Here is a 139609-nt window from a genome sequence, read left to right on the forward strand (position 1 = left end):
AGAAAGGGATGATCAATAAATAACATCTCAATCAGTTTTTAAGTTTATTGCCTGTTATAGTCTTGACATATCAATGGTCACTAGAATCAGAGGATCCCAATTGACGGCAATTACAGTTGCAGCAGATATCCTTTCCTTCGGCTTAATTCCGACCAATGCAGCAGAGACCCTTCTGCTCAATTATTTATGGCGGCTGGTATCAAGAGACTGTCTCACTTTAGGAGAAATATTTTCAGTTTGCATCTAACAGGTTTGCATGCTCATCAACAAAAGAAGACTTTTCTAACGCCCCAGTAATGCAGAAGTACATCTGTAGTTTTCTAGAACCAAACTAAAGAGTAAAATGCTTCACCTACATTAATCTAGGCCAAAATTACATAGTATTTTAGAAATCATAACAATTCAAGTTCCAAAGAAATCATCCTATGTTTACCAGCACCTCTGAGGGAATAAAATATTGCTGCTAATTTTTCACTTATCTATCTATCAATCACAATATGGAGAAACATGCCTCCACAACAGTTTGTACATTAAGGAAGTCTTAAGTACTCCCACTTCCCCTTCTTTGAACTGGTTTATAAAGCACGACTGTGACAAATTTAGAGCGAAAGCGATGGGTGACCCCAAGTGCAACCACAGAGCGAGGAGTCTCCCTGTTCTGTAGGTAAAGATGGTTCAGGGTAACATTCTGTGGCAGCGGAAGGGACACAGAAGGATCTCTAGTTGGTGGGCAGTTAAGCATGGTCTGTTGCAGATGAGGGGGGACGAAAGGTGGTTCCCGTCCCTCATCTTCATTCCCAGGGTACACGTTGTTGTAACTTGAATCAGGGGACCTTGGAACCTCAAATCCTACAACAGTTGCATCCTGCGCAGCAAGTAAACGTTTAGGAACAGAAGGTTTAATCAAAACATTCACTGACCAAGTTTTTGAGCTTACTTGATCATCACGGCATGGGTGGCTCATTCTCAGAAATGGAGATGCAAACAGGAACAAAAACAAATTTGCCAGCAAATGTAGCTTGCCTGAATGAAGAACCTGAAACAGATTAATTTCTAGTGTCAGCATTGTGGAAATGTTTCATAAAAAGCACATATCAAGTACTCAATCCAGATATACAAACAACGTGGCATAACCTCATTTAAACTGAACTGGAATCAGATTTTGCAACAGACATCTACATTTACATGTTAGTTCATGTCTGCTCAGAAAGTAGAAAGTTCTGGTTTAGTTCAACACAAAAACAGATAGAACAGTAGTACAACTGTACAACCAAGACATTTCGAGGTTCTTTGCATCCCTTTGCAAGTGTAAGGTAAATACGAAACTACAAGGCAAGTAGAAGCTTTTCACAAAATTAAAGCTATTATTCCTTAAAACAAGGCAACCAAATACTCAGGTATCTGGATGCATCTGAAAATTCCAGCTTCGACCGCAACAAAAAATGCAAGTAATTGCACGCATGCTCCATTTACCAGAATGAGATTATCTTATCCTTCTAGAAGAGGATAATATAAAGTTCAAGAGAAAAAATAAAGGCAACAAACAAGTCTATAACAAAATTCCTACCGAAAATTTTAGCTTAATCCCAGACCATTCCAATGGGGTGATTTGGTCTAGACCTGGACATTGACAAGCTTATCATACGCCTTCATTTTACCACTTGTTTCAAGCCTTAGACCACCAAGCTGCCTATTTATAGCAACCATTTGAGCTCGCCTTAATATCACTCAGACAAGAAGTTCTGGCCAAGCTTCTAGCCCCTTATTGTCACGTTTGTTGTTAACTGCAAGCCATCCTACATATTGGTACCCACTAGAAGAAAAGGAATGAAATTTTCTTTGGCAGGTCTCAAAGCACACAACAGATTCTAAAAGCCCAGTGCTGGACGTCAAGAACCCTAGACACAGATCAGAAAAAGATAACCAAGTTCTGCGGTCATCAGTGGGTACATTATCCTATACAATACTTCCAACTACACAAGTCTTTATATCTAATTGTTAGCCCCTTATTTCCTTATTATTAAGGACAAAATTCCAGTTTAAGAAGCTTCACTTTCTAAAGGAAAACTTACCAAAAATTACAAGAGGAGAAACTCCAGTCTTAGGGTAAGGAATCTTAACTGAACAAATGAAGAACAGAAAACAAAAAATAGAAAAAATAAGAGAATGAAGAGAGGCAGAGAGAAGCCAAAAGAACACTAACAATTAGCTGAATGTAAGGCAATATATCAGCCTTTCCAACCAAATAAATGACTTCCACAAGGTGCTGCTTTCTACCTTTCACCTCATCTCTAGTCTCTAGAGACACAACTAGAAGCTATATGTTCATATAAAAAGAATTGTTGGTGATATGTGTAATATAGCTTGACTAAGTTCTGGCCTTTTTTGGCTGGCCAAAAGATGTAGTCACTGCTGATACAAAAACTAACCAAATTTGTACACAATAATGTAGAAATTTGAAAGTTATTCCCTCCGTTCAGATTAATCACTTTTCAGGTTCTCAACTTTCATGGAAAGTCTAATGATCATGTGGGTCAGGGGGCATTTGATAATAAAACTTCCAATGATCATGTGGTCAGGTTGCATTTGGTAATCAAACTTCTATCCTCTAGTTCAAAATATCAACTGAAAAGGATAGTGCATTGAAAGGTGGCTATTATAAAGTACATGAGACAAGTTCTTAACTTTTCTTATTAACTTTCATAACAAGAATACACTATTCAACATTCAAAAATGAAAAGTGTGACATCAACAATTGGCCGTCATAATGCCTTTGATTCTCACAATCCTTATGGCTTAGAGAAAATTCTGAACAGATGGCCAATGTTAAGAAAGAATAGATTTGAAAGAAGTAGTCAGGTGGACTTGAAGATGAAGGAAACTTCTCCAATCTCAATTGCATTTGACACGACCACTGGACATAATCAATGTCATTTTACTTCCTCCCTCAGGACAAAGCACTTTCAGACCCAACTATAGAATATCAACAACAGGACAAGCAAGGTGTCTGACAAGAGATAGAGATGCGTGAAAATTGCTATTTCCCATCTCACAACAATAAGTCATTTAGGTGAGTTCAAAACTCATATTTTGTTGTTGCACCTGGATCTTTTTTTTTTTTTTGGGGTTTTGGGGGAGAGGAGGGGGGGGGGGGTGGGGAGAGGGGTTGTACTCCAATCCAAGATATTGAGATGCACTGCTCTTGGGATCCATGTTGCCTACACGTGACATGCCCTTACAGGTTACTGCATCCTGTAGAGGAATGCAGCCCTCCATTACAAAACAAACCAGATCTCAAGCCATACATATCCATTAGCATTCAAACACCAGAATCTTTACCCAAGTTGATTGTAGGTACATTTCAAACATCTTAAAATCCAGACACAAGAGTTATTTTTGAAACCTTTAGAGTTAGTATTAAATATTATTCAATGCCTTGACCAGTACACCTAGGTTTTCTATTAAACTACTGAAATTGAAGGGAGCCACTGTCATGCCGAGGCATTGTGGAAATACAAAAATGAATCTACATCGTTGGCCAGTGTCACACATTTTGCCTCCGCCAACTTGCCAAATTATGTAATGTACATGATCAAGTGACCTCAAGGCACCTACTTATTTAGAGAAAATGTTGATCTAACCTACCCATACAACTCTCAAAAAATATTGTACTGGGGACAAAAATATCATAGCGCATTCTACTGCATTCAAGAAAAAAGAATCCAGCTTTGCAAATATCAAAAATCCTACATAATAGATCTTCAAGCTGTCTGATGCAGGTTAGAGCTCGTCAGGTGATATGACAGCATCATTGACATTGATATATTAATTCTAGATGCTCGTCCTAAAATTTCCAACAAGCCAAACATCTGATAATTTTCTTTTGAATGTCAGTAGATTGATGAAATCATGTTTTCTTCCCACAATTTTCACATAGTTAGAACTATCAGCATCTACAAATGCAGGTCACACAAAAGCCCCAGTAATGTTAAATGCCACCCTGTGTTATGTTCATTAGCATGACATATTGTCCTTTACTCTTCTAGTTTTGCAAAGTCCTATGCATAATGAAAAATGTGAGACAGGACAAGCATAACAGAAGCATTTATATTTGGTCCCCTTGTCAGAAAAATGACCAGGTAATAGGAACTAACCAAAAGCATGATAAGTTCCAAGCACTCAAATTTTCCACTTGTGTTAGCCACCTAAAAGCTTGGAAAAAATTAGAAGCATAGCCTATTGGGAGACCAAACAATGGACAAGAACCCAAGTGTCTAAATTTTTTAACCATATAAACTTAACACAATTCCTCAAAATGATTTTATGATCCAAATAGGGAAAAATGTTGAACTCATTTAGCAGTCAATTAATTTAATAAGCTAAAATACAATATTTAGCAGTTCCATTACACTTTGAAATGCCACAACTAATCTTCAAGGCACAAGCTATACAAATAAGACAAGCTCATTTAGCCCATCATAGTCCACTTTCCAAGATGGTCCAACATCATCCGCTACACAATCTTTTCAATTTACAACAGCTGAAAATGTTTATGCAATTAGACAATAGGACCATGTGCTAAACTTGGGTACCCCTCCCATTCCTAATATTTTGAACAGCCTATCCACCTGCAATCAGGAATTGATCTGTGTCTATCTATGAGCACTTTTCAAGTGCCATCATATGACTTAGGTAGGATGACAAAATTAGTCCAGTTCGGAAAGGCTAGATAGAAAGATTTGTGCTGACTTGTACAAATATATATGCAGGTAATCAGACACATGAAAGGCAGTAATAAAGTAATCAATAACCTTACTCGGCTTTCCTATTAAAGTTGCATAGAAAACAGAAGTCTATGATATTCCTCAAAAATCTGTCAGCCAGCCAGCCGTTCATATAATGAATACAAAACAATGGACTCCGTGAAAAGCTACATGTGTAACTCACATTTCAAATAAAGATATTCATCTTACATACAGGGCATCAGTTCTTGCAACACCTGGAAGAATTTACTTGATGCAAGTAATGGAATGTGTGTGATTCTTTATGACAGCTGTTTCGCCAAAAGCAAGAAATTGACACGTATTAATCAATTTGACAAGTCAGAAAATATATCTTGCTAACTTAGAAGAGATTCTCGCCGCATGGTACCACAACTCAGTTTTCATGCAACTCAAAACTGTCCTTGAAAAGAGTATAATAAGCCACTTCCACCTAGATAAGCATGTCATTCTAAAACACATGGAGCAGGCTAATATGCATAACCGACAATGCTTTAGAGAAGTTGACCAAGAGATCTAGGGAGACTAGGTACATGGCTTTATTTATATCAGCATTGTGTCAATCAGAATTAGAAGTTAATTAAAGCCATGTCTAGATATATGCTAAAATTGACAAACTAAACATCCAAAAATAATATATAACCAAAGAGTGACAAGCCAAAAACCACACCTAGTGGCGAGAATGGAGACTGGTAAGGATCACTAATACATCGAGTCAATGGTTGACATGGATCCTTGGAATTTTAAGTCTCCGAACAAGCAATAAGACTTGTAATATCAAACTTGATAAGTCCTAAAAGCTATCATCCGAACTTAGAAGCAATTCTCTACTTTTCTTGCCACATGGTACCAGAGCTCATTCTCCATGCAGGTTAATAACAGTCCTTGAAAGTACATTAAAGATACTTTCACCAACAGATGCTTCTAATCATAAAACATGTGCAATGAGCTAATGCAAGGTAACCAAAAATTATTTAACGATGGTTTACAAGGCTTTGGAATAGTGAACCTAACTGACATCACCATAAAAAACCAAAGAAGTGTTCCTACATTGCTTTAATTATCATTTTCAAATAAGAGAACTTAAACTATATCAATCTAATCCAAGTCTAGTTAAATGCCAAAGTTGACTACAAAAAAAAGGCCATAAACAATATAATAGCTGAAAATACACCAACTAGAAAGAATTAGAGACTGGTAAGGATCACTAAGATAGCAAGTCATGGTTGACAAGGACTTCAGCGTCTCCGTTTTCCTTTCCCTGTTCACAAGCACTTCTAGTAGTTCTTTTCCGCTTCCTAATTTATTCTCAGTTAGCAATTCCATCAACCAAATTATTCATTTCCGAGAATAGGAAGAAAAAAAAAAGTCCCACCACAACATTTTCAACAAGCACCGAAGACTGAGCAACATCAAAGAACTAAAAATCTCTTTGCATCAGGATATCAACAGTAAAACATTTAAAAAAAAAAAAGGACAACATTATCACCATAAATTTTACATAGACAAATTAGTACAGCTGACCTTACTAATATCTAGCCGGGCACCTCAGATGTCAGCAGCAGCTTCCCAAAACAATCGTCCTCTCTGAAAAATTGATAACATGGAAGAATCAAGAATCAATTTTGAAACCAATTATGGCAGGTCCAACAACTTATCTGCATAATTCAGGTTACTCTTAATTTTAGCCCATGTAAGATTTCCCAAAACTCATCCAATGAAAACATTCCTCCAACAAAAAAGACCCAAAAAAAGAAAACCTTAAAATCCCTATTAAGTAAGAAAATTTTTTTTTTGAGATATGGGCTAGGTGCGACCACGAATTGAAATCACTCAAAAGGTGAAAAGACGGTGAAGAGTTCAAAATAGAATTCCAAAACAAAACACAACTAACAAAACAAAAAAAAATGCTCAAGTGAAATGGAAGGGAAAAACGGAAAAGCAATTTTTAGTGTAGCTTACATGCAACTATGGGAAAGGAAGTAGCAAAAATACCTTGAAGATTCCGCCGAGACGAATGAGAATCATTCATATACACCTTGGTGTGTGCTTTAATGATATATGAATATATTTTTTAAATGAGGAAAAAGAAATAGAGCAAGTAAGCTGAAATTTATAGGGAAAAAAGTCTGGAACTTTGGCAGATGAGAATGTGAAAATGGGCCTGGAAATCAAAATGTACTACTTAGTTGGACTTTTCTGAGATCTGAGGCCTACATTCGTGATCATTTGTATGTTTTGGTTTTCTGAAGTGAGGATCTAAGGGCCCAATTTGGCTTAACCACTTGGTGGGAGGGATCGACAGAACTGGGAAGACATAAGTTGGCGTATATGGGAGTATAATATTTCACTTTTGGACATTGTTAATGGCACTTTAATTTTTTTTTCGCTGTCCCTATAACATTAGTTTTTTTTTTGGGTCATATTTTATGTAGGAGTAGTTGTTCTTTTTGATTTTGTGATATGAGAGTAGATCAATTTAACTTTTAAGTGCTTATCTATGGAGTGTCTTTTGCAGTAAATAATAATTATAAAAGAGGAGGGTTGGCTTGGACGTTAAGGTAGAAGAGATTGTAAGGAAAGGGTCTTGAACATCTTGAATTTAAGATATTTTACTTTGATATAAAAAAATAGTAAAATGCCAAAAAATAGTAAATAATGTGAATTTTTTTTTCTTTTGTTGAAGGGATAAAGAGACTAAAAAGAAATTTTTATTTTTTTTATCTTATTAATTTGAACACAAATACATACGCATGCACAAAATAAAGCAGCTGACTTGTAGATATTGAGTGATATCTGAAATGTAATTTTACATTAAGAAAAGAAAAAAAGAATTCCAAATTTAATTTCTTACGAAAAGAGTAGCTCACTTTTACTACTCTCTCCCTTTATACTCCTTTTTTTCTTTTAATATATAAGAGGATCAACAGTGATTTATCACCTATTTTCTCCAGAACTCGAATCCTTAACCTCTTGATTAGAGACGAAGCGCCTTATCAGCTAATTTTTCTTTCGTTGTCACATTGTACGTTGTAGGCTTGCTCACTTCTACTTCTCATTCCAACAAAAACAAACCCTATTGGAGGATGCTACTAAAATGTAAAAAGTCATACCTATTGATTTAATTGCCAATATTTTTGCAAGTATGAGTCACAAATCTGGGTGCAGAGGGTCTTAATTAGCATCTTCCGCCTTGTTATTCCCCGGCTGACTCGACCACTCTGTGCTGTTTCTAATTTTCATTGCATGATTAGCAGATGGAGATCTTTTACTACTACTTTTCGAGGCGAGGCAAAGGCAATCCTCGAAGAAGTGCTTCCTTCAAACCACTTGTCAAAAAGCCAGTAGATGAGATGCCCAATAACGTATGCAATTTAACACCTTTTGAGGATGAAATGGATTAATTAACTCTGGTATTTTATTGTACGAATGGATACTACTAGTTGTGTATGATAAAACAAGAAGATTTATCCTGACTCATTGGTTTCTCAGTACTTTGGAAGAGATCATCATAGAAAAAGATGTGCCGTATAAATTTATAATATATAATAACAATTGGTCGCCTTTTGATGATGGATATGGATGAATTCCCATTAGTTTAATTATTGAAACGGATTAAGATCTGCAAATTCTTAATTAAAAAGGTTTGCTTCATTGCTCCACTGCTGGCATCTTGTTCTGTGTGCATTTGCTTTCTCTTCGACTGGCTACTAAAAACACTACAGTTTTAAATAGTAAACTAACGAATATTTAACCGGTTAATTAGTTTGGATCTAACTGATAGATTCCATCCTGGTCCTAGAGTACGAGAAATGTTGATTCAGGTGACAGCAATTGCAAAGCTCCAGCCATGTGTGAGTCTGTTTCTTTGCAGCATCTTTTTCCTTGAAAATGTGATCTTCAATTTAACTACAGTAGTTCCTTAATTCTAGTCATCAATCAACGCGGAATGTTAGTAGTCGAAATGGGATGGTGTCTCAGCACCTATAAATTTAGTAGTATTATGCTTCTAAAAACTCTAGAGGTATAGGATGTCATAATTAAATAAGAGTAAATCTTTTATATATACTGATAGTGTATACACTTTCACTGTTGGATCCATGATACATTTGTAATAGTTGGAGTTCAAATTCAAATTTTGTATAGTTGTCATTCATCCAATGCTGACAGCGTATATACTGTCAGTGTAGGAAAAATTAATCCATTAAACAAATTAAAATAGATGATTTTGTAGCTGAACGTTTAAAATATTTTGAAATAAATTCCTAATAAATTAATCTCCACTAAAAACATCCAGAGTGAGTGATGTATGTGAAATAAATTTTTCGGTGACAGCTTAGTAATTAGTATCATCTTCTTGTCTGGAGATACCAAAGATACCACACTATTAATCAAAACAAAATACACGTTCAATTGTCGGACAAATTTATATTAATCTTTCACTGTTTTGCAGCATGGTGTCCAAGAATGTGCGTAACCCTAAAAATACACCTTGGGGGATCACCTACTTTCAAGAAACAGCCATGCTCTCTGGTCCTCCAACTACTCCCTCCTTTTCAATGGTGTAAAACTGGAAAGTTGTAAGGTACGCTGTACACTAATAGACGGCTTTGTTATCTACAAATAGACGATAAACTTTTCAATTTCTTGAAGGGTATCAATTGGTACAAATTTAATCATGGGAATCTTTCCTTGTATATGTGGCATGAATTTGATCATTACTCTACCTTAATGATGTACAGCATAGATTTTATTCAAACAGAAGAAGAATAGATTTTATTTGACGAGGGAACATATATGCTAAACTAGCGGACTTAAGGCTGTGCTTAGCACAGCCCATGCCCACTTAAAATTTCAAGAACAATTAAGTAGAAATCATTCTTTCGCATAAAATCAATAGAAGACAAAAGTAGAATATATGCCCACTTATGTGTATTACTAAATACAAGAGTAAATCTTTATCCTATCACTAAATATTAATTAGTAATTAGTGATTTGGTTAACTAACTATAAAATTTTAATGGAAGTTGATACATTGGAGTTTAGCTTAACAATTAAATTTGAAATTCTTATTTATTTCAATATTGTTTAAGAATTGAGATTATGACTTAGAACTTAGGATTATGAACCCTTTTTTTTTGCATATCATGTTTGTTTGAGTAAGTCGATTAATTTTGTTGAAAAACATATGGGATATTATTTTGTTATAACAATTTTTTTAGAGAAAATTAAAATATTTTAACTCACTACTGATTCTCCGATCCAATTTATCAAACTAAGGTTTGGACAGTAATTGTATATGGGTCTTAAAATCAATTCCCAAATTACCAAAAATTGTTTTACCGAATTTTCGATTATTGACCAATAAATACCCATAAATATAAGAGCCAGATTTGTTTGATTTTGTACAAACAAAAGGCCAAAAAAAATGCAATGGCAAGAATAGCAATGTCCAAGAAATATTAGCAAACTACTTGTCAAACTATTACGAAGCCACGTGACGAGCAAGGAGGCAAAGCACGAAAGTTCACTTCTTTCTTATATAATAGGTAGATAGAAATACGTGCCCGTATGCAGGTTTGTTTTCAACATGGTGATGTACATTTGAAGCATAGCATCTTGTTTGATTGAGTCTCTTCTGCTTTGACGTTTCAGGGCTTATCAGAGTCATGGTTTCCATTAAATCTCCTCAATTAGTCAATTATGTCTCTAACTACTCTGCAAATATTATTGATAATTGAACTCGTATTGTTCTTGACTTCTTTCCACATGTTTTAGAATTTAATTTTAGAAGATGTTTTAGATGATACAGTTGGGTTGGTAATTAACAGGAGTACCCCCCCCCCCCCCCTCTTTTTTGGCACGGGTACAATTAGTCAATATAGTATCTCCTTCAAACTAGTTCTGCTCTGTGCATATGCTTTCCCCTCAACTAGCATCTAAAGCAATTTTAAATAGTAAGAATGAATATTTAACCGGTTAATTAGTTTGGATTTGACGAACGGAATCAACCCTAGTCCTACACTAGGAGAAATATTGATTCAGGTGATAACAATTACCAAACTCCAGCCATGTGTGAGTCTGTTTCTTTGCAGTATCTTTTTTCTTGATAATGTGATTTTCAATTTAACTACATGAGTTCCTGAATGCTACTCATTCATCAAGGTTGCATGTTGGTTTCCTCAAAAAAAAAAAAAAAAAAAGTTGCACGTTAGTTGAAATGGGATGGTGTCAGTACTTATTTTTAAAAAAAACACTATATTACTTTTTGTAAAATGATGAATATGAAATTAAAAAAAATAATTGAAAAACGTGTTTACAATACAATCAAATAATGCTTTTACAAATAAGCACCAATCCCCCTGTTAGATTATTAGTTCCCTGGGTGGCTTCAAGAGTTGCGGGCTTTTGAGGTATACCTGGAATTAAGGGTTAGTGATTTAATTCTGATTTCTTCTGTTGAAAAAAAAAAAAAAGCACCAATCCAAATACACTCACTATTACCCTTCTAAAAACACTAGAGGTATAGGATGTCTAAATTAAAAGAAAGGACGATTTTGTAGCTGAAAGCTTAAAATGTTTAGAAATAGATTCCTCAATGACAAATAAATTATGTAATCTCCATTGGAAACAGTAATATTATCTCACAGATATCATAACACAAAAAGTGTTATAATAATTATTTCAAATAATATTTTCAATAATGCTCTATTCAAACCGTGGGTATCATCCCCTTGTCTGTAGATATGATTAATCAAAACAAAATACGCATCCAATTGTCGGACAGATTTATATTTAATCTTTCATCGTTTAGCAGCTAGGATGGTGTCCAAGAATGCGCGTAACCCTAAAACACCTTGTCGAAAACCTATTTTAAGAAACAATCATGCCCTCCAACTACTCCATCGCTTTCAAAGCTGTAGAACTGGAAATCTATCTGATATCTAAGAATAAGACGGCTTCGTTACCTATAAATAGACGAAATAGTTTCGCTTTTCTACGGTATTTTTTGTACTTTAATGATGTATATAAATTTGATTCAAATAGAAAAAGTACAATTAATTTGAGGAGGGAGCATGCTAAAAATAGGTGCACATATGCAGGTTTTCAATATTGCGATGATGTACATTTGAAGTAAAGCACCTTATTTGAGTCTTTTATGTTTTCTTATAGTTTACTAAATCAATTTGTACTGTTTCTTTCCGTATTTTAGAACTTAACTTAGTTGTAAAAGATGTTTTAGATGGTACGATTGGTTTGGCACTTCTAGTGCTTTTACGAGTACAACTACAATCAAATAGGTTTGTTTGGATAGTGGATTATTTCCCTAAATATATTTGCTTACATCACTATTACAATTTTTAATACAGTTTTTTATCTTTTCAATTACCTTTTTATCTCACATATATCACATCACAAAAAGTGCTACAGTAAAAATATCTTAAATAATTTACAATCCAAAAATGTTGTATCTCTTTCAAACTAAACTAGTTCCTTTTTTCATACTTGGATAAAAGATTATTTGAAATAATTTTTAAAAAAAATATTGTAATACGTTTTTTATGTAATGTATATGAGATAAAAAATTGATGATGTATGTAAATCAATGTGTGTAAATAAAATGTAAAAAAGGTGCAAGTCAAACAAATTTCTATGTGGAGGGTGGTACTAAAGGAGGATGGTACTAAAAGAGGTTGCGAGATTGGACCGCCTAGGCAGTTGACACTACTATTTACCTTCTTTAAATTCGTTCAAACTACTAATTCGGTCTTAGCATGTCTGGCTACCATTGTTTTGGTTTGACGAATTCTTTAACTATATGAAGTATGTAGACATCTAGTAAACTAGCCACAAAAATCTTTAATTTTTTCTGTTTTCTCTTTCTTTATTTTTTTGGTAGTAAAAATCTATTTTTTTTTTTGGAAAATGAATAATTTGGAGAACTAATTGACCATTTTCTTGAATTCGAGAAGGCTGGTGAGATACCAAATTTTGCATTTTGACACAATTATAAGAGTCGACTTTTCTGTTTGGATTATTATTTTTAGAAATTCTCGTAGAAAGAAGTATTAATATGATTTGATGTATATGAGATAAAAAATATGGTTCAAAAATCTGTTTACAATAAATGTAAAAAAAATTTTGTTAGAAAACTACAATCCAAATATATATATATATATTTTTGTCGAACACGATAGATTCTATTTTACACATATTCCTACTCAAAAGAATCAAGAGAAAAGTTGGAGGAATTAAATCACCATCGATCTAAATGGATGTTTACGCATTCCTTGATGAAATTTTTTTAAAAATCTTGAATTAGGATGCAGGCCAATGAAAGCCAAACATAGCTCCTTAGCCTCGTTTGGACAGCTATTTTTCGACGAAAAATTGCGTCATTTTTTATGATTACATTTCTCTATTACATTTTTTTTCTCACATACATCGAATCGCTACAATAATTTTTCTACAAAAAAATCCAAGAAAATACAACCCAAACAAACTTGGTACCATCATCGGGTGAGGTGAATTGATTTTGAGCAAAATGTTGCTAACCCCCAAATGAAAATGGACCGCAAAGTCCTTCAAGGACATGAATTTTTTTTTTTTTTTTTTTTTTTTTTTTTTTTTTTTTGCGCAGTAGGGTATCTGGGCCCATGGACTGGTAATACCGTACGGCCCAACTAATCCCTACTGCGGGCTGGGAGCGGCTCGCCCCAAGCGTCACCAGCCTCGGTAATGCCGGGATTCGACCCCTGGACGTGGCTCTCCCCCAACTGGGACTACAACCACGGAGCCGAACCCGGAAGGGCTTCAAGGACATGAATTAGTTGCAATAAATACATATAATCATTGTACTTTCTCCTTCAGTAGCTAGCTAGGCAGCTGCCCGGAAATGATTTGAGACGTTACCAAGAATTTTTTTTCTCAAAAAGTTTCCTTTCTTTATCTTTATTTAGAAAATGATTTGTAAGATACCAATATACCATATGAGGCAGACATTTAAGAAATCATTGAGTAGCAACTAGCAAACGGGACCAGGAGGAGAAGAAACACACAAGAGCCACCTGGTTATATTTCCGACCGCATACAATGAACTGATGATGATTCCAATTTCTAAGGCTTCTCTTTCTCTAGTTTTCATTGAAGTAACGCATACCGGAATTTAATGCATATATAAAGTAGACGTAAAACTGATTGAGGGCCACAATATTTAGTTCCAATTACGTAACAATTCTTCCAAACCCTTACGTCACTAACAGTTGTGTTGAAATGCATAGATGCGTGGGCACATTACATGGAGATTAATGCAGCTACGTAAGACCTTTTACAAGTTATGGACTAAAGTGAAGGAAAGATTGCGGCAGATAGACGTTGGGTAGTACGTATTCTGACGAGAAAGCCATGCATCCATCATCCAGACATTTGTGCCATACCTTTCTTGAATTTCCCTTTTTTATATCAAGAGATGGTTATATATATCACAAGCCAAGTTCTTCTCCCCTGGCTAATAATGATAATAATATCTCAATTGAGTTACATGCATGTTTGCTGAAAATTATTGCAAGTCATCAAAAGCCAATTTCCAAGTTGATTGGTCTCACTTTATGAAAGCTTGACCAATATGGATATACATACATTAATTTGGTACCAGTGATGAGTGAACTATTTTTGGGGAGTGGTTTTTTTTTTGGAGAAGGGGGGGGGGGGGGGGGTTTACGTAGAATTGTATAGAATTTAATAGGGATTAAAGAATATAATTTTTGAAATTTCTTATATTTTTCGGATCTATTATAATTGTTAAATAATAGATTTGTAATTTTTAATGCATGTTTAACCTGCCACCAGAATAGTGATGTAAATCAAATCGTGTTGGATGATTTTTAACAATTTGTTAACAAAATTTATTTTTTACAAAAAAATAATAATTAGATGCGATTGATTGATAGAGACTTCAAATTCCTTTTACTTGCTTACGATAGGTTTTGACACAACGGAATAATAAGAAATTAAATAGATTAATCAATGTTGGCTTTTATTGTAACCTAAAATTTCCCACTAGCCAATATTCTTTTTTCTGTTTCGCCTAATGTTTCTTAACTCATATTCTTGAAAATAAAAAAAAATAAGAAAATTATATATTCAACTTTGTACTTGCTCAAGGGCCTGCACGTAATTTTCAAAAGAAAATTTGTATCCACAAACTAAAAAGGAGATCGATTGGACCGAACGTTTGTGCTCGAACTCAAGCTTAGGAAATCTAATTCGAGTTTTCTTCATCTTATATGTAGTATGGATTCTTCCCATTTCGATTATATTGATGGTACATAGTACTTTGTGAAATAAAACTACCATTTGTCACTAAACTTGGAGTAGATGTTTCTTCACTCGTCTACAGCACCTTAAATTAGTAACAAAATTCTCCAAAAGATCTCCGGGTTGAAAGATTACAATTCATCCTATGGGCTGCACTTGTAGCAAGTGATGCTCTCTCCGATCCTCCCCCATTTTTTCTATCCTCCAACCATAGTCGCATCGATATTTCGACTATGAAGTTCTAAGTTTATACAATTAGGTAATCATATGGAATCTTAATTATACTACCTTTTTAATATGTAAACTATGAGAGTACTAACCACAATCTGTATTTTAAGATTTGTATTTTTTTTCTTTAAGGGTAATCATAAGTCGAATTTCAAAGGGGAAATAATAAGTTATCTTGCCATTTAAATGTATGATGATAAAAATAACCAAGGGGAGAATAGATGTGTTCATTGGAGTTCAATCTTGAATGATAACAGTGACAGAAGAGGTCCTACGTATAAGGCCTACCAAATGTTTTTTCGGCCAGCATCTAATTTTCAACTTATTCAGCAAAGCTTTACACGTAATAAAACAAAAGATGCAACTACTAGTCAAGAATCCTATTGATTGAAAATCGCTAAATCCAGGGTACCCTGTCCCAACTTTTATACTTCGAAGTCGGATCGTTTGATATTATAAAGTTCTTGTGTGTGTGTGTGTGTGTGTGTGTGTTGGGGGGGGGGGGGGGGGGGACTATGACTGCATCATAGTTATTAAACCCTTCACATGTCAACCCTGCAAGCTCGTTGGTTTAATGGGTTAGCGGTTTAATTGTAGGTTCATCGGTTGAACCAATAGTTATATAATGTTGTAACATTATTAAAAATAATAGGGTAAAATGCCAAAAAACTCTATTTAGTTTGTCAAATATTCAATTTAACTCCCTCTGATTTGAAACTTTACACTATAGTTTCCTGTGGTTTCAACTAAATTGAAAATTGGACGGAAAGCATCAAATCTAACTATTGTATGTGAAATGTCAATATTGTCCCTACATAAATGAACTCACTGTGATTTGTTAAGTGTTCAATTTAACTCCTTCTGATTCGAAAACTACACTATAACTCCTTACGATTTTGATTAAATTGAAAATTGAACGGAAAGCATTTCGCATATAACATGCGTAATATTGACATTTCACGTATAACTGTTAAAATTGATGCTCTCCGTCCAATTTTTAATTTAGTTGAAACGACAGAAAGTTGTAGTGTATGTTTCCAAATCAAAGTAAGTTAAATTGAACATTTAGCAAATTACAGGGAATATTTTGATATTTTACCCAAAATAATATAGTTGTTTAATTGGTAGTTGAAGCATCAAGTTTATGAGATTTTATCAGTTAAACCTACAGGTTATTGATTGGTCAACAGATTCCTCCCTGATTCGGTCTAACTACTAACCTAGCTTAATTACATGATCAGTCCACCAAATTGATCGGTTGAACCGCTAGCTTGGGTTTAATAACAATGCTCTCCATCTAACAAAATTACGAGAATTAGATGTCTTATTACAAAATCTTATTGTACTTATTTCGAAATGATCATAAGTATTGAATCATTTGAGGTTTAAAACAATTTCGAGCCGTAAAAAAAAACTTCATCCATTCATTGAAATATAAATTTGTCAAATTTAATTATCTTAATTTAGTGATAGAAGAATGTTAAAAAAACAAAACCAAGTGTTACAAAGGTTCAAAAGTGTATGAAAGTACAGTTTCACTAAAATGTATAAAGTAAAAGGCATTGTATACACATTACACTATCATAACTGAGAGATTTGCGCCAAAATAAAAATGCAATTCATGAGGAGAACACCTCCCCTGGTTTAGATAACACAAATTATTATACTAATTATACGAATGAACAGATAAATAACACCAATTATTCTCTTTTTAATCTACCACTGTCACGAGTTGTTGGGGGGAGCATGCCATATGCGGTTGGATGGTTTGGTTATGAAACGAAGACAAAAGTGGTCGTGGGCATATCGTCCGGGCCCTGCCGCCGCCCCCTCCCACGCGTCCCCGCTCAATCACGTGGCACCCCATGGCCCATTGCCACGAGCTCACCGGCCTCCTCCAACAGCTCCCCGTGCCTCCCATGTGAACCCCCTTCCCCACAAGATCTCTAACCGTCCGTCCTTAGGTATCGGTTTTAGCTATCTCCTTTACATTTGGCGTGTTTTATTATATCTAGGTGGCTAAGGTTGTTTAATGTCCATTAATTTTCTTTTTTAATAAAGGAGAGTTAATAAATCCAAAATTTCTTTCTTACAATTTCTCTCACGTTATTACCCAACTTAACCCTCCATCATGTCCATTAAATTTAATTTTACCTATTCTGCAAAAGTTATTTCAATCATTTTCTTTATTTGGCTCATGTCCTACCCTTGATTTTAAATGATTTTAAGTTGGAAAATCCATATTTCCATCAAGTTGTCCTTTTACAAATAAGTTTTCTATAAGTATCCCATTTGGATTGTTATTTTTAGAAGTTTTTGTAAAAACATATATTGTAGCGATTTGATATATGTGAGATAAAAAGGTAATTGAAAAATTTGTTCATAAAAAACGTAAAATTTTTTTTATGAAAACCGACAATCCAAACAAATTAAATATACAAAGTAAATCTAGTTGAAGTTATTGTTGTTTATTCTTCAATTTAGCTTTAAGATGATTCTAAGCTTTTTAAAAACAGGAGGAGCATTATTCAAGCTAGGTTTTTATTTCCAAATTATTAACAAAAGCAAACAACTTTTCCAATGTTTATAATTTTTTAAAAAACTTCAAATTTTAAACAACATAGAGGTCCATAGAAGTAATATAGTAGTAGGACTAAATGTATGTGTAATGGACCCCATTTCTGCCTCCTTCACCGTCTTAATTCCGGCAATTAATGATGAGCTGTGTCTTCTCATGAAACTATGGGTCCAAAAGAAAAAGTCAAGATATTTCAATATTCCACTCCAAGAACAAAAGATGCAGTTGTAGAGAAATAATTGAGATCATTTGTGCATATGTAGGAGATTCTTCATCGTGGAATGGTTAAGGGAAAAAATTATCGTTATTTGTTGGTAAATATCGTTACTTGTAGCACAATAATAATTCTACCCTTTGACCGAAGAAACTTTACTCCAATAGTTATATAGTTAAGTCTCGAAGGATTAGAAGTCATAAGTTATTTGTAAATTTAATTGTGTTACGTTAAGCTCTTATCACTTGTTTATAAAGATTTTAGCTTGGTTCTTGAAACTCAATTCAGCTAATATAAATATTTATCACGTGTGACTTTGAGGTTCCCGATTCAACTCTCAAACCCTTCGTTTAGAATCTCCCCTGGAAATAAGAAAGATTCTAGGTTGGTGTATCTCTATTTTGCTAATTACGCTGATGGTTCTTGTTTTTCGTGTTGCCCACAAAACAAACAATAGACATTTCAACATCTTGCATGAAATTGTTTGCTTGTGAAATTTATAGGATTGGAAAGTCCACAAGTTAAACAAAGGATAGTACTTTATTTGCTACACATGCCTTCATGGGCATGAGGAATAAAATTGAAAAAGAATGGTCTCAAGTTAAATAAGCTCACAATCCTAGGCATAATTGAACGAAATTGCCCTCATAATTAAAATTTCAAACAACTCGCCTAGCTGGGAACAAAATATCACACAACTAACAATATAAAGATTAAAAGTTCCTTGAACCTAATCGCTTGTATCTCAACAATGAAATGGTTGTGTCATTAGGGAAGAGTAAACAGTTGAGTGATATCTAAGTGAAGAATAAGAAGTAAGCACATGGAGTTCAAAATTCTCAGGTTTTAACTTACAACATATTCCAACTCAACTTCTCTTTTGCTTGGTTGACTATAATTATGGAGACGAGAGCGCTGGATTGCATTTTTTTAGATTTTTTTTTTTTGTAGAAAAATTATTGTAGCAATTTGATAAATGTGAAATAAACAAGTAATTGAAAAATGTATTTACAGAAAATATAATAATTTTTCTTTGAAAAATTGCAATCCAAACAAAGCCATGGTTTTCTGGGACTATTCATTTTTCAAGCGTAGACCTACTCATAAACCTTAAATATATGAGTAACTCAATTGATCGATAATGATGATTGATTTATCCATAGCAATTTCAAATTTGGACAAGAATATCCTATTTTTTTTTATCAAATTTCAAGCATTGATGATTCAAAAACTTGCACCATTATATTACAATCAAACCAAAAAAAAAAAAAGAAATAAATTACACATACACGAATACGTGCATATGTGTGTGAATATATATATATATATTCCCCCCCCCCCCCCAAAAAAAAGAAAAAAGAAACATTAGATGCATGACTAGAAAATTTGAGACAACAGAACCATGCAAGATGCAACTCATCTATCCTAAGTTATGCCACAAAAGAGACGCACAAATGATGTAGAAGTTATAGAATCGATGCAGAACACTTAGAAAGAAAAGGGGCACCAGCTTTTTGTTTTAGATATAAAAAGGTAAAGAAAAAGTTAATTGACGCAGATGGTGGTGATGTAGCTGGCGCTAACTGATAGAATAATTTCATTAGACTTGAAAATGAAGAAATATATTATTGTCAAACAGAAAAAGAAAATGAAGAAATATGGAAAATAAATGCAATAATGGACAGAAGAGAACGATACAGATACTGGAAAACCACGCAACAGTAGAGACCCACCAAACCTAAAAATAAAAGGTGGGAAGAAAAAATAGAAAGAAATTGTTGGTGTGATCTGACCAACAAAACAATCAAGAGTTACTGACAGATCTTTTTTTTTTAAAAAAAAAACAGAGTTACTGGCAGAAGGCACATCAGAGTGTACGGAAATGGGACCAACCTTCAGGTGGAGAATCTAACGCCAATAATAATTTTCTACTTTCTTCTTCTCGGTCCAGAGTCCAGACGCAAGCAATCGCCAGTCGGTTATGTTATATTCAGGGTTTCGCTGTCACATTCAAGCCTTCATCTCCCATCATCATTCACAAAGTATATATATATATATATATATAATATAAAATAGTGCTCTGATAAAATTCTATTAAGCCTTTTTTCCATTTTTCAATCACCTGTCCTTAACTTAGCTTGGGAGCTAAGGTAGGCACTATGTGGTGCAGTAACATTCTTCCCGTTTGCTGAAATTTTTCTTAGCGAAATAGAAGATTATTTGAAAAATTATTTAAAATAATACTATAATACTTTTTTGATGTAATATATTTGAGATAAAAAAATAATTAAAATTATGTTTATAATATAAACAGAACAAAATTTAATTTAATTTTTTTTATTTTGCAAATCTTGATAACCAAACAGACTCAGATCTGTTATCCAACATTTAAGGGCATTCAAGTTCTAAACAACCTAGCCTTAATTTCTTGTTGATGCTATAATTGTTTCATGTCCATAAATCTCTATCATTATTAACCGATTTTTTTTTTTGGTCGCTGTCTCCGGTCCTTTTTTTTTTTTCCCCTACATAACAAAAATAGAATATATGACATATTTCATAAGAAGTAATTTCCCACACTATCAATGTAATTTTTTTTTACACTTGTAGTTGTTGATGCAAGACACATAACTTCTATTCAATATTATAGCCTTTTTCATATACGGCATGCATAATGCATCTGGACTCGCTCTTATAATTTTTTTCTGTTTTCTTTTATTGATTGCACGTGGATAAAAGTGATGGAATTAGGGATTAAGAGGGTGAAAGGGAGTTATATTTTCAAAGAAAATTAGAAAGCCAAAAAAACACTTGCATTTATCAAGTAAGACAATAGATCGAAAAATTATTTACTTGCATTACAAACGCATTTTTTAGCACATCTTTTTGATCTTTTTAACAAATTTTTTTAACTTACATACGTCACATCGTAAAAGCACTATAATAATTATTTCAAATAAACTCCCATCTAAATACACTCAATAATGTTGGTGTACTAGAACATCATTTAACTAAGATCCATAGTTAAATCATGTGCAAATACATGGAATTATAGAAACGAGTCTTCCTGTTTGCCCAATTGGTAGAGTTGCTCTCTTTTGCATTTACCATTTTCTTTTAACAGCACTAAGTTTTAGATTCTGTATCCTTGGGCATCTACTTTCTTGGAATACGCTACTGAGAAACAAGGCAACCCAGAGAAATAAGAATAAGGAATACCCTGTCGGAAACAAGAGAACCCAAAGAAATAGAAATAAGCTATTACTTTTTTTTTAAAAAAAGAATAAGCTATATTGCTGGTAATTTCCAATCTGTCCATTTGAGAAACTGGAATTTTTTACATAGCAATTGCGAAGTACAGAAGTAGAAGGAAGAATGAAGACGGGAGAAGCATTAATTATGAACACTGACGCGCTTGAACCTGAGAGTAGGAACGGGCACGGCAACAAGGGAGAAGAGCGACCAGCAGCAGCAGTAGGAGGCAACTAAGTGACTGGTCGGCACTGAGCACACTAACCTCAAGAGCTCATGGAAGTGAGAAAGTCCGACATGCACAAATATTTGCTGATTAGTGAAAATAATTTTTTTTCCATTTTTTTGGGTGAATTTGCAGAGACACCATTTAGCAATATATATATATATATATATATATATATATATATATATATATATATATTTTGGGTATATACACATAAACTACAAAGTCCCAGAACTTTAACCCAGGATTTGGGTTCCGTTAGAAGAGTCAAAGTTACTACTATATTTTACTGCTACGCTTTTTCCCCTTTTCCTCCCTTTTCTGTGAAGTGTTGATTGCAAAGTGGAATCCTTCCCCTCCAAACTCAAGAATCTAGAGAGTCAACTGCGTTAAGTTTGCCATGATTTCTCCCACGTTGCAACAAAAAAAATTTCGAGGATCCAACACTCCTGTAGCCTCTGACTCTGAGTACTAATAACTTTTAGTGAGATTGGACAAAATAAGAGTTTCCCAGTAGGTAAGGATACGATAAATTAGGCACCATGTCATCTTTTTTCAATCTTGCAATGAGTATGCTTGATCGCATTAAGACTTGTTTGGAGAAACACGAATGAGCCATCAAAGTTTCATCACCTTACCACGGTATTTTTTTTTTGAACATTTTACGTTTTTACAGTGCATGGACTTGTTGGGTAGAAATGCACATACTATGGTTCACAAACATCCTTTTTTTTTTTTTTGGTAAAATCCCTAGGACGGTTGCCAATTCAACTGTTTTGAAACGATTTTTTTTGAATGTACATTCATATTTTTTTAAGATGCAAATCACTTTATAAAACACAAAGTAAATATAAAATAAATTTTTTGTGTGACCCATATATATACATATATCATTAAAAATGATATGACACACAATTTTTTTGGGGCCAATCTTAGCCCTTGACATTTCAAAGATAGTTATTGTAGCCACAGTCCCTGTCCCGCTTTTTCCCTGTCCACGTTCCACTTCACTTGTGTAATTGTTTCGGACACTTGATTTGACCATGATTGAGAATCCTGGTCCATGCTTAATGTAGACGTCAAATTTTGTGGTTAACCAGGAACTTTGTTACCTGGATTTAAGCCAACGAACAAATTTTACGACATTTGTCACCGACTACACGGAAACATGAAGAAGAACCCTAATCAATCCATATGCCTTGTACCAAATCAAAATTGCATATTGTAAATTGACAATGAAGAATTTGATCTCATCAGGTATAAGGCAAGAGGGCTAGCTTTTTACTGTCCAACGTATGGCTAGCATTTTACTATCCAATAAAATTAGAACTCTGTCTTAGACTGATTTACTAAGTTTGAAACAAAAATACTAGGATGGATATTGCGTGAAATACTTGTACAACTTGCCTTTAAGAAATTGAAATATAGGACTAGACAAGCCAAACAAGAATATTCACTTTTGGTGTGGAGAAAATCCCATCACTGTGTTGTGTTTGGATTGCATTTTTCTAGATTTTTTGTAGAAAAATTACTGTAGCGATTTGATATATGTGAGGTAAAAAAGTGATTGGGAAATGTGTTTACAGAAAACGTAGTAATTTTTCTTTAGAAAATTGCTGTCCAAACAAATTATGCAACATTTAAAACTGGATATGGAGTGGCAAGAATGAACAATCAGAAGTTTACACTAAAGCTACCATATTCCTAATTTTGATCATAAGAAAATTAGGGTTTGGAGGAGATGGTGATGTATAACTAAAGTCATATTGTAGCCTCATAATACAACTAAGCACTGGCCAATCAGAATTAGAATTCAGACCGAAAATATGGAAAACAATAAACAAAAATTGATAAAGAAACCTTAAAAACAGTAATGTACTAATAGAAATTATTAGATTACCATATCCATGTGGAGAAGGTTGAATTAGATGTCAAGTTAGGAGAACTGTAACTAAGAGGTCACCTGTCAAAAAAACTAAGAGGTCCTGGTTTCAGATCTTCTGCTTACCCTAGAAAAAGAAAAAGAAAAAGAAAAAAGAAAAAATATTAAAGGAACCACACACATCATCTTATGCCATCTGTGTACTATATATATCTCTCTCCCTCCCTTCAACTAAAGTACCCGTCGCCATTGACATGAGGTCTCTAACTCCGCCCGCAACACATCCTCCCCGCCCTGCCCAAATTTCCCCCCTTTTTCGTTCCTTCTACTTCATACGCTGTCTGTATATTTCTCTCCCACGCAGCACACGCGCACAAGAGGGAAAGCCATCCCTCAACAGACACGCACAGATAGGCAAACTTGCGGAACAGAAAGTTGGACGGATGGCCGGAAAGATTGCTAGATCATTGTTTTTGCTCAAAATTTTCTTCTTGTTAACTTTTGCTGTTTTATTCTACTTATTGATGATTTTTCAACAGCTTTCTTACTTCCTTCTTGTCTTAAAACTTGGTCTAGAAAAGCAAGATTTCAGTCTTTTCCAAATCTACTAGAGTTAGTTTAATAACAACCTTTCTTCCTTCTTTTTTGGCTTTTTGCTTTTTGGATAGGCTGTTGAGCTTAGCTATCCAGTTGGTTTATGGATAGAATCTGTCTGGAAAATCCAATCAGTGGTCTGAACTAAAAACGGCAGCTCCTGCTGATGTTGATTCTGTGTTTGTTTTTCTTCTGGGATTTACTAAAACTTACCACGATCTGCAACAAAACTTTTTTTTATTTAGAGGGGGAAAATAGGGTTTTGTCTTGTTCCCGATCTTCTTAGTCTTCTGCTGCAGTGGTAGGAAAATGAGTTTCAGACAGTGGATTCTTGTTACTATTTGGTACCATCACGTCCACTACCAACTGGCCACATCAGCTCATACTCGTGGACTATTGATGACTTTCCTACTTCTTCACTACATTTCCTCTACACATTGACATACTCTCCTCTATGTCTGCTGAACAAATTGATTTCAGGGGTTTTTTTTTTTGGGGCCGATTTTTTTTTTTTTTGGGGGGGCCGGGGGGGGGGGGGGGTTGTGTTAGGGCCGAGGTCCTAATAGGGCTTAAACTATTTAGATGATTTAGCTATGCATGGATGGATCGATTGACAGTTGTTGTTTGCGGGTGTAGCATCATCAAGATTCACATGCAAAGCCCAGGTGGTAAGCTGTGTTTTTAATTAAGTGTATTAGTCTATGTATAATCTTACTGCTAAAGCTTTTTGGAGGTGAGAATCTTGATGATGCTGCATCGGCAATAAACGACTACATAAACATCAGGAAAAATCATGGTCACCAATATTACAGATCCCAGTTTGCATTGGATGAATAAGGTGTCCTACCACTTCTTTAATTGGAGTATAAATTTTTCCCAAAGTCGGCTTTTGCTATTTCTCGGTTGAATAGTATCGTCTTATTACAAATTAATGAACAGATTCTGGAATTCTGATTTATCCTCTTTGCTGTTCTCTTTTGCAGTTGTTGATAAAGGACTAGTGAAAGATCTAGATGGTCTATCAGTTGATGAATGTAGCATAGATCTGTGATTATTCTTTTTCCGTGCAGACAATGTGGAACAGTAAAAGTGATAATGGAAAGGAGTAGTTGAACATAAGTGTACTATGCTTCTTTGAGATGGGGAGAGATGGTGAGAGAGTGGTCTTGTTGAAGAAGCTGATTTATTGTACAAGGTACGAAATTTCTTAATTTTAAGTTTCTTTTTTAATTTTCTTTTCCTTTTTTGGCATGTTTGGCATAGACTCTCACTTGAACTCATTGTCCTGTTGCCAGTTAACACTTTTGCAATCTTCCTAGCTTCTAAGGGTTTTCTGAATATGCAATTGCTATTAGTACACCAAAACTGGCCTTGGAGAAGAAAGCTGCTTTTTCTATATATGTGTGTTCTTCTCACAGGACTTAAATAGCAAAAAAAAGTTTTGAGTTTCTAAGTTTGGAGGTCTATTTCAGAGCTCAAACAGTTCAGCTTCAGTTATTTAATGGAGATTTTGCAAGTGGATTTTGTCCAATATACTCTTTGAAAATTGTAACTGATCTTCAAACTGTTCAATGTGCAAATCGTGGTGGGACTTGGAAGGACTATGTCATAATATTGTCACTGGGACTGCATGGGTTGGGTTTCTTTAACATCAATTCATGTAGGTGGACCAAGTCCTAGTGACATCTTGCAACTTGGCCACTCTTAAAATGGTACTCTCTTCTGAAAAATATTCAGTGCAACCCTTCCTCCTCACCACCCTCTTGAATAATACACACTGTTAGTACTAGTACCCGAAATCTTCCCAATAATGTCTTCCCTTTCGATTGATCGCCACCCTTGAGTCTTGATAATGATGATTCAGACAATTCCATCAACTATATGAAGATTTGAGTGGTTCTAACACTATCAAACCACTGACTCATTGTACTTAGTGTCTAAATGAGCATATGTCCTTGCATGAAGCAATAAAGTCTACTACGTTTTAAATCTGATTTAAGCTAATAATACTATGATGATGAATGTAGTCATGGAATAATTTTTTTAAAATCATTTTAAGTCTTTAAGCTTCTTCTTTATAGCTGAGGATAGTCCAATGTCAAAGCGTACATACCATGCTTATGTTTAATGGAGTATTAGCAAGAAGTAGGGGGACTGTAAAGTTTCTGTTTCCTGTGATCAATTAACCATTATAGCAGCCTACAACAATTTCTCTCGTGCATTCTTTGAGTTACAACAATTTCTCCTGTGATCAATTTCCTGTGTTCAAGTAGGTGCGTCACACTAAGTAGCTGTCTTCTCTCGTGCATTCTTTGAGTTACACTTATCTTTAATTGCCTTTGCACCAAACTCTTGTTTCTTAATTTTGTATTTGGGGGCCAAATTCATTTTAGATGGAGTCCGATTGCAAACATGGAGTTAATCATTTTCTGAGTTTCAGTTCTCCCCAAAAGTTTATTGTAATTGTAATTTGTTTCTATGTATCTGATTTTGCAAAAATAATTCTTGATCAGTCGTATTTTCACTTTGTCTGGTTCCAAAATTTCAACAATGCTCTAGTTGGCTAGTGACATTTCCGACTTGTCGGTGATGATTGTTGGTAAACAACAAAATCTCGTTACACTCAACTTTTCCTCCTAAAATAATTCGAATTGTAGTGACTTGTGAAGCATTCTTGTTTAAGATTCCTGACATTATTGACTTGCACAAAATTACTATTCCCGTGGGTGTTGTTTGATTCTCCTTGTGTTCAGTGTTGACAACCATCGGAATAGTAAATAAAACCAGCTCTTCCATGACATTATAATGTCAATTACGAATTTATTGCCCTTGTTTTGTTCTTATTCGAGCAGTATTATCCTCTTGAATCTTTATTGAATTCCACATAAACGTGTAGTGTTGAAAACTTAACCTCCCTAGCTACTTACCATGATTGAGCAACTTTTTTACGTTTCCAGATAAGGTATGGTGCTTTACATGTATGCCATCTCAAGGTACCTTCAAAAATTTCCAATTCATTATTTTGTGTTTCTGCTTGATGTTATTTGGTTAAACTGCCTCCAGATTCTAAGCTGGGTAAAACTTGGAAAAGATGAATAAAGGTGACTTTTTTTTTTTCTTTTTTTAACTACATCACTTTTGTTTCCAACTCTTGGCATTACATATCGAAAGTAAAACAACATTTGCAGAACAGATGACTGTATTACTAGCCTTCTTTCATGATGAATTGCATTTCAGCTGGAAACCTATAGATTCTGGTAATAAAGTTGGAAAATCCTTGGAGTGCAATTTTGTAAGACTAGAATACTTGGATTATGATATACATCTCTTTTATCTATACGCTGACTCGTGATTATATGTATGAATGCATTAGGTGGTACGTCATGTAAATACTGCCAACCCTTTTTTTTTTTTGTCTCCCTGGAAATAGAATACTTCGATTATGATATGTATCCTTCCTCATGAATATATTGTTAAAACAGATTCATTTGAATGTAAATAGCTTGCGTGATTTCTGTTTTTGGCATAATAATGGTATTTGATCAACTTTGCATTTGTCCAACTTGCTTCCACTATTTGTTCTGAATGAATGACAGTGGAAGTTAGTGCACAACTCCAAAGAGTGTTGATCGCCTATGCCATTTTTCCCCCACTTTCAAACAAGGATAGAGATTTTCAACCTACGACCTGTTTCATTGCCACTCCAACTGATCACTAATGACATGAAAATTTCCTTCACCAATCGTACAAATCTCACTTTAGTCGTAGTTGGCTATGGAGGAACTTCCGTTGTGTAGCGGAAAAGAGAACAGCAGAAAGTAATAGCCCACGCTTTACAATATGGGTTTCACCTGTGAAGCATCCAAACAATCTTGATGTACTAATCCAGAGATTTTCAGGCTAATTCCTGGGACTAATAGTTTGCTTGCTAGTATTTTATTCCGTTTCCCAGTACTAGTATTGGCATATATTTTCTTCATCTGTCATAACCTACATTTTATGGGACAAATATTTTCGTTACGGGGGAACAAATTGGCATGCACTTCAGATATAAAGATCCTTGGAAATGATTTGATCGTTAAGTGAAACGGATGATGCAATCATTGTAAAGATCGTCTTATGACACATTATGAGCTTGACAGGTTTTTAGAACGATATCTGGGTAAGTTGGAGCATTTCCATTCATGAACCAAAAACCTAGCATTCGTTATCGATGGTTATCAGTTGTTGAGAAGACTGGGGAAATTTAACAGAAACTGAAGTAGGTTTGTATCTTGTTCTCTGCTTCACCAAAACCTTGTTAGTCATTTTTGGTGTTAGTATTTGCTGAAGGGGAACTACTTCAATGCTGAAAAAACAAGTATTTGTACTTTTTAAGCAGAAAATGAGGATCTTTAGTTCTTGGATTTCTGTAAATTGTATCACTTTAGTGTCTTTCTTTCTTCTTCATTGCATGGAATGTGACTCTCATCATTCGACTCCGGTAAACATGGGTCAATTCAGTGGTTAGGAGGAAGTCCTAAAAGTTTTTTGTCATGGCTAAATTCAGAGTTTGAATTGCAATTAGGGATGAAAAGGGTACGAGAAGGGATGATTCAGTGGTTAGGAGGAAGTCCTAAAAGTTTTTTGTCATTGCTAAATTCAGAGTTTGAATTGCAATTAGGGATGAAAAGGGTTCGAGAAGGGATGAGAGGGTTAACAAATAGAAAATCAACTATAGTACAACATTAGTGTATAGAATAATTTCAATTTATTCAAGAATTAAGTACTATTCTATCACAGTTCCAAGTTTCAGGATTTAAGGTTGTTTAATTTAAACTTGTTTAAAATGGGCTTACAAAACAAAATAATCATTCGAGATGCATATATAAAATTTCTTGACAACTGTTCCAAGTATTTACCCCATGTGAAATTTGCAAATTACGTTTCTGGGATTCGATTATTTTCAGTGTTTTCATGTGATCAATTTCATTCCATTAGGAGTGCGTAGGGATCAATTTGATTCATTTCAACTTGATGATTTGGTCCTTTCATGAGAATGTAAGAATTGGAAACCACATCAAGAAAGAAACTGAAGAAGGGTTTCAACAAGAAGGAATAACATACTGAAGGACCAATTTCTTATTTGACCAAACTAATTCTTTTACTCCAATCGGGAATATTCTTCTCCTACACTAAACAAGGAATTTTTTTTTTTTTAAAAAAAAAACACACACACACACACAGAGGGGTCAAGATTCATTTCGATTGTTTTGAAAATGTGATGATTTCTTTTTAAAAGGTGAAAGCGCCATAAACTGTCCAAAAGCAACAAAAGCGAAAATACATTGTAAATCGTACATTACATTCTGCCAAAAAAATCTATACATTTACATACATACATACATATATATATGACTACTTTATTTATCTATAAATCTTCTCATAATATTTGAAAATTATTGATTAATATTCTTTCAAATCGTTCCTTGACTTGATATCACTCCTTAACTTAGAACAACCTACTCCACTTATAAATGTAGGAACACTTGCTCTATTTGGAAGACAATCGAATAGTTTTAGCATGAACATTGGATCCAGTAATATTGGTTCTTATCTTTATTTAGGCATGGCGACCAATCACTGATATGCTTTTTGTTACCATCCCTAGTTTAAAACAAAGCTATCATTTGTTACATGTAACTGGAAACAGAAGTTAATCATCCTGTTTCTGCTTGCCCTAAAGACATTATGCATTTTCTATCACCCTGTTGATCTTGAGATGATATTACCGAAGTTATTAAGAGATGCCAAGAAAGAGTTCAAGTTCTGGTATTCAGTATCATTTCCATCAATTCATTCTGCTGACTATCACGTCCAAAGAGCAGTCAACAAATCTGTTCAAGTCCAAGGTGAAAGGAAAGTAGTAGATAGGCCATTGTCGCATTGTTAAAGAAGACGGGCAAGAGGAATAACATCGCAGAGCTCAGATGGGATTTAAAGGCTAAGAAACCAAGGGGTAGCCACGTTACTGGTCTGCATCCTGATGAATGAAAGGGGGTTCTCTCTGAAAGATGACCATTCGCCTGAGAAATTATAGCCAATCAAGAATCTATTTTACTTGAGAAAATAATTAATTTCATATGTGAAACAAAAAAAAAAAAAAAGGTAAAGCTATATGATCTCATCGACAACTTTGAAATGAAAGCTAATAGTAGTAGTACTACAACTGGTCCTGCTATTCTCAGTGGTCCTAGATGCCATGCAATGTGCGTATAAATGGCAAGTGAATGACCATTTGAGTCATAGTCAAGAAATCTAATGGTACAAACAAGATAAAATCTAGCAGGGGTCTGGTGAAAATTAGAGAGAAAAGAAGAGAAGATGAATGTGATTTTGGACAAAGAGCATCTTCTCCACCACTTATCACAAAGTTGTTTTGACTCCAGCCAAAAGAATGGCAAAACGATTACCCTCCATCCATACAAGGGCCATCTTTAATTAGTCAGTTTGTCATCACCGTCATTATGTCTAACCACATTATATTGGTTCGATCCAACTCCCAAGATTAACTGAAGTCCAACACCACTCCTTGTTTGGCTACTATTTCCAACATAAGATTCAGCTACAGATTAAGAGCTCTAAGGACATGAATGGTGTTCAAATTTGTCCTAATTAAGGGGTTAAGCCAGCTGATATCATGTTGCATATATTGTATATCTATTGTATTTGTGTATTTGCTAAAAATGGTGCATCCATGTCATGCTCCATTAGTTGCAAAACTGTGTTGTACAGAAGCTGACTGCATTTCGGTGGCTCCTGACCGAGGAGGATTCTTGAAGATATATATAGTAGACAAATAGCAACAAAAACCGATTTAGTTTCTATTTTGGGGTGAAGATGGTAATTAACCTATTTTGTTTTTAAAGAGATAAAAGCTTGAGGCATCTATTCATTTGGAGATTTGATTAGTGAACCAATAAAAATTAAGCTGATGTTTCAGAAAGATGAAGCATGAATAATTTCCCCCAAAAAAAATAAAAAAAAATGAAGCGCTTCAAAGGGAAAAATTTAGAGTCTAATTTGTAAGTCACTATGTTGCTCCAAAACTAGCTATTTTGTTTTCTCTTAGTCCAAAAAAAAAATTAGTGCACATTACCAATTCTCTTCCAGGAATTTTTTTGTTTTAAAAAAAATGCATTGCATGGTTCAAATTCTGATGAAGAGTACAATCACAGAACGAAGTTCAAAAGTATGTATTAGAAGTTCACCATTGCAAAGATACAGATTAAAACATGTTTAGAGACGTGTTTTTCCAAATGTGCAAATTCGCTACAAAGCGAGTTAAAAAAGATATTACAAATTTTTGAAGTATGTAAATTTTTTAATATTTCGAAGTGTATAGTTTAAAATTTTTGAGAAGTTTTTTTGAAATTACTGTAGATAAAGTTGTTAAAAAACTTATAGCAGACAAATTTGATCAAAAACTTGCTTGCTAAATAAGACCTTATTTAGAGACGTGTTTTTCCAAATGTGCAAATTCGCTACAAAGCGCGTTAAAAAATATACTACAAAACATGTCTAGAGTGTTTTCCAAATGGGGGAATTAGCTTTGTATAAAGCATCTTCTTAAACATTTGGCGTGAAGGAAAGCAGAAGTACAAATTGACACATTTGTAACGTTGTTCATAATATGCATCACAGGAAAAAAGCCTTTTTGTGGGGCACAAAAGAAGCTAGGACCAAACAACTTGAACCTCCATGCCCACTCACCAGTCACCATCTTACAAGCCTTTTCTCCCCATTATTTAACCCTAAGGCTCGAGGAGAGTAGAATACTGCAAAAAAGGACCCTAATATTCTTTCCCACTTTTATACCATGCTTCCTCTCCGATCTTCTATTGTGCTGCCATGTCTCATTCATAAGAATTCCATTTTAACTCAAACTTTTATTAAGAAAAAGGTTCCCATAACTAGTCCTAGGTTTACAAAAAAAAAAGAGTATATAATTCACTGAAAAAACAAAATATAGCAATTTGCGCTGTACTTTTTTCTTATTGTCGTTTTTTGTTTTTTAACTTTGAAAAAATTTAAATGGAATATTACAAAAAAAAAAACTTGGCAACGTAATAGAAGGTGGGATAAAAAGTGGGAAAAAAGATGAGTTGGACGGTACGGAGAGAGAGAGAGAGAGTATAACTGAGAGATTTCGAGTTCAAAACCTTCCACTTATACTAAAAAAATGTGGAATAAAAGATCCATTATATATGAAAAAAGGGGGAGGAATAATTTTAGAAACCTCCCATGAGATTTCTAACAATTTCACTAAACTCTTTTGAGATTTGTAAAATTACACTAACCTCCCATGAAATTAAAGTTTTGGTAACCAAATCAAGGAGGAAATCGTAAAATTCTCCCACATTCTTTAGCATCAAGAACAAATATTGCAAGTGTAATTGCAAGGCAACTATGAACATTTTTTAGAGTACAAAAAGTCCAGATAAATTACTTTTGGTGTATCAATTTTTGGGAGTGAACAAATATTTAGTACATCAATTAACACCATTTTGTAATTGCAAGTTACTGTTCATCATTTAAAAAAATCTCCAACAGTTATTTTCATTAATTAATTACTAACAGTTAATTGGTGCCCTAATTACTTAATTGCCAAATGTTAATTTCCAATAGGACGTAATATGTCAGGGTATATGACTAATTTTTCCCTAATACGACACTATAGGGGAGGTTAGTGTTATTTTACAAACCTTAGGAGAAGCGAATGAAATTGTTAGAAACCTCAAGAGAGCTTTCTAAAATTACTGTTAAAACAGATGCAACGGAAAGGAAGAACAAACAAGAACAAGCAAGAACAAATTTGGGGGAAATAAGATTTTATTAGGGTTCAGAATGTATCAGATATTTTGTACAGAATGGATATAAGATATATATATACAACCAAATAACCAAAACGGATTGGACCCAAAAATTAGGCCCAAAACCCCGAACAGCTCAGTGGAGGTCGAAGATCTGATTCAAGACATTTCAACAAATCTCCACCCTGACTTTAATCTTCTCAAAAATAGATGTAACAGACGCACTAATGAAGTGCCAAACGTACTCAGAGTCTTCTTTTACCATCAGAATTGTCTCTAAGTACCATCAGGATGCCCATAAGGGGTATCAGAAACTTAGGACATTTAGCAAGTCCAAACAATGTTTGAACTTACTATGAGGAACCGGCTTGGTGAACATGTCTGTAGGATTGTCAGCAGTGCCAATTTTCTTCACCTTGATCCTTGTCTCAGATCTCAAGAAGTGATATCGGACATCAATGTGTTTAGTCCTCTCATGATGAACTTGATCCTTGGCGAGACATATTGTACTGAGACTATCACAATATATATTAGTCTAATCCTGATGTAGGCCAAGATCTCCAACCAGCCCCTTTAACCAAATTCCTCTTTAGCAGCCTCCGTCAGTGCCATATACTCTGCCTCAGTAGTGGACAGAGTCACTGTAGGTTGTAGAGTTGCTTTCCAACTAACTACAGAATGCCCAAGAGTGAAAACATAACTAGTCATCGACCTCCTACTATCAACATCTCCAGCATAATCAGAATCTGAATAGCCTATGACCAAACACTCTGTATCACCTCCATAGATGAGACCAACATCAGATGTACCCCTCAAGTACCGAAAAATTCGTTTCACGGCCAGTGATAAGTGAATATTTAACGCATATTTTGTACAAATTTGGTATGAACTTGTGGTATGTTTTGAGGAAATTAAAATCATATTTGAACTCTTTTGATGATAATTGATTAAATATTATTTAATTGCTCAAAACTTGATAAATAAGTGGATTAATGTGTTAATTTTGTGAAAATATGAAGGATATGGATATATGAAATTCATGCACAAGATGAAGGAATTGTAAGAATTGACCTGAGGATAAAGTACAAGTGAAACTAGGAGCAAAAATAAAAAAAAGGAAAGAAATGAAAAACTGAAAATTCAATGGCACGGATCCGAGCTCGGATCCGTGAGATCAAAGAGAGATTCGAGCCATCGTTTGTACTTCTGGAGGAGTGTATTCGAGATCAAACAATCCGACCTCGGATCCATCATAGGAAGTCCTTGGATCCTGAAGATCCGAGTTCGGATCCATTTTCACCCCTCGGTCCGAATCTCGGATCTGTCTCTCTCTTCATCAAGTGGCATAGCCGTTTTTCTCTACCTTTCTCACAACTTTTTCAGCTATTTTGAGGGACAGAAATTGGTGGCACATGCTTCTGCAACAAAACAGAAGACCAAATGAGTTGTAGACAAAAGAAAATATCATATCTTTGACTTCTTTTTACAAAATCTGAGTGCAGGAAATTATGAAGTGAGAGGAATAGACTTTCTACCATCTTTTATGCAGAAACACAGGGAAGAAGCAGAGAAGACCTTACGTAGTTAGTTTTCGTTCTTGTAACTAGTTTCTCTCTAGTTAGGAGTTCTTGAAAAAGCATTTGGAGTTTTCACTTCTAATCATCTTGTACAAGAACATAGCAGAAATTGGAGGGTTTCACCATCAATTGGCTAAGCTTTCTTTTATCTTTCTTGTACTTGTACTTTATGATATTTTGCATTAATAAACTTGTGAGTTTGATTGTTAAATCATTCATGAGTAGCTAATTTTCTTTATCTAGGGAGTAGATGAAACTTATGGCTAAATAATATGAATTGAATGTGATTTACACTTGTTATATCTTATATTAACTTGTCTACTTGTGTAGCTGTGATTACTTGTTATTGATTGATCACCAATAGCATGTTTATAGTTGTTATTGTTCAATGAGAATTGATAGTAACAATGGAAACACATGAGTAGAGCTTGAGTTGTATGTTCATAAAAATAAAGATACACTTAAGTTGATTTCTTAGCATTTCATGAAAGAAAACAGAGGAGTATTAGTATTTCACTATGAAAATAGGGAAAACTAAACTACTCTAGGCCATTTCATCATGAGAATGAGATTTGGTAATTTTGGAAATGAATCTCTGGTTAAACAAGAATAATAACAAGAGATAAATCCATTCATTGGTGTTGTTTATGCCATAAGTGGAATCTACATCCCTAGATTCTTTCTTGAGTGAAATTTCACCATTAGCAATTAGCATTTATTAAATTAGAATTGCAGAACAGATTTGTAGACATTTGTAAAATGATTTCTCTGCTCAAATTCATTCAATAGTCTAAATAATAGAGAAAATAAGTGCTTAATAATTGTTTAAATTGCTTCTCGTGGGATAGACCCGATACATACCCTACATTACAATTTTGGCCTGTATACTTGCAGCTAACGGGTATAAAAATCAAATTTAAATTTGCATTGATATAAAAATCCCGTCAGCCAGCCAATGTTCCTTCCTAGGATTAGCCATAAATCTGCTAACAACACTGACTGCATGTGCCAGATCAGGTCTAGTGCAGACCATGACATACGTCAAACTGCCCATTGCACTAGAATAGGGAACCTTAGCCATATACTCTATCTCGACTTCTGATTGTGGTGCGAGTGTAACTAATAGTTGAGCATTCGTGCACTCAGAGTATTCAAGAACTTTGCTGTAGACATGTCAAATCTGGATAGTACCTTTTCAATATAGCTCTTCTGTGATAAGAAAAGTTTCTTCAGACTTCTATCCCTGAAAATCTCCATTCCCAGAATTTTCTGTACTGCACCCAAATCTTTCATCTCAAACTCTGCACTGAGAAGATTTTTCAACTTCTGTATATCAGCTATGAGCATATCATCTACATACAGAATCAAGTAGATCATCGAACCATCTTCAACTTTGTTGTGATATACGCAGCAATCATACTGACTTCTGTTGTAGCCGAGCTCAATCATGTAGCCATCAAATCTTTTGTACCACTGCCTTGAAAACTGCTTTAATCCATACAATGATTTCTTCAACTTGCATACATAATTTTCTTTTTTCGGAACAAGGAATCCATTTGGTTGAGTCATATAAATTTCTTCATCTAACTCTCCATGAAGGAAAGCTGTCTTCATGTCTAGCTGCTCAAGTTCTAAGTCCTGATGTGCAACCATTGCTAGTAGCACCCTGATAGAAGTGTGTCTAACCACTGGTGAGAAAATCTCATTGTAGTCTACTCCTTCTCTTTGAGGGAACTCTCTTGCAATAGCACGTGCTTTATACTTGATGCCCTCAGCTGGAAAAATTCCTTCCTTCCTTTTAAAGACCCATTTGCAAGTCACAACCTTTCTCTCTGCTGGCCGTTTGACCAATTCCCAAGTGCCGTTCTTGTGTAACGACTCCATTTCATCACCCATTGCAGCAAGCCATTGAGCTGACTCACTGCCTGAAATAGCTTCTCTATAGGTAGAGGGCTCAGGGGAATCCACTTCCTCAGCAACCTGAAATGCATAACCTACAAAATCCCAATACCTGCTGGGAGGTCGTACTCCCACTCTCCTTGCACGATCATAAGCAATATCGTGCTACTGAGTTTCTGACGTAGTATGGGATATAGGTGCCAACCTTTCTGCTAATGCAGGTTTTGGAGACTACTTTTGCAGGAGGTTCAGTTTCAAAGGATAGCTGTTAATGATCATCAAATTGCTGTTGTGATTCAAAACCATTTTGAATGATTTGTAACTCCACCTGTTTATCAACACCTGCACTTTCTTCAATAAAGGTCTTCACAAGAGGGTTAAGTATAGAGTTTTTATCAAAAATTACACTTCTGCTAAGTATAACTTTCTTTTCTGAGGGTGACCAGATTCTATACCCTATAAGCCCTTCTCCATATCCCAGAAACACTCCCTTTTTAGCCTTTGATTCTAGTTTGCCCTCACTGACATGATAATATGCAGTACAATCAAAAGCCTTCAAATTTGAGTAAGTAGGGGACATACCAGACCACACTTCATAAAGGTATCTTGTAGTCTATACCTGTATGAGGTGCACGATTGATCAAGAAGTAGGCTGTGCTCATTACTTTTGCCCAGAACCTCATTGGCAATCCAGCATTGAAGAGCATACACCGTGCTCTCTCTAGAAGTGTCTGATTCATGCGTTCTGCTACACCGTTTTGTTGTGGTGTGTGTCGAACTGTGCGATGTCGAACAATTCCTTCATGTTTGCAGAACTCATCAAATTCCTTTGAATAGAATTCCAGACCATTATCAGTTCACAGCCTTTTGATCTTCTTTCCAGTTTAATTCTCCATTAAGGCCTTCCATTGTTTGAAGTTCTTGAAAGTTTCACATTTTTCCTTCATAACGATTACCCAAGTCATCCTTGAATAATCATCAATCATGGATAAAAAATACCAACAGCCTCCCAAAGACTCAACTCGTGAAGGATCCCAACAGTCAGAATGGATGTAATCAAGTGTGCATTTTGTCCTGTGAATTGCCTTCCCAAACTTTCTGCGATGTAGTTTACCGAAAGTACAATGTTCACAGAATCCAAGATCGGTGACCTTGTGGCCTTCTAGAAGATCACGTTTAGACAAAATCTGCATCCCCCTTTCGCTCATATGACCAAGCCTAATGTGCCACAGCTTGGTCATATCAGACCTGCGATCTTCAGAAGATGTAACAGCAGCGGCGGCAGAACCTGTTAGCGTAGAACCCTATAAGATGTACAGGGTGCCATGCTTAACTCCTTTGAGAACCACTAATGAACCTTTACTGATGCACAACTCTCCACTTCCTCTGTTGAACCTGAAACCCTTACTGTCAAGAGTACTAAGTGATATCAGATTCTTTGTCATTTTGGGAACGTGTCTGACTTCGTTCAGTGTGGCAATTTTCCCAACATGTGTCCTGATCTTAATCGAACCGATCCCAATAGCCTTGCAGACAGTGCTATTAGCCATCACGACATTTTCGCCATCTATCTGCTCATATGTTGTAAACCATTCCCTATTTGGACACATGTGATAGGACGCCCCAGAATCAAGAACCCACACATTAGAGTGATGTGTTGGTTCGTTTGCAATTAGGGCCAGGTCTTCTTCTGAATTTTCCGCTTCCTTTTCTGCAACTGAAGCTGAAGTGTGTTGTTTTTCCTGCTTCTTCTTCTTCTTGGGACAATCAGATTTCCAATGACCATTTTCCTTGCAGTAGTTACAGACATCATCCAGCTTGGGACCTTTAAAGAACTGCTTCTTGTTTCCGAACTTCTTTTTTCCTAATTTTCCTTTACCACTGCTGACAACTAGCCTAGCAGCCTGATTATCTGTAACATTACCAGCCGCCTTATGGCGCAACTCTCTACTATGCAGCGCTGATCTTACTTCTTCTAAAGTCACTGTATTTTTACCGCCAATAAAAGACTGAACAAAATTCTCATACGATAACAGTAGAGACACTAACAGAATCAACGCGGCATCCTCATCCTCAATTTAACATCAATATTACGCAACTCAAGAAAAATCGTATTTAATTGATCTAAATGTTCTCGAAGAGGAGTACCTTTCTGCATACGCAGACCGAACAGACGTTACTTTAGGAGCAACTTGTTGGTTAAAGATTTCGTCATATAGAGACTCTCAAGTTTAACTCACAAACCCCCAGCAGTTTCTTCACCGGCGACCTCAGTGATGACATCATCTGCCAGGCATAGCATGATTGTCGAGTGAGCCTTTTCCTCCAAACTCATTGACTCTGCATCAACGGAATCCGATTTCTTTTTCGTTAGCGGACTCCATAAACCCTGTTGCTTTAACAGAGCCCGCATCTTGATCTGCCATAGACTGAAACTATTTCTCCCGGTGAACTTGTCGATCTTGATATTCAAAGCAGACATGTTGTTGCGTGATCTGAGCCCTAGGACGAACCTAGAACTCTGATACCAGTTTGTTAAAACAGATACAGCGGAACGGAAGAACAAACAAGAACAAGCAAGAACAAATTTGGGAAAAATCAGATTTTATTAGGGTTAAGAATATATCAGATATTTTGTATAGAATGGATATAAGGTATATATATACAAACAAATAATCAAAACGGATTGGACCCAAAAATTAGGCCCAAAATCCCAGCTCAGCGAAGGTCGAAGATCTGATTCAAGACATTTTAATAATTATTTCCCCTCCCCAACCACAACACCACACAAAAACAAAAGGATCATCATCTACAAAAGACGCAGTAAAGTCCATCAATCAAATTCTCACAAATCCTTCATTACTATCACATCCGTACATGAGTCTGGGTACTTAATAAAATTTATATGATTAAATATAATGAATCCAAAGGAACCGTGGGATCATATGAGATCTGACCAAGTCAAGTATTTTGTCATCTGAACATGAATTTCTCTTTGGGTTATCATTTGAATGTAAAGTGGGCTCTGCTTCCTAACAAGTCACGGATATAAGCAAACAAGCCCATCCATTGCACAGTTGAAAAAAATGAAAATGGCAATTGAGGCCCACCAAATTCATTCACCTCCTCCTACAAAATCCAACCAGGAATACTGGGGAGGACGGAGGAGGATGTCACTCCAAAAACTCCTCCAGAACCTCAGAACTGTTAAAAAATGCCAACTCCCAAACCCTTCTCAAAACCCCAAAGCCAAAATTGCAGACACCATTATTTCCGCAATTCTGATCACCTCAACTTTTCAACCCATCCCAGCAACCACCACCAATCTCCTCTCCAAGCTTACCTCCAACTTTGTCCACCTCATTCTCTCTGACCCTCGTATACAAATTCCCAAATGCCTTGATTTCTTCAATTGCCTTGTGAAAAACCAAGCTTTACTTTCTTTTCAGCTCAGTATTGAGACCCATTTGACCCTTCTTTGCAGGCTTGTCAAATCAAGAAAGTTTGAGGATGCTGAGGATCTTTTGAGGGCATTCTTGATTCTTCATGAGAATGGCAGGTGCCCATTTTCTGCTATTGCTTCATTCTTTCAGAATAACTGTTATAAGCCTTTTATTCGTGCTAAAGTTTTCAATCTGATGATTAAAGTTTACTCTGATAACCAAGAGTTCAATAAGGCTACGCAGACATTTGATTATATGAGAAATAATGGTGTTGAGATAAATGAGAGAACTTGCACTATACTTTTGATCGAAATAACGAGATGTGATCAGTTGGAGTTGGGAATCGAGTTTTTTTATCGAATAGTAGAGTCTGGAATTGAGATTTCGGTGTTTTCGTTGACAGTTGTTGTTGATGGCCTGTGTAAGAGTGGTGAGATTAGAAGGGCTAGAGAATTAGTTGAGAAAATGGTCGGTTATGGAATAAGGCCTAATATAATTACGTGTAATACATTGGTGGATGCTTGTGCCAAGAGGTGGAATTTTGACGAATTGGATAAGACGTTGGAGTTAATGAGAAGAGAAGGCGTGGAATTCAGTGTTGAGACTTACAAATTTTTAGTTGATGGATTTTCAAGTTCCGGTAGAGTTAAAGATTCTGAAAGGATGGTTTTTGAGATGCTTGATAAGGGATTCAAGATGGATGTGTACACATGTAATTTGATTATAGCAGGCTATTGTAGATTGGATAATGTACAACGAGCATTTTCGTTCTTCTGTATTATGGATAAGAGGGGTATTGGTTCAAATGCTGACACATACAGGATTTTGGTTTGTGGTTTCTGTAAGGTTGGAAAAATTGAGGTGGTACAAGAACTAGTCACTCAAATGAACCATAAAGGATTTGAAATTGACCGTGGCACGTTCAATACTTTGATTGATGCATATTGTAAACAAGGAAAAGTAGGTGAAGCCTTCTCATTTTTAAAACTTATGGAGGAGAAAGGAGTTATTGCCGATTTTGCTGTGCATGAGATGGTTCTGAGTGGCTTATGTGAGTCAGGTCGAACTGAAGAGTCCAAGTTGCTATTCAGTACTTTGATGAAAAGGGGCCTAGCTTCTAAGGGCTCGAGATTCGTTCCATTGGCTGAGTCATCAACAAGTCAAGAAAATCAAAAGCAGGTTCACGGAGATGAAGAAATGGAAATTAGCCCAAGTTCTGATCTGTTGAGGTCTGTTCCTTTAATTGAGTCATCAAGAAATCAGGAACATCAGGGGCTGGTTTCTACAGATGAAGAGATGCAAATTTGCTCTAGTTCTGATTTATATTCAGATCTGATAGCCATATTGCGAGATGGAAACTAGATGACGTGTGGAAGTTGGACGCTTTTGCAAGAGCTAGACCCGGACACAGACTTGTCAGATGGGTTTGATAGATGCTTGACATGAAGAGGAGGATGGCATTACTACTGGTATGCAGAACTTTGAGATAAATTGCCTAATTGACAAGGCCATTGGTTCGTTTAGTATATCAGATTCCAAATCCCTAACTTGCACAAACTCACCCAATGATTAGGCTTCCTATGCTCCTTTTGTCGGCTGTCAGAAAGAAAGATTCATCTGATGTAAAGTACACGGAGTTACACTTGTAATTTTTTTTCCCTGCATCTGGCAGTTAAGAAGCTGGAATTACTGCAGGTATGGTGTAAAATAGTTTACATCAGATCCTTTGAATGGCCTTATCGGGGAGCTGTAGAGAGAACTGTGCTAAACCTAGAAAGACATCAAGATTCTATAAAACACAATGTTTATGATTTTTTGCTGGTAGCACATGCGTCCTGTGATCAAGCATCTGGGGACACAGCCTGGAAAGGTATGTGGACGATCTCATCATGTACTATTTTGGACGTGCTGAGCTACCTTTTTTTTCCCCTCTCCTTTTGGTAGAAATGCTCATGAAGCTGCAATGCAAGATTTTAAATTCGTACATGTATAATATGAAATGTATTAGCACTTGCTAATCACTTCCTTAAGTGTTTCCTGCAATTTTCTGCTGAAAATTATCAATGATTTTTCTGAAATATGAAAGATCCTTCTTTGTGCAGAAATACTACCAATCTTATCTTTTGGACAAAACAGCACTTAACTCTGGGCAACTGAACATTTTGAATGTTTTAGGATAATTCTGAAAGTTCTGGTTTTGCTTACATGTATTTCTGACATACATCATAAGCGTGCTTAAAAATGCTGTGATTTCTTTTCTCTTCTTTCTCTGGTGGTTAATTTTGATTTTTTTTCTTATCATGAAATTGCAATTATTAGTATTCGATTCTTTCGCTGACTTGCCGATGACTTTATAATTTATGAAAATTTGTGTTAGTTACATATTACTTTGATCTATAAGCCACAAGGCGGACTATACATATTGTTTTTAACTGCTTGTACGATTTAGTTTAAAGTGACACTATAAGCAAATTACTGCTGTCCATCAGGGATGGTGTTTTGTGAATTATAATGCCTGAGGAAGAATGGATGATACACTTGGACTCAACCACAAGTAAATTTCACTATTTCTGATTTGTATATGAGATTGATTTGTACTTTGTTAACTCTTTGAGACTTTGTTGGAAGGATTAATTGCATGTTACACCAAACTGATAAGGTTCTTCAGTTGTTATGTTGTGCCAAGAATTCGCATAATAAGTCACGACATATCTGATTACCAGATGACATAAGTGCACAACCAATAATAGATCAGTTGCATTAGCGTGATGGTGATATATATGATCTAACTCACTCGCAGAAAATTCTATCACATTATTAGTTCTTTAAAGAAGGCATAAGGAACAAAGAATGATAAGCTGTAGTTCTTACTTGTCTTACAAGCAGTTGGCAGTCAGGATGTTGTTTTCATCTCTATAAGTCGTGGGTTTAAGGACCATCCCAGTTCCAGGTATAAGGTATTCTTGGATTCCTTCAAATCCTCACATTACATTATCAGAACCAGACGTCTGCTCTTTTATTATCTACATTTCCGCATTAGTATGTTTAGACTTCTAGTCCCAATAGTAAAGCTGCATCAATTGTGCTACATCTGTGGTTTTTGATATGATCCAGTCAAGCCTGAATTAGTCCTCCGAGGTTAATTTTAGTGGCTGAAAACAACTTTTGATGCTTGGAGGCTTCTCTTTATTGAACAGAATAGTCAAGACATCTTCCAAACAAAATCCACTTGTTAACATAAAAACCACTGATTGCCACTACCATGTGCTTTTGTGTTTAATACCCAAGTGTCCTCGAGAAGAAGTCACTCTTAAATTTGGTTGCCTGTTTTAATGTGTGTGAACCAAAAGAGAGAGGGAGCTGCATATACTACTAATACACCCAACGTGAACTTCTTTGCTAAATGTCTTGTCCTACTATGCAGGAACACAATCTTGCATTATGATCTCCTGGACCAAGATATCTGGACAGGTGTTTGAAATTGGCAGTGGCAGATGATGAATTGTTCAGATTATGAAGCGGAGGAGTTCAAGCTTAGGGGTGTCAACGAATCGAGCTGCTCATGAATAGTTCACGAGCAGCTCGTTAAAATGATCGGCTCGAGCTCGGTCAAATCGAGCTCGAGTCAATCTCGAACTATTCGAATATGCCAACGAATCGAATTCGAGCCTAAAAATGTTATGCTCGATAAGCTCGTGAGCTTTTCGAGCTTAAAGTATATTTAAATATATATAATTTTATATTTATAAAATTACTTAGATATATATTGTTGTAAGCTTAATTACATGTTTTACCTATTAAAATTCAAAATATAATAGGGCTATTCTTGTCTTTTCAGATAATTCTAAAAAAAAAAAATTCACATATTAGAGTCTAATACTCTAATTAGGTCAAGCCGTCAAGCAGCTTCAATCTTTGTCCGCCGTCTTCTTTCTTTCAGAATCGAGAGCTTCCTCACCCCCATTCCTCAATCCCCATTCCTCACCTCAATCCCTAATTCCAATTCGAAATCAAACCCATTTGGGTTGCTAACACCAGCCGTTTCATTTTGCTGTTGTCATAATCCGCCGATTGGAAGTGGTTGTGCGGCAGGTGCAGCCGTGCAGCGAGCGGAAGCTTGGATCTTGGAAGCAGGTGCAGGCGTGCAGCAGGTAAGATGTGATCCTTAAGTAACTACACTTTCTTTTTCGTTTGCTTCAATGTGACCTGAGCTGTCGTGCATTTTAGCTTTTACCTTATGAATACTAATTGAGAGTTGAGACTGCCTATGGTTAAAGAATTATCTGAAATAGCTCGAAGTGAGAAACTCCGCACTTATAAAATTTGTAGCTTTCTGAAAAAAAAAAAAAAAAAAAAATTCTGATTCACTTCTTGTTTAGGAAAGTTAGAAATGGGAAATTATCTGTTCATTTCAGTAAATATTTAGAAGTAAACGAATTTATGGTGGTGTGATAAATTCTTATTACCGTAATCTGTGGGCAATGGTTAGTAAGTCCAGTATGCTAATTGCCTAAATCATATAAAGGCAGTGGGCTAGAATAATAATAATTTTATTGAAGTGCATTTAAAGTGTATGACATCGCTTGATATTGGGGATAGTGTTATAGCACAAGGTCCATAAAAACCCAAGCCTAAACGCAGAAAGTTTAACACAAGGGCTCATACAAATATGGCAAATGATGTACCCACAGCACATGTTTAATAGCTCCTGTAAATTTGTAGTTCGACATGTAGGTTCCCTTTTGTCCTTAGATGCTCTGTTAGGCAAAATGGTTATGTTCTAACTGTAACAATCGAAGCTACGCTTGTATTGTGCTGAATTAGTCAAAATGCAACTTGTGTTAATTTTATTCTCAATCTTTATTAACTCTTGGAAGAAAAAGAAAAGAAACCAACTTAAAATGATCTATGACTGGTGCAATGCCTGCTATAGCTCTTTTTTAACCCTCTTGATTATTTTCAGGTTTGTTAAGTATAACTTTTTTTTATCTTCATTATTGAATTTCCTTGTATTATAGGAATTTGCTGTACTAGTTAAAAATGTTCAACTACTGGGATGAACTAACTACAGGCTGCAATTAATTCAGCAATTTAATAAGCTGTGGCAAGAGGATTGTACATTATAGTTTTGAAGAAGTGAAAAAAAAATGAAAACCTGTATGAAGAATTGAAGGGTACTGCTGACAATGAGTATGAAAGTATTCTGGTCGCATAGTATTAGAACTGTGCCAAGTTTGTATCATTGCAAACTATACAGTTCTGATTTCATTGAGAAACTATACAGTTCTGATTTCATGTGCCAAGTAGATCATCTTCCATTATTATTATTATTATTTTGCAGAAAGTGAAGGCAGCAAAAGAGATTCTACTTCCCATAAATTGAATGTGATAATTGGAAAGGTACATTGTTTGTGTTTAATACTTCGATTCCTCTTCAAATATCTTATTTTAGATTTTACCACTACTATTTAACTACTTAAATTATTTATGTTATGTAGGGCCTGGAGTTGAAAATTTGGAATCCATAAGCAAAAGCTGGAAAGGATTATTGTGGAATGGACAACATGCTACTGTTTTAGTGCTTTAATTGCAAAATTTGTTTCACTTTTTTAACTTGAATGGACACTTTGTCTTTGTTTTTTCTGTTTGTGTGACGTGGTGGATGTTGGTCGTGTGACTTATCTCTGAATTTAGATGTTAGTTTTGATGTTAAAATACGGATGAATTTGGATATTGGTTGGCATATCGGCTGAAAAGTGTTGACAGTTTGATGCTTTGGACTTTAAATTGATATTTTTAAGACTGGTTTGTCTCAAACTCTCAATCATATGGATGAGTTTGGATTTTGAAATTTTTGATTTTGTACATTTCCGTGGGAATGCATGAATTTTCGAATCCAAATGACAGATGAAAAGACTGATTGAAAGAGCAAATTCTGCTTACTAAGAGAATTGCAGATTGTTTGGTTCAGCTTAGCCTTTTATAAACGGGCACAGTATTTAATAGAGCTCGAGTTCGAGCTCGAGTTCGAATTCGAGCAATTTCGAGCACGAGCTCGAGCCTCACGATTGTCTTACGAATCGAATTCGAGCATGCAACATTGATATTCGTCGATCGCGAGCTTTAGACACTTCGTCGAACTCGAACTCGATCAGCCTACTATTTGAGCTCGATTCGATTCGTTGACACCCCTATTCAAGCTACTCGCCAAGTTGATAGAGTTGCACCCTTTAAGAGCAATTTTTGCAACACTTACATGAGCCCATAACGTGTGCTTTTCTTGAAATTGCTGCTGCCTAATGTATTGCATAAGAAACTGGGTGCTCTTACCTTATGAAACCCAGGTGCCAATTTCAAATGTAAGCTTTGCTGTTATCACTCTTTGAGTCCGCTTATCACTGTGAAATAAAGGGGGTGCTGGGATATTTCTTGTGTGTTGAGTTTGATCAAAGCTATGACTTCAAGTCCTTAAGCTTTCTTAATTCTCTTGATTTTATTTTGTTTCCTATCTTTGTATACAGGCTTCCTAAAATCAATGTCCAGCAAATTATGGTATGAATGAAACTGATTTTCAAGCTTCACTTGCTTGAACTTTAAACAACCTGTCACTCCTTTACGATTTACAAGTAACTATTTGTCCAACTACTAGGATTAGCGTAAACAAGAAAATTTGAATAATAGTTAGTCACCTATGGAGTACAAGTGTAGTGTAAGTATATTAGACCCCAAAAAAAAAAGAAATCAGAAAATTTGGATAAGTTTCAAGACGAAGAGAAAAACAAATGTTTCTTTTTTTTCCCCTCCTGTTTAAATTCCCTAATAACGTGGGAAATTATCAATCCCAAAATATTAGCAACATTCTAGTCCGAACTATGATTTTTTTTCCCCTCCTGCTTAAATTTTTTAAATTCCCTAATATTAGCAATCCCAAGATATTATCAATTAGCAATCCCAAAATATTAGCAACATTCCAGTCCGGAAAACGAGTTGGGACAGAGCCGGTGATCACTGCAAGTTTCACTATTTTAAGAGGCTTGAGAACCACATTCCCATCCATCATCCATCAGTGTTTCGCTCATTGTCCTCTGCTTTTTCAGAAACCCAAACCTCCCAGCTCTCATAGTCAAAAAAAAAATAATAATAATCTTACGTCGTTGCTTTGGAGAATAGGAAATGGGTAGAATAACAAGTTGGTTGAAGCCCTGTTTTGGGCTTAACAAGAAGGAAAAGGAGAATGAAGAGAACACCATGATCTCCAGTACCAAATCTGGTGATGGCAGAAGAGATGGTGAAAGGTTGAGAGGAAGAGAAACTTCTTCCCATATGCCCACTACTCCATCATCTCTTAATGCTGAGCAATGCAAGGAGGCAATTGCAATGGTAGCCTCCACCGTTGCAGCTGCTAACGCTGTCATTGCCACCGCAGATGCTGCAGTAGCAATGTGTAGAAGGCTCATCACTGAACCCAGGGACCTCCAAACCTCGGCTGCCATGAAGATTCAGAGCGTGTATCGCGGTCACTTGGTAATCAATTCAGAGTTGTAATTGTAGTAGTAGTAATGTTTTCCTGTTTCTCATGTGTAACTATGAATACATTGTGACAAATGGGAAGTTGTTGCGAATCAGGCAAGGCGGGCTCGCAGGGCGTTGAAATCGCTAGTGAGGGTACAAGCCCTGTTTAGAGGATACATGGTACGTAAAAGGATGCAAGCATTCATGAGAGCAAAACAGTACTACGTCCATGCCAATATGACTTATGGCCTGGCACATCAATCTGAAAGAAGCAAGCAGAGGTTATCACAACATTCCAGACGCCAATCACTATCCTCGGAATGCCAATGTCCCCATGGGTATAAATGTTGTTGTAATTTTGGTTTTCTATTCATTTACATCACCACCACCAGTTAGTTAATCATTCCTTAATATATTACTGGTCCTTTAATTCTGAATTCAGCTCTTCTTCTGCAGGTTCTCCGAGCCTCGTGACGGAGAGTTTCATGTTGCATCTCTTCCTTGCAATCCTGACTTGAAAGTCATGTCTGATCTTCGGGATGCCACAACTGGAGACCCTAATGTGGTCCATTCCGAAGTATCCATGAAGGAATGTGAGAAGTACAACAAAATGAAGGTAAGCTTGTAACCTGAACTTTTGCCTCGGCAATCGAATACTAGGATCTAACATGTAAAAAAATGAAAATAAAAAGAGAGTAGTTGGACCTCCCAAATGTTGAAAATGGGTGGAACTAGTAACACAAGCCTACAAAACTCTGTGTACGAGGGAATGAATCTCTACCATTTCTCATATTGAAGAAGCACTTTTTGAATTCAACGCAAAGATTATCTTGTCATTCCAGAGTCAAGGTTGATTTTCTATGAATCTGTTACTCAATTTTTATCACTCTTCATGCGTGATTTATTTTGCTTGGATCTTACAGATGGCTAAGGGGATTACTCGCCATAAACACTGCCTGAGGCAGCCATCTGAAGGATGGAGCTCCATAGTCAACGAACTAAGATCACGGAGGGAGGGTAAAAATGCGGGCAGCATCCAAGATGGTTCTACCAGACCTCCTAACCCGTACGAGAAAATGTCTGTAAGGAGAGAGACTCCTCGCCAATGCCGGAGAATTCTGCCTTTGTTTTAGTTGGAGATGAATGAAAAGTCATCTAATGATTCTTTTTGAAATTAAGATGGTAGTCAAGGAACGATTACATTATTATATGTCCATTTTTCCTTTTCCAATTTCCCGTTGGACTTCTCCATCAGCTCAGGGAAGCTAACCTCACGTTTATGAGCGTAATCTTCTGTATAGATTCATTAACCTTTTTATACTAGTGAAGAGTAGAGTAGTTAATGTCTAATAGCTTAGTTCCTGTTACTCAACTCCATAGCAGCAGTGTTCTAATCCTATATCTCAAATTAAAAGTACCTACCAAAAACCTACAGCTGGTTTTTCTGCTCTCTGTAAATGCGACATTTCCATCAGTTTAAACTTCGGTGATGTAATTGTTTAAGCATGCATTAAAGCTTTTACCTCAACAATATGGTTTGAGATTATGGTTGTTAAAGTCATCTTTCTACACGTCAAGCTAAATAGCCAGCCGCTAGCACCTTTAGGTATGTAGCATCTTGAGGTTAGATGCGAGTACACTACTGTCAAATTTCTTCTCAAACACATTCAACCATCCTAATCTTTATCCTTAAGCATGAAAGCACCGGATTTTGGCGCAATGGTAAATACGGATTCATATATTTGTTTAGCATGAATGCACCAAAGTAACTGATATATAGATAAAATTTAATTTCCACAATGGTACAAGTATACATTACGTGCTAAATTAAGACAATCCCACAACTCTGATGCCCAGGTAAGTACCAAAAACAACTCATTATTTCAAATCCAAGCAAACATAATAAAAGGAAAGGAAGACGAAGCCAAGACTAGAGTTTAGTTCAATGAGATAGATAAAACATCATACATTCGAATCAAGCTTCAGCCCCCTCAGTGGACCTCCCGCCAAAAGGATCGTGAGATGGACCAGCATCCTGCCCAATGTGGCGCTGCACCAGACGCTGTAGATCAGACATAACCTTCTGTTCACGCTTGGACTTCTCCTCATAGTTAAACATGGCCAATGCACGCTTGTCCTCAGCACTATAAACCTGGTTTTCCTTTCTAATACGAATAGCATTCATCCTCTGATGCCTACTACCACTCATCACATATCCAAGAGTCTCAAACTTCTGAATCTCCTCAGCTGATAAACCCACTTCACCTCTTCGTGGGATACGCTTCCCCTGCTGAACATACTGTGCAATGGCATCACCTTCACCTGGCCTAAGTGCCCCACCATAACTAATATGCCCTTCAGCCCTTGGCAACGGCATCGGCCCAACCACTGGCTCATTCTCTAATGCAGCTCTCTTCCTCGACTCAATAAGCTCCTTAAACTGAAGCACCTCACTATCAACTTCATTCAACATCGCCTTTTCCTCTGCAGGCTTAGGTTTACTCTTAGCATCAATTGCAGAATCAGAACTCTTCTCTGATAATGAGGCCTCGTCATCGGATTCTGTTTTCCTCTTCTTCTTGCTACGTTTGGACATTGCGCTCTTCTGCTTTGTAGACTTCACACGATCTCCTGATGATGGACTAGCATCAGAATCCTCACTCCCACTCTCATCTTCGCTTTCGCTTTCATCTGAATGACTTTTCCTCTGCTTCTCCTTGTTATGTTTGGACCTGGAAGAGGAAGAGCTCTTCTGCTTTTTAGACTTCACCCGATCTCCTGATGATAGACTAGCATCAGAATCCTCACTTCCACTCTCATCTTCGCTTTCACTTTCATCTGAGTAACTTCTCCTCCTACTATTCCTCCTCCTCCTACTTCTCCTGCTGCTCTTCTTTCGCCTAGTCTGATTTCTGCTAGAAGATTTCCTCCTTCCCCTCGTACGATGATCTTCTTCTGAGCCTTCACTAGACTCATCTGATTCACTCTCAGTCTCAGAAACCGACTTTGAGCTCCTACTCTTACGCCTAGAACTCGATTTCTTCCCCTTCCCCTTCTCCTTCCTCTTGGACCTCGAGTCATCCGATTCAGAGTCAGTAGACCCCGATGCTGACTCAGATTCAGACTCGCTTTTAGCATCCGATTTCAAAATATCCCGATTTTTTGCATCTTTCTCGCTAAGTTCCTTTTCCACTTCGCTGTTTTCCGCGATTTCATCCTCCTCAGGATCGTTCGGATTCCTGGGAGGACTAGGAGTACAATTCCAAATACAATTCTTCAGCATCTTTCTCAATTTCTGGCGCTTGAGGCTCCTGTAGTCTTCGAAGCTCAAGCCTCTCAGCTCCTCGTCAGATTCCGACTCCGCATACCGCCCGTTCCTATAATCGCGATCGAGGTAGGAATTCTTCCGGGTATCGCTGTAGTTGTTGTATTTCTTCTCCAACTTTAGGGTTTCAGACCTAGGGCTTCTGGTAGGGTAGGAATAATCCGGAGAGGCTCGTAGGTCACGGCGCCTGTCGTGCTTTGAGTACTGGTTGTAGATTGGGCTCCGACTACGACTACGGCTCCGGCTAAAACTTCTGCTGCGGCTTCGGCTAGGGCTGGGGCTGCGATTGCGGGTACGATGGCGAGGCCATGAATCTTCGAAAACGTAGCGGTCCGGGGAATATTCTCTACCGCTACGACGCCGTTCATGGGGGATTTCTACAGCGGACGACGGTCGGCCCATTTGGGAATTGGCTATAGAGGGCAAGAAATTGGAGCTAGACCCTCTTATTAATAAAGGTTACCTGAGGCGGTTGTCGAAATAAAGCCGGTCGTTTAAACGTCGTCGTTCTGATTGTTTTTCATATCAAAGCATGGCATAAATTGTTCCATATGCTCTAATGTTCGGTAAGGAGCTCGACAGAGGCATTGGATCACCGAATCACTGGTGAGTATTAATTCAATATTTATAAATAAAAAATAATAGTTTTAATATATATAAAAAATATAATAAAGTGCTTCTAGATATTAATTATTATACTTAGAAAGATATATAATAAATACATAGACATTAATAGAAGATTTAATTTCATTTTATCGTACTTTTAAATAAATAAATAATATAGTCAAGTATAAAACAAAATTTATATTGCTTGTTTTAAAAAATATAGCATTATTATTTTATTTTAAAATAAAGTAATTTTCTAACTAATCAAATATTGTCGATTTAAAAGTTAAAGGGATTACTTGTATAATAAAAAAATAAATAAGTTTATTAAAAAAATATTTAGTTATCAAATAAAAACTAAGCAAGTGGTAAAGTCTATATATATATATATATGATCCAATTTATAAATCTTATCAAAGGCATATACTCCTATACATTTTGTTTCAAAAACAAAAACCCACAATTTAAAAAAAAAGTGTAAATCGGATCAATTGAAAAATTGGACGGGTCTCGATTGAAACACCGGATCAATTACTTGTCCGGTCAAATTAGAGACTCGACCCGATCTAATTCTCAGGTCACCAGGTCAATCGGTTCAACCGCCGGGTCGGATCGAGTTTAATAACTATGGTTCTAATTACATATCTAAATGCTTACTAACCTAGCAAATACCATAATATCTATAACCATACTTTTAATGATACTCAACTTTTGTAAGTGCTTAGTTTCCTTCTCTCAACCTGACTTCACACTCAAGTGCACCTCAAATTATAGCTCTCTGTTCTTAATATTCTTTGTTCCTTTCACAAGCAATTGGTTGCAACCAAATATCACTTTCATGAAAATTAGTGTAGATTTATTAGCTCACAACCAAATACATTATATTCTTCTTTTAAATTTACAAATTTTAATAGTTTACTACTCATCCAATGTTAAAACATTTTAAGCACTACAGTGCTTTATATTGTATTTGGCACACATTCAATCCGCTCACCAAGTCATATGTATCCTTGTGTTTTAAACTCTGTACAATTATTCTGCAAAAATAAACTGCACCAATGGTATTTATATCCATTATTATATTAACAACAATTAGAACATGTAAGGTTACTTTATAAAATATTTATACAGCACCTAATATAACAAAGTTCAAAAAATTTGTCAAATTTTCACCCAATATCAAATTGTGTACCTGTTAATTCCGCCTACTTTTGCAGATTATATTTTTTTCATATATTATGCTACAACTTTCACCTCTTGTACCATTGTATTTCTGCATTTTCTATCCAATCGCATACTTCCCCGACCCGCGGTGCTTAATACATTACTTCTTATTTGAATTAACTAATATTAAAAAAATTAAACTTAAATTGGGCATTACTGGTATTAAATTTTGTATAGAATGTTTTAGAACCAAGTGTAGAGAATTAGTATGTAAAAGTTTCTAGAGTTATATAAAGACTTTTTGGCTAGCATTCCTCCATTTGTGAACACATTGTATAACTCTTTAAGTGCGATATAAGAATTTTCCTTAATCTTTAACCTTTCTCTTCTTTGATTACTTTTTTCGCTTCTGCACAACCACGCATTTGAGTGTTAGACTGAACTAACAATCATTCATTACTTAAGTTTTGAAACTTGTTAGTGTCGTGTTAATAAGGATTTTTAACCAACCCGTGACACAAGGATCTCACAAATTTGCAAAATGAAATAGAAAGTACCTAAATAAGAATCTATTACAAATTTCAACATGCATCGACTATGAACAGTATGGAAAGTACCTAAATTATCTTATGAAGTATAGTTTCATCTGTATCCCTAGAAAATAGCTACTCCCCGGCTAAGATCTCAGCCAAAAATGCAGCCGATCGACCACATGGCCATATTCGTAGAAATTGAGTTATCATCCAAAAGCCCTTAAAGAAACTCAGAAAAGAACAAGATATTGCTATAGTATCATGATCATTTCAAGAGAAGTTATTAAATCCTATCTCTATAATTTGCAACAATTTGCTTACGAATAAGGTGAATGTATCAACGAGGAAGGCTGCTAATGCAACGACATAGGAGGCCATGCTTTTCTTGGATGGGCAGAGGAGAATTCAGAAATTTTGATTTCTTTGCCATCAAACAACGAACTATGGTCTTCAAATCATGGTGTGCAATGCTTCTACTGTGGAGGCACATATACCTCCCTCTAGCAGTTGGCCCATAAAAAATCTGACTTTGTTTTCGGGGAAGTGCCTTTCATTCTTCTCCATGAAACTTTTCAAATTATACTCCCCGTGTAATCGGTCCATATTCCATAGCTTTCAGATTTCGAATCCTAAAAACCACCATCTCGATAATTCTTTGGTTATCTAAGTGATGCAGAAGTTCAGCCTCCTTTCTCACAAAGTGTGGTAAAGGCTTCCCATTAGTAGCTTTTAACTTCTTTAACATATATTCCTCACTAGCATCCTTCTTCTTCGCCTTATATATGCTGAAAATACCCTCATCCTCTACAAATTGCATCTCGAAATCATCAAAGTCCACAGAAACATATATACTTCAGTAATGTTTCTGCCTCTTTTCTCACCATCAGCTTTAGGTTCCATTCCTCGCGCCGTTCTTTACAAACATGGCAAAATGGACGACTTTTATGTCCAGTATAATGTTTTCATCTCACATAATGATAGGTACATATTCTCATGTATGTCATGTATTTCATAACCAGATGGAAGTATTTCACTTGAATGAGAAATAGTAAACAAGGCAAATTATACTAACAATCTTAACCACATAACCAAATGGCTGAGCAGGTGGAAAAAAAAAAAAAGCAACAAACAAACAAATGAAAAATCAAGGAACATTCTTAGCAAACAAACAAAAATTTGTAAAGCTACTAGTAAAAATAAACCAAGGAATATCATAAAGAACGTCGCTTTTGTTCTACTCATTAAACCAAATAGAACAATAATTAGTAACAACAGTGAAACCAGTAGAAATCGGCAATACTGAACCTAGAACAATCAAGGAGATCATGAAGCACGACTCAATCGAAATGTTTTAGTCAATGATAATGTAAAGGCTTCTTTCATTCGTATTATGTAATCCATGGAGGTGGAAAAATTGTGACCCGTGAGAAATCTAAGAAACTAACAGCAGTACTAATAGACATGGAAAACACCTCAAATCGTAGTTTTACTGATTACTGAAATATGGAAGTTAAGGGGAAAAGCCGATAGGTTCATGTAAATACAGAATTCAAGTTTCTCTCTAATATACTTATCTCTACCTTTCGGCTTCTCCTTTTTGGGTTTCAGGACAAATAATACACTACACATATGCTGCTTCTGTAGACAATTGATAAATTTGACCTAATTTCAAGAACCAATAAAATTCACTCAAAATTCAATAATAATAGCCATACACAACCCCAAAAAAAAAGTAGAAAAGTCGAAGAAGTGTCTAGATTTTTTTTCCAGCGAGCTCACATCAAATGTTGAAAAATGAAATAAAAGAACCTAATCATCTCCTTACATTTATTCATCTAATTAAAATAAAGCTGAAAAAGATACAAGAAATCCAAAAGATCAAGATGAAGAAATCCTAAAACAAAAAATCAACAAATCGGGTATCAAAAAGGAAGAAATTTCAACAAAATATTAGATAAAATAAAGATTTAAGTAGTGAAAATGAATAACTTGATTGTATTTTTTTCACTTCATCTTCTCCGACTCTCTGCCTAGGAAACGGGAACAGGGAGGAAAGAATACGACTAATATTAAAGGTGATCAAGAAACTAAACTGTTCTTTTCACTGGGAAAATTTTGAAAATGTGGAATGACCTAATGGGAAGAATAATAAAGGCGGGAGTTCCCCGCAGCTACAATAGCGAATTCGTGCCCTTTGCAATTTGGGAATTTTTTTATTTGAGAGGGGTATGGCTGTCTTTTGACCTATTTTGTTTGTTGTGTGTTGTGTTTAATTAACCTGTTCACGCTTCACACTTTCTTGATCTCCTCCCTCAATTGTCGATAGTATCAGAACCCTAGGAGGTTTCCTTTAATATTATTTAGCACCCCTAAAATTTTAAAAATATCACTTATTTTCTTTACTTTTATATTTATGTAACAAAATTTTGAAAAACCCTAAACTACTCTTTGCTTGCTAAACAAAAATACTCCTAAACCACTTTATTTACTCTAAGAAAATTATCACTTAAAAAACAATGTCTAGCAATATTACCACATCATAGTGTGCTATAGTCCATAAAATATAAATTTGAAAAGTAAAAACTATATTTGCAAAGAAATACACTAGCACCAATTTAACTTTATATGTTCAAAATTGATTTCTTATGAACCATATATTTTTCTCCAACTTCTTTTTATCCCATGTCCAAAATTTTAAATTGCATTGATTCATTATAAAAATCAATTCAAAATAAATAAAGAAATCATACCCACTCTATCACAATCACAAAAAGTAAAAGATAAATAAATTTAAGTTACTATAATTTACAAATAAAAAATCGGATAGTCATAAAAAAAAATGAGTAAGAGAGAGAGATGGAGAAAGGAGAAAGAAAAGAAAATGATTTTTTTTTAAAATTTTTTGAATTCCATTTATTTGATATGTGAATTATGTATTAAGCGAGGCTTAATGTAGTCTTTTTACAATTAGTAAGGGAGGTAAGTGATATTTTTAAAACTTTAAAGGTCCCAAGTGATATTAGAAAAAACCATAATAGAGGTTTTTTGATAATGTCACGTGCAATCAGCCGGGGTAAACTAACTCCTATTACATCTTGAAACAAAATATTAGTAATAATATTAGTATAGTGTGTTTGGATAGTAAATACTTCAGATAATTTTTTTCAAAAGTTACTATAACACATTTTTTTATATGATATATGTAAAATAAAAAATTAATTTTAAAAATGTGTCTTCGATCTTTCCCTTCCCACCGCACAGCTCCTCATTAGCCAGTCTCGCTCGTTTTTCAGTCTCAAAAAGCACTTACAACAGCCCAGTGATGAACCAAAAAAATGCCAATTGCCATTTTCATTTTGCTACCTTCGTGCTTCAAAAAGTACTCTGCAGGTGTATCTGTGTGGTCTGAAATTCTGTTGTACTAGTTGCCTTGAAATTCTGCAGCACTATTCATCAAATGATTGTAAACTGGACCTGCAAATCATATAGCTAATGTAAGCTATGATTTGCAGGTATGTGTTCTAGAGTTTCTGCGGTACTAGATTATTGTTGGAATCAATAAGTGTGTATATTATTATTATTGTGTACGTTCGATTTGTAAGTTGCAGACTTGCCTTGTATGTTGCAGACTTGCCTTGTATGTTGCTTTCTGCTTGGGTATTAATAAATTCTTATTTACCGAAAAAAAAAAAAAGAAAGAAAGAAAACGTACTCTGCAAAGACCATGCTGTTCATTGTTGCTGTTTATCCCATTGTTTCCTTCTTTACCGATGCATGAAGCCTTGCATAAATCATGATAAACACTGGAATGTCTTAAAATATATATATATTTTAAATGTTACGTTGTATTAAATTATTAATTACATATAAGAAGCAGGCAGATTATGCTGCATATGAAACACCGTGTAAACAAACCTACCTTCCCCATTTGTTAGTGTATTTTGTTGTCTTGAATCTCCCTTTTGTACTGGACCACGGGCAGGAACGGTTGCATGCACAATGTGTAACTTTAGAATAAATTTTTGTGACGTTGTTAAAAATGTAATACAAGAAGTGATATAAACCGTACAAATTTTTTTTTATCAAATCTTGGCCGTGAACAACTCACGGTCCATCTGTTAAAAATGTAATACAAGAAGTGATATAAACCGTACAAATTTTTTTTTATCAAATCTTGGCCGTGAACAACTCACGGTCCATCTGATGACCGTTCCTACCCGTCATCCCTTTTGTACTTCTCTTGACTGGTACCGATCGCCAAATGCTGCGTGGAGCTCGCTTGTAGCGCTATTTTGTCTCTGACTCTAGTTTATATTCTCTACGAAAATTTTTTTAATATCTGGCTTTTTTGTTGTCTCTTCAACCAGCAGCTATGTAGTTTCACTGACGCACAAAAACAAAGGTTCATTCTCGACAGTTTTCTCGTCATCTCTACATCTAATATTAATTTATTGTAACTCACTGTAATATAACATAACGATTATGACTTTTGAGATTCTCGTCATCTTTTTACATCCACTAGTTCTTTTGAGATACAGCCCAGGATGAAGAATCTCCTTTGGCTTTCCCCCACTTCCCACAAAAGACGATGAAGAATGAAAGAAGCTTTCTCTGATATAAATATATCGAAGAAGCTCAGGTATATAACAAGACTCGATACATCCCCTCGAACAAAGAGTTTATGTGCAAATCTCTATACAAAAATTAGAGGCTATTTGTCACCTCGTAGAGGTTGAAGAGAACAAAAAGACTAAACTACTACTACAAGAAAACGAGTTTTTGATCCATTAACAGGAAAATTGGAAAAACCCACAACATTATCGCAGTAGTGATCCTGAAAGGGTAGCCGGTATACTCAGTGACCGTTTCCTTATTTTTACATTACCAGAAGCTGGCACTTTCCTCTCATTCTTTTCCCTGAAGAGAGACGAATATGATCGTGCAGGTGGCTCCAACGGACGTTCACCCTCATCTCTCAAGAAAAGAGAGAGATTTTGTTTGTATTTCTCTTCAAGCAGATTGTTGTTAGCTCCTTTGGTTGGTTGATTTCCTGAATTATCCATCACATTCGTTTTCGACCCTTGCTTTTTAAAGAGCGTTTCATCATCATCATCAGACAAATAACCAGTCTGCTGGATATCTTGCATGGCAAGGTCATCATACTCCTCGTCTGTCTTGGTTGACCCCTCATCTACAGAGCCTTCCATCTGCGAAAGTTAACAATGGATTAGAAAACAAACTTCAGCTCTATACCATAGGCATATAGTTGTTAGCATCACTATCGGGTCATGACTAGTAAAAGACATTTCCTTCTACTTTGGGTTTACCATTTTTACACTTAAAAAAGTCGAGAGGCTACAGCATAACGTCCTAGATATTTGCCCTACATACACTGATGAGATTTTAGACAATCTGTACTTAGCTTAAAATTGCTTACAGCAGAAACAAAATACAAGTATCCATACCTCTTCATGATTCACTTTCTCGCCATCACTGAGATCCTCATCACTTCCTGCTTCAGGTGACTCATCAACTTCTTCATCACTACCATGCACGGATTCTTCCTCCTTAAGCTGAAAGAAGAGGTAAAAACCCAACAAATATTAGAATCTACCAACAGATATAAAATGGAAGACTTGCCAAAACAAGAGCCCCAGTGGACAACAGTTGGGAGGAGAATATGCAATAACAGACAATGAAGCAAAAAAAATTACCACTCAATTATAACTGTCTTAATAATATTTAGCTTCCCAAATGAAAAATTAATCACATGTTTGAAATGGACACGAACTGACCTCCTTTGCAGGTCCCTCAGAGAACCTCGGTGAGCTGCAGCAGGAAGAATGATATCTGCTACCAGTGTCAGTCAGTTCACCCCTAGACTCATCCACACTGCTGGCACGACTAGTGGCACCAGTATCACTATGCCATGCACTGATGCCGAAGTGGCCAAACTGCAGATTAACTGGTTCAGCCCTGCCAATCTGCAAAGGCCCATACATAGCCAGCACGGGCTTTCCATTCTCATCTCTTAAGTTAACCGGCCAAGCCTTTGCCACGGATCCATCATTATTGAGGAGAGCCATCAGATGCCTAGAAGAACCTTTGCGCTGAATCAATTGAAACATTCCTTTAGAACTCAAGGAATTGGCAGCACACTGATTTTTGTACTCCTCAGCAACAATAGCAACTGTATTTGTAACTGGATCATAAAGCTGCTCTCCTGCCTCACGCCTTCTTAGACAACTGAAAACCGTTGCATGAATGGCTGCAACACTTTTGTCAACATTGGTATTATTTATCTTAGGCACCAAATGCTTGTCTGCTCGGTTGCACAGATACTCTTGGATTGTTCTGATATTCCGGATATACTTAACATACTTGTTCTTTGCAGGATCCAGTGTCATGTACTTTGCCCGGACTGCAAATCGTTCCAGGTGCTTCTCCTCATTTGAAATGTAAATCATGAAAGGTATGATTGAAGGATGTTTCTTCATAAGCCCCATCTGCATGACAAAATTAAGTTGCAGTGATGTTGACAAGAGGAGGAAAGCAATCGAATATTCATGCAAGAAAAAACAATTTACCACAAAATTAAGGCTTAAGTGAACACCCTCAACCACTACAGATTCTTTCCTCTCTTCCCATGTAGTGATAAGGCGATCTAGGCTATCAATGACCATCTCACTTTGGGCCTTGAATCCTTGAATTGCCATCTGCTTTGGACTGATAAAGTCAACCATGCCAGAATTCCCCTCAAGTGTTGATTTTTTTACAGCAGGCCCATCAACTGCATCATCCTTTGATAATGGAGGGGTTAAAATACCAGCTGAGTTTTTCGCTTTCTTCTTAGCTGTTGCTTCAGCAATAGCTTCTCGATCTAAGTGTTCGCCAGCATGGTAAGTAGAAGCCCAAAGCAGAGGGTTTTCCTGTTCACTTACGAAACTCCTCATCATATGCCTAATAGAGTCAGTAGAAATTACTGTTGTGATTCCCAACCTGCTAGCCTGCAGAAATGATTATAAAGAATGTAAGTCAAAAGTTTTCTTAGTTGGAAAAACAGCATGGTCTGTACCAGTAAAACATCATATTGCAACTGCAACAAAAGCCTAAGTAACTATGTCTACATTCAGAAACTCTAACAGGTGACAGCGCTCCAGTACAACCCCTTGAAGCATATTAAATTTGTTAACACAATCCTACATAAAATACATATGAGCAACAGGTATCAATTTTCAGATGTCACAACAAGACCGACTAATAAAGAAACAATGAAAATAAAATAAACAAAAACAGCCAAAATATGGACGCTCCCAAATAAAGGTGAGAAACAAATCCACAATATCCAATATGAGATGTGGTATAATAGATTGTGGAGATATCATTAATTGTGAAAACCTTTTGAACCTTTTGAAAGAACTAGGAACACAAAAACATGCAAACTCCACATAAAACTACCCCCATTGCAGAACAGAAAAGGCATGGAACTAAAATGTGTCAAGGATGTCAACACTAGACATGCAAGTATAGGTTAGAAAAGGAGATACATACCAGTAAAGCAGACAAAGTAGATTTGCCACATCCACTAGTGCCACACAATAACACTGTAACAGATTCCTTTTTTTCTCGGATTCTGTATCCACAAATTGCTAGTTAGAGAGACAGTTATGACAGACAAGAAGGTACTCAATGACAGGCTAATGCAAAGAATATAAAGGTGCAGCATTGATAAACAGGAACTTAGTGCAATCAATATATAGAAGTAGATTGCTTGAATTGCATGATTAACTAAAGATGTTAACTGTTTAGAGGTAGACATGTAACTTTATCTTAATTTTAATTGCTAACCGTGTATAAAATGATGCCTCAAAAGAAGGAAGAACACAATACATCAAGCAAATTGCAGGCAAGCTTAAGCAAATATACAATGTGCTATCTAATAAAAGATGTTCTTTTCATCCCATACAAAAACTCCATCTACTTTTACTACACAATTGTCTCAATTGAGCATGGGAAGCAAAGTATACCTGCAAGCTAATGCCAGATCAGCCCTCTGATTTAGACCCACATATTTGTACTCTGCAAGAGCATCGCAGACAACATCTAGAAAAATCTTTCTTTTAATAACTATGGTTGTGCGCTTTTTGTACAATTCAAATGGTTGGCCATTATTATCATCATCCTTTAGAACAGTATGGGTAACTCCACTTGCATTATCCAAAATCCCACTGTAGATATCAAACTCCTTCTGAGAGTGTACCTTTGAATCACCCAATCCTGAAATCTCTGTAACACATGTACCTAAATTCTCACCAAAACACCCACCTCTAATCATCTCAAAAGCACGTTGACTAATCTGATCACAGAAGAAAAATATAAACTCAGTAAAGCATAAATAGAATTAAGCAAAACCACAAGTTAAAAGTGGATAGAATATGCAGAATCCCTTAATAAATGAAAAAGAAACTCTAATAATCAGTTTCAACCATAAGACTGTCCATATCAACATGGCAAGCTTGAAGCAGTGCATCAGAAGGTCCTGATAAATGCTTTTAACTCATAAAAGCCTCGCTCAAAACGTGGAGGACAAGGCACGCCAGGAAATTGATGGACAAAACATAAACACTTACCGTATGCATATAACCAGATAGATCATTGCACTAAATAAACTACCTAAATTTAATCCATGAACTGACAGACAATTTGCTGCCTTGCTAGGGTAACATAAAATACACCATAGGCACACCAAACCTCATAATGGTGGAGTCTTTACACATTAGGTTTGCTATAAGAAAAACAACTAGGTAGCACCTCAAACTTCACAATACAAAGAATATACAATCAAAGGGTGCAAGATTTTACACAAATATTATGCTAAGACAAAGCTTCAACCATCAGCATTACCAAACATGATTAACTTCATGCATTGACAAGCTACAACTTAATTAGATCCATTGGGTTTGATTTATATCTTGCCCCATAAATCCTCAATAGATGTTTCTATGGAAGCGCAAAATGCTTAACATCACCAAGCAATTGAAATAAGTAAATTAAATATTTTCGATATTGCTAGTCCTCAGTAGATGTGTCTAGCCCCAGCACCGATGTGTGCCTTCTAGGCATTTCAGACAAAACATAGCAAAAACCAGTCGAGAAGACAGCTGGGATAAATAACGACAACTCCAATACCACCGACTCAAGTTAAGGAAGAGTCCACTGTCAGCACTGACAAATTGGGAAAATAAACGAACCCCACGAACCGATCATACAGATCATAACCGTTTTCAGACAGATAATCTTGCATGCAACAAGTCAAATTTTACCTACTATAAGCGGATCACGAAGCTGCAATGAGACGTACAACGAAATCGGAAAATAGAGAATAAAACAAAATAAAAATCACAATCCACAAAAAGCAAATTCAGAAAAAAGAGAAAAAAAGCAAAAGATTAAACCTTGAAAGCATGTCTAGACTTGCATCCCATGAGTTGCAGAGTGCTCTGCAAAATCGACCGCGTATACCGATACGAAGAACGTTTACCGTCCTCCGTTTTCTTCTTCACCTCCGCGTCATCGTCCACCACCTTTAAATACATCACCTTCGCCACCTCCACCGCCATTTTTCCTACCAAATAGAAAATTCCACGATCTCCGTAAAAAAGTCCACATGCAAACGGAAAAAAAATTTCCAAAAGAAAAGGAGAAAAAAAAAAGCATTCACAATATTCCTCACAACTCAACCAAAAAAATACTATCAAAATCACAAACATAATGCAGTAATACAGATGATCATAACAGCGATATACCTTAAAAATGCAAATTAAGGGAACTTTTTCGGTGAATATATATTATATCATTCGTTCCGAAAGGAGAGATACGGGAACGAATTCACCTCCGGCTAGGGTTTATATAGCGATGAAACTGAAATTGAAGATAAAAATTGAGCTAACAACGAGAAATTTCGCCATTTACAGCAGCGTGATCTCGCCATTTTTATTGTCAGCAGCTTACACGCATCAGAGCTCGAAAGCGTCCACGGGTCGCTTTATTTGATGGAAAAAAACAACAAAACTTAGAGACACCGCACTGCACTTTCTCTCCCTACAAAAGTTATACTACTACTAAACTAACCCCAACAAAAAAAAAAATTTAAAAAAAAAAAGAGAGAGGGGGAGAGATTCTCTCTATATGTATCTCTCTATATATATTTTTTCCGTATTTCTCGAAAGACTAGTAGCGCGCATTGACGGTTTTAGGCCTTTGAGCATTTATAGCGGTGGGGAAAGATGTGGGATCGGGGAAATTGGAGGGGCAGGATTCGTAATTTCGGGGAAAGGAATGGGTTGATTTGTGAAAACGAAGTGCGGTTTCCATCTACCATCGCACTACAGAATTAATTTTTTTGGCACCCAAAAAATGTGTTTCGTGCGACTGCAGGGGCCCACTATAGTTTTTCTTTTTACCTTTTAAATAAAGAGAGTAGTCATGCCATACTTTAATGCAAAAAATTTAGGTAATATTTGGATTGCATTTTTCTAAATTTTTTTTAGAAAAATTACTGTAGATATTTGATATATATAAAATAAAAAAATAATTAAAATATGCATTCACTGGAAATATAGCAATTTTTCTTTCCAAACAAGGTTTTACGATTGTACTATGGTCCATGACTCCGATTAGTTTTCCATTCGATCCCATAAAAGTGAGAAAATTCCATAATTGATTAAATCTTGATGCATAATCTAACCAATTAATAATTTGTCGATAATAAGGGTTCATGAGTTAATTAAGAAATTTATCCTTTCTATTTGGGGTCCTATCTATGCCTCATGGACACCATTATGATGGAGATTAGATGTTGATTTTAAGTAAAATTAAATAAAAAACTATATAAATATGTGATATGGTAATAATTGTCAGTTTTGTATCCACATGATAAGTTGAATGTAATTTAGGTATATTATGTCGTCTGTACACTCGTTTAAAAAAATGCCCCTTTTAATTTTATAACAATTGCATATCCACAAAATAACTTATTTTTTTCCTATTTAATATCGCATTTCTGTAGTCAAAATCAGGTTAAAATCATTGATATGGTTATGATATCAATGGTAGGATCTTTTTTTTTTTTTTTTTTTTTTTGGGAGTGGGGCAATCAATGGTAGGATCTCCGATTTGGCAATAAGATCAATTATGTGTTTGACGAAATAAATTAACGGAGCGCATGAATCATGAAGAGTTATTTCTTTTGCTTTTCGGGATGATTTTGTTTACTTATAAGTCTACTATTTACTAAAAGTAGAGATTATGATTATCCATAGCAAATAAACGACGAAGATTTGGCAGTAAAACCAAGGAAAGTGCTTAATTATTCTCGTGAAAATTTCCAAATATGCAATTGTATGTCATTTACATTTATGACACCTTCTAACCCTTATTAATATTTTGAACTAAGTTATTCTATTTTTTTTTTATAACAAAACATATTTCATTGACGGATTGCTGGAAATTGTCCAACACGATTGATATATATCGTTGCTCTAATGACAGATAAAACATGCACTAAAATTGTAGATTTGCAATTTAACAGATACAAAAGATTTGAAAAATTAAAAACAGATTCTGAACTAAGTTATTAGTCTATACGTGCATGTATCGTAAATCAGTATTACATCAATGTTCTTCTTAAGTCAATTCATGCATGGCTACTATCATATTTGACAACTACTACTTAATATTATTCATTCCTCAGGTCCCGTCTAACCGTAAACTGTTTTTTTTTTCTTTTTGATCTGTTTGAGGATCAAACAAGAAATGACAAAATTGAAAATAAAACGGAAAAGAAAAGGTAACCCATCACCAGTTTTGGCACAATATTATAAAGTACTCTATCCAAAAAAGAAACAAGGAACTAGTCATCGAAAAGTACATCTTTAGAATTTAAAATTTGCAAGTGTGAACATCAAGAGGAGGAGTTGATTTTAATTGAATAACCAACATAGGCAAAGCCATTAAAATATTGTGCTTGAAAAATGGATAGCCAATCAGAATATAGCAATAGAGAAAAGAAAAGCAGGTAATGGGAAGTCAATTGCCCCTATATGCAAGTTGATGGACCAAATCCAACGGCCAAATAGACGCGCGTTAGCCATGATAGTAATTGACATGTTCAAATTTGATGTTACAAAACTTCTTCAAACTTGCGTTTTAAGTAGCAGTATAACACCAACTGGGGTTGGGCCAAGTGGTAAGCAGCTTGGTTCCGCTTAAGCAGGTCTCGGGTTCGAAACCTGGCGTATGCAGCTATCCTTGTTGGGAGACTCACCCACCACAGCCAGGTGTGCGACCCGGGTCGACCAACGGATTAGTCAGGGCAAAGCCCTGGATACCGTGGCAGGCAACCAAAAAAAAAAAAAAAAAAGTAGCAGTATAACAAAAAACAACAGCTCCGAGGGCGTATGACGCAATGGTTGAGGGGTCGGACTTAAGTTGCTGATTTTTCTATTAATCGGGATTCGATTCGTATTCACTGCGCTGCACATCCTGACTCACCCGAAAAAGCTGTATGAAACTGTCGATTTCCCTTCGATTTGGTGTGTCGACTCGGATCCAAAGAACTCGGATCGGGGCATGTTCCGGTTACCAAAACAAAAAACAACAAATCTTTCCCCATAAACAAATTGAAAAAAACAACAAAAGAGAGATCTTGGTTGAAGTCTTGAGATTAGGGTCCGAAACAGCCTTTTGTTCTGGGGATTTGTCAAGAAGACTTTTTTGAATGGGACCTGGTTGCGTTACTGTTGATTAGAGTTTTGAGTTGACCCAATCAATTAAAGTCCCCAATGAACGGCGCAATCCCAACAATTTTTAACTAAATTTTATTGAACCGAAAAAAGCGATAAAGCACTTATGGCATCATTATTGTACTATGATCTACAGGAGAAGCTCCTTAAAATCTCTTGTTTCCGAAAATAGTGTAACGATGTGATATCAATTTATTTAGATTGCATTTTTTTAAATTTTTTTATAAAAATAAAATACTGTAACGATTTGATATTTATATGAGGAAAAAAGATAATCAATTTAAAAAATTACTATCCAAACACACCATAAAGTCTATTGCGTCTTTAATTCGAAAAACCTTTTATAGAATGAAAAAGAAGAATGCATTACTGACAAATGCATTCCAAAAAATTGATACAAAGACACAACTAGAACCATCTGTATATATATTTTTCTTATTATTTGGTAAAGGGTTCAAGCTTCGGTTTCATTCATTGTCTAGGTATGGCATAAACTTGTCATAACAACATGACGAAAATAGCAACAGGATATAATAAAAGGAGAAACTTCTAATTTTATTAACCATAGCCTTGTCAAAGACAGGTAATTAAATGCTAACCAGGCTTTAAAGTACCGTAAGTTTGTAATGATTCGTTTATTGCAGAAGTAATTCAGTCATCCAATGCTCAAAACTTTTTTTGTTTAGCATATGTTTAACGGGAGTGGGGTGAAATTTACAAAGCTAGGAAGAGACAGGAGAATTAGAATTCATGACCATTCACGGCTTCTAATTCTTAGAGCAATGCTCAAAAACTCCATCATTGTCATTCCCTAGTCAGCACCTCGTTCTTATATTCCCTCATTTGTTGATATATTTTCACAAAGGACAAAAATTCCAGATCAAGAGTTTCCAGGGTTGAGTATTGACGGGAAAAAACTTGCACATGTGCGATAGGCTGGAAGAATTAAGGTGACAAAAAAGAAAAAGCAAGAACCAAGATGACGGGTCGAACTAAACGTCGAATCTGATACCTTGTACAAATTTTGGTCAAAAATAACTAAACGGACCACATCCGGAGGGGTTTTAGATGATGGGGAATCACGTGAGTCCATGTTCATCAGGAGTTGAACTGCTACTGGTACTTAGTATTTTTTGTTTAGTCAATACTGAATAATGCTGGGTATTATTTTCTTTGATTAGTAAACTGGAAATCAACGCCAGAACTGGAAATTTATATTGGTCCAAAACTATCCAACATGGCTGCATTATTCAAGTACAACACGGTTTCTACACGCAGTAACTTGTCGTAAACTGCTTTGTTGATGTATTATTGGTGTACTTTACATTTAAAAAAAAAAAGACTCAGAAAAATGCTACATTGTTTTAAGAATTTTTCTATTTAGTATAATAAGATCACATGATAAGAAAACTAAAAAAAGAAATGTAAGCTCATTATAAATAGAATTAAAATTACCACTCCTTTTTTGAATTGAAAGACTTTTGAGGGAGAAATTTACCCTTTTTTGGATGGAGAAAAAAAATACTAGTAACATTTGACCACTCTTTATTGTGTGCTTTAGGACACTAGAAAGACGAATCCTTGTTTTAATTCGTTTTGCAATTTTTTTGGGAAGGGATGACAGGTTTCGTAATCAACCTTTTGACAGCTTTGTGCCAAAGATAAGGTTTTATCCAAACCCCTTGAGAGTGTTCAAATTATATTAATTAGATCCAACCCAAAACTCGGCTTGGAGAGGTGATCGACTCATCGATTGACGGTTCAATCGTGGATTGCATATTAGGTGTATTATATTATATAATAATATATTTTATATTATAAAAATAATAAAATTTCTAAGTTGATAGTTCATCTGGCAATTTTACCGATAGGTTTTTTCGATTCATCGGTTCAACCGTTGATCGTTGACTGATCAATGAGTTTGTTGTTAGAACGATCTAATTGGTGATCTAGTCCGGTCTCACGGCGGATCCATTAAGTTGACCGATTCGACCAGAGCGAAGTTTTATAATTATGGTTCAACTAGTATATTATTTGAAATATTATGTGCAATAATTATTATAATTTTTTGTAATGTATTGTATGTAACATAAAAAAGTAATTAAAAATAATTAAAAAATACAATTATAATGTAAACAAAATATTTGAAAGTTATTGTGTATCGAAACACACCTGCAAGAGTGTTTTTTTTTCTTAAACATAAAAATAGGATTGCGAAATTATCTCAAATAATATTTTAGTTGTATCATAAACATATTTTTTAATCCAATTTTTTATAATTTCATTTACTTTTTTATTTTATATGCATTACATCACAAAAAGTATTAGTATAATAATTATTTTAAATAATATTCTATCTAAACATACACATGTATTTACACGATACTCCAAAAATGATATAATGTCTGGGAAGATGTTCCAAACTTGCACGCGCAATTGTAAAAATCCGATTGGGAATTAAAACTGGTCCGTCCACGTAAACCAAGGACGGGGTTTTGCAGGCTGGCACGCTTTTCAAGAATGTGTCATTTCAATATTTCATAATTTCATTCGACTGTTCTCCCCATCTGAAAAGTATTGGGGTTTCCTCCACAGGCGTCAGGCAGTTTCTATCTATACTTTCAGCCTTGGACTATTTGAATATGGAAAATGATTTATGCACTTTACCAGAACCCCAAAAAAGATACCGCCAGATAGATAAAGCATTCGCAAATTAGCATCTCAACTTTTTTATTAAAAAAAAAAATAGTGAGTCCAAAGACAACGGCTAACGTGTTTTGGTCTTTTCATTCAAAAAAATATATATATATATATACACAACGTTAAAATTGTAGAGCATAAATCATCGCTTTTAAAACTTAAAAGATCAAATTACTATTGTACGAATTTTTTGATATATTAGTTGAGATTGCTTCAATACATGTATACGGACAGATGAAGGAGTACAATCTATCATTTATGAGTTTATTTTGATAACAATATCGACAGTTCAACTAAAGATGGTTATTACTGAGGTCATAAAGTTTAATCCTAGTTGATGACAATTAGTTTTTACTTTTGGGCCATGGGTCAAATTACAAATAGTACAAGGACTTAAAAAGAAAATGTAGATAGACTAGAGTTTCGGTCTATCCTTTTGTTTATTGTTTTGCGTAACCTAGCGGAGCCAATAGTGGGAATGGGAATGATCACAAGAAAAGAAAAGAAACTTTGGAACCAAAGAGGCAAGGTATGGTATGAAATCTGCTTTCCAAGTAAAGTATTAAAGTCACGAAGCACACGCGGCTTGGGGAATAATTGCGCGCGACGAACATTACTTTTGTTTCTACCTCAATAAGTAGCACCTGCACATCAAGGATGGGGCATGCAAAAGCAAACCTACAAGAAATGAAAATTCTCTAAGGCTTGAGCATTTTTTTTGGTCAATTGCGTCATTCTTAAGTAATATGTTTGTGGGCCCTCGGAAAAACCTCCTCGACTCCATGGTGTTGAGGATCGTTTCTTGTTGCTCTGTCCCTTTGTTGCAGCTCGGGAAGTCTTAGCTCTTGATCGTTCGGCTGTGACGTAACAAGATTGATAGGAGAAAACTATTTGATATGATTTTTGGCAAACCTAGCAGACATCTGCCACCTTACAAGGATAAGTCGGGTTCACGAGGAGTTTGGATACCAATGAGTACTACCATTTTTCCTTTTATAAATGTTCCTGGGGATGGTCATCCCGGCTCGGCTTAACTAAGCCGAGTTGTTTTCCTGCCAATAGTTTATAGTGATGGTCATCTCGGCTCGAGTCGAGATGATCCCCTCATCTCACGGGCTATCTCTATCCGTTCTGGTCATCACGGCTACACTCCGCCTGCGGATGACTGAGGTGACTCCTATATCTACTGTTTTAATGGCACTGTGCCTGACATGACAATCGAGATCTGGTCAAAGACCCTGACACCCACAAATAAACAGGATATCTGATAAGACCTGTCCCCTGCACAGACCTGTCCCATCAGATTGGTACGTTTAGTATTTGTCAGATTCTAGGAACTTGAATCCCATTATCCTTTCCTCCAAGTTGTCTCATATAAATATTGGAACCCCTCACTCGAAAAGGGCCAACTGAATATTCTGTAAGAATCATTTTCATTAGCTCCTTCCACTTTGACACCTATCAAAACTAACTAGATCGTCGGAGGAGAGTCGAGCGACACAACTGCGTCTCTGATAACTTGAACAGGTGACTTCCACGTAGCCGAGCCCCACTGCAGGAGAGTACTCCAGCCGTTCAGCACAGCTCGTTAAACCATAAATCACCTCTTCAGTCCCTCTTCCATTCTTTGAAGGTAACTGAATATATCTAAAACTTATTGTTTACTCACTGTCAAACTCCTTATCTCCTATTTCAGTAGCTAACTTAAGCATCAAAATTATACCAAGAGTATAACCCTACTTTGTGATCCCGTTATTTGTTGGTATCAAAACAACCTTACCGAAGCATTTATATCAGCTCAGAAAAGGCTGATCGGTGCCTGAAGAGTTGATTCCTAGGTTGACGAGCTGTGCCGAGCAGCTGAAGTTTTCTCCTGATCAAGGTGCAGCTACCTCAAAAGTCACCTGCTAAAATTATCAGAGACGGGGCTGTATCTTCCGGTTCTCCTCCGACAGTCTAGTCAGTACGGGTATGAGTTAGGATTGGGGTATTTTGAAGAGAGATTCTTACAGTATATTCCTCGTCCCCTTTCTGAGTGTGGGGAAATAATATTTATGGGGGATAAATTGGAGAAAAGAATAGTGGGCTCCAATTTCCTAGCACCTGGCAGGGATTGAGCATGTCCAACCTTGATTTGACAAGACGGAGCAGTAGACAGGTCCCGTCAGATGTCTTGTCCGTCATACAGGTGTCAAGTTCTTCAACAGGATCTCGGTTGTCGTGTCATGCGCAACCTCGATCCGAGGTACCAGTGGATGTGATAGCCACCTCGGTTACCCGTATGCGGTGTCTAACTGAAGTGACCAGAACTGGCAACGACCTGTCTTAGATAATAAACGACCGGTTCGATATGGCCAAGCCGGGATGACCATTCTCAGTGCCTGCACAATGTTCATATATAAGTTTGGATACTCAATACAAGAAACATCTATACTATATGATGATACGTGTAGGCTCAGAAATAGATATATTTCCAAATGTCTATAAGGGCGGTCATCTCGGCTCTACTCGGTTTAGTGATTGGTCGAGGAAACCTTCTCAAGGCCTATGCCACCTTGGCTCGTTGCCTCATCTATGGCCGAGATCAGTCTTCCAATGGTGGCTTCACCTCGGCTCGGCCACCATTCTCCTTCCACATCTCGGCTCTCCTCGGTTTAGCTGATTTCTGCATTATGGAATGACATGACGTGACAGAATGACATGACCACTACTATGTTTTGTCTATTAAGCTTGACACTATCCCTGTTAGTGTCCGGTCCATGGGAAGTGGAACTCATCATTCTTCCCACCGTTTTGTCTACTATAAATACCCTTTTATCCGTAAGTAAGGTACGCACACATAGAAACACACACACACTTGAGGTTCTTAAACCACTTTGAGTTTACAGTTGAATACCCGAACTGACTTGATCGTCAGAGTAGGATCGAGGGACAGAGCCCTGTACATTGTAGATTCGACGGGTGGATTCCTTTGACTCGGTATTTCAACTAGAAGTCACTTCTTCAGGTTGACTCAGTTCAACTATTCGGAAATCACCTCTTCAATCTACTTATTGGAAAAAAACAGGCAAAATTTTGAATTCACTAAAATAGAAATCTAAAGTGATTTGTGCTTGTCAAACTTTCTCAACGGTTAAACAACTGGTTGATGAATTTAATGTACTTCACATCTAATGGTATATATATTACCCCATTTCACTATCAAGCTGCTTGGCTAAACCATGCTCAGTTCTAACCATGCCAGTGCCAATTCCATCTATTCTGCAATCTCAGCTTTAACAGCAGTGGTTAAGCATTAGAATAAGGTTATTTTTGGCGACTCACAACAACCACCACACCTTAGCCCGGGGCATCCTGCGGGCCCTAACTCATCAACATTCATACATCCTCTAACAAATAGAGATGGACCTCATCAGCTACTACAACCAATTGTTTAGGGATGGGGACATCAGTGGACCAAGGATCTCCAGTTTAGATCTATTCTGCCGCTTCCTTCGAGGCAACTTTCATTGCTTTCTTCATACATACGAGGTAGCTTCAACCAGAAGGACAGAAATTGTTCCTTGCTGTCCTCAATGTGCGTACACAGCTACTCGAGTGCTTGAAGTGCCATTCTATAATGATGCTTCATATACTACTCAATATCAAACTTGATAAAGATACTTGAAATTACATAAATTTGATTTCGAATTAAGTAACAATATGTTGTAAATGTCTCATATTTCATTCTCGTGTTTGACTCATAGGAATGTGTAAATGTAGGAATAGATAGATAAGTTTCGAGCCATTGACTAAACAGAGAGGATTCAAATTTAATCAAATTTAAGGACACATTTATTTGAATTTTTTAATTATTATAAGGATTTATCTTTCATGCACTAAAATACATACACTAGTAGAAATAGATGCATATCACATGTATAAATTTTAAAATTTATTTTATATATAAAAATTAAAATATGCACTGTTGGTATGAAAAAAAAAGATTAATCCTTACGTACAAATATAGTAGGTTAGCTTGCTCCATAACATTTCCTAACCCTTGTAAGAGCCAAGCACCAAGACTTCATAGGCAATGACATTAGCAAGATAATGAGTTTGTTTGGATACGAGTTTATTTAGATGATTCATTTGAGATAATTACTGTAGTACTTTTTTTGTGATGTGATGTATGTGAAATAAAAAAATAATTAAAAAGATAAAAAGGTGGTTGAAATTTGTGAAGCAAATTATTTTATCTGAAATCAGATAAATCCAAACACGCTAAATGACTACAGAAGCGCGTTGTTGCCTCGTTTTGTAAAAGATTAATTTTTCTTTAATGAGTTCTACTTTTAGCACCCACAATAAAAGAAAAAATGGAATGGCATCAATAAGGCGAAACTTTTCTTGATGTAAAACATTTACCGAAACCGTTTGAGTTATGACTTGCCCAAAATGATGACTACATTTTCTAAACAACAAACACACCTTAGCATTAACCCCAAAAATACAAACAAACAAACAAAATTTCTATATTAAATGCAACATGTCAAATCATGATATTCATTTTTTCATATTAAATGCGAAACCCCTAAAAAATTTAGGAAATTGTAAATGTCAACTAATGATATTCTTTTTCTTCTAGGGTATTTTGTGGGAGGGGGGAAATTGGAACCTCCAGTGAAGAATTGTTCTCACAAGCTTTAGTATCACTTGATGTTGATAACGAATGCACTATGAACCCGAGTGATTTAATGAGCTGCTATTTTTGAAAGTAACATATTCGGGAATGAACATGGATCTGTTCTTTGTGTTCTTCGATTAAAAACTAAGGCACGTAAACTTTTTTGTCGAGTGATTTCTAGAACTGAAAAGCTTTGAACGTCCAAGAACAAGAATTTCTGTTTTTGGTGCGTACTACCATAAATGAGAATTGATTCTGCAATGTTATGCAGAAGGGCTGAAATTTCAAGCTTTATACATTCAAGATTTGATTCTTCCGTGCACTGTCATTTTCAGAAAAAAGTGCAGCATTTTGTTTTGCGGTTGAAAAAGAAATTGTTTGACAAAAATATTCGCGATAGCATCATATATTCTCGATTGAAAAGACTAGGGAAATCAGGGCTTTTTTTTTTTCCTCTCTTCTTAACGAATGAAAGACGACCTAAATGACTTTACTGCAGGGATTCCCATATGTTTTCTTTGTCCGACTTATTCTTTCCGCACTACAAAACCAGAACTTTTAAACCATTGTTGGAAGAAGATAATTAATATACTCAATTTGATTTGAATATATCTAACAAAGTGTAATTATATAATTAGTCCGTTTTCGTAACTAGGCGGTGTGAAATCAAACAAGTCTGCTGGGAACAATTTGTGAATGTTAATTACACTTTTCAAATGAGCACAAGTATGTAGGAGTAATATTTTGGTATTACAGCTTCAGTTTTTGTCTTTGATTTCTTTAAGCTTAAAAACACAAAGGCGTGGACTTTCAAATTTAAGTGGAAAGAAATTAATAAGAGTCATCCAAAGGTGTACCATATATTCTGATCCTCAGAATTAGTTCAGTGGAGGTCGAGTGTTGAACGTATATATGATCTGATATTGCGTTTGGATCGAGGGATCTGACGAAAGATTTCAAATTCTTTCGAAATTTTCTAATTACTTAGATTATTTAGAAGATATTTAAATTTATAAATCACCAATTATTCTAATATTTAAAATGTATTTAAATAATTGGAGTATTTTAAATTCAAATATTTCTCAGTCAATCCAAGCAATTACATAACGATTTGGATGAATTTTAAATTTTTAGCAAATTTTTCAATCCAAACGAAGCTATTAATGGTATACAAAAGAAAAGGCCGCTATAATATATTTATTAGTGATTAAATATGCCGTGCTCCAAAAAGAAAGAACAGACGAGAAAGCGCGATGCGTTTGTACGAATGATTTTAACTCGTCAAGTGATGATTCTAGAGCTGATTGTGCTCTGGTCCGGAAGACAAAAAAGTTGCACCATGAACTTGAGAATTTTCAATAGTAATAATTTCATAAAACAAAATTCTCCTTCGTTTACCTTCACACCAAGACTCTTGACGCGGAAGAAGCGAAGCAGAACCGGACGGGGAAAACCAATGAAGATTGTTGGGATTTTGAAGCAGTAATCAAATGGGGCCATATTCGAGAATCAGAGCATAACTTCCCTCAAGACGTGACTCGTATGAAAACTTTTTGAAAGAGGTAAACCTTCTTTGTTAATCAATCATTTATACCCATTGCCCAAAATAAAAGCACCCCAGCAAAGCAATGGACCACCAAGACAACTCCACATAAGGTGTGAACAGATTAGCAGTCTTTGTTGAATTTCTGTGTTGTCAAATTTTGGCTCCTTGCTTGGTCAAATGGACAGATTTCTCACCTTTTACATGCTAGATTAATTTAAGGGCTCTTTTCAGCAGTTAAGTAGGAAGCAGGTTGATTTTAACTTTCACTCATACATGAGTCTCTTATCAAAAGAGTAAATTAATGTTAAATGATTCAAGAACCAACCTGTTGAATCACTAAGCTGCCAATGGTTGAATCCGTCTAAGTATTCCAATCCCGATGATTTAGTAGACAGATACCAACTTTGAACTACCCTAATGCAATGTTCCTTGCTTTTTTGATCTTTTCTTTTGAGGCTACTTGCGTTTAGAAATAAGCCGCGCGTCGCGCTGGCTTCATCTCAATTTTTACTCATTTCGCTCATGAATTTTAAATGTAAAAAATATTTCTTTATGTTCCCAGGATCTGGTTAAACCGGTAGAGATATTAGTTAGGTGTCCATGAAATTCGACTTTCGAATTCTTACATTCTCCTTGTTAGGTTTGGAGTCTTTCTTGAATAAGGAACACAAAAAAAAAAAGGAATGATTTCTTATTGAAATAGCCGTTTTCCAATTTTGATATACTTGAAGAGACATTGAGAAATGAAAGAGGACCACCGCTTGCTTTCAGCAGGAATAGTGGATTAGAATTGTCCCTGTTAGATAAGATGGCAATAATAATAATAATAATAATACTGACAAACATAATCCAAATCGTGTTTTAATGGCAAATAAAAGAAAGAAAATGTCACTTTAAAATGATAGTGGACCTAAGAGCTGATTGTCGCAAATCTAAATATCGCTCCATTACGGGTTAATTCCACTTTGTCCCCTCAAACTTTGGGCGATTACCCACTTCAGTCCCTTAACTTCAAAATGGGACACTTAAATCCCTAAACTTATGAATTGCTCCCAGTTAAGAAAAATTGTTGACAGAATCCTGATTGCCGTTGGTGGTCGAAGTGCGTGGCAAACACTCTCCGTTAATGAAGATGGGGGAATATTGTTACTGAAAATGATAAGGACATAAACGTAAATTTGGGTCGTAAATTAAGGACAAACAAAGACAAATTCCAGAGAAGGGAAAGTGCGAAACAGTCAGAGAGTGGTCGTTTCTTTCCTCTGTCTTGGATGAAAAAATAGAGAGGAGGGGTAAAACCAAAGTGTGTAAAAATCCGAATGACTGAAAAACACTGAAGATTGCAAGAATGGGAAGAAAGCGAGTCAATGTGAGAGAAAAAGCGTCCGCGTCCGCAGCCAAACAATGGAAAGCAAAAGAGAAGACAAGTACTGGTATGAGAAAAATATTTTAGAGTTTTTTGTGTACTTTAATTGAATTTAATAATTGGAATTTGGGTAAGAATTTACGGTAGCAGTAGAAAAACGTTTTAAAGCCATAAGGATTGTTGAAAAGTTAGGGTTTTGGATGGTTGTGGAATGCATGTCCAAGGCATTATATATTTTTGATGGTACTGTTAGTGGGTCTGCATATTTTACTGAAAAGTGAGTGTTGTGGGAACCCTAATGTTCCTTCTGTTGAAGACATTGTGGTCCCAAATGCTAAAAATGTTGTTAATAATTAATGGGTTAATTATTAAAGATTTATTTTTTTATTTAACCAGAGTGTGGTCCAAATGACATTTTGCCCAACTCATTTTCCTTGGCGATACACCATCAGGGTGAGTTCAGAAGCTCTCCCAGCAAAGAATACGTGGGAGGAAGGGTAGACTATATAGACAACTGTAATGCTGAAAAATGGTCACTACAAGTGCTTGATGAATGTGCAGTAAGACTAGGATACCCGAAAGATGCTCGTTTTGGGTGGTATGGTAGGATTCCTGGTATGCCGCTTGAGACTGGACTATATTTTTGCATGTGTGATTGGGATTGTGATCTTCTAGTAAACACATTGCCACTGAATAGAGTGGCAGAGGTTTATCTACAAGTTGGCACTGATGATAATCCAGTGAGGTTTCAAACTCAAAAAACAGAGTATGTAGACATGCCTGAAGGCCACAAAACTTCTGCTAAGCAGGATACAAAAGATAAAGAAACATCTGAAATGGACAGTGACATAGCAATACTGGAAGAAGTTGACTTCAATGATATGGACAACAGAAGGAAAAATGTGGCTGATGACAACAGTAATGAAGTTGCTACAAACAGTCATGAGAATTTTGATTCCAAAAGTCCTAATTTGCAACAAGAAGAGGACAACAAGAGAGATAATGCAGGGAAAGAAGCACAAATGGCAACTGATAATGATATCCAAGCTGATGAGACTGATGTGCAGGCTGATAATAATGTGCAGGCTAATGATGATATGCAGGCTGACGACAAGTTCGATGATCCAGATTATACGGGGCAAGTTGAGGAGGATGTTTTATTTGATGAAGCCTTAAAGATTGGACAACAATTTGGCGTGCATAAAGGAGCTCCTGAAGTTGGACCTTCTACCAGCAAAGACAGAAGAAAGAAGAGAGCAAGTAGGGAAGGAGAAGCTGTTGACGAAGTAAATATTTGTGATGAGCCTGACATGGTTAATGTGGAGGATATGCAGTCAGAATATGAAACAGATTGTTCTAGAGAGTTGAAGAGTGAGAGTGAATCCGAAGACGAAGATGGTCGTAAGAGAAATAAGAAGCCTAAATTTTCAGTTTTTAATGAGAAAACTGAAATGAGAAGTCCAAGATTTAAGGTAGGCCAGAGGTTTTCATCAGTTGTTATTTTTAGGTTGGCTGTTAGAATCCAGGCTATTATGGAGGGAAGGGATGTCCAATTCATAAAAAATGACACATATAGGGTACGGGTGAAATGCAGAGGCTGTGAATGGCAAATTTTTGGCTCAAAAATGCAAGGTGAAAACACTTTCCAGATCAAGACACTTAGCAAGGAGCACACCTGTGGACGTGTCTTCCATAATAGAAACATGACATCAAAACTAGCTACCAGGTTGTTTGTAGATGAGGTGAGAAAAACACCATCCATGACAGTCCAGGAGCTCATGACTAGGGTGACTGAAGAATTAAATGTAGATTTCAGTCTTAAACAAGGCTATAGGACAATGAAAAAAGTAAGAGACATAATTGAAGGCAGTCATGAAAAACAGTATGCATTGTTAGAGGACTTCTGTGGTGAATTGAGGAGAGCAAATCCTGGATCGACAGTGTTCGTTGAGACGGATGAGGATGAGGATGGGATTGTCAGATTCAAAAGGCTTTACATGTGCTTAGAGCCATTGAAGAGAGGATTTCTAAAGGGCTGTAGGCATTGGATTGGGTTGGATGGGTGCTTCTTAAAGGATACATATGGTGGACAACTACTTACAGCCGTGGGTATGGATGGGGATAATAAAATGTTTCCACTAGCTTTGTCAGTTGTTAGAGTGGAAAATTATGACAATTGGAGCTGGTTTTTGGGATTGCTTGTACAAGATTTGGAAATATCAGATTCCAGTAATTGGTGTGTCATGACTGACAAGCAAAAGGTATGATAAATTGTATTAGCACTTATTTATACAGCAACTTTTTATTTAATAACTCAGGTACAACTTTTTATTTAAGCCAAGTTGTATTCAAACGTGTACAGGGACTAGTTCAGGCAGTTAGAGACAAAATGCCACAAGCTGAGCACAGGTGTTGTGTGCAACATCTATACACCAATTTCAAACAGATTCATAGAGGCCTGGCCTTAAAAGAAAGACTTTGGAAATGCGCAAAAGCTTCTTATGTTACCCACTGGAAAGTCGAAATGGAACAGTTGGGGCAAGAATCTGCAGCTGCGCATTCTTGGCTTGATGAAAAAGATCCCAAAACTTGGTGTAGAGCCCATTTTAGATGTGGATTGGATTGTGATATTTTGGTGAATAATATGTGTGAGTCCTTTAATGCAGTAATTTTAAAGGCCAGGTCACTACCAATCATATCCATGCTGCAGACCATTTATTTGTACCTGCTGAAGAGGATGGAGAGGAACAGGGAAGCAATGTCCAAGCACGAAGGTTAAGACACATTTTATTTATTTACTAGTATTAAGGTCAGTTCATAATTTCTTTGAGAAATTTATGACCAATTTATTGTTTTCATTTTGTATTCAGGTCTTCTTTGTCCAGCAATATTTGAGATATTGGAAAAGGCTAAGCAAGAGCAGTGTATGTGCATAGCGTCATATGCTGGGACAATGAAGTATCAGATAAGCTGTCCATTTGGGGAGCAGTATATTGTTGACATGGCTGCCAAAACCTGTTCATGTAGAAAGTGGCAATTAAGGGGAATACCATGTGGCCATGCTGTAGCTGCCATCAACAGGAGACATGAAGCACCAGAGAAGCATGTTTCCAACACCTACTTGAAGATCACGTATCTACAAAGTTATGAACCTGTACTTAATCCAATCAATGGTCCTAATTTGTGGGAGCACATAGACCTTCCAGCAATGAAGCCTCCGACTTATAGAAGATTTGCTGGAAGGCCAAAGAAAATGAGAAAAAAGGCTTCAGAAGAAGACAGACGGGACAGCTGTGTCAATCCAACTAAACCTCACAAGGTTAGCAAGGTTGGCACCATGATGAGCTGCAGCCGCTGCAAAAAATACGGACATAACAAAAGAGGATGTCCGGATAAAAATAAGCAAACCACTGAGGGGACAACTACAAGTTCAGCAAAGGAGAACAGTGATATTGGAGATACAGGCCCATCTATGCAGCCAAGTACTAACGAGGCTTGTCCAAGTGATGTGACCGTTGACATACTTGGAGTAAGTACGCAACAGAGTCACACAGGTCCATCTCAAAATTTGGATGCCAATCAGCCAAAACAAGGGGCACAAGAACCAGTGACAAAGAAAGGAAGAAAATGCTCATTTTGTCGTAAGCATGGTCACTCAAAGAATAGTTGTAAGTTGAGGCAATGGACCTTTAGGAGCTCACTGGACATGACTGGAGACTTGGGATTCAAAACTGTAAAAATACGGTCTGATGATCTGGAAAACCCATATAATCATGCTCAAAATAGTTCTGGGCATGTGGAAAAGAGTCCTACAACAACTCATGTAAGTGGTCTCCATACATCAGGTCTTTATTTATGGGTGTCATGTCTTATTGATTCATGTTATGTGCTTGTTTGCAGTTAAGCTCCAAAGCTGATGGTCGCAAACTTTATTCCCACAGCCACGGAGTAACGATGAGAGCACCACACTCATACGTGGACTTGGGGACAGCCTCTCATTCCAGCAGTGGACTTAAGCCAGCACAATTCACATGGCAAGGCAATTTGTGTGTTAACCTGTCTACATTACAGACAGCTGCGGGACATGCGAAGGAGTCACTTGGAATTGAAAATGTGCAGCTCCATGGGGATGGAAACCAATCTGTTAAGTTGGGAAAATTGCAGCAATAGGCCAAATAGCCTTCAAGCATGAACTAACTGATGCTGGACAAACCAACTCAAGAATTGTACAGGCATATAGCCTTTTTTATTTTGCAGATACAATCAAATTGGGCAGTAAAAGCCTCTGTTTTGCTAGTCCAGATGTGGCGAACTTTTGTTCAACTCATATAGTCCATTGGAACTAAGAATTTTTTTGTTAATATGGAATTTTTGTTAGCCTCTGTTTTTGGTAGCCTCTGTTGTGGAACTCATATAGCCTTTGTCTTGCTAGTCCAGATGGGTGAAATTTAGAGGCTGTTAATGTGGAATTTTTGTCATTCCTGGTATTGCTATTATGTATTGGATGATTTGTTGAATGATCAAAGGTTTTTGCTGAAAATTTTATGTTCTGAGTTGATTGCTGTTGTTAATGTGACATAGATTACTTGCAATAAACTTTACAAATTGGGACACTAAAATCCCTAAACAACAAATTCTGATTACATAGCAGGTCCAACGTTCACAATTATGGGACATAGCAGGTCCACTATATCCCTAAATTTGATACAATACATTTAAAACCCATCTACCACCACTCAGGTCATTTCACAAATACATTCATCAGACAAAACTTTCACCAGTCACAAAAATTCAAAACAATGTGGTACATGTTCACAAGCAAGATGGTTAAAATCCCGACTGTATAATAACGCTGAAACCCGCAAGCGGGATTCTGTGTTTTTCCTACTTCAACGTTACCTCGCATGCGGGTTAATGTTATATTTTATGGCGAGAAGAAAAAATTGGTAATTAGGATAAAAATATGGATAAAAATAATTGGATAACGCAACCGACCCAATTAACCCATCTACCACCACTCAGGTCATTTCACAAATACATTCATCAGACAAAGCTTTCGTCCTGTCACAAAAATTCAAAGCAATGTGGTACATGTTCACAAGCAAGCAGGTTAAAATCCCGCCTGCATAATAACGCTGAAACCCGCAAGCGGGTTTCTGTCTTTTTACTATTTCATTGTTACCTCGCATGCGGGTTAATATTATATTTGATAGCGAGAAGAAAAAATTAGTAATTAGGCTTTTTGGGCATTATAAGTCAATATTTAAATTAATGACAGTTAAAAAAAAGGGTTGTATAAATTGGCAGTTAAGTTTTCAAAATTAATTTAGACGAATTTGTAAAAAGTTAGAATAAATAGGTTGTAAACGAGCAATTGGGTTGTCAAACTCGTTTTTTGACATTTCCATTGAACTACATTTACCCATACCGGCCATGAATAGATGGGTATGCGAATCTTAAAATTTTACTTATGGATATAAATAATTGGGTAACGCGACCGACCCAATTAACCCATCTACCACCACTCAGGTCATTTCACAAATACATTCATCAGACAAAGCTTTCACCTGTCACAAAAATTCAAAGCAATGTAGCACATGTTCACAAGCAAGATGGTTAACATCCCGACAGCATAAAACGCTGAAACCCGCAAGCGGGATTCTGAAAGTGCTGGTAATTACATAGTCAGCAAAAGCAAGAATTTCCTTCCTGCACCACTCAAAAGGTCCACTACTTAGCAATGACAGACAAAGGTGGTCCCATATTTGAGCAAACAAAACGGGCAGTCCGGCATAAGCGGTTGCTTCTTCTACAACTCATTTTGGACCTTCTCCCCCAGATTTGAACAAAAACAACCACATGACAATGGCAACCCAGTGGATAATCAAGTACCTCCTTAGCTTCCTTACTTTCGATTGTTGGCACCTTGAATTTTCTTTCAACCTATCCAACTCAGCTTCCATCTTGTTCATCGACCTTAGCAGTCCAGGTATTATTTCTTTTGACCTTTGACACATCTCAGGATCAACCCAATCCCAGTATATGCAGCCTCCTTGTTCCTAGTTTGACAAGAACATTATGTTTGCAGACAAGATTAGGTGGCTGCAATTCATACAAACCCAAAATAAAAAACAAGTATAAACACAAAACCCTAATTTCCCTTACTCTGTACTTGGCACATCGACAAAACCTTCTTCCTGGGTTCATGGCAGTCCATGATGTCATCATCAATGTTTGCTTTCCACAATCACAAAATTGCCTCACCATTTCTCTTTGTTTGTTGAACCATGCGTTGGGTTCTCCTTTTCTTCTTCCTGCCCTGTGGATAGCAGAATGACAGCTTGGGTCTCTCAGCATACCGACCTGAAGTGCCCTTTTATGATTTGGATCGGGTCTACATTATCCATCTGAAGTGGGTAGCATGGAGGGAAACTTTCCCTCCATATTTCACCATTTTTTTTTAATCTATATATGTGATTTTTTGTGAATTTTCATTGTTGCCCTCAGTCAAAGGACAGTGTTTGCCACGCACTTCGACCACCAACGGCAATCAGGATTCTGTCAACAATTTTCCTTAACTGGGAGCAATTCATAAGTTTAGGGATTTAAGTGTCTCATTTTGAAGTTAAGGGACTGAAGTGGGTAATCGCCCAAAGTTTGAGGGGACAAAGTGGAATTAACCCCTCCATTACTGCTGAACATTTTAGTTGGTTGACCTGACCGGCCCAAATTTCCCGGTGTCTATTTTTGGCTGACGTGACTAAAAGGACAGCACCCTTCTTGTGCAGCAATTGCACTTGACCAATCTTTGCCGGTCATTAAAGTCACCAGCCAGGCCAAAATGGGGACCTTCATTTGTCACTCTTTCACTTTATGAATCAACGCATTATTTTATTTTTTCAGTTAACCGAGCTTCAAAGATCTTGACAGTACAATGTTCCTACAGACGGGTTTCACATGTAAGAAGGAAGAACAATGTTCCTGCTCATTTATTGTCTCATTTGTCTCTGTCAATTGAGGGAAGCCACGTCTGGTTTGTAAACTTCCCAAAGGAGATTATGTACGCTGCAAAAGCAGATTTACTTTAATGAAGCTCAGTTTTCATTATCAAAAAAAAAAAAAAGATCTTGACAGTACAGGTTTTTGTTTTCAGCTGTTGCAGGATTCATCAGTTTGTTGGACAATGTGGGTTTGTTATTCAGGCTTGACCCAAAATCATCATCCAGCCCAGACCCAATGCTATCAATTTGGATCACAAAGATAATGGGCAAACATTGCCTCACTTGCAAAAAAACCATGCTACTAACAACCAAGAACCGATAGCCCAAGAATAACTAACTCTTTGAAACGTTTTCCTTCTCCCCTCTCATTGATTTATTGTAACCAGCATCGACCGCATTCTACGTGTTTGATGAATTGCTTCAGAACAATGCTCAAGATAAAGCATCTAGCTTCTAGCTCCGGCCACTTCTCTGCTTTCTTGCACTCTTCATCTGCACCGAATGTGCTGAAAACCGGACAGGTTCTGAAGCTAGCCAGAACATTTTCAGACTCGGATGTTGTGGACTACTCCAAGCTAAGCTTGGACGGGAACCCTTTACATTTCGAACCTGAATGTGCCAGAATTGCCGGTTTCGCTGACAGACTAGTCCCAGGAATGCTCGTGGCTTCATTATTCCCTAGGATCATTGCATTTCATTTTGTCAGTTCTCTTTTTCGCAATTTCTCAGCCCAAATTTTGTGAACTTTTTTATTTTCCTTTTTAATTGATCGTTTCTTGTAGCCAGGGGCGGTATACGTATCACAAACCTTGCAGTTTAAATTGCCTGTTTATATTGGGGAGGAGATCACCGGTGAAGTGGAGGCAACAAGTATCAGGAAACTGAAAAACAAATACGTGTAAGTTTCACGAATTAAACCCATGATTTGTTAGGAAAATCCTATAAGCCTTGTGGGTTCATTACTGTTTCTTTTACATGCATACATGCATAAATCCAGGGCAAAGTTTTTGACGAAATGTTTCAAAGACGATAATACTCTGGTTATCGATGGCGAGGCCACGGCAATCTTACCTGCTCCGGCTTGGGAGAATTCACGGACAAGAGCATGAACCATTCTTCCACATCCCTGGAGGAAGGCTTCAACGGCAAGTTTAACTTCGACATTCTTATTTTCAAATTGTTATTTGGTGAATTGAATTCCCCCTTCTGTAATCTTCTGATGTTAAACACTCCAACGAGCGCTTTCCAATTCTTTTCCAGCTAAGGAATGATGCACAGAAGTTCAGCTCATGCTCGCAAAAATGTTAATCAATTTTGCTTATTTGAGTTTTTCGATGTCTTGCACACTCGCAGTTATACAAGATAAATTCCGATAAACTAGAATTGCTACCACTAAAGGGTAAAATTTAAGGCATCAGCAACAACACCCCTTTTTACCAATCATTGTAACTCTTTCCTCCATTCGCAATTTAGCCTAACCCACACAAATGACAAAATAATGAGAGGACCGTTTCCAGGGCCAGCTGACATGGTCCAACAAATCATGTTCTTCTACCTAGTTCCTCCCTTGTAGGACTTCTCAAAACACACTCACTGCCCAAAATTCCTGAAGAAGCTATATAACACTGATTAAATTGCAAGTTCTCCTTCTCGGGGAGCAGCTACAGGGGCCTTGGGTTTGGCCTTTTCCACAACGATGGCCTGTGTGGTAAGAACCATTCCTGCAACTGAAGCTGCATTCTGCAATGCACATCTTGTCACCTTAGCAGGGTCAATTATACCAGCATCTACTAGATTCTCATACTTGTCCGTCATCGCATTATAGCCGAGTTCCCAGTCACAAGACTTCACCTTCTCAACAACCACCTCTCCTTCAATTCCAGCATTTGTAGCTATCAAAGATGTAGGTGCCACTAGTGCCTACATCAAGAGATTTAAAAGAAAGGTTCACAGTTAGGCGTTACTGGAGGCAGGCATTTCACAACAACTATGCAACAGCAACAAAATTTGCGAACATCAACATTACTCCCATTTAAAGAGAAAAGCAAAACGTTTAACTGATAAAATGTTAATATTTGCAAACCACAGCCAACAAGCAGCAACACACCAGTTACATCTTTCAAGAAATTAGGGGAAGAAATTACCACCTCTGAGATTTAAAAATTTTTGATACTTTCCTATTCAATTTCTTGAAATATGAGGTCTTCTTTCAACTTTGAATCACTCCATCTCAATAATTACCAAGAAGGATGTCACCTAGAATCCTTTCCTAATTCCTTCCACCTAGCAATTTGCCCCACTGAGCTCTTCAATTCAATCTATAAAGATAACTAGTAAAGACTCATTTCTATGAATGACTTGAGGTAGCTTTGCCAAGTTAAGCTTGTCGGTCTAACTGTCTTGGAGTAAATCAACTCTACTACCAAGCCTACTGGAAAATAATTAGTGCATGTGAATCAGTAAAGAAAATCAACCAAGTTCACTCAAAATGACAGAAACAAAATTTTTTAGGGTACTTAAAGAGCTAAGGTGCATTCCTTACCTTTTGCACGATATCAGCCCCTAGCCGCTCATCAGCATCTTCAAGTTTGTCCTTAATTGCAGGAACGGAAGTTGACAAATGAACTAAGGCAGCCCCTCCACCAGGAACAATACCTTCCTCAATAGCAGCAAATGTAGCATTCTTGGCATCTTCAATTCGGAGTTTGCGGTCTTCAAGCTCAGTCTCTGTCGCAGCACCAACCTTAATAACTGCAACACCACCAGACAATTTAGCAATCCTCTCAGCAAGTTTCTCAGAATCGTATATTGAATCAGTCTCAGCCAACTCCCTTTTTATCTGTGCAATTCTAGCCTGTATCTCATCCTTTGATGCAGCATCAGCAATGATGATTGTTGACTCCTTAGTGACCGTCACCTTTCTCGCAGTACCCAATTGTTCAACTGTAGCATTCTCAATAAGCAGTCCCAAGTCTTGAGCTAGGAACTGAGCTCCTGCATTAGAAAGTAAACAAGAAAATTAGCAGATAACATTCTCAACTGACTGCTTTTTGCATTCTTACCCCAAGATGCATGACAACCACAACCATCCCCCCCTCCCTGCCCAACTAAAGAAGGAAATTAAAAAAGTGGTCAAGATTGTTTCCCCCTCTTTAAGTGCCAAACAAGCAACACTCTCCCTTCCCGTATGACTCCCCCAGATTCCCAAAAAGACCAAAGATGCTGAATAACATCTTTCATTTTCTAGCATGCATAAAATGATAATATTGACATACCAGTTACAATAGCGATGTCTTGAAGAAGGGCCTTTCTTCTTTCACCAAACCCAGGAGCTTTGATAGCAGCAACATTCAGGATACCTCGAAGCTTGTTAACAACTAGAGTGGCCAAAGCCTCTCCAGTGACATCTTCAGCAATAATGAGTAGAGGTGCCCTTATCTGCGTTGTTTTCTCCAACAATGGAATTATGTCCTTAATAGCAGAGATCTTCTGATCTGTGACCAATACCCGTGCATTCTCAAACTCAACAATTAGTTTCTCAGGATTGGTAACAAATTGTGGAGAGATGTATCCCCTATCAATCTGCATGTCAAAAAGAATAATGACCAAGTCATATTAAAATCACAATTATCAAGTAAACAAAACGCAAAGCAGGAGAAAAAGATTTTCATATCAAGACTTGGGAAAGGCATGGGGAAGCAGCTCGAACAGACCTCCATTCCTTCCTCCACATCGACTGTTGTCTCAAAGGAAGAGGATGACTCAATGGACAAGACACCATCAGGTCCAACCTTGTCAATTGCATCAGCAACCATGATTCCAATAGTTTCATCATTTCCAGCAGAGATAGTAGCAATGGCTGCATATAGAGGAAGAAATACATCAATACGAATCTCTGGTGACATCAAACTAGGAACTAAATGGACAATACATTTGGATCCACATAATAAGAGCCAAAAAATATACCTTTGATATCTTCACGACCTTTAACTGGCCTGGCCTTTTTCTCTAGCTCATCAATCAAACCTTGTACAGTTTTATCAATGCCTTTCTTCACAGAAACTGGATTGGCACCAGAAGTAACACTCAGCAAACCAAGCTTAATAATTTCACGAGCGAGAACTGATGCAGTAGTTGTTCCATCACCAGCAGAATCATTCGTCTTGCTTGCAACCTTTAGTATGTAGTTCAACATGTCAAAAACTTACTAGCAATTAACAGGGAAGACAATTATAGTTGTAAATTATCCGATAAAGCACCAAAATCTGGAAAGTACGTCAAACTACATCAACGAAATAGCAGCTGAGAAAACTATGATCCTACCTCCCTAATCAATTGAGCACCAGCATTTTCCATGGCATTAGGCAACTCAATAGCTCGAGCAATAGTCACACCATCATTAACCACCTTGGGAGCTCCAAATTCATCCAATACCACATTCCTTCCTGTGGGACAACAAACCACAAAACCTATTCATCTTTTTGAAGACATAAACTCATCATGTAGTGACATCAATCGCCAATTAAAATAGCAGGAAGTCTAAGCAGAACACGAAAATTTACAGCTATAGACTTTTAGCATTTTCATGCATTCATATGGAACAACAGCCAACCACACAAGAGAAGGTAGGAGTTCCTTAAGTTCCCAAGTTCTAGATTTTTACCCCAAACCATGTACCACCAATTAAAACAGATTATGGTAAAATCACCCTCCAACTCAGCCAATGCTACAGGAGTGCAGGATGGTTCAATTGCTCAGCATCCTAATTGTAATAAGGTACAAGTTTTGGCTTCTTAACAAAAATCATCAATAAAAATAAATAAATTCAACCATGACAAGATTGAAGTAAACATGATGCCAGTTGCTGAAAATCCTATTTCCATGCTGTCAAAGAAAATTAAGTCCAACATTTGTCTAGGTGGTGGTCGTTCCTTCTTTATGCTCAGAAAGCTCGCCATATAGAAATACTTAACCGACCATAAAGAACAATGCTTTTCACAGCTTACAGGTGCACATCCTAAAGCAATACACTCCAGGATGCCTAAGACGAAATCGCCCCAGAAGGTTTTTACGCATTCATTCAGTTAACAAATTGCAGTAGCACAGGAGCAATGACAAAAACCGAGACTATCCTTGCTTTGCAATTAAGTCAAGTGGGATTCAAGACAGACACTTTCTAAATATCATAAGCCCGCAAAACAGTTCAAAAAGAAATGCACAGGTGAAGCTAAATAAGTAACAGCACTTCAATCATTATCAGAGCTTGAAACAGAAAATTTGTCGTCGAAGAAGAAATTACCCCTGGGACCAAGAGTAAGACCAACAGCATCAGCAAGCTTATCAATTCCAGCTTGAAGGGCAATCCTGGAATTCTGGTCAAAGGCAATTTCTTTAGCTGCAGCCCTGACTACAAGCCTGCTTTTTGTGGGCTTGTAGTTAACCTTCTGCCCCTGCAATTGGTTCATCCTCGTTCCCCTCAAACCTCCCTGCCAGAAAAGCAAGACCCAAAAACATGAATCAGTAAAACTCCTAATAAAACCAAAAGCAAACAATAAAACCCAAGTCAAGAAAATCACCAAAAAAATGCTTACCTGTTTTGAGGGAGTGGACAGGATTGAGGCAGTGCAAACAGCATTGGTTGATGCCATTTCACCAAGATTTTGGGTAAGCTCTTGATGAATCGCTAGGGTGGGTTCTCTTGGGTGTTTGTGAACGGATAAGGGGCGAGGGAATGTAAAACGAGCAAAAGTGGGATTCGTTTGGTGACGATTTCTACTAGGGCTTATTAGGGGGTTATAGAGAGAGTGAGGAGTTTCCAGAAGATTCTTTTAGCTCGAGAACCGTTTAGAGACTGTTGTGAAGGAAAAAGCCGGGTGTCTTTTTCTGGGTGCTACTCTCAACCGTTCAAGGCTTGAGATAATAACTACTATTCGTTGCCACAGAGTCCCATGGGCGAGCCTGCCTTCACTACCGGTTCAAATAGTCATCACATATATGAGCAAAAATGTACTCCTATAATTCCATACTTTCCTGCATTTGATTACTCTTTTCTCGAGATATTTGCAAAAAAGGCATATACTATCGTTTTTAGAACAAACTAAACAAGATATGAAACTTGTTCTAAATATAAAAACTTGTAGTACTACTTTAGTCTACACATGAAAATTGAAAAAAATTTTGCTTTTTATATAGAATGCACTTGCATTCAAATCATCGCACTGCTTAAAAGTAATACGCTATTAGTAGATGATCGATAAGAATTATTATAAGTTAACTCGTTGGCTTGTGCGTCAGGTCCAATTTCTTAAATATTGTAAGTTAGCTAATACGACAATATAAGTTAAAATACTATTGATAGATGATCGGTATGAGTTAGCAACTGTGTAAATGTTATACATTGTCCTGTCCCTGAAATAGGGTAATCTTTTTCTTTCAAAGTTTTCTTTGTATAATATTTTATTCATTAATTATAAGAAATTTTTTATAGTGATATACTATCATACGTACTTGAAACATTGTCCAAAATATAAAAAACATTCAAAATTTCATGTTTTGTTTATTTACATGAATGTTTGTAATCATATTGGCTTTTTTCTTCATAAATCATTTCATTTTCAAAAGAGTTTCCTCATTTTCGGGAAAAAAAAATCCATCAATACTAATCAAGAGAAGTAAAAAGGAAAACCATTATGAAAAATCATTAAACCAGCACAGATCCAAAAAAAAAAAGCCCGGTTTACTTATTGGACCAATATGGCTATGTCCCAAATGCCAACAAAAGAGTAGTGACCAAATCGGTAATTTGGCCAGTTGAGAACCGGTTCATCACTGCAGATCCGAAGTTGTCCCCAAGGACCCCAACCTCTAGTAAAAAGGAAAACCATTAAGAAAAATCATTAAACCAGCACAGAACGAAAAAAAAGCCCGGTTTACTTATTGGACCAATATGGCTATGTCCCAAATACCAACAAAAGAGTAGTGACCAAATCGGTAATTTGGCCAGTTGAGAACCGGTTCATCACTGCAGATCCGAAGTTGTACCCAACCTCTACCGTCTGGATCGTCTTCTGCAACGAAATTGTACTATCATGGCTCCGTGCAAATGGAGTTTTTCTGCATGAACCTAAGATTGCCTCCTGCTTCTTCGGTTGGTCGTTTTTAAATAGGTAATCTTTACATTAAGTTTGTCTTTTGTAAATGCTAATGAAATATAAAAGGCCCACCAGGTATCTGATAAAATGCCGCAAGGCTCATGCTTTAGTAGCTATCTGGAACTGAATCGAATTGCTTGCGTATTTCTCTTCCATACCCACCTGGAATATTGGCCCATGTATTGATTTCTGTTGATATACTGATAAGGGAACCTTTCTTTCTTTCTTTCTTTCTTTTTTTGGAAAATTACCTTTTTTTAACAAAAAACCATTAATAGGTTTGAAGATACCAGACATTATGAGTGAAAAGGGAAAGCATAGAATCTTGATGGTTTCTGATTTTTTCTTTCCCAACTTTGGCGGTGTGGAGAATCACATATACTATTTATCACAATGCCTGATTGAGCTCGGCCATAAGGTAAGTTTAGCTTGAAGTTTCTGGGGATGGTTAATTTTTTACTGGTGTACCATGCAGTACGTGCAGCCTTTTCAAGATAAACAACCTGAAAATTGATGCTGTTATGAGTAAAACAAAAGTAGAGGTTTTGCTAAAAATTAGAATCTGGTTTCTCGCAGGAAGATATTGAGATTAGAAACAAAAAAGGGTTCCACAAAGAACTTTAAGTAGTCTGTTCCTGATTGTTGTTGTAAAATTAACATCCATGCAGAGATCTAGGTGAAATATCCACCATCCTTTTCGTCAATTAGACTTTAATCTGGTTATTGGATTATTTTTTTTCCCTTCTGGGCTTTAGTACTTCTTCAAATGTGTCCGTCTTCTTCTTTCACTTTGTCTTTCACCCTGTCTTCCTGTTAGGACTTAATTTATATGTTTTTCATGTTTTCTTCTTCAATTTGAGTTCTTGGTATTTTATTAATCTAAACAAAAGGATAATCTAAAAGTCTCATTTATGAGTTTAATTGGATAAAGCAGTTAACTTATCATTTCTAAACAATGAATGCAGGTGGTTGTCATGACTCATGCTTATAACAATCGTAGTGGAGTGAGATATATGACAGGTGGCCTAAAAGTTTATTATGTGCCATGGAAACCATTTCTCATGCAAAACACACTCCCAACCTTTTATGGGACTCTTCCAATAATAAGGACAATTTTAATTCGAGAAAAGATATCAGTGGTCCATGGACATCAAGCCTTCTCAACTCTATGCCATGAAGCTTTGATGCACGCAAGGACAATGGGATACAAAGTTGTGTTTACTGATCATTCTCTTTATGGTTTTGCTGATGTGGGCAGCGTTCATATGAACAAGGTACTGCAATTTACACTGGCAGATGTGACCCAAGCTATTTGTGTATCTCATACAAGTAAGGAAAACACAGTTTTAAGATCTGGGCTGCCACCTGAAAAAGTTTATGTAATTCCAAATGCTGTGGACACAGCTATGTTCAAGCCTGCTCCAGAGCGACTCAGCAACAATGAAATTGTTATCGTTGTGATAAGTAGGTTGGTTTACCGCAAGGGAGCAGATCTGCTTGTTGAAGTAATTCCTGAAGTATGCCGATTGCATCCCAATGTAAGCATGTAATTGTATAACCTCCCAAATTTATTTTGTGAGGCATATAAATCCCTTTTGTATGGTTTATTTCTTCCAACTTCAGCATCGTCACCTCTCTCTTCAAGTCTGGTGTTATAGCATGCCCAATGGACAAGCTCAAATAAGTAATATTCCTGCAGCCAGAAAACTCCCCTACTATTTGCGTCATGATCCCTGCTAAGTGTGTGTGTGTGGTAGAAGAAAGCTTTGCTCTAATAATGACATTAAAAATCTATATCAGAGATGCTGTAGGATTATCTGGTAATTATTTCCCCCTTAATTCTGTACCTTACTGTAGTGTGATCAGCTATGATATCTTTATTGGCTCTAGATATTCATATTGCATACACTTGGTGATGAAATTGACTCTCCTTTGGTAGTTAATAAGTGTTATACAATGAGAAGAATATTGCAAGTAGGTGAAAATATATGAGGTGGGTCCTTCTGATATCTGACATATATTAAGACTGGTGCCAAATTTTTTTTACTTCTCAAATTTACTGTCCTTGAAGTGGAAACTAGTGATTTTTTTGTCAATGCATTCCAATTTTATATAAATGTCCACATCTACCAACTCTCTAGTTGACTCAAGCATTGTTTCTCAATGCTTGCAGGTTCGCTTTGTCATTGGAGGAGATGGTCCTAAAAGGGTGCGGCTTGAAGAAATGAGGGAAAAACACTCCCTTCAAGATCGAGTAGATATGTTGGGTGCTGTTCCCCATGCTAATGTGCGATCAGTTTTGATAACTGGGCATATATTCTTAAATAGGTATAATCCTTATGTGGTTGAAAGGATATTTAATGTAGCACCTTTTCATTTTCTGCTAAACTTTCACTCATTTGAGACTTTCTTTCAGGGAAAGAAATGAGAAATTAATAGTTCAGTTAAGATTCTCTTTTCTGGGATTATGGGCATAAATGAAATATTGAATTGCGGAAGATTTAATACTGATCTTTTTTTTTTCTTGGAAAAGAAGATATTTGAAAACCTTTAGAAGTTGATATTTTCAGAATTTAGTCATCAAGGGATTGTTTGCTGACGAAAATGTGGTTCTGTACTTCCTTAAAAATCACAATTTCCCCGGTCTACGATATAATTAGCATTATTAGAGTTGGACCCAGTTAACTAAATAAATCATCTCTCTCTCTCTCTCTCGTGCGCTCATTTATGCATCTGTGTGACAGATTTTACTAATTCTTCAAAGACCTGATTCTGGCAATTACCTTGGCAGTTCTTTGACTGAAGCTTTTTGTATAGCCATATTGGAAGCTGCTAGTTGTGGATTATTGACTGTCAGTACGTGTGTTGGAGGTGTCCCAGAGGCATGTCCACTACATTTTTAATTTTCTTGGCTAGTTTATTTCAGGAAGGGAATAAAAGCTTACACGATAGGATGTGCTGATTTTTTATCCTTCGTGTGTTATCAGGTTCTTCCAGATGATATGATTGTTCTTGCGGAGCCAGATCCTAGTGATATGGTTCAAGCAATCACAAAGGCTATAAATATACTTCCCCAGATTGATCCAGAAACTATGCATTTGCGTGTGAGTGAGCATAAACTGTTGGCCTCTTTTTTAAGTTGAAATTTATTTCCGCTGAGCTTACGTAATGATATATTGGCCCAATCTCAATTCCCAAACTCGTAGTGGTATTGCACAAACTGCAAAGTGGAATAGAGTTAACAAATTTGTAAAGGAACAAAAAACTACGTTTTCAATTAGATTTGGTTAGTTGATTTTATCTTCGGTCTTGTTCAGTCCTTCCACAAAACACTGAAATGTAATCCTATCTTGTCAATGCTTATACAATGCACTGTGCTAGGGAGATGAAATTTATATCCCCAGATTTTATATATACCTATCAAATGTATTGTCTTGGATTAATTTTGTGGCAGATGAAGAAACTGTACAGCTGGCATGATGTTGCCAGAAGGACTGAGACTGTATATGACCGTGCTTTAAGATGCTCCAGTCAACCTCTGTTAGAACGACTGTCCCGGTATGCCATTGCTGCAATTCATATGTCCCAAGTATTATTGATATGTTCCAATAAATGTGCACATACTGTTTTGCAAGCAAAGTTGTTATGATTGATAACTTGATCAAATTTCATAGCACTGCTTTTGTGTTAAATGGAAAATCTTTGTTTTCCCCTAGTTGCTCAAGTTAACGAAACTTTCTAGGGACTTGTTCCTGCAGTGGGTTAATTTTCACAAAGTTTATCATTTTTTGTCAAGAAACCACAACTGACAGTAATTGGCTCAATCCAGTAGAGGATGATTACACGTTTCCTTAACAGCTCATAATATTCCAGGTACCTTACTTGTGGTGCTTGGGCAGGCAAGCTTTTTTGTCTGGTTATGCTCATCGATTGCATATTGTGGCAATTCTTGCAGCTATGGCAGGTGTATTTTCTAATTTATTATTAGTTTTTACAATCATTATATCTTGTTCTTTTGCTCGTAGGGTTATGATTTTTTTTTTTAAATGTTTCATAAGCCTGACAGAGACATTGAGGTGGTGGCAGATGCAACCCTTACAAGTTTCCTTCATGAAGAAATGTCACGGGATTCCTTTTTTTTTTTTTCCGGAACGATAGATGATATTTCATAGAAATTTGAGACTTTACAATATTTGAGCAACGGCTCAACTAACTATACCAAGTGTACCATGACACTTAAGGAGGAACTAAGGTTCTCTCCTCATCCATACATATGCTTAGAGCATAAAGACTAATCTGATTACATAGATTCATATTACTAGTATCCCTTACAACAAAGGAGCACACTTGAAACAGCTTAAGCTAATGCTAGAATATCTTCCACCAGCGTGACCATATTTGGATGATCTCCAGTCCCATATTTTAGAAAGGCAGCGAGCCTTTTGTTGGCAGTGATAACTTTGATCCTTGGCCATCTCAGCTGACTTGCTTTTATTAGAGCCAATCTTACTCCTATGGCTTCATCTTGGATAGTCACTGCTGAGCTCCTATCTACTAGCGCCCACTCCGCTATTCTTCTTCCACCTTCCTGCTTAGCCACAATTCCTATTCCTAGCTTGTGACCCTCCCCTACCTTTTTTGTCACAACCTGGACGTCTGTTATTCCATTATCCTCCACCTCTTCCTCCTCCAAACTTAAATTAGCTGCCTCTGTTTCTGGTGTGCTTCTGTCTTCCTTTCCAATGCTAGCCTCTTCAAACTCCAGCCACTCTGAATTAGCCTTATGTACAACTCTTACTCCTTTTTCCTTTCCTTCGAATTCCAGCACATTCCTGTCTTTCCATAGTTGCCAGAGAATGTTTGCCGTCAGAGCTATGTGCTGCTTTCCTTCTCTCCTAGACTTGGCTTGCACTAATGTTGCCCACCATTGTTTGAAGCATCCTGTTAGATTCTGGATTCCATCCCATTGCACAGGAGCTAACTTCCAAACCTGTTGAGCCCTAGTGCAGTGAAACTTCGAGATGATTGTTGACATTCTCCTATGGTTGGCTTCAAAGGCCAAGAAAGCTACCCATACAACCTGGCCATGTTTCTTTTGGGTCAATGAAGTTGGTTCATTTTGAAATTGTAGCTATTGAATGTTTTCCAAGTACTTGATCTAGCGGTTTTGACTCTTAATTCTCTTACCCAAATAGCCTACACTTAATTAGGTGACACAAGTCTTTGCAGTCATCGATCATAATCATCTTCTATAATATGTACGCTAACACAATCACTCAACAAAATCTACGAGTGTAAAATAAACTCGCTCTGAGGATTTAAAAAAAAAAAAAAGTGTAAAACATGAACAGCTCTTTGATCTACAAATTCCAAAAATAGTCGGGTGTAGTTGTTATTTTTTTTCGCTTAAATTCGTACATCTATGTATTTGCTGTGTTAGTAGATAAATAAATAGTGGAATAGTGAAGCATAATTATGATTTACATTGCCGATGCTCATTCGTCAGGTACTTGTCCCACGTAAACGGTCAATGTATATAAAATTAATGCTTTTAAAATGCTTGTCAATTAGCTTTAATGTCAGTAATCAAATATTAACTCTCGTTAAGTAGCTTTCTTGTCGTTAATAAAAAATTACAACTCTTTACCTACAAATTATCTACCCATAAAAATGAGGCCTGTCCCGCGTCTCCAAAAATCCCTAGAAATCAAAACCCTCCCCAGTTCAAAGTTAAAACAAACTCTGTCTTCTCCGGAGCCTTACCAGCGACTATGGCCCCACCTTTTACTACCACTCCTCCTGCTCCAATGACGGCGACGGCGACTAAGTACTACTTCACAACCATTTCCAACAATGGTGGTGTTTCAACCCCACCCTCATTTTCAACTCAGGAGGGCCAACTCACCAAAACTCACTCGATTCAACTCGCTTCCAGCTCACCATTCCGTTCCTCCGAGCAGAACAGGAGAAGAAGAACTAACAGCAACAACGAGCATGGAAAAGGCGACGGCCGTAGTAAAAACAAGCTGAAAGCCACCAGAGGTGGCCACCGTGTGCGGCTGCCAGCTCTCTGCGCCGCCCGTATCTTCCAGCTCACTCGCGAGCTCGGCCACCGCACAAACGGCCAGACGGTGGAGTGGCTGCTTCGAAATGTTCACCTTCCGTCCGCCTCGGAAACCTCCTCCACCGTCGTTGCCTCTAACAGTTCTCCGACCACTGCCTGGTCTCAATTCCCGAAGCAGGAACCCTATGAGATATTTCCGGCGGAGGGAGAGGGACTGTTTGACACGATGTCGTTTACATCGCTATTGATGCAAGCAGCGAAAAGAGGAGGCGAAGTGAACGATGTTTTCAATCCCTAAAAATTAAAATTATGGAGCGGTACCAGGTTCGTTTGTTTTGTTGGAAATTTTTTGGATTTTTATTTAGACTGACGCTGACGCCCTTCCCTTGTGTTGACCGGACTTTGACTAATGGGGCGCCCGTGACGTAAGTACAAAACTAGATACTCACTCCTGGGGACCACAGCGTTATGTGCTATCCCTTTTGCTATTAATGGTAGGACTTTGGAGTTGCTCTTATTAGAAGCGTGATTTGATGGCAAATTAGCAATTCTGAATTAGGTATTTCTTGCCTCTTACTACTCATTTTTCTCTTATATTTAGCTTTTGTTATCCACGAATTAATTTTAGCATCGAAAACTCTCAATGTAGGCAGCGGAAAGTAGGAGCCCTCGAATCTCTTGTCGACAACTCTCTAATTATATTTAGCTTTTTCTAATTGGACTACTTTTTGTTATCAAAATCTTAACTTCAAGGGAGGTTTGTGTAATTGTTAGAAATTTTAAGGGAGGTTTCTGAAATTATTCCTTTACATTAATGTCTAACTCTATGAAGCATGAAGATCTTAGAGAAAAATCTATTATCAAAATTACCGAACCAAATGATTGGAATGAGCGAGATAGTTTGATAAAAACCAAAAACAGCTCAGGCACCTTCCCCCTAGGAAGGCAAATTTTATGTAGCCTTGTATCAAAACAGCCACAAATTGGCTTCAAGTACAACAGATCAAGATAATTAATGACTAGATAATTGCGGATGCTCGGTCATTCCTCTTCAAAATTCATTATTATATTAATGCATCTTCTCATAGTCCGTTAATTTTATTTATGAAACTACTAACTAAATATACTCATTGTTAAACATATTATTATCTTTTGTCAGGGATTGGTTTGATTAGTTGACAAATAAAATTCGAGTTCTGAGCTTTGATAAAGTACTGAATAGCTTGGTGCTCTTGCTTTGAACTCGGAAAAAACCAACTACACATTGAGAGCTTATGCATCAAATCTTTTTATGGTAATATCTAACATTATGCACAAAGGTAAACACCGCACCGCACCGCACCCATTAGTCCAGATTTAGTGCGATCACATAAGTACAGTAACTAGATAACTACACAAATTCAACTGCTACCAAGTTCAATCCAAGCTTGCCAACCAATCGAGTCTTCTTTCGCCTGACATAGCCATGAACATCTCCCTCCAATCAACATCTTTGAACATTTTGATTGCCTTCAGGTAAGTGGTAGCATCAATCCCTTGGATGGACTCCAGGCACTTCACACAATTCGTGATTGAAAAGGGGCTGCTAGATTGAAGTGTTCCGACATGGTTCGTGGCGGGTGTCTGCAGGTAGGCAACGTCAGTATGTTTCTTATTGGCTGTACTGCTAGGAACTATAATTTGAGTGGACTCTAAAGCTCCGCCATCAACAATCGGCCTCAAATCCTTCACCTCTTGTACTTCATTCCTCAAGGAGGGCAACTTTTGACAACGTTGCCTGACACTTCTTGAAGGATAATCTTCGTTGTCACTACTTCCACGAACTGATTCCGATGGACTAGCATTAGTTGATTGATCTTCTAAACACTTAACATCCGTATCCAGAGAGCATTGAGCTACCTGAGAAACATTTGTGGACTTTCCCACTGGTTCACCATAAATAACCCCCAACTCATTGTACAGAGGGCACCCTCTTCTCCTGAATCTCTTTGTCTTCTTGTTTGCCTAAAACGAAAGCAGTTCAACATGTCATATATTCAGAAATTTCAAAAGAAAATAGTCATGCTTTGTACATCCATATCAGCACTAACCTTGATGGCTGATTTCCAGACATCATCAGTTGCATCCAGCTTACCCAGCACAGGGTCCAAAGTGAAACCAGGTTCTTTTGACAGCATACAGAAATCAAAATAGCGTATCCTCATCTGATTGAACTTATTTCTAAACTGTGGATGGCTGTATCTCTTGCCAGTCTTCTCTTTAAACCCAGCTTCAATATTATTCCAGCCTGTCTTTGTAAAAGTAGTGAAAGGTTTATTTCCTTTCTGTATCTCTTTCAGCATTAAGTGAATTAAAATTGTCTCTTCTGAATCTGTCCAATCAGCTGGTCCAGACTCAAGTTCTTCACCTTGGTCCACTGTGATAGCCATTTCTAAGGAAAAGAACAAAAATCTTGTCTAAACAGTACGCCCATTGCTTCAACCTAAACAAGGAGACATTTCATTCAAAGTCACAAGTTCTTAACACACGTATATCTAGCAAGGGGGAAACATTTACTTCTCAACAAACCACCAGATTTGCCTATGAGAAATATAAACTAAAGAGTAACATGGATTAACATCAATGCAACACTTCAAAATTGAAGCAACCTGTTAATTGCCACAGCAATGAACATGTGAGCATTGTTAATTGATCCACTGTTTACGCGGGCGCGCGCACATATATATATATAAGGGAAAAAAAAAGCTAGGTGACATCAATGAGAGTTAGTTAGGTTGCAGCATTCTGTGAAGAGGTTACACACAGGAGGTAATAGCTTCTTCTCCGCTCCAATCACCCAACCTCTTCACAAAAACCAATAACTGCTTTATGATTTTACTGATTGCAGGAACATAAAACGATACTTCATCATCATGACATATAAAAACTGGCATTACATATATTGTTTAAAATCTTCGTTCCTAATTTAGCCTTTCACACAATTTATAATTTGGCCACAGTTCTCAGGATGGTAATGAAACATGCAATTCTCTGGCCTTTAAAGTAGCTGCGAGAGTTGAAAAAATTGGAAGCAAAGAAAAAACACTAAAAAAAAATCAAACTTCGCTCCGTTTGGGACTTTTTACAGGAAAGGAAACAAAGAGAAGAAGAAAAAAGTGAATCTTTTTCTAACAAGTATTTTTGCAGAAATGGGAAAAAACAGGGGACCCGGGGGAGGAATTTGTATACAAGAAATTTTCAGCAAAATGCCCAGCATGGAGAAGTACCAAAATTGTGAAAAAGACATCGGACTAGGCTCATGTAATTTCCACCATCTTTTAGTGCAGCAATTCAAGTAGAAGCTAACGTTTTTCGTTCCCAAACAAAGCAATCGTTAAAGTTTGACCTATAATTCTTGCGCAAAATAATGTTAGATGTGAGCAATAATCCTTCTAATTTCTTAATAACAAAAGTCAGATTTAATTTCCCTCTAACCATTCTTCTAGTACCTAATGTTCTCATCCTATTTTCCAACTTACTTTCCTTCATACACACTCCCAGATGAGATTTTCTGAATATAGTTAAAGAACAAGCAAAATTGATGTGTGATTGATGCATTAAAAGGATTTATCAAGTGAAACAACATGATCCACAATTTAGGGGTCCAGATGGTTTAATCAGGCGCATTCATTGAAAATGTATTATTCTTCACCAAACAAAAACGAGAATTTTTTACTTAAATATAGTACAAAATTGATGGAGATACACAGAGAGAAGGCTGACCTTAGCAGACGACGAGTGAGAACCCTAGTGGAGAAGAGAAACAGAACCGAGCGTTTGATTGAGTCCCAGGTTGTGCGTTTTTACGTTGTTTTGCTTTTCCATGTTTAATGTTTCTATTTTAAGTTTTTAACTAGCAACTCCTCTGTGTGTGTTTTAGTGGACTATTAATTTTTTCTTCTCCAATGTTTTCTAAGTTGTGATTTATGAGAAAAATAAGGAGTTTTTTTTTTTGGGGTCAAATAAGAAGGAGTTTTAACAAAACAAGAAAAAAAAAGTAGTGTTGTGACTTGTGAGAAAAAATAAAAAGGAGTTTTTTTGGCAAATAAAAAGGAGACTTACCAAAACAAGAAAACTTAAGATAAAAGTACCTATTTCTTCCCCCCCCCCTCTCTACTTTGGAGAATTTAAGCCTTTGATAGAGGGATGAGATGGCTTCAAACTTGGCTTGAAAGTCAAATTAGGATCTCATAGTCATCTAATTAAAGAGAAATTTTATCTATTTCGAGACCTTATAATCACCCACTATTCTAAGTCGTCAAGGCTATAATCTCAAATAATTAGAGCCTTCTTAATTATCTAATTAATTAATATCTTTATCATAAGTAAGTAATTAGGAACTTCACGATTACCTAATTAATATCTTTATCAAATGAGCTGGATTTTGGAGACAAGTGTTTTTTCTTTTTTCACTTGTGATGGCACATTGTTTTAACTTTCATTTAAACACTTCTAATTTTAAAACCCTTTTTTTAAGCTAAACTCAATTTATGCAGGAATCATATGTTTTCACACAGAAAATTCTGCTTCTGTTGTAATTTTTTGAAACAAATAACAAATCAATTTTATAAAATCTGTTATCCATGGATGGGAAATCAAGAAAAATTAGGACAAACTCGAAATTGTTTTTGTTTTCCTGTGTGCTTATTGTACTTGGCCAATAGTCGTTCACACTTTATACCCAAGCTTGTAAACTAGTATATAATTCCCAAACAAAGCCCAAGATTGCAAAGGTCAGGACGAGGATTGAGCTGTCTGACCACATTGGTTACCTGTAATTATTAGTGCTTAGGCGATTTGAAAGAAAAGAACAAGGTATCTGAAGTCTAAACTAGAAGCCCTGAAATATTGTTGTTAAACTGAACCTGAAAATATTGCGCAACAAAGCATCCAGTATGAAGAACAGGAATACAGGATTCTATCCATATTAACAAAATTGAGATTAGATGAAGACAACATTCTGCCAATTATCAAGAAGACGTGCCTGTTCACATGGGAAACATTATTGGCGCACCAGTGTTGCAAAGAACAGAAATCTTTACATTTATGAATCGATACAATTGATATCATGCTTGCTTTGTCTGGCACGAATTGACAATGATAAAGAGTTCGGCATGGCAGCACGGCAGGTTTTGCAGGTGCAAGACAGCTGCTATATCTCGAATCTGAGGGGAACAAGGAAGAAGGGAAAAGCATCAACCTTTTACATTATTCCTCAACTGCAAAATGGATTTAGAAATCTATAGCTTCAAGTAGTTCTATTACCATATTTTCTCAACTGCAATCATCTGGTGTTTCGAAATGCTCCTGGCGAGGAAATGATCGCCTCTTCTTTCTCTTAGTCCCAAATGTGGTTAAATCTGAAGTACAAAAATGACAACCGAAAGAACAAGAAAAGTTAAGGTCAGTGTGGAATCCATCTAATCCTTGCACTTGTCTATTTCTAGTTTTTGTGCCTAGAAAAGAAGCTTTTATAAGTTTGAGCAAGATGCATCTTTCTGCTTCTGTTCACTCCTGGGAAGTATATGCCCATGCCAAAGCATTGACAGGATTCGATTACTAAAAGTGATTCAGTTGAGGATTCTTTATAACCCCTATCATATGAGGTGAGAAATTTTGACCTAGAAAACTAGGATGTACCTCCTTCAGGGTATATCGAGTTGTAGTGAACCTCAGCCCAGAAGCTCAAGAATATAACTGCAAGTAGAGCACCATGTATAAGTCCAGACTCTGAAGTTTCCAGCAAAATATCCAAGACAAGTGAATTGTGTATGAAAACAACTTTTCTCAATGGTGCAATAACTGAAAGACAAAAATGCTCTTAAAGCTCAGAGATGAGATCAAGGATCCCAAAAACAAGGTGAAGTTACAGTATCATGTCCAAATAATTACAAAATAAGGGCATATTTTTACAATCAATAGTATGTTCCTTCATTAATAGACTAAAAGGAAACATTTGCTTACAACTCAATTCATCTATTGAGGTAATTTAGTAAGTTTTAGAACTAAGCTGAGCACAGGAAAAAGCTAGCGGACATCTGTTGCCTAACTAAGGCAATAACATATACATGGATAGCTGCTTAAACAGAGTAACGATTAATTAACCACCCAGCTTATAAGTCTAGATAAAGACTTCAGTGAAACATGTACTATACCTCGTTCAGATTTTTGAATGCTGGGTAGTATCTCAATGTAACAGGTGTCCTTGAACGAAGTTATGACAAATATTTTTACACCATACTGCAGCAAATCATTAACGCGTATCAGAACGCATAAGTGTTTGGTCTAAGTGATTACACTTAGCAACATTAAGATCAGTTGTTAATTGGGCATGCAAGGCCTTTAGCAAACGGACAGAATTCAGGTTGTCAGACATCTTATACATGAAGAAGTACATCATGCATGGCAACATAACCCTACAGAACTCCTGAAAATGCATCCTCCAAGCAAAATTTCAAAGACAAAAAAACATTTACTAGAAAGAGTTTCTAAATGCTGTTGAAGTTGACATAGTAACTGGACACAGCAAACACCAACATTTCAACATATGATTGGAGAAAAGAAAACAAACTTTCAACAAATAATTTCTATACTGGTGGACCCATTGATATCTAACAACGTGGAAGCATAAAGTTTCAATGAGGTATTTTGCTGTTGTCTGTGGGGCAGAAAATCAAGCAAGAATTACCGAATCTGCAGCAGCTTGTAAAGTCACATGATCACCCCACTCACCATTCCTAATATAGATATCCAGTGTTAGACAAGATTGGTCACATTCTATCCAGCAGTAGATTATTTAACATGCAAGGTCAGAAGAGTACTTGGACATCTTCTCCAAATAATCATCGTAAGCCATAGGAACATATCCTTCATAAGTCTCTGGGCATGACTTCAGCTGGTTATTCAATGTAATTTTCGAAGAATACGTAATCAATCAGAAAAGAACAAATTCATAATTTCAAGGTGATATGATGACCTCAAGAACTATGTAAACAGTACACTAACCTGGTCCACAACTTCTTGTCTCACAAACTCATGATGCTCAGGAGTTCGGTAAAATTGATCTGATAGAGCTCGAAACTTGCAAAAGGAAAAAGAATGATAACCATCAGCTGTCTATAGGTCATTGTAAGGCAGTTTATAATGTACTCAGTAGAGTACAGAGAAAAGTGAACAAAAAAGCTTTCAATAAATAAAAGAATGGTATCTTTCAAAGAGTTTTGAGATAAAGATCCACTGTGCAAAAAAATGTTCCCAGAAAAAACTTTTCTAATTCAACATAAGCTATAAATACCAGAAGATAGTCGGAAGGCATCAGAACGAACAAGCAGGCAGTTGACAACTGCAGCTAATCTAGTTACAGGGCCTCGTACGAGGTGTTTAGCAACATTTGATGACTGGCTTTTGTCAATGTTATGTCTAATCAGAATATTACAATGAAGCTTAATTTGGAGCTTTTTGAGATTTCATCTTGGACTTTTGTTTATAGTCAATTTCATCAAAGACTCTTCACCAGTGACAAATTGGATCAGTGAAAAGAGAATTCTTCAACTATTTTCCTTTTAAAGGTTGTTATCTTTCACAAAATAGTTGTTTATTTTCTGCAGTTTCATTTGCTTATATGCACAGTACCAAATGAAATTCCTTTGCTAGGCTTCAAAGAAGTAAGAGAACTAACCTGGCAATTACCATCACCTTGAATTTTACACTCTACCAGCTGGTAAACCTGCAATCTTATAAGTAAAACTTACCAAGTTCAATAATAATACATGAATTGATGTGTACTCAAAAGCTAAAAATTAGTCTATGTGGTCTTGGTAAAACATAATAGGCACTAAAACACATATCCTCACTGGAGGCCATTGCTTGAAGTATATCACCGTTCCCCAGAAAGAGTTCAGTAGTATCAGTTAACCCAAGAGGTTCTGCCAAGTATTGAGACCAGGAGACAGGTTTCTTGAATATTGCTAATATTAATATATAAAACTGGTTCTCTATCTTTGAACATATGCCTGTTTTATTTGGCTGTGTCCCAAAAGTAAAAACAAATACCTTTCCAGAAGCCTTTGATGATCTAAAGTTGCTTCGTCGAGAGATGGTATATCTCCATTAATTCTAGGGATGTGCTGCACAAAATCAGGACCTTGATAAATAGACATTTAGAACTCCACATTAAAGGTGCAGCTACTTGTAACTTGGTTCCACATTGAAAAATTAGGAAGCACATCAGTTAAAAAAGAATATGTGATTGTAAAAGTGAGGAACAGTTTCAAAACGCATTTCCAGTTGCATGAATGACAAAGTATACTCTACTAGGTTTTTAGTAATAAAGAGAATATCCATTCAGATGCTACACTTACAGGAATTGGAACCATTTGGTTCAACCTTCTGCCTAATTCACCATCCAGAGCATTCTCATCCATGAGTTCCGTTGAGTATGACCATTCACCAGAATATGACTCTCCTCCAGGAGTAGGATATGCACTGGAAGTTACCAAGTCTGTTTCCTCTTCATTACCATTCTCATCTAACAAAAGTAATGCAAGAATTGATCAGAATAACATACAGCAGGAAGATGAAGTGATCAAAGCTATAACTGATTCTTGGTGAATTCCATTACCGAATGGGTAGTTTTCCATAGACTGATTGAACCACTGTTGTTGATAACAAGATGTCTGTGCATTTTCCACTCCTTGGAGGAAATCTTGTGGCTGGTCGGTAAGTGTAAAATAAGAAAATTGTTGTTCAAGTGAGTTTGCAGCCAGCTCATTTTCCTCTACGTTACTAAATACTGAACCATAGTGATTTTCATAGCATCCTGTGTTATTTTGAGGGATAGTGCTACAATAGCCACAGTTAGAGTATGGATCACCGTCAAATAGCTGAAGACCCCACCGAACAACATCAGGATCTTGCTCATACGAAAGCATTTTGAAAGTAGTCTAATTCTTTATAAAAACGAGAGTCTGCTCCTTAGTTACCAACTAGTTACTGGCCAGTTAAAAGTTGACAAACCTCCTCTGCTTCAAGAAAAGAATCAAATTTACCTCCTTCACCAAAAAAGAAAGCCACATCAAACACAGAGCAAATTTGCTTCTGCATGCACTGCAACAAATAAATGAGATTACCGTCAGAAAATGGAATGACTTCCTTAGTTACGCAATTTCTAATTGCAAGTAACGCAAGACCCGCAAATGGATAAATTTGATAGAACACTACGAGCACTAGAGGTTAGGCAAATGTAGAATTGAAGACGAAAACAATCAGATCAAAGTGAATAATTAAAGCAGTTAGTGTACGGTAAGAAAAAGTAATTTTTTGTTGCGAGACATGGATGGGGTCTAATCACTAATGAGAAAGAAGGAAACTTTGTAGGGGATGATTGTAAGCGAAAAAGAAAACATCTTTTGGGCCCTGCTTGGACCAAACTCCAGTCACGACAAATGTTTGCTGGGCATTATACACTACAATGACTGGTGTTTTGGCATACAATACGCATTCACATTTGGACAATGCCAGTGCATTAACAGGGAAGCCGCAAACCCCAACATTCCCTATTTCTCCTGCTGGCTGCTGCTGCAGAGCAGATTTAGGATATCCAAACTGACAAGGCGACCAATATCCCCTCTTTCTTGCACGACGCAAATCAGTTTTTCCCCTACACCTCCTACTGCTAGTCTAGCTTAGATCTCCACACTTTTCCAAGTGTGATTCGTTTCACATACCGCCGTGTGCCTGAGGGGGTAACATACATGGTTTGAGGTAGAATTCTTTAGCTTGATCAATGAAATCAAAACCCCTTGATCCCCATCTATATCTTTTCTCGCAACTTAGTGTAACTTTATGAACTAAGAAGAACAAGATCATCTAAAAAAGTCCAAGTTGAGATCAACTCCCAAGATTTAATCTAAACAGAAGGGGTCTGAGTTGATTGTTGATTTAAAACCCATCATCAGATTATCATAATGCACAATCACACGTGCTTGATTCTATTTCTACTACGACAGAACAGGCAAGAGCAAGAAATCCAAACACCAAAAGCAATGGATACATGATCTTTACTTTATTCTCACAAGACATCACCTGATTTATGAACAAGTCTGAGTAGGCTGAGTCCGACTGTGTTTTCTTAAGCGTGTATTGTGTGTGAAACGGCTACGAGACGCCACGGAAGTCAATGAAAGGCAAGTGTTTGCGTTTGTTTTCCGAAGAGGAGAAACAGAGAAGAAAGAGAGAGGGATTTAGTCCATTTGTTGTTGGTAATGTATGGAATGGGAATGGAGTTAATGGGAGTGGGATTGATAACGGGAATGTTGTTAATGGACGGACGTCACGAGGGGGAGTGGTACAGGGTACTAGTGTAGATTGTAGACAGGAACAGGGAAAAGAAGGCAGATAAGAAGAGTACACAAGACAAGAGAAGTGAACAGAAGAGGAAGGAGAAAAGGACAATAACCAAACAGGAGTAATCATCAATGTGAGAGAAAATAAAGGAAACGAGGATCCATCGATATGGACACTGGAAATGGAATCAAACTCTGATTTCCACTTGCCCCTCTGTTTCAGTCTCTGAACCCAGCTCAACACCCACCTCTGCTCCCTCCTGACTACACCACTTCACCGGTTTCCCGGACGTTATTTTTGACGGACAGTCAGGATATGGCCGTTTCTTCGTGGCCGGGCTACTGCCTATACTATGCTATACCACTCCATATACTATACGAGTTCTACTACCGCTGGCTTTTGCAGCTGTGCAATTCCCTTTCTAAACTTTTATTACTGCTTTTTTCTTTTTCTCTTTTACTTACTTTCATACTAGTACTAATATTCTAATCTCTCCATTTCCTGCTTTAACTTTTAGTGTTACAAGGGTGGGTTGTCCAAGCTTGGCTCACACAAAGTAGCCAAAAAAAAAAAAACTTAGGACCTTCGAAGTTTTGATTTCGAACTAATATTTATAAGACTCATAATTGGTTCACAAAGGTGTTAAGATTTTGAACTTATTTCGAGCTCGATCCAAACTCACACAGCAACTATATTATTATTATGTATTATATAGACGATATTATTTTTAAGCTTACAACTATATATAAATTATGAATAGTATGAATTATATTATATGAAACTACTAAACTATACACGTTGGTGTGTGTGTGTGTGTTGTTAGTGACAGACTTTCATAGTGTGTGTGTTGTTGAGTTTAATGAAATTCAGACCTAACTCACGCTTAAATCGAATCTTGAATTTATGCTCAAACTCTATCAAATCTAATTATACACAAGTCGATAGTTATTAAAAAAAAAATCATTCAAAACGTCCCTCACATTTTGCAAAATAATTTTTTGCGTTCCCCACTTTTAAAAGTGTACTTTTACGTCCCTTACAAATTCATATTGGTTAAATTTGGTCCCTATCTAGATTTCTGACTAATTTTTTGTCGGAATCCACCACGTGTCTTACTTGTAATCATTTTTGAAAGGCAAAATTATCAAAATCAAAGTTTACATTACCCGATCCATAGTCCCTTACATATTATAAAATGAATTTTTTTAACCCTCACATTTCACAAAATGAATTGTTTCGTTCCTCACATTTCACAAAATAAATTTTTTTCATCCCTCATATTTTACAAAATAAATTTTTCCGTCCCTCATTGATCATGTGTACGAATAACTTTTTTTTTAAAACTAATATATATCTATTTGATTTCACCTGAACAATATGAATATCATGTAATATATTTCTATTTGATTTCACCTGAACGTATTGTTCAAGTGAAATTAAAATAGATATATACAGAGGTTTAAAAAAAATTGTTAGTTTTTTTACTCATGTTCATTCCTTTTACTCAAAAATTCAAAACAAAGAAGATATTTAATTCTAAACATTATCAAACATTTATATCGAATTAAATTTGGATAGAAAATAAACAAAGGAAAAGTATGACAAAATGAAGTAAGTGATTAATACTTTCAAATTTTAAGATAATCATAAGGTAAGAAATTCAAGTGTTGGTCTTAAAAGTAGCAAGTAAAAATTTCATATTTAAATTGCAATTTGTTAGCATAACTATAGAATTCGAATTAACACTGATTAATTAGATGGTCTTATTACACAACTTAATAAATAAATTATTACCAAAATAGAAAAGGTTACAAATATTGAATAAATTTACATGGTGAAATCAAATATAAATATATATGGGTTTAAAACAAAATTATTAGATTTAAACCCATGTATATATCTATTGATTAGCATATGTACAACTACAATTAGTTTGTTTATGTGAAATCAAATAGAGATATATTACATACTATTCGTACTATTCTGGTGAAATTAAGTAGATATATACATGAATTTTAAAAAAAACTATTCATATATATAGTCAATGAGAGATGAAAAAATTCATTTTGTGAATTGTGAGGGATGAAAAATTTTATTTTGTGAAATATGAGAGACAAAACAATTCATTTTGTGAAATTTAAGGGACTACAGATGGATTATGTAAATTTTGATTTGACAATTTTACCCCTAAAAAATAATCACATGCAAAGCACGTGATATATTCCGGCTAAAAATTAGTCGGAAACTTACATAGGGATCAAATTTGACTAATGTGAATTTGTAAGTGACGTAAAATTACATTTTTAAAAATGAGGGACGAAAAAGTCATTTTATAAAATGTAAGGGACGTTTTGAACTATTTTCCCTTATTAAAACCAACTCGGGGCATTAACCTAGTAGGAGGATAGAGTTGACGAGTCAGTGGTTCAACCGATGTGTCACTGATTGAACCGTTGGGTCATACTATATAATAAAAATATATAATATAATTAAATAAATATATAAATTATAATATAAGTACAAAAATTCTTAAAATGTTAACAAGTCATAACTTATTCATATTTCATAGTTCATACACACACAAGTTATACCCATACGTGTTCCTTAGTTCATAAATTCATATTGATATTATACACAAATATAAATGATAAATCCAAGTGTCAAATAAAGAAAGAAACCTTAATTCCCAAATTTCTTTTCAATTTTCTCATCTAATTGTCAAAAAGACGACAATGCCCATGTTAGTGTGGCTAGTCAAATTAAAAAATTAGGTAAAAAAGTAATTTTAGAAAAAATTTCCAAAACCCACCAAGTTCATAAAAAATCACCGGATTTAACGGCTCACCAGTTTGACCGTTTGGGTCAAATGGTTTAAAGCGAATCATCTGTAATTCCAATTCAATTGCTAAACCGGTCCGGTTCCATTATGAGTCCACAAATTTGACCAGTTCAATTGTCGAGTTGATCCGGATTTAATAACTATGCACAAGGCGTGGCATTTTTTTTTTGTCCGAATCGAACCGATCAGCATCGAACTGATCTAACCCATTAACAATTCCAAGTACTATTACCTTGTCAAGCAATTAGTGCTACCAATTAGTCAAAGGGTTAAACAAACAACAATTAATATTTTACCCATGTTGTATGATTTGTTCAAGATCATTCAACATTAGCTGCTCGAAATCATGAATGTGTCAATTCCTTCAATATAATTTTCTAGTACGAGGTTAGGAACTGGTAAAATAATGCTTAGAAAAAAAAAAGGGATCTGGTAAAATAATCGTTGCTAGACCAATGCAGTTTGACTAGTGGACCAGCCTGCAACATTGGCCCAATGGAGAATGTCGAGGGGTTACATATACTTGAGGGTGACAGTGGAGGCCCATGTAGACTGTAGACGTGACAAATGGCAAACCACGCCTAATGATTTTACTTAACCATGCATAAGTAGTGTTTTACCACTTTTATCAAAAAATGAAATGATTGTATAACATTTCACGCCAAACACGCTGCTGTCTTTGACCAATACTTGTCCAATTATGTGTCCAATGGCCAGGAAAAACCCTGATCGGCTCACAAAAAACCAAAGCAAACTGTTTTTTGTTCTTAAAAAATTCAGAGAATGCAGTAGTGCACTTATTTAATACGGTGATTCACTCCTCAATTTTCATATAAATATTTTCTCCGTAAAGTAGGAATATAAGTGGATTAGATAGTTATCGTTGCAGATGACAAAAAAAAAAAACATAGGAAACAATCCCATGAGGAAACATAATTATAAACTCTTCCACTTTCTTAATTTTTTTTTTTTAGTGTATAGGTGCAAAACTTTTAAGAATTTATAGCACTAATGTAAATTTAATTTATGTTGTTAGTAAAAATTTGAAATGGAAAGTTACCATAAGAGAGAGTTTTTTTGTCATTTTCGCTATGTAATTTGAAGGCTTGCGATGATGTTAGAGCAACTATTTTCCTGCCAAAGCAATTTTACAAATTTCAAAATCTAGGATTTGGATGATTGAAAGTTTTTCCCTTCACGCAAAACACATATTTTCAAAATCTAACACTTGATTGATTCCAAAGAATCCTCAACTTTTGTGCCACTCTGCAAAAACTTATAGTAGTACTCTATATTTTGCAAAATTTTTGATGCACAAACACAAGACAATGGTAAGGTTGCAATTGTCTGATTACAAATAAGAAAAAAAGTATCGAAGTTCGAAAATGGGGCCGCCTCTTCTTGAAATTGAAAAGAATTGCAAGATTTCAACTTCTTGTTAACTTATTTCTCAAACAATCTAGCTGATTTCCGTTGCAATTGTTGATCCCCCCGGATTGCCTTGCCACTAGGGAAGGAAAACCCATAAAGATCTTCCAGGCAACGGCATTGTTATTGTGGCTACAAATGATTTATCGTACAGACAAATAGACATGATTAATTTCTTCCTGCTTTCCTTCCCTTCTGATTTTCTGAAAATCAATGAATTATTGACTGTGGAGATGAATTTTGGATTCTTGGTCGATGGAGTCATCATAGAGAGACCCCATGAGAGAGAAATGGAAGGCTGAAGAAGAACAGGAAGAAAGAAACCGGAAGAAAACAACGTAGAAAGAGGAATAAAACTGTAAAAGTAGGGATTGGGATTTGGGACATTAAACCCAAAAAAAAAAAAAAAAGTGAATGATCATTTAGAATAAAATTTAAAATTGCTTTGGCAGGAAAATAGTTGCTCTAACTGCATCACCATCACCAGCCTAGCTTGAATAATTGATAAAAAAAAAAAAAAAGTGGAAATAGGGGAAAGTTTAGGACTTTAATGGCACAATAAAACCAATCAATTAGAAAAATTTCCCCAAGACTTTGACATTCTAGGACAAATTGACAGTTCATTTCGAGATGACTTGATGCTTATCTTCCAATCGATCGGGTCCTGATGATGATAATCAGATAATCAAGGGTCCACAACCACCTATTTCCAATTCATTTGAGTCCATTATTGAAGCTCAGCATTAACCTACAGCGAAATTGACCGATGGGGTTTCGCTAAAAAATACTAGCACACTTGAGATTAGTGGTTTTATGGCCTAAACTAAGTCAAATTTTCGTGTATTGGTGGCCTGGATTAAGTAGGCATTCGAGAATATGGTGTTCGATCTCTTTGGCTTTCACTTATTTACAGTTTCACAATTTTGACAGAAGGGGTCTTAAGTGGAATTTTGAGGATGGTGTCAATGTAGCAGTAGCACATAAGATAAGACTTGTAGTCTCCAAGATTTACTCTGATCCTTGGCATTGTTTAGGTCAATGTGAGAACTGTTTGATAAATAATGTGTCAGTAATTTCACTATAACTTGTTGTTCAGATGTAATTGAACCCTGAGATGGTGAGTGGAATCGAAAGCAGCAATATGTTTTTAAACTCGGATCAAAGAATGAATTGAAAAAACCTTCTGATTCACGGTTCGATCAGCTCGACTAATTCAAAGATTTAATAATTTTTTATTTATTTTAGTATTAAAAGTTTTAAATAAAATAAAAACTTAATAAAAATAGGTCGAACCTCCCAATTTTTACCGATTTTTATTGGTTCAAATGGCTTTTGATCAAATTTGACCGATTCAATTGATTTTTTAAATTATTTATTGAAGTGGATCGAAGGCATGATCGATTTACGGTTCAATTGGTCGAATCGACCAATCCGATTCGATTTTCAAGACACTCCAAAACGATCCCAACATTTATATTACCAAAAAAGAAAAAAGAAAAAAAAAACTTAACTGTATAGTTGCAAAATGGAGAGACAACATGGTCATGGTCCTCAAGAAAGTCGGGAGAAGGTCTAACGACCTCTTTCCAGTAAGTAAGCAGCGTTTTCTCTCTCATCTTTGTGCTTAGCAAAGATACGTGCTACTTTGCTCTCATCTCTGATGGCGCAAAAATTTCGAAATAAATCCAACGGTCGAAGTCCCATATGACGAGTCATGAAGAAAGAAGGGACCATTGGACATAGCAGCAGAAGAGCTTTTTCCTCCTACTTCACCTCCCCGCCATTTCTTCCTCACCACAACTCTTCTCCCTCCCCAGCCCAATTCTCAATCCTCCCATCATTCGATACCTTTCATCCCTGTTCCACCTCATCCCAGATCAAGAAAATCCCTCAAATTTACACAACAGAAGTTCTTTTCTTTTCTTTTTTGAACTTTTTTCCTTTTCTATGTGGTACATTTAATCTGTTCTTGAATGGTAAAGAAAATGATTGCTGGAAGCAACAACAATGGGCTCAATTTTCGCATGGCATTGACATTCTTTGCAGGGGTGATCACTTTAACAAATAATGTCGTCTTCACCTATGCGGCGAATGACAGCAGTAGTGATGCTAGTATGGATCTCTTAACAGATGCAATCTCTGCCCGTTTCAGCAATTTCACTGACTCATTCAAGGGTGATATCACGAAAGAAATGGGATTTTGCATTGACAATGTGTAAGTCCATCTTGGGTATTTTTCCTCAGATATATAGAGAAATATGGATGCACACATTTCTTATGGTTCTTTCTCTTATACTACATGCATATGTTTTTCTTGTTGGTCAGCTGGTGGACTGTAAATGTTTGCAATTGGTGAATTATGTTTTACGGTCATCTGCATTGAACGATAAAGCTGATAGGTATCCAAAAAAGGGTGAATGTTGCTTGATGTAAACTGTAGTTCTGAAATGGTTACGTGATCTATGTCCCATTAACGTAATGAACAGTTGTTTCACTGCATAAACATCTAATGAATGCAATAAAATGGTAGAACAAGTAGTAGTGTAAGCAAGTATACTCAAAAGTTAGTTATTTTTGTAAAAGGCTATTAACTAGCTATTGTATAATTTGATCTTTTCAAGAATGCCTTGCTTTGCCTAGGATGTGTAATAAGAGAGATAAACATAGTACATATTTTAAATATGTTAGAATAGGGGTACTAAGTCAGCTTGGGTGGTGTATAAAGCAAACAGAAGAAAATTTGTATTATCTACTTGCACTTTTTATGTAAGGGAAGATGGACGCTAATTTTAGCCAGCAGTAACTAAAACTACGATTCGGCCCAACTAGTCTAAAAAAGTAGAATATTTCCTTTTAATACAGTTGGCATTTAATGTAAGATCTAAGGGATATTTGCTTGAGATTCCGTTAATCTTTTATTCTTCTTGTAGTTTCTAGTTGATTAATGGGATTTTGGTTTGCATTATTTCCTTGGCTCTTGTTAATCTATAATTTCTCTCTTTTCATATCCTTGCTCTCTTTAGCTCAATATCCTTCCTGTTTCCTCCACCGTATAGAGTCCTATATTAACAATTTCTCACATATGCATGTCACTTCTGGAGAAATACACATGATGGTGTAGAAAAGTCATCTGACTGATAAACATTTCTGCCATGTGAGACAAAATCAAACAGATGGAACGGTAAAACCGAGAGATCCATTTGCTCATGGGATCCTCTCCTTAGCTACTCTTTATTTTTCCTTCCATAGATTATGTGTTACAATGGTATATTCTATTTGATCTATATGGAAGGTTTACTATGCATTTCTACAGGTTCTACTTCTCGTTGATACTGAACTTGATGCCTTTTGATTGTGTTAGGGATGCTGAATGGAATGCCGCATTTAATTTCTCAAAAAAGTCAAAGTTCTTAGCTGAATGCATTAGATCGTCGGGAGGTATTGACTGAATTCAGAATTAGCTAGCAGTCATATTTGTGAAAATTTTAAATCAACTTCATTCATTTTTGCTTATTATTTTCTCTAGGTGATCAGAATGCAATTCCCATTTGTCATCCTTAGACTTCTTTGAGAGCACCTAGTAAATGGATTACCTAGGCTCCTAAAGTTCTACAGGCTGATAGGAAGGAAAAGGAACCCTTTGGCTGGAGACCAGAAAACACTTAAATTGTGCATTTATATGATCATAATACCTGATTAAGCTTCACTGTTGAGTTTTCATTGGACAAATTGGTGACCTCTACTGGTCCTAGTTCTTTTAAAGTTCTCAAAGTTGGTTTGCTTGTGATGTCCAGAATCTATTTTGATAGGAAAAGAAATATAACTCTCCTGATTAAATTACCCCATTGAAGAATTGATACAAATATATGTTGTCACATTACTAATTTGGCAGTCAAGAAGCTTTCTTTCATTTGATGGAGAACCTATGCTGCATAATGCAGCACCAGGTTTTAATACCATCTCTGAGCTCATGCTTGTTCTTGGAGTTTTCAATCCTTTCCATTTCAGTCTTCCTTTGTCATTTTGACATTCCTTTTTGTTCTGTTGTGGATTTGTAGGGGATGCTGCACGGCGCTTGTGCACTGCAGCAGAAGTAAAGTTTTACTCCGGTAGTCTAATTGATCAAGCAAAGGAAACTGGAGGAGTACCAACTACATCAAACTTCTTAAAACCTAACAAGAACTGCAACTTAACTTCTTGGATTTCTGGTTGTGAACCTGGATGGGCTTGTAGTATTGAAAAAGACAAGAAGGTTGACCTCAAAAATTCAAAGGATATTCCAACTAGACTTAGTGATTGTAAACCGTGTTGTGAAGGCTTCTTCTGTCCTCATGGTCTTACCTGCATGATACGTAAGTATTTGAAAGTTATCTAAAACTTTTCCTCTTTAATCTTTCTTACTTTTCAGGCATCCTTTTGAAATCTATCACTCATCTGAATGCCATTCTATTAGAGTTTCTCTTGATCTTATTTTTAATCATTTTTACATTTTTCTTCGGTGCTTTTCTTAAACCATCTTGAAGTTTGATTTCAGTTTCAAAACTAAAGCACTAAGAAGTTTCTTTAAGTAAAAAAGGTCTAAACGAAAGATTACCTTTCCTTTGCATCTGAACTTAATTTTTCAGAATGCTGAATGAGCAATTGACTATGAGTTGGCGAAATAATTCACACTGTCGTAATTATGTATCAATGCATTAAGAAAACTGAATCAGGATGAACAATTCATGGATGCCTTACTCATTCTCTGTTTCTCTGACCAATTTGATTTGACTTCTTAAGCTCTGAAGGATTATTGTTAGGTTGATAAGTCTCACTATTATAATTTTATCAAACCAAAACTAAGGAATAAAAGCAAAAGGTAAACAATCCAAGTGTTTGACGTTGTTTTCCACGTAATGGATGTGATACAAATACAACGCCATTATTTGTAGAATAATGTCAAACACTCAACTTGTTTACAATGCTTATGGAAGTGAACTCAACATGTCAATACTTATTGTGCTCTAATCCAGGAACATATGTAGCACTTAGCCTGGTTGTTTGTTTCCTTTTATGTACTTTTGTGTTGCTGTTTCTCTCAAAAGGTTGTACCTTACATTCATGAACGTCCATTAATTTCATGCCTACGTGCCAAGAAATATCTTATCAAACTGTAAGTTGTTCATTCTGCTCTTGAGGAACATCTTGGTCAGCAGCCATTTTGACTAACGTCTTTGGGGACAAGATTTTACTCCTAGTTGAAGCTGGAGTAGCTTTTGTTTTGGTTTCAAATTGAAGGCAGTTTACTTAAGCAACGCACATAGTTGGAGACGGTTTGTATGGTTTCAGCATGCGAGATTAACAAGTGGAAGAGCTTGCTAAGATTTTCTTGGACGCTCCATCTATGTCATGTGTTACGTGTAATGATAAAATTATATCGCATGAAGGCTGGAAAAAGAGCCATAGCTGCTTTTAACAACTTTGTTATATCAGGAAAATATCAACAAGTTCAACATGTCAGTGAACAAAAAATTAGCTACTTTCATTTGCTATATCTTGCATTTGAAATTCCATGCTGCTTTCTTCTAAACTCTCTCTCTCTCCCCCTCCCTCCCTTTTCTTTTTTGTTTTTTCCCTGATTTTGTTCTTTTGATATATTGCCGGTGGAGGACGATTTCTAACCTTTTTCAAAATCTCATTTCTGAAGCCTGCCCATTGGGTGCTTATTGCCCTCTTGCAACACTCAATAAAACTACAGGTTACTGTGATCCGTAAGTTAAAGTCTTCTCCTAAACCATTTCCTCAATCAGGTTATCTTGCGTTTGCTCCAAGTGATGTCCATAGTCTATAAAAACTGATGCAGGTACCGGTATCAATTGCCTACTGGAGGGTCCAACCACACTTGTGGCGGAGCTGATGTCTGGGCTGATTTCATGAGTGCAACTGAACTATTCTGTTCAGCTGGATTTTACTGTCCAAGTACTACTGAAAAGATTCCATGCAGCCGTGGGTATTACTTACATCCCAACACTCGTAGCAATTTTTTCTAGTGGCTTTATTTCCAATGTTTGTGTTCTTAAGAAAAGGCTCTTGGCATCTCTTTGCTTCATTTATGTTGCAAGTCTTGTAATATGTTGCATATCCTGTAGTTTATTTGCTTGTGGCTGTTGCTTTGTCATTGTTCAGGTATTACTGCAGGGCAGGCTCTACAAAACCATCAAGTAAGTCGTGTTTTGTTGTTTGTTTACACCATTCAGATACATGGATATCTGTTTTCTATGTATTACAAGAAGCCATGAATTTTGTATATTCATGCTCAATTTCTAATGTAATGCTGGTAATATGGCCTCTGCAACTAGTTTTTGGTTAGTTGTTTGCATGTGAGCGTCGTTAACAGATGACCATGTGAAGAAGAACAAAAGAAGAGGACAAAAAGAAGGGCATATTCCTGGTGATACGAGTCTCAGAAGATATGAATGTCCTTCGTTGTGCAAATATGATTATAAACTTCACCTTTGTCTTTAGTATGCATGGGTACAGATTTTGCCTGACATCTGAGTGTCAGATGCTTGACAAGGGACTTAGTGTAGTACAATGAAAAATGAGACCCCAAAATGTTGCCAGATTTTTGTATTATCAAATCACATGAAGGTTTTCTAATCACAACAGATATGTCTGATCAAGACGTTACTTAGTGTTTTTGATAACTGTGAATGAGGTACTGTGAGGAGCCATGTTCATTTATCTTCTGTATTCTGCAAGTTTTGCAGAGATGTCTTAAAGGCATGCTAGCAGTTCCTTTTCTAGTTAAGCATTCTTGCAGAGAACCTATTTTACAGTTGCCTATCTTTTCCTTCTTAATGGCTCGTTCTAAAATAATGTTGTATTTTGTGGATGATCTTGTAGAATGCTATGCGTTGGCAACTTGTGATCCAAAAACGGAAAATCAGAATATCACAGCATATGGTATCCTGTTCTTTGTAAGTTCACAATCATGCGAAAGCAGCTTGTTTCATTCCAATATTCTATTTCCACATATAATTTCTCTTTTGCTAGATGTTTCACTCTTTTCTCCTATATTTATTTAGGTAGATGTAAGGAAAAACGTTTAATGAGCATATATTATTGCAAGCACAAAGTGAATTTGTATTCAACACAAGCAGAGATCTTGTGAATTTCTTCTAAAAATGTGAATTTGTCTTTAACATCTTTTGTACAAAAGATGTGAATTTGTGTTCACAGCCTTTTCTTGCAGCTGAAGTGGTAGGAACTTATGAAGCAGGTTTGAACCATCTTTTATCTTCTTGTCAATACCAGCTACCTGCAACTAAGAAGATTCTATAAAATCCTTAAGCCCTGATGGGAATATAAAGTTGGGATCAGCATCACATGGAGGTATCAATAGGAGTAGGCAAAGTTGAACTGGCTTCATTGTACTTCTTTCTTCTTTCCTTTTTGGATTAAAAGGCATAGGACTTCCGGTCTTACCTTTGGGAACAGTGAGGTTTCCTTTCTGTGCAAAATGGGCCGCAGTCTTTTGTAGTAACCGTTTACATACAACTAAGTCGGTATTAGTTCGACAAAAAAAAAAAGAAAAAAAGAAAGAAGAGTCGGTATTAGAAATGCTGCACATTTTCCTGATGCGTATGTATTGCATCCAAATTGTGCATGGTCGAATGCTTTTTAATTTGCTCTTGTCATTCCTTTGTAGGGAGGCATCATGCTTGTACTTATCATTATTTACAACTGTTCTGATCAAGTACTGAGTACAAGAGAAAAAAGACAAGCTAAATCAAGGGAAGCTGCCGCAAGAAGTGCAAGGGAAACTGCACAGGCACGTGAAAGGTGGAAGTCAGCAAAGGATGTTGCTCGAAAGCATGCAACTGGACTGGGAGAACAGTTATCTCGAACCTTTTCTCGGAAGAAATCTGCTCGGCAAGAACCACCAAGGAAAGGTGCCGGCTTGCCACCAATGCCTGCAGAAGCTTCTGAACCGAAAGGCAAGAAAAAAGGAGGAGGAAACCTCACGAAAATGATGCAAGAGCTTGAAGAGAATCCTGATAGTCATGATGGCTTCAATGTTGAGATTGGAGACAAGAACATTAAAAAGCAAAGGGCTAAGCAGTTGCAAACTCGGAGTCAAATTTTCAAGTACGCATATGGTCAAATTGAGAAAGAGAAAGCTCAACAGGAGCAGAACAAAAATTTGACATTTTCTGGAGTAATCTCCATGGCTTCTGATATCGAAATAACCACAAGACTTCCTATTGAAGTGGCTTTTAAAGATTTGACTCTTACGTTGAAAGGAAAAAAGAAGCATCTCTTGAGGTGTGTTACGGGGAAGCTAGTGCCAGGCCATGTCTCGGCAGTCATGGGTCCATCTGGGGCTGGTAAAACAACATTTCTTTCTGCATTGACAGGAAAAGCTACCGGTTGCACCAAGAGTGGGTTGATTCTCATAAATGGTAAGGTTGAATCGATGCATTCATACAAGAGAATTATTGGATATGTGCCTCAAGATGATATAGTTCATGGAAACTTGACGGTGGAGGAGAATCTCTGGTTTAGTGCTAGGTGCAGGTATGCCACCACTAGTCCACATGGCATTTCAACTCATCTTTTAGGATTTATTGGTAACTGGTGCTTCTGTACTCCAATTTCTTGAGAATTTAAGTTATCTAACTAATTCCAATTGGTATGAAGGTTTTTGTTCTGTTGAAGGTTTTTATTCTTGTCCCCATATTGTCATTTTAAGCATATCTTTAAATATTCTGCCTCCGTTGAATATTTTCCTATAAGCTTCTCAGATTATCTTCCCTATAAGTTAATCTAAGTTAATCTGTAGTTAAAACTATATACATTCTTCTGAATAGTGGGATTTGTAAACTTCAAGAATTAGCATATTCATCTATATATCCAGGAAATTCAAAGCTAGGCTTGTTATCATTTTTTTTTACATCATTTTACATTACAGCCTCCTTTTGCTCTATGCATGATGAGGTTTGGATGAATTTCCAGTTCATGAAATCATTCCTCCCTATGTGAATTTTGATGCATTTGATGAAGTTAGGAGTCTTGTGAGCATGGATTAATAGCTATAACCCTTGGTCGGTGCCTAGTTCAACATGTCGGCCATGGAATAAGCAAGGAAGAAAACCAATATAAAGAGAATTGTTAACATAAATTTTGCCTTAACTTCATATGGCATTTAATAATATCATTCTCTCTTATTCAATCTCATAACTTTACTTATCCGGCGAGCTTGCATTCTGATTTTGTGCTCTTTTCTTGAGTTCTTGTTTGTAGATTACCGGCTGATCTTCCAAAACCAGAGAAGGTGTTAGTAGTTGAAAGAGTCATCGAGTCCCTAGGATTGCAGCTGGTTAGGGACTCTTTAGTAGGAACAGTGGAAAAGCGAGGAATTTCTGGGGGACAGAGGAAGCGAGTTAATGTCGGGTTAGAAATGGTTATGGAGCCTTCTTTACTGATCTTAGATGAACCCACATCTGGCTTGGATAGTTCTTCTTCTCAATTACTGCTTAGAGCACTCCGTCGCGAAGCTCTTGAAGGCGTAAACATATGTATGGTGGTACACCAACCAAGGTAATCTTTATAGCAGATAATTCACTAATTATTGTGGAAGTTAAAAATTTGTCTTCCTCTTAGTTTTGACTTGGAATCTTATTCTTGAGGAGGCTTGCACGTTTTAATTTTAGATATTTCTTTCTCAATTTTTGATGATTCCTGATTCTTATCCTGTTAGTTTTGATGAACTATGCTGTATGAACTGCCATATAGTTTTTATTCTTTGTTAATTCCGAAAGGCATAAATAAATTTCAAAGATGTAACGGTTAATTGGTTGCCTTCTCATCTAAGTTTCTGTTACTTTCCTGGTTCAGCTACACCTTGTTCAGGATGTTTGATGATTTGATACTTCTAGCTAAGGGTGGTCTAATTGTATACCATGGATCAGTGAAGAAAGTTGAAGAGTACTTCTCCGGAATTGGGATCCAAGTCCCTGAGCGTGTTAATCCTCCAGACTACTACATTGATATTTTGGAGGGAATTGTAAAACCGAGTGCAAGCTCTGGAGTTAACGTCAAAGATCTTCCCCTGAGATGGATGCTTCATAATGGCTATCCAGTACCACCAGAAATGCTGGATTCTGCTGGAATGGCGGCAACTGGAGATTCAGCACATGGCGGGAATCCTGCAGCGGCTGGGGCTGATGGACAGTCTTTCGCTGGAGACCTGTGGGAAGACGTCAAATTCAATGTTGAGCTGAAGAAGGACCACTTACAACATAATTTCTTGAAGTCGAAGGACTTATCTGACCGAAGAACCCCAGGCGTATTTACGCAGTACAAATATTTCCTAGGAAGGTATCAGTCAATTACTGATTTGGTATCACGCAGCCTAGATATTTCTGTTCTTTTATGCATGTATCAATTCTGAGTTCAGAGCCAACCATATTTGTTTTGTACATGAATTAACTTCTTTAGGGTGGTAATATGGCAAGAACCAGAGCGCTTCTTTAGACATTTCATTTTTAGAAAATATTCATTTGGATGACATTTGATGGGTGAGAGGGAAGGAAGAATGCGTAGGCATTCATGATAATCTCAGAAGCTGTAGGATGTTTGGTTCAAATTCTACGTTTTGGTAGCTTATAGTGATTAAAGGTGAATGATCTTCACTCCCATTAGCTTAGCATCTGCTTACACGTACTATTTCAATTTTGCTCAGAGTTGGTAAACAGCGACTACGAGAAGCCAGGACACAAGTGTTAGATTTTCTGATTCTACTGCTCGCTGGAATATGCCTAGGGACACTGGCTAAAGTGAGTGATGCTACCTTTGGGGCCATGGGATATCTCTACACTGTCATTGCAGTTTGTAAGTTTAATTATCCTACCTTATTGATCACTTTTTGATATGTCTCATCCATTTCAACTCTTTCAAAAAATCATGCGTGCCACAGAATCAATTCTAATATCTCATGATGTTGCTAGCATCTATGATACTACTATATCGCACTGCATGTTAAAGATCTTTGTCATTTCGTGAAAGTTTGCAGACACACAAGAGATGTGTTGCAAGCGTATGCCCGATGCTATTAGATATTCTTCAAAACTTATTATTTTGTAAATTCTCTTCTGATGATATTGTTCATTCTTTCTCATTTACCAAGTTTTTATTCCTTGCTCTCAGCTCTACTCAGCAAGATTACAGCTTTGAGATCATTTTCTCTGGATAAGTTGCATTACTGGAGGGAGAGTGCTTCTGGCATGAGCAGCTTGGCTTACTTTCTTGCCAAGGACACGGTTGACCATTTTAACACAATTGTAAAGCCAGCAGTTTATATGTCAATGTTTTATTTCTTCAACAATCCAAGATCAAGCATTATGGACAATTATGTTGTGTTGGTGTGTCTGGTGTACTGTGTTACTGGTATAGCTTATACACTTGCCATCTACTTTGAACCTGGTCCTGCCCAATTGGTATGCATTTGAAGTTCCTACTGCATGATATATATATATATATATATATATATATATATATATAGTACTAGTATATTTATATACCATTTGCATGGCTCATAAATTAGTTCTGCTCCCTGCAGTGGTCAGTGCTGCTTCCGGTTGTCCTATCTCTGATTGCAAACCAGGAGGGTGACCCATTTTTTAATAAACTAGGGAACTTCTGCTACACAAAATGGGCTTTGGAAGCATTTCTCATAGCAAATGCAAAAAGGTTTGATCCAAATGTCATGTCTTTGCAATTCACATTACAGTCTCTATTTAGTTTTCTCACATGTCACAAATCGCCAAATAATTAATCAGCCTATATTGCCCCGTAGAGACCGACATCATTGACTTAGTGGACTATTGTTTGAATTCAATTCTTGTTAGTAGAAATTTAGTTCCATTCATCAATTTTCACGAAAAATAATGCCAAGAACATCCCAAAATGTCGTGACTACAGATGGAGTTCTGCACAGTCCCTCTTGTTTACTTTCTTGATTAGACATGGTACATGCTGTTTCTCATGCTGCTGTGGAAATTGGAATCTTACAGGATTTGAATTTCAATTAGCATTCAGTAGCTGTACAAATTTCTAATCCTGTCAAAGTATTATGACACATTGGTCTTGTAAAAGATCATCAGGCCTGATCAAAGAGGACAAACTTAGAATGGACATTACCTAGGGCCATTGTATGCATGTTAATATGGCAAACCTGCGTGGTTGTAAAGAAAGGGACTGAAAATACTAACAATTAACTCGCAAGGCTACTTCACCTTACTATGCTTCTTTCCACGTGAATGCTGTTGCAATTGCTAGCCAAGAAAGATGGAACTCTGCTGGGGATTTCAGAAGACAGTACAAATTACTAACTCGTATGTGTCAAATCAGTCCTGGTTACTAGCATGCATGCAGTAGATAACTAATGAGGAAAACAAAAGACAGTTAAAAAGTTATCCTTCGCACCTTATAGTGAATATACCTCAACAAAATGTTGAGATAGTTGATCTATGTCTAACCTACTGGCTGAATACTCTGCTCATTTATCTAATCTTATTTCTTTGATTGTCAGGTACTCAGGAGTGTGGCTGATTACGAGATGTGGTGCGTTACAACAGAGAGGGTATCATCTTGGAGACTGGTATCCCTGTTTAGCATACCTGGTGGTCACTGGTATACTCAGTCGTGGTTTAGCATTCTTCTGTTTAGTCACCTTCCAGAAAAAATAAATCAATCTAGAGATGCCCTTCCCGTGCTATGTTCGTGAAAGACCTGCAATAACTTCATTCATTTCACGTTCTGGAAAAATGGCACAAGGCGTTGCAGGTCCTCTAGAATCTTCAAAAGTCATGGAAAAGAATCAAGCATGCGACCTTCTCCGTTCTCCTATCTATAACTATGCTTGCATGGTCCGTTCTCCTATCTATAACTGTGCTTGCATGAACCTGTCCAGCAAATGTAATGAAGCGGTAAAACCAAATGGTTTGCTTATTCACTGCAAAAGTCGAGTCTGGGTTGGAATGCTAATGCAAGTTCAAGAAAGGAACGGTGTAATTCTTGCATGTTGTATTTGAGCCCTGATAATATGCAGTGTGTGGAAATATATTTTGTCAAACCTCTCTACTACTGTTTAAAAAGGCGGTAAGAGTATTACAATGGGCTGCAAATACAGGGAGAACAATGTACCAACACATAGCTTAGCACCATGATCTTGCTGCTTGACATGATAAATGTACATATGTATCCTTGTAGCTTTCCTTTATTGGGGTAAATGGCATGAGGCTTGTTTATAGGGAAATTACAGACAGATGTAAGAAGAGAGTTGTTTCTGAACATGAGGATAATTAAGATCTTCCATGTTGTATTAAGTTTAGAAATGAGAGTGGCAGGGAATATTTCAATTAAGATTTGCCATTCCCATGCGCTGTTCATTTTCTGTTACCTGTTTTTCCTCCTTCCTGTTGGTTTGAAACGTTATAGCTGTTCACTATCCAGTAACATTTTCTCAAACCCCAAGCACTTTTCCAGTCAATACATTCCATCCCTTCTTAGGTGTGTTACATAAGCTCAGGCGACACTGCAGTGTTGTTTGCCTCTGCATCTAGACTCAAATCCTTCTACTATTTGAACTCCATTTCAATTCATGCATTCTGTCCAGGGAGATTTCCCGACAACTGATGCAATTGAGGAAAGAGTGCTGGTTAAAAGCATACAAATATTGAGATCCAAAAAACCGTGTTTACCAAACTCTACAGCAGTTAAGCAACTACTACCAGCAACAAATGAATAGTTTCCTCCATCTTCATTACCCTGTTTTACTGAGCTGTTGATAATAGGAGTAGTCAATAATGGTCTTACAGAAATCTGGTATCTTTCATTTCCTACAAAAGAGTGTTACAGCGAAATGTTAGTCTTTAACTTCACCAAATGCAAAAAACGTTCCACCATACTTACTTCAAATTGAAGCCATTAGAGTGCATTAGCCTCCAAAAGACACAGAAAAATTTAACTGTCCTTCAAGTTGGACAAATGGGTTCAGAAAAACTCCATTATTGCTCATTGTTCCCGTTGTAAGGCAACTAACCTCAAGGAAAGGGAAATGTCTAGTGACAAGGAACTTCAACGTACTTTGAAAGAGCTCCTAATGCAGTAATACTTGACTCACAAGAGATAGTTTAACAGGAACTAAAGAAATTCAGTCACATAGAAGCAATAAAAAGTTTCGTACGAAATAATTTTAGTTGCATCTCAATGACAACACATCAATTTAATGTCTCGTACAGAATAGTAGTGATGAAACATAACATGAAAAAACTTAGTAAGTTGCCCATTTTGCATGAAGATTCACTCCAGAGATACATATCTTTTTTCTTTTGGCAGCAATCTGTGTTTCAAAAGCCATAGAAAACAGATTTATACAACTACGGCACTGTGAGACATTAGAGTCTAGAAGAAAAGTACACTATTGCCATATCCCCTTTTTTGGTATGTTCTAACTGCTTTTGTTTGACAAGGAAAGCTTTTTACCATAAAACTTCTACTTAAATCTTTTTGCAGGAGTTTAATAGTCCAAATTCTCTTCAGTTTTTCATTCTCTATTTCAGATGAATGAGAACCATTTATCACACAACTATCTTTTTCCAATACTTGAATTAATGAGCATCTTTGCATGATAAGAGCAAACGTGTGTCTGAGCAAAATAGTTACCTATCTTGTTCGGAACAGTCAAAAGTGAAGCTTTAACGCCAAATGACATTCCCCATAAACTTGAGTGCTGGAACACAGGCGCTTCAACCATTTTCAAACTCGATAATTCCTGGTCTTTATGAATCATATCAAAGGCATGCATCTGGTCCTGGAAAGTATCAATAGGACATGAAATAAGAAGCTAAAGAAAACAAAAGAGAGAACCCAGAGGATTCTTTCTCTGCAGAGGTATTCATTTTGTGCATGTGTTGATATACTTGACATATAAGACATCAACGTTTGGCATGGACTTGGTTAATGCTTGAACTCTTTAAAATTTCATAGCTTTGCATGTAAAGTTCGATGCAACCAGCCGAGCAACTGTGGTATATGGTACACCAGTTGCTGCCTCTTGTAGGATCTAACTTTCTAGTCACCAAAAGCCCAAAAGAGAACCCAACCTATCTGTCAAGTCTTTTACTTTGTTTGCCCTCCTTTCACAATGAATAGGTCTGCCTATGCCCAAACCAATAAAAGAACCAAAAAGACAAATCATTGATAGCATAAATCCAACATTACACAGATTTCCTGGGGAAAATAAAAAAACTTGTCCAGTCTTGAAATCCAAGTGAACTGTAACAGTATGAACCAAAAAGTGAGGTCATACAAGGTTTTACTGGGACTATACATTGAAAAGCACACAATAAATCCATTGCCATGCTAGAGCCTTCCCAAATTTTCTGGCACCTCAAGTTTAAATGGAACACTTGAACAAAGAAATTTTCAAAAGCAGTATCATTTTAGAAATTCTGGAAGATAATCAAGATGCATAATCTGAAAAATGCAATTGGATTACGCTTTTAAGACGAAGCATATCCACACCCTAATGTGCATTTGCATACTACATGCCCAGACTTGTCATGATTTCTACTTTGATCTCTATGGAAGTTGAGCAAGGCCCTTAAGAGTAATCAGGTTTGCGATTCTAAATCATCTTGCAATTTAGAATCGCTGATCCTATTAAACTTAACATCAATCAAATCTACTATGTTAAGGCTCATGTGACTAAAAAAGACAGTAATTTAATAGTGCAAGATGAATGATGATACTCCATTTTGGATGTTGCAAGATGATAAAGATTCACATATTACCTTCCTTTTCATTGCACAGAACTTGCAGTCTGACAGTGATGGAGGTAACACTTGATTTACAATAAGCCTTCGTACTGGAACTTTTTCCTTCTTTAAGGATGCACACAACCTCGAAGACTCGCTAACTGCCATTGCCTTGTTAAGGAAATCAGAGAAAAATACCATTAAGAGTTACATTTTAAAAAAATAAGAATATTCTACAAATTACTAAATTACTTACTGGTCCACCCAAGACAATTTCTACCAAAGTAAATAAGATTCAATGACATTTCTATGATTACTATTTTCTGCAAATGAAAAGATCAACAAATGCAGCTGTAATGACTAAAAGACTGCTTTTACTTAAAAGAGTCTTCATCAAAGTTCTCCATTCATTGAACTAAACAAGATGAAGCGACTCTTGACATTGGAACAATTTTCTCCCCTACAAGTAAGATTGATGACTTACTTTTGCTACTAAAATTCACAATGTAAAATGCAGAAGTTTTTGAACTCACAGTGGGTATTGTTACTTTCACAACTCTGTTGTCTCTGTATCCCGGAAAAGATCTCGCACCTTCGTCATTCTCTCTCTCACTTGCTTTAGCTTGCTACTCTACAACAAAGCAACTTATGAGTACTAAGCATTTAAGGAACTACAGTAGGAGAGGAGAAGTCTCCTAAGAGGAATACTCACAGCGATTTGTTTGCGCACCCCTTTACCGATAACAAATTTACTGGCTGAAGTTGCAGATGCAATCTTTTCCTTCAGCTGAATTATATAACATATTAAAAACATGTTAACAAGTACATCAAAGTAGGAGAAAGAAAATACTTCAGCCACAATTATTTCAGCAAATATACAATCTGCTCGGTGAGACTTGGACAAGCTGCAATTATGCTTTGCTCGAATGGAAGAAAGCACGCAGGCTTGAGGAAGAGATTATGCAATCAGCCATAAAGATCAGGTACGCTCAACTAAAATGACATATAGTTAACCACAAGAAATAAGAGAACTTGGTTATTGTGCAGTCATGCTACTGATTCTGCAAGCACTTTGAAGCAATACAAAAGCATAAGCAGTCTTGAGAGTATGCCTGGGCTCATACCTTGATTATCTTGCCTATATATGTATCCATGAAATCTGGCAAGGACAGAAGCTACAGAGTGCGACCCTGTGGAAATAAAAAAATAAATTAGTGCACGGCAACAAACTTAATAGAAATTGTGCCAAGTGGACTCTCACTTACTGTGAAATTTCTATGATTTTTTCTTTAGGAGTAGTGGGCGAGGAGTCCTGTTCTGGAGTAAACTTGCGTGGAGGTGAAGGAGGACTGAGGAGGAGGCTGGATGTAGAGTTGCCCAGATGTCAACAACTAGTCCAGTTTGGATGGAATATACCACAGAACTTGTCTACCTTCCCTGATGAGATTTGAGGAGTTTGAGTTTTCTTTTTTGAGTTCAAGTGTTTATGGGGTTTAATGTATCATGTTCTGCTAGCCAGGAAAGGGAAGGTTACAAATTTCCCACCAAATCCTCCACCATAATTGTTTCAAAAACTCAAAAGAAATCTTCCAAGGTCTTGGTTTCACCTTTCCCTTTTTTTTTTTGTACATGTTGAAGCGTATAATCTCTAGTCCTTTTTTTTTTCCCCTTTTCCCCCTTTCTTTTATGCTATATGCTAAAAGATCCACCTATCTAATTTTCTATAAATTTTGTCGATATAGTTTGAAGTCTAGTGTGGTCATTGTAGGTGGTAAATTAATTGTTTTAAGAAAATGAAAATGAGGAACTATTTTATTTTTATTTTTTTGGGTAAATGAAAGGTCTTGAAATCAAGACATCTCATTTATAACCTTTTCCACCTTACTATCCAATCCAATTCCACCCCTAGAAAATGAAGCACTTTACTGAACAACAAGAGAGCGAACTACAATTAAAGTCAAAATTTATTTGTGCGTGTGTGTGTGTGTGGGTTTTTTTTTTTGGCTGGAAAGGGCAGTTGGAATCAAAGTTAATTGAGGACTCGGTTAACATGTAGTACTATATGTGTTCCTCTGCTTTACTTCACCCAAGAATGCATTGATCAATCATCAATCATGGATCATCATATTCAGCTTTGTTGTCCAAGAAATTATGTTGTCTTAAACAAGAAATACTTCTTCCATGTAACTACTAAAGCACCCTAACAAACAGTCTTTTTTCTAACACCCTACTCCTAATATACTGCAAGTGCAAGCTACGCCAAACCCACACGGCCTAAAGGTAAACGCCCACGGCCCACCGCACCCCCACGTCGCCACTCTCCCTCAGGCCTCAACAAAATGACCATCCCACAAATCCAGACGGTTAGTCAATCAAACAACAACAACTGCTTCTGAAAGCTCCCTCCCATCTTCTGATCACTCTCTTCCCTTAATCCCATATTCAAATCAATCCTCAACCGCAACATTCTTACCAACTACTTGCAAAACTTGCTTTAAGCTCAAGGCTAAGGCTCCTAGAGACCATCCTTCTTGTTGGAATACCAAGAATTTGATCATTGAAGATTCTATGGCCTCGTTTTAGCATTTTCTCCGGGTCTTTCTGCGAGTTGAAGAAGTACCGTTGCAATTCAGCATTAGCATTCATGGCAACCGAGGCCGACTTACAGCTTCATTTACCAACTCAGGTTTGTAAGGCTATATTAATAATCATCTTGTTCAAATTCTTGAAGATGATTTTATTCATGGTTGATGATAGTTAGTACTCTACAATATAGTAATTCCATTTCTTTTTGTATGTACAATTGCTAATTAGATTTTTTTTTCTTTGAAATTTTGTTTCCGTTTCAGAGAAAGAAGAAACATAGCGGACAGCTAAAGAAAGAGGAGCTTGAAAGAGAGGTATGGGTGCGATTCCAAGTACGTTTTCTCTTTTGTCTTCTGAGTTGTGCCATTCGCATGCATGGTTGCTTCGACTCCGACACGATTCTAGTACAATACTAGGTGATGGCTTCTTTCTCTGGCCTACATCTTCTTTCAAAATGGTGCCCATCACTCTGTAGCCTGGTCATTTATGATTCACATATCCACATTTTTTGGCCTAATTAATAGTATTCTTTCCTCCTCAAAATATTTCTTGTTTCATCCAATATTTGGTTTTTTTTTTTTTTTGGGGTAACTCTTCGTCAGTTCACATAATTCTTGAACTTGGAAAGCTTATAGTGTTCGTATTGAAAAAGTCATTCTTCGTCTAAAAGAAATTAATTATTACACATTCAAGTTAGATATTCTTGCAAATTTTCCTGTTGGCTTTAATACTTTTTTTTTTTTTTTTTTTTGGGGGGGTTGATGTTTATGCAAACTGAACTGCTAATTTTGGAAATTAACTGAAGCAATGTTGTATAAGGTTGATGTGCTCCGGAAAATGCTGGATCATGAAGAGAAGGTGCATGAATTTCTGGGACGAGTGCAACATCGACAGGATGGTACGTCAAGTAGTAGTCTTGGTATCCCAAACTTTCTTCCTCCTAAGGTGAGTAAGATGGTGCAATGTCACGTACTAGTGTTAGGTGTGTAGGTGATCTCATAGAAACCAAATCCATATGTAAGATCGATGTTCCTATTCTGATGCTATTGTATATATATGCTTGTCACCGAAGCAAATCACAACGAACAGTTATGTAGGTGAAACAAATTACTATAAGTTTCAGAGTTGATTTTCATTTGAATTTGATGAATGGTAATAGACGTTCCACTTTCCAAGATAAAAGTTCCTGATAACATGGTCGAGTCTATGTAGAAGTCAATTGGAAAGAGCAGAATTATTCAGAGCAGTTGTTCTTAATTTTCCTGATTTATATCCACTACATTAATAACAAATCAGAGTTGAGTTCAGAGTTTGGACCGAAAATCAATTTTTTCTTCTTCTTAGTTTGATATATATATATAGATCCCAGATGGGATTTTGGAACTTGATTAATTTGATGTGCTTTCTATTTGTTAACTGCTGTGGTAATTAATGGACGGATTCAACTTTAATTACACTCGTCAATTGCGCAGATGAAGGAGCTGCTAGCAGAGTTGGCAATGGTTGAAAACGAGATAACTCGTTTAGAAAGCCAAATCAGCCAGCTCCAAGCTGAGGTGAAGCTCGAGAAGGAAGCTACAGCAGAATCAAAATCCAAGCAGCTGAGACAACCTCCTCCATCCCAGAACATGAATCCTGATCTTGATCACTTCCCATCTCATCCAGAAGAGGGCAACAAAGAGTTGTTGAAGGAGAAGGTGTCGTTCGAAACCAAGGCATTACATTTCATTAGCAAGGCCATAAAAGGTGATTACAATCTCAATGACTTCAGCATTAGTGACAAAGCACTGAATTCAAGAATCCTTTCTGATCAAAAGGAAAATCAATTTCAAGAGCAATCTGATGCACATCGGAACAAGGGTGGTAAAAAGAGTGGGATGCTGATTCCCGCATCGCCTATGCGCGAGCCAAGACAACCGACCCCCAGGGTAACGTTCACCAAAGTTTGTGGCTTTCTTGTACACTAATCAACTTCACTAGATTAGTGGAATTCCACCTTGGATCATTAGAGAGTAACAAAAATAATGTTTATCTTAAAGACTACATTAACACTTATCTGTGCCAAATCAATGTCGAAGGTGTAATCTTTTTCTCAATCAGGAAGTCAAAGTAGATTTATCATATACTACTTGTCACATTACCAAGAACTCTTTTTTAAATTCAAGTAGCTTAGCCCAATTGGCCAAGCGATAGAGTGTTTAAAAATTCTCTTGTGGGTGTTGGGAATTGGAATATTCCTCCTAGAAAACCTGAAAGATTGCATTACTCTAAGTCTAAGCTGGAGGTGAAGCTTGACTCCCTTAAATTTTTCTTTTTTAAACAAATTTGATTACTCGTAATTTTGTTGGAAAATAAATTAACCTCCAGTAATCAATTGAGGCAAAATAGAGAACATTAGAAGTTCAAGAATTGAATTTTGCATATTTGGCTCTTATTATTTTGCAGCCTATTTGTAGTTGATGTTGTAAACAACTCATGTTTCAGAGGGATCGACGTTTGGAAACCTCCTCGGATCCTCCATCCAAAATACCATCTGCTCCGCAAGACGCAGAAGAGGAGAGCATCAACAAGTGGGCACCCAACAAATTATCCGAGAACATCGTGAAATGCCTGCATTTCATATTTGTCAGACTGCTCCGGACATCAAGAACAATGGAGTTAGAGAAATCAGGCCCAATTTCACGCTCCACAAACTTTTCTTTAAGCTTCAGAGCTGAGCCCAGCTTAAATTCTAAGGCCAGCCTTCTGCTGCAGAAGGATTCAAGACAGCAAGATCCCTATGGAATCTTTGACTTGGAAGAGTCCATTACTAGGGACGTTGGACCGTACAAGAATTTGGTCAGGTTCACAGCAAACTCCGTCGATCCCAAATGCATCTCCAATTCAAGCTCCATTGCTTTGTTTCAGAAGTTAAAGTAAGTTCTCTAACAATGCAGATATTGAATCTTACTCTACTATTCCTTTACAGCCTGATTTGAATCCTAGAAAGTAAACTCTTTCCAAATTCAATTTTTCAATTTTGTTTTGATAGGGTTTGTCTAATAGACACCTGTTAAGATGTAATTTAGGTACTAAATTTTTGAAAAGATAAAATTAATTAAGAAAAGTGTATACACATCAGCGAGAATAATAATTGCTAGTATGTATATATACGCGATAAGTTGGATTCAATTTATGTGCATTAACGTATGCTCATTAAAAAAAAACCCCTTTTTTGATGGTGGAACAGATACAAATGAATTACATCTAAACAATATTAGAAGCAATTGATCAGTGTACAAGTATGAATGGTGTATAGCAGACAAATGCTGCAATCAGATCTTCTTTGCTTACAATATGAGTTCCAAGCAATGGCGCCTTAATATATGCAATCGTTATTGATTTCCATTTTCCAAGTGAGTATCCTTTTTTCGACTTCCTGCAGGTTGCTAATGAACAATCTGCAAAAGGTGGACTTGAAACATATGAACTACCAGCAGAAACTGGCTTTCTGGATCAACATGTACAATGCCTCCATCATGCATGTAAAGTTGTGAACTGGGCTTTTTCTTTATGTTCTTTTTATTCGCTAAGCATCGTTATCTTTTCGCCGCTAACTCATAAGCTAGTGCAATATTCAACTGTGATTCCAGGCATTTCTTCAATACGGAGTCCCCTCTAATTCTAGCCCTGAAAAACTGTTATCGCTGCTGAACAAGGTAATGTGTCATAGTTATATTCGTCATTGAGTTATGGCGTAATGAAATTCTAGCCCCTCCAATCATACGATTTCGTTTGTTTCAGGCCAAATTGAGCATTGGAGGTACTACGGTAACTGCTCGAACAATTGAACAATCTATTCTAAGAAAACCAGAATCATCACTTATAAAAGAGGTAAAAATATTACTTTTTTTTTTTTTTTACAAATAATCATCCTTTTCTTGGGTTTTTTTTTCAAAAAAGAAAAACAAGGATAGAATAATTGATACCCGATACTATACCGGATTTCTCAGGTCCTAGGACAGGCTGATAAAAAAGATAATACCAATTTAGAATCTAAAGTTCGAGAACGTTACGGGCTCGAGCCGGCTGATCCAAATGTCACCTTTGCTTTGTGCTGTGGAACACGTTCTTCTCCTGCTGTAAGTAATCAATTAGTACGAAACATTTATCACCAGAATTCCTATTAAATTACGGACTCGATTATCTTGGACAATTTCAATCTTTTTTAAAGGTGTACACATTGTTTTGATAGATCATCATAATGTTATCAAATCTGCACAAACGATAGAAATTACATCAGTAATTCATTGATACAATAGAGATCTGAAGAAACATTTGGAGAGTTAATAAAAATATTACACAGTGAAGGCTAACATATTTTGAAAAACCAACCAAAAGGCTGATAGTTAGTTGCATTATATTTTCCATCACAGGTAAAGATATATACAGCTGAAGGGGTGATGGCTGAGTTAGAGAAGTCTAAGCTAGAGTATCTTCAAGCTTCAATAATTGTAACGGGCACCAAAAGAATTGCGATTCCAGAGCATCTGCTTCGTCACATGCATGATTTTGCCCAGGACGTGGAGTCATTGATTGAGTGGGTTTGCCACCAGTTGCCTACATCTGGTTCGCTCAGAAAATCCATGGTCGATTGCTTTAGGGGTATTCCTGTGGGAAAGGCCTCCACTATTATAGATAAGATACCATATGATTTCGAATTCCAGTATCTCTTGGCAATATGAATTTAGGGCCATCTTGCAGCGCTATTGTGTAATTACCTGGTGGAAAGTTTCTTGGGAGATGTAAATGGTTACTAGTCATTCGTTTGGTCTTTATTAAAATGCTACAGAAGAAGCATTGCTCCTGTCAAAACTCAAACGGGGGGAAAGGGTTATAAGAAGAATTTGTGGAGAATTAACTATTATCAGTGGTCAAGATCCTATGCTTTAGTTCTCCTACCCATTAATTCTTGCGTTTTAATTTCTTATTTCAAATTTCAAGCTTCCTACTTGCTCCTTCAGACAAGAAATTATCAATGGAAGCATTCTCAGCTTTATCATTTTATTTATTTTATGACTCTGACAACAATATACTTAGAAGGTCGTTTATAGTTTACATATGGCTTCAGCCCAACGCAAGTGACCCTCAATTGTAGACTTGGAAATCGAATTTTAGACTTTCCACACGGAGGATTTGGGATTAGGATTGTAAATAAATGTTTTTATTCAGTCCACAAAAGTTGCAGTTAATGTACTCATTTGGCTTCCATCAAACCATTAGGACCATAGTTGCAAAAGATGTATAAATCCACTTCACTTACATAGCTAACTAGTTTGGATGAGTGGATAAACAAATGGAGAGTCCAAATCCTAAAAGAGGAAGAAAGAAAGAAGAAAGTTTGAGAGTCCAACAAAAAAGAAAATATCTTAACTACCCATTTAAGATGAGAGAAGAGAGAAGGGGAATTCGAAACTACAACTTCTAATTTTTGGAGCCACTATCAGTTAAATTGGGTAAATGAACATGTGAAAAAATAGCCATTCAATCCAACGGTTTGATTAATGTTAATGGAATACCAATTGGCCTAGTTACCTTCAATCTCATCTCAATATGACCTTGATTCCTTGGGTGGAAGCAAAGACTTTTCCACGAACCAATCCTGAAGTTAGGCGTGTTTGTGTGGAAATTGACTCAAGTCAGTCACTCGGTTGTTAATGACTTTGTGAAACTGCTGTTGTTGATTCACATTGATTGGTACTCCTTTTTGCTGTCCCCTTTCTATCTTTTATTTCTGGTCATCAGAGCAAATGGTGATGCCAGAAACCAAATAAGAGTAGTAATTAGCAGAGGGCAGTGCATTTCTCAGCAACAATTAGCTCATTCTAATCAACCAAAAGAAAAAAAAGATGGATCGAAGCTTATGCCTCTGCCTACTGATTTGCCTGTTCTTGCAGTGCCCATTCAGTTATTCTTGGAAGAGTCTGACATTTCTTGATCTTGGTTCCAACTTACTGGAGGGACCATTACCTGCTTCTCTCTGCAAGTTAGAAAAGCTGCAATATCTTCTCCTGTCTCACAACAAACTGACCGGAACAATACCTCACTGTTTCGGGAACATCAGCCGACAGCTCACGGTGTTGGACTTGCGGAGAAACGGCTTTCATGGGATGATTCCAACAACGTTTCCAGAGCGCAATCAGCTCAGGAATCTTGGTCTCTACGGCAATAAACTAGAAGGGCCCCTACCACGATCTTTGATCAACTGCAAGAGCTTGGAAGTTCTCGACGTTGGAGAAAACAGCATAACCGGTAGATTCCCTGACTGGCTCGAAACTCTCCCAGAGCTACGTGTTCTGATATTGAAATCGAACAAATTTCACGGTCCAATTGGAGCTTCATCTAATAAATCATCATTCCAGAAGCTCAGGATCTTGGACTTATCTTATAATCAGTTCACTGGATACCTACCGAAAGAAATGATCGAAAACTTTCCTGCTATGAAGAGGAATGATAGTGAAACACAAAATCAATACATGGGAGATGGCTCATACTATCTAGATTCAGTGACGGTAATCATGAAAGGGCTAGAGTACGAAATTAAGCGGGTCCTCACGGTTTTCACAACCATCGATTTGTCTGGAAACCAATTCGAAGGAAACATTCCGAAATCCATTGGGGATCTCAATTCTCTCGTGGTATTCAACTTGTCCCACAATAACTTCAATGGTTTGATTCCACAAACACTGGGGGACTTGTCTGAACTTGAATCACTAGACCTTTCTTATAACCAACTCGTGGGAAGGATTCCCCCTGAGCTTTGCAATCTGCATTTTCTTGAAGCCTTGAACCTTTCCGAGAATCATCTGGTGGGACCAATTCCTTCAGGTGGGCACTTCAATACCTTTCCTAATTCTTCATTTACTGGGAACCCCGGATTGTGTGATTTTCCGCTTAAAGATTGTGGAGAAGTTGATGGACCGCAACCATCTCCCTGGCGGGTATCTCATCACGGAGATTTGTTAGATCTTACGAGTGGATTTACATGGAAATCAGTGGTCTTAGGATATTGTTTTGGAATGATCCTTGGAGTGGCCATTGGATTCCTAATGTTCTCTACTCGAACCCCAAGATTGTTCGTTGCTATGGTTGAAGATGTATGCAAACGATCGAAAAGGCCAAGAAGAGTTCTGTACGTCCCTTTGGCTCAAGGTTTGAGTAAACGATCGAAAAGACCTCAGATGACGTGAAAAAATGGATCGACTAGCTGAATGGTACTGTATTAGTTTGATCGTTCATATGTATGTTTACTTGCAATATTGTGCTTTAAGAACTGTACTTTAGTTTCTTCATCGGAGTATTCTTCGTTGCTCTCTAATGATTTCAAAGGAGTTAATTGTTGCCTTCTTTTTCGTTTAGTCTAAGATTCATTTAATGATGATGGACGACTGAGTGTAATTGGATATGTTATGATTTTGAAAAATCTCGTTGCTTTCATTAGAAAGATGTGTTTTAATTTTATTTTTTTTATCTTTTGAATAATTTTAACTACTTTTTTATTTCACATATCGTGTACACTTATAGAAATATTTTAACTATCTTTTTATTTCACATATATAAAAAAAAATTCTATTGTGATCTTTAATTAACTAAAACAAGACTTGTAATCAAGTTATAGAGTATTCTCTTTCTTTCCGCAATAGGAGGTAGTTTTCATTTTACATAATCACACCACGTATAAAAGTATATAACAAAACAGAAAAATTCTACCGTGCTTATTAACAAACTTTCTATTTCAATGTTAAGTTTCTAAGGTATTTATCTAAAACTTTATTGTAAATATATCCAAAACACCTCCGTTTGGATTGATTAAAAAATAAAATTTTCATATACAATATTACAGTAATACACAAACAAAAAGCAACCTCAAAAACATCAAATATATATATATATATATATATATATATATATATATATATATATATATATATATATAAAGAAAACCTCAAAAACACCAAAAACAACCTTATCTACATTAAAAAAAAATTTCAGTTACATTATTACAGTAAAATATTTTAAAAATACCCCCAAAAACATTTAATTCAAACGGATCAGCCCTTCCTCCTCCAGCCCTTCCTCCATTGCTATCCACATTCGTCACCCATACCTAATTTAATTCTTTTAATTATTTTTAAAAAAACTCATAAATATTTTAAAGTGTTACTATAAATGGTGTTTTATCAAATTTTTGCCTTTTTAAAACATCTCTAAAACATGAGTGCCGAACAGACCCTGAAACTGCGTCTTGTGGTTAAGCTAAAGAGTATCCTCTTTCTTTGGACAAAAAGGTGGGAGGGCCTAATGGAATATGTTCTCTCGCATTTTCATGCACTCATGCCTATGGGCAGGAGTTGACCCAAGTCAACTTTTTGTTTAACAAACCAAATCTATATTCTTCTTTCAGATGAATGCTTATTCAAAGTGTTTTGCGAGCTTGACACGTTCATGAATGGTCTTGGCTGATATGTTTTATTCCTAAGGATTAAACTTCTTGAATTGTTCAATGACAGCTGCTTTCCCGTTTTTCACCACCACAGGTTTAGCATACAGAAAACTCGAACCCGGCCGGAGGCTAGCAGCACCCTTTTCAAAGTCCTGTGCTGGGCTGCGTGGTTGCTTTTGACCACGTTGAAATGTTTCCGGAAGTCATTATTGTTTCGATTTCAAGTTGGAGATATATGCTTCACTGATGGGGTAAAATCTTTTCTTTAGGGTCATGTAAACTCACATTCAAAGCTTGGAAGACAGGAAGAAACACGAATTTTAAGACCCACAAGAAGTTTTAGGTTAGAAAATGATTTAATTGACGTACCGCTAGGAATGAATCAGACTTTAAATACGATCTGGCTGTATGTGCTACCAACAGATTTAAAGCTACAGCACTTTTTGTTAAATTCTTACCCTTCATTTCCTCTTTTCTAACTCTTTCTCTCCTTTTCTGGATGAGGGTTTCAATTTCATAATTGACTCCAATAATTATGAGATGCGTCTCATTCTTCTTTCAGCATTTTCGTTTATGCAGTCAAAAACCTGCTCGATCTGTGTTGGCGCAAAAAAAAAAAAAAAAAAAAAATACACGCACAATGAAAGCAATCTTAACATATATGAAAATATGTGGGAAGAGAAAGAGAATAAATACACAAATAAATAATCAATAATTTACTAACCTAAAATCCAATTGTAACAAATATCAACTCGTAATCTTTCATTTACGACAAATCATAAATTTTGACTATGAGATTTTCTCTCAAATCCACTTTCAAGACTGACTCAACTCATCAACTCTTCAAACCTATAACTTCTTAACTCTTTCTTCAAGAAAACAATAAAACACTAGTTGTATTTATAGATTGCTAAACTTTCGAAACAAACACAATTATAAACTAAAACTTATTTGGAATAGATTTAAGATTTCTTAAACTAATATGGAAACTAAACAAATATGCCACCAAAACAAGAAACTAGAAGAATTAGGAAACTAAATACTAAAATAATTTGCTTTAATTTCCTTCATTGCTTACTGTAAACCAAACTCGCCTTAGGGGTGGCAATCGGGTCTGTTTCGAGTTGACGGATCAGATTGAGACCCAGGTATAACAGAAAATCCGCTGACCTGAACCTGACCCGCCAGCCTGAAACGGGTCAGGATACCTGACCCGAACCCGAAAATTTCGGGTTGGCGGGTCGACCCGAAATGACCCGAAACTTAATTTTAATTTATTAATTTATCACTGTAGTTTCTAATAAAACCAATTTCGTACAAGACTAACTACATAATCAAGTAATAAAATTTAAATAAATAATCCCAAACCAAATCTAAAATAAATTAAAACACCGTAAAAGTGTTTTATCCCAAACCAAATATAAAATAAATTAAAACAGTATAAAAGTAAAAAATAATATAATACATTATTTGTCCAAATATAATAATTTCAACTTCACACAAGTTAAATAAATTCATTTAAGATTAAGTGATTAATGCCTTTGGAAAAAAAGAATAACTTAGTTTAGTTAGATAAAATAATTTTATATTTATTAAATTATTTTTAATTTGTAAACGGGTTATCGGGTCATATCAGGTCACCCATGGGTTGACCCGAATTCGACCCATTTTCTTTTTGGGTCCATCGGATTCGACCCGATTCTGACCCAAACCCACGAAATCTCAACCCAAACCCATTAATTTCGTGTTAGCTTCGCGTCGTGTTTTCAAGTCGTGTCGGAAATTACCACCCCTACTTGCCATTGTAA

General features: G+C 36.4%; 15 protein-coding genes and 2 long non-coding RNA genes across 33 annotated transcripts in view; 8 read left to right on the forward strand and 9 right to left on the reverse strand.

The window, feature by feature from the left end:
* Positions 1 to 332: 332 nt before the first annotated feature.
* Positions 333 to 6927, reverse strand: LOC113707345 (SNF1-related protein kinase regulatory subunit beta-3). Of its 4 annotated transcripts, none has more exons than XM_027229639.2 (4): positions 6777 to 6927; positions 6311 to 6368; positions 938 to 1036; positions 333 to 865 (listed from the first exon to the last, which is right to left on the reverse strand). In XM_027229639.2, exons 3-4 carry the CDS (start codon positions 962 to 964, stop codon positions 542 to 544), a joined length of 351 nt encoding a protein of 116 aa, XP_027085440.1. In that variant the 5' UTR covers positions 965 to 1036; positions 6311 to 6368; positions 6777 to 6927; the 3' UTR covers positions 333 to 541. The 4 variants fall into 4 exon arrangements, with proteins under 4 accessions (XP_027085440.1, XP_027085449.1, XP_027085426.1 ...); XM_027229648.2 differs by having other exon boundaries at positions 938 to 1023; positions 6306 to 6368; XM_027229625.2 differs by having other exon boundaries at positions 6306 to 6368; positions 6777 to 6926.
* A 16731-nt stretch (positions 6928 to 23658) lies between these two features.
* Positions 23659 to 28488, forward strand: LOC140010912 (uncharacterized). Its single transcript, XR_011818112.1, has 2 exons — positions 23659 to 24910; positions 25056 to 28488. It is a non-coding gene; the product is annotated as an uncharacterized lncRNA (long non-coding RNA).
* Positions 28489 to 33497: 5009 nt separating this feature from the next.
* Positions 33498 to 35582, reverse strand: LOC140018864 (secreted RxLR effector protein 161-like). Its single transcript, XM_072071524.1, has 2 exons — positions 35498 to 35582; positions 33498 to 33679 (listed from the first exon to the last, which is right to left on the reverse strand). The coding sequence occupies exons 1-2, from the start codon at positions 35580 to 35582 to the stop codon at positions 33498 to 33500; spliced, it is 267 nt and encodes an 88-aa protein (XP_071927625.1).
* Positions 35583 to 39523: 3941 nt separating this feature from the next.
* Positions 39524 to 45660, forward strand: LOC113707364 (uncharacterized). Of its 3 annotated transcripts, none has more exons than XM_072058559.1 (5): positions 39524 to 41713; positions 42730 to 42800; positions 43268 to 43994; positions 45185 to 45243; positions 45342 to 45660. In XM_072058559.1, exon 1 carries the CDS (start codon positions 39571 to 39573, stop codon positions 41203 to 41205), a length of 1635 nt encoding a protein of 544 aa, XP_071914660.1. In that variant the 5' UTR covers positions 39524 to 39570; the 3' UTR covers positions 41206 to 41713; positions 42730 to 42800; positions 43268 to 43994; positions 45185 to 45243; positions 45342 to 45660. The 3 variants fall into 3 exon arrangements, with proteins under 3 accessions (XP_071914660.1, XP_071914665.1, XP_071914659.1); XM_072058564.1 differs by having other exon boundaries at positions 42730 to 42793; XM_072058558.1 differs by lacking the exon at positions 42730 to 42800.
* Positions 45661 to 49111: 3451 nt separating this feature from the next.
* On the reverse strand, positions 49112 to 51248 carry LOC113707381 (uncharacterized). Its single transcript, XM_027229689.2, has one exon. It carries the CDS (start codon positions 51080 to 51082, stop codon positions 49331 to 49333), a length of 1752 nt encoding a protein of 583 aa, XP_027085490.2. The 5' UTR covers positions 51083 to 51248; the 3' UTR covers positions 49112 to 49330.
* A 6331-nt stretch (positions 51249 to 57579) lies between these two features.
* On the reverse strand, positions 57580 to 63209 carry LOC113707390 (P-loop NTPase domain-containing protein LPA1 homolog 1). The gene is made up of 8 exons (XM_027229699.2): positions 62790 to 63209; positions 62439 to 62608; positions 61011 to 61339; positions 60535 to 60616; positions 59571 to 59990; positions 58779 to 59489; positions 58449 to 58556; positions 57580 to 58190 (listed from the first exon to the last, which is right to left on the reverse strand). The coding sequence occupies exons 2-8, from the start codon at positions 62601 to 62603 to the stop codon at positions 57801 to 57803; spliced, it is 2205 nt and encodes a 734-aa protein (XP_027085500.2). The 5' UTR covers positions 62604 to 62608; positions 62790 to 63209; the 3' UTR covers positions 57580 to 57800.
* Positions 63210 to 76046: 12837 nt separating this feature from the next.
* Positions 76047 to 80446, forward strand: LOC113695366 (uncharacterized). The gene is made up of 5 exons (XM_027214429.2): positions 76047 to 76131; positions 76461 to 78325; positions 78427 to 78838; positions 78935 to 79887; positions 79965 to 80446. Exons 1-5 carry the CDS (start codon positions 76047 to 76049, stop codon positions 80232 to 80234), a joined length of 3585 nt encoding a protein of 1194 aa, XP_027070230.2. The 3' UTR covers positions 80235 to 80446.
* A 1527-nt stretch (positions 80447 to 81973) lies between these two features.
* LOC113695370 (uncharacterized) lies at positions 81974 to 82741 on the reverse strand. The gene is made up of 2 exons (XR_011825374.1): positions 82230 to 82741; positions 81974 to 82123 (listed from the first exon to the last, which is right to left on the reverse strand). It is a non-coding gene; the product is annotated as an uncharacterized lncRNA (long non-coding RNA).
* Positions 82742 to 82892: 151 nt separating this feature from the next.
* On the forward strand, positions 82893 to 84355 carry LOC113707402 (3-hydroxyacyl-[acyl-carrier-protein] dehydratase FERN, mitochondrial-like). Its single transcript, XM_072058584.1, has 4 exons — positions 82893 to 83124; positions 83218 to 83766; positions 83848 to 83963; positions 84063 to 84355. The coding sequence occupies exons 2-4, from the start codon at positions 83476 to 83478 to the stop codon at positions 84172 to 84174; spliced, it is 519 nt and encodes a 172-aa protein (XP_071914685.1). The 5' UTR covers positions 82893 to 83124; positions 83218 to 83475; the 3' UTR covers positions 84175 to 84355.
* Positions 84356 to 89020, reverse strand: LOC113707396 (ruBisCO large subunit-binding protein subunit alpha). Its single transcript, XM_027229705.2, has 8 exons — positions 88657 to 89020; positions 88365 to 88551; positions 87389 to 87510; positions 87032 to 87239; positions 86779 to 86924; positions 86341 to 86647; positions 85608 to 86059; positions 84356 to 84985 (listed from the first exon to the last, which is right to left on the reverse strand). The coding sequence occupies exons 1-8, from the start codon at positions 88711 to 88713 to the stop codon at positions 84695 to 84697; spliced, it is 1770 nt and encodes a 589-aa protein (XP_027085506.1). The 5' UTR covers positions 88714 to 89020; the 3' UTR covers positions 84356 to 84694.
* Positions 89021 to 89909: 889 nt separating this feature from the next.
* Positions 89910 to 94534, forward strand: LOC113707410 (phosphatidylinositol N-acetylglucosaminyltransferase subunit A). Of its 2 annotated transcripts, XM_027229724.2 has the most exons (9): positions 89910 to 90231; positions 90495 to 90634; positions 91182 to 91754; positions 92390 to 92544; positions 93008 to 93098; positions 93204 to 93320; positions 93671 to 93774; positions 94090 to 94180; positions 94275 to 94534. In XM_027229724.2, exons 2-9 carry the CDS (start codon positions 90515 to 90517, stop codon positions 94386 to 94388), a joined length of 1365 nt encoding a protein of 454 aa, XP_027085525.1. In that variant the 5' UTR covers positions 89910 to 90231; positions 90495 to 90514; the 3' UTR covers positions 94389 to 94534. The 2 variants fall into 2 exon arrangements, with proteins under 2 accessions (XP_027085525.1, XP_027085534.1); XM_027229733.2 differs by lacking the exon at positions 90495 to 90634 and having other exon boundaries at positions 89911 to 90231.
* A 3018-nt stretch (positions 94535 to 97552) lies between these two features.
* LOC113707420 (L10-interacting MYB domain-containing protein) lies at positions 97553 to 100220 on the reverse strand. 2 transcript variants are annotated; one of them, XM_027229756.2, is made up of 3 exons: positions 100043 to 100220; positions 98371 to 98711; positions 97553 to 98284 (listed from the first exon to the last, which is right to left on the reverse strand). In XM_027229756.2, the coding sequence occupies exons 2-3, from the start codon at positions 98707 to 98709 to the stop codon at positions 97697 to 97699; spliced, it is 927 nt and encodes a 308-aa protein (XP_027085557.1). In that variant the 5' UTR covers positions 98710 to 98711; positions 100043 to 100220; the 3' UTR covers positions 97553 to 97696. The 2 variants fall into 2 exon arrangements, with proteins under 2 accessions (XP_027085557.1, XP_027085549.1); XM_027229748.2 differs by having other exon boundaries at positions 98371 to 98762; positions 100043 to 100217.
* A 1041-nt stretch (positions 100221 to 101261) lies between these two features.
* LOC113707431 (OVARIAN TUMOR DOMAIN-containing deubiquitinating enzyme 12-like) lies at positions 101262 to 106721 on the reverse strand. The gene is made up of 12 exons (XM_027229766.2): positions 106403 to 106721; positions 104940 to 105424; positions 104680 to 104846; positions 104372 to 104445; positions 103998 to 104052; positions 103325 to 103399; positions 103141 to 103214; positions 103008 to 103056; positions 102475 to 102559; positions 101960 to 102016; positions 101585 to 101679; positions 101262 to 101484 (listed from the first exon to the last, which is right to left on the reverse strand). The coding sequence occupies exons 2-11, from the start codon at positions 105247 to 105249 to the stop codon at positions 101594 to 101596; spliced, it is 1032 nt and encodes a 343-aa protein (XP_027085567.1). The 5' UTR covers positions 105250 to 105424; positions 106403 to 106721; the 3' UTR covers positions 101262 to 101484; positions 101585 to 101593.
* A 6194-nt stretch (positions 106722 to 112915) lies between these two features.
* Positions 112916 to 124337, forward strand: LOC113707459 (ABC transporter G family member 28). The gene is made up of 15 exons (XM_072071525.1): positions 112916 to 113143; positions 113256 to 113329; positions 114244 to 114368; positions 114989 to 115282; positions 116617 to 116680; positions 116773 to 116919; positions 117096 to 117130; positions 117816 to 117889; positions 118621 to 119489; positions 120216 to 120512; positions 120810 to 121292; positions 121657 to 121805; positions 122121 to 122410; positions 122533 to 122663; positions 123505 to 124337. Exons 1-15 carry the CDS (start codon positions 112916 to 112918, stop codon positions 123659 to 123661), a joined length of 3417 nt encoding a protein of 1138 aa, XP_071927626.1. The 3' UTR covers positions 123662 to 124337.
* LOC113707445 (ATPase GET3B) lies at positions 122967 to 128259 on the reverse strand. Of its 7 annotated transcripts, none has more exons than XM_072058612.1 (9): positions 127999 to 128259; positions 127858 to 127923; positions 127446 to 127520; positions 127267 to 127359; positions 126770 to 126904; positions 125640 to 125787; positions 124375 to 124813; positions 123399 to 123877; positions 122967 to 123268 (listed from the first exon to the last, which is right to left on the reverse strand). In XM_072058612.1, the coding sequence occupies exons 2-7, from the start codon at positions 127885 to 127887 to the stop codon at positions 124569 to 124571; spliced, it is 726 nt and encodes a 241-aa protein (XP_071914713.1). In that variant the 5' UTR covers positions 127888 to 127923; positions 127999 to 128259; the 3' UTR covers positions 122967 to 123268; positions 123399 to 123877; positions 124375 to 124568. The 7 variants fall into 7 exon arrangements, with proteins under 7 accessions (XP_071914713.1, XP_071914720.1, XP_071914722.1 ...); XM_072058619.1 differs by having other exon boundaries at positions 123399 to 124606; positions 124706 to 124813; positions 127999 to 128256; XM_072058621.1 differs by having other exon boundaries at positions 123399 to 124606; positions 124742 to 124813; positions 127999 to 128253.
* Positions 128260 to 129051: 792 nt separating this feature from the next.
* On the forward strand, positions 129052 to 134263 carry LOC113707465 (uncharacterized). 4 transcript variants are annotated; one of them, XM_072058649.1, is made up of 11 exons: positions 129052 to 129419; positions 129583 to 129651; positions 130139 to 130264; positions 130792 to 131065; positions 131153 to 131247; positions 131804 to 132234; positions 132744 to 132843; positions 132952 to 133017; positions 133103 to 133192; positions 133312 to 133440; positions 133735 to 134263. In XM_072058649.1, the coding sequence occupies exons 1-11, from the start codon at positions 129378 to 129380 to the stop codon at positions 134041 to 134043; spliced, it is 1731 nt and encodes a 576-aa protein (XP_071914750.1). In that variant the 5' UTR covers positions 129052 to 129377; the 3' UTR covers positions 134044 to 134263. The 4 variants fall into 4 exon arrangements, with proteins under 4 accessions (XP_071914750.1, XP_027085608.1, XP_027085616.1 ...); XM_027229807.2 differs by having other exon boundaries at positions 129053 to 129419; positions 130792 to 131247; XM_027229815.2 differs by having other exon boundaries at positions 129054 to 129419; positions 129583 to 129633; positions 130792 to 131247.
* A 634-nt stretch (positions 134264 to 134897) lies between these two features.
* The window catches only part of LOC113707489 (uncharacterized), a 9600-nt gene continuing 4888 nt past the window's right edge, over positions 134898 to 139609 (forward strand). The window contains exon 1 of the mRNA XM_027229850.2: positions 134898 to 136546. Coding sequence (XP_027085651.2) covers positions 135208 to 136546 — 1339 coding nt within the window. The 5' untranslated portion in view covers positions 134898 to 135207. The remainder of the gene's footprint in view (positions 136547 to 139609) is intronic.

The sequence above is a fragment of the Coffea arabica genome, chromosome 1e (assembly GCF_036785885.1).
Source record: "Coffea arabica cultivar ET-39 chromosome 1e, Coffea Arabica ET-39 HiFi, whole genome shotgun sequence".
NCBI classification, from domain to species: Eukaryota; Viridiplantae; Streptophyta; class Magnoliopsida; order Gentianales; family Rubiaceae; genus Coffea; species Coffea arabica.

What these genes read in the sequence shown, in the direction of transcription:
- LOC113707381 (XM_027229689.2), bottom strand. Translation starts at nt 51,082, where the DNA reads ATGGGCCGACCGTCGTCCGCTGTAGAAATCCCCCATGAACGGCGTCGT.
- LOC113707364 (XM_072058559.1), top strand. Translation starts at nt 39,571, where the DNA reads ATGTCACTCCAAAAACTCCTCCAGAACCTCAGAACTGTTAAAAAATGC.
- LOC113707431 (XM_027229766.2), bottom strand. Translation starts at nt 105,249, where the DNA reads ATGCTTTCGTATGAGCAAGATCCTGATGTTGTTCGGTGGGGTCTTCAG. An exon ending in CATCAAAGGCTTCTGGAAAG is followed by an intron (nt 104,053 to 104,371) that starts GTATTTGTTTTT and finishes TTTACTTATAAG; the next exon opens with ATTGCAGGTTTACCAGCTGG. An exon ending in AAGGTGATGGTAATTGCCAG is followed by an intron (nt 103,400 to 103,997) that starts GTTAGTTCTCTT and finishes TCCTTTTGCAAG; the next exon opens with TTTCGAGCTCTATCAGATCA.
- LOC113707402 (XM_072058584.1), top strand. Translation starts at nt 83,476, where the DNA reads ATGAATTGCTTCAGAACAATGCTCAAGATAAAGCATCTAGCTTCTAGC. An exon ending in GGATCATTGCATTTCATTTT is followed by an intron (nt 83,767 to 83,847) that starts GTCAGTTCTCTT and finishes CGTTTCTTGTAG; the next exon opens with CCAGGGGCGGTATACGTATC. An exon ending in AAACTGAAAAACAAATACGT is followed by an intron (nt 83,964 to 84,062) that starts GTAAGTTTCACG and finishes GCATAAATCCAG; the next exon opens with GGCAAAGTTTTTGACGAAAT.
- LOC113707396 (XM_027229705.2), bottom strand. Translation starts at nt 88,713, where the DNA reads ATGGCATCAACCAATGCTGTTTGCACTGCCTCAATCCTGTCCACTCCC. An exon ending in TGTCCACTCCCTCAAAACAG is followed by an intron (nt 88,552 to 88,656) that starts GTAAGCATTTTT and finishes CTTTTCTGGCAG; the next exon opens with GGAGGTTTGAGGGGAACGAG. An exon ending in GTGCTCAATTGATTAGGGAG is followed by an intron (nt 87,240 to 87,388) that starts GTAGGATCATAG and finishes TACATACTAAAG; the next exon opens with GTTGCAAGCAAGACGAATGA.
- LOC113707345 (XM_027229639.2), bottom strand. Translation starts at nt 964, where the DNA reads ATGAGCCACCCATGCCGTGATGATCAA. An exon ending in ACCCATGCCGTGATGATCAA is followed by an intron (nt 866 to 937) that starts GTAAGCTCAAAA and finishes CTTGCTGCGCAG; the next exon opens with GATGCAACTGTTGTAGGATT.
- LOC113695366 (XM_027214429.2), top strand. Translation starts at nt 76,047, where the DNA reads ATGGGAAGAAAGCGAGTCAATGTGAGAGAAAAAGCGTCCGCGTCCGCA. An exon ending in AAAAGAGAAGACAAGTACTG is followed by an intron (nt 76,132 to 76,460) that starts GTATGAGAAAAA and finishes TTATTTAACCAG; the next exon opens with AGTGTGGTCCAAATGACATT. An exon ending in AGCAATGTCCAAGCACGAAG is followed by an intron (nt 78,839 to 78,934) that starts GTTAAGACACAT and finishes TTTTGTATTCAG; the next exon opens with GTCTTCTTTGTCCAGCAATA.
- LOC113707445 (XM_072058612.1), bottom strand. Translation starts at nt 127,887, where the DNA reads ATGGATACATATATAGGCAAGATAATCAAG. An exon ending in GGGTGCGCAAACAAATCGCT is followed by an intron (nt 127,360 to 127,445) that starts GTGAGTATTCCT and finishes GTTGTAGAGTAG; the next exon opens with CAAGCTAAAGCAAGTGAGAG. An exon ending in TCTGTGCAATGAAAAGGAAG is followed by an intron (nt 125,788 to 126,769) that starts GTAATATGTGAA and finishes GATACTTTCCAG; the next exon opens with GACCAGATGCATGCCTTTGA.
- LOC113707465 (XM_027229807.2), top strand. Translation starts at nt 129,378, where the DNA reads ATGGCAACCGAGGCCGACTTACAGCTTCATTTACCAACTCAG. An exon ending in AGGTATGGGTGCGATTCCAA is followed by an intron (nt 129,652 to 130,138) that starts GTACGTTTTCTC and finishes ATGTTGTATAAG; the next exon opens with GTTGATGTGCTCCGGAAAAT. An exon ending in ACAATGCCTCCATCATGCAT is followed by an intron (nt 132,844 to 132,951) that starts GTAAAGTTGTGA and finishes CTGTGATTCCAG; the next exon opens with GCATTTCTTCAATACGGAGT.
- LOC113707459 (XM_072071525.1), top strand. Translation starts at nt 112,916, where the DNA reads ATGATTGCTGGAAGCAACAACAATGGGCTCAATTTTCGCATGGCATTG. An exon ending in ACTACAGGTTACTGTGATCC is followed by an intron (nt 116,681 to 116,772) that starts GTAAGTTAAAGT and finishes AAACTGATGCAG; the next exon opens with GTACCGGTATCAATTGCCTA. An exon ending in ATGGTGGTACACCAACCAAG is followed by an intron (nt 120,513 to 120,809) that starts GTAATCTTTATA and finishes TTCCTGGTTCAG; the next exon opens with CTACACCTTGTTCAGGATGT.
- LOC113707410 (XM_027229724.2), top strand. Translation starts at nt 90,515, where the DNA reads ATGAGTGAAAAGGGAAAGCATAGAATCTTGATGGTTTCTGATTTTTTC. An exon ending in GTGTTGGAGGTGTCCCAGAG is followed by an intron (nt 93,099 to 93,203) that starts GCATGTCCACTA and finishes GTGTGTTATCAG; the next exon opens with GTTCTTCCAGATGATATGAT. An exon ending in AATTCTTGCAGCTATGGCAG is followed by an intron (nt 94,181 to 94,274) that starts GTGTATTTTCTA and finishes ATGTTTCATAAG; the next exon opens with CCTGACAGAGACATTGAGGT.
- LOC113707420 (XM_027229756.2), bottom strand. Translation starts at nt 98,709, where the DNA reads ATGGCTATCACAGTGGACCAAGGTGAAGAACTTGAGTCTGGACCAGCT. An exon ending in TCTGGAAATCAGCCATCAAG is followed by an intron (nt 98,285 to 98,370) that starts GTTAGTGCTGAT and finishes CTTTCGTTTTAG; the next exon opens with GCAAACAAGAAGACAAAGAG.
- LOC113707390 (XM_027229699.2), bottom strand. Translation starts at nt 62,603, where the DNA reads ATGGCGGTGGAGGTGGCGAAGGTGATGTATTTAAAGGTGGTGGACGAT. An exon ending in AGTCTAGACATGCTTTCAAG is followed by an intron (nt 61,340 to 62,438) that starts GTTTAATCTTTT and finishes TTCTGTGATCAG; the next exon opens with ATTAGTCAACGTGCTTTTGA. An exon ending in GATCTGGCATTAGCTTGCAG is followed by an intron (nt 60,617 to 61,010) that starts GTATACTTTGCT and finishes TTGTGGATACAG; the next exon opens with AATCCGAGAAAAAAAGGAAT.
- LOC140018864 (XM_072071524.1), bottom strand. Translation starts at nt 35,582, where the DNA reads ATGGCTAAGGTTCCCTATTCTAGTGCAATGGGCAGTTTGACGTATGTC. An exon ending in TGATCTGGCACATGCAGTCA is followed by an intron (nt 33,680 to 35,497) that starts GTGTTGTTAGCA and finishes GTTTGGTCATAG; the next exon opens with GCTATTCAGATTCTGATTAT.